The sequence below is a fragment of the Centropristis striata genome, chromosome 1 (genome assembly GCF_030273125.1).
Source record: "Centropristis striata isolate RG_2023a ecotype Rhode Island chromosome 1, C.striata_1.0, whole genome shotgun sequence".
Classification (NCBI taxonomy): Eukaryota; Metazoa; Chordata; class Actinopteri; order Perciformes; family Serranidae; genus Centropristis; species Centropristis striata.
Window position 1 is genome coordinate 26,758,448 of NC_081517.1, and position 103,683 is coordinate 26,862,130.

At 39.5% G+C, this 103,683-nt stretch overlaps 4 protein-coding genes and 14 non-coding genes across 22 annotated transcripts; 1 reads left to right on the top strand and 17 right to left on the bottom strand.

The window, feature by feature from the left end:
• Positions 1-3,278: 3,278 nt before the first annotated feature.
• Positions 3,279-3,494, bottom strand: LOC131980155 (small nucleolar RNA U3). The gene has a single exon (XR_009395198.1). It is a non-coding gene; the product is annotated as a small nucleolar RNA U3 (small nucleolar RNA).
• Positions 3,495-4,147: 653 nt separating this feature from the next.
• Positions 4,148-4,363, bottom strand: LOC131980172 (small nucleolar RNA U3). Its single transcript, XR_009395201.1, has one exon. It is a non-coding gene; the product is annotated as a small nucleolar RNA U3 (small nucleolar RNA).
• Positions 4,364-4,868: 505 nt separating this feature from the next.
• Positions 4,869-5,084, bottom strand: LOC131980176 (small nucleolar RNA U3). The gene has a single exon (XR_009395202.1). It is a non-coding gene; the product is annotated as a small nucleolar RNA U3 (small nucleolar RNA).
• A 5,759-nt stretch (positions 5,085-10,843) lies between these two features.
• On the bottom strand, positions 10,844-11,059 carry LOC131980169 (small nucleolar RNA U3). Its single transcript, XR_009395200.1, has one exon. It is a non-coding gene; the product is annotated as a small nucleolar RNA U3 (small nucleolar RNA).
• Positions 11,060-19,170: 8,111 nt separating this feature from the next.
• Positions 19,171-19,386, bottom strand: LOC131980109 (small nucleolar RNA U3). The gene has a single exon (XR_009395187.1). It is a non-coding gene; the product is annotated as a small nucleolar RNA U3 (small nucleolar RNA).
• Positions 19,387-21,733: 2,347 nt separating this feature from the next.
• On the bottom strand, positions 21,734-21,949 carry LOC131980120 (small nucleolar RNA U3). Its single transcript, XR_009395190.1, has one exon. It is a non-coding gene; the product is annotated as a small nucleolar RNA U3 (small nucleolar RNA).
• Positions 21,950-22,429: 480 nt separating this feature from the next.
• On the bottom strand, positions 22,430-22,645 carry LOC131980154 (small nucleolar RNA U3). Its single transcript, XR_009395197.1, has one exon. It is a non-coding gene; the product is annotated as a small nucleolar RNA U3 (small nucleolar RNA).
• A 644-nt stretch (positions 22,646-23,289) lies between these two features.
• On the bottom strand, positions 23,290-23,505 carry LOC131980162 (small nucleolar RNA U3). The gene has a single exon (XR_009395199.1). It is a non-coding gene; the product is annotated as a small nucleolar RNA U3 (small nucleolar RNA).
• A 772-nt stretch (positions 23,506-24,277) lies between these two features.
• LOC131974344 (gastrula zinc finger protein XlCGF57.1-like) lies at positions 24,278-30,613 on the bottom strand. The gene is made up of 2 exons (XM_059336619.1): positions 30,384-30,613; positions 24,278-26,786 (listed from the first exon to the last, which is right to left on the bottom strand). The coding sequence occupies exons 1-2, from the start codon at positions 30,487-30,489 to the stop codon at positions 25,537-25,539; spliced, it is 1,356 nt and encodes a 451-aa protein (XP_059192602.1). The 5' UTR covers positions 30,490-30,613; the 3' UTR covers positions 24,278-25,536.
• Positions 30,614-32,178: 1,565 nt separating this feature from the next.
• On the bottom strand, positions 32,179-32,394 carry LOC131980135 (small nucleolar RNA U3). Its single transcript, XR_009395193.1, has one exon. It is a non-coding gene; the product is annotated as a small nucleolar RNA U3 (small nucleolar RNA).
• Positions 32,395-33,059: 665 nt separating this feature from the next.
• Positions 33,060-33,275, bottom strand: LOC131980114 (small nucleolar RNA U3). The gene has a single exon (XR_009395188.1). It is a non-coding gene; the product is annotated as a small nucleolar RNA U3 (small nucleolar RNA).
• Positions 33,276-33,758: 483 nt separating this feature from the next.
• Positions 33,759-33,974, bottom strand: LOC131980141 (small nucleolar RNA U3). The gene has a single exon (XR_009395194.1). It is a non-coding gene; the product is annotated as a small nucleolar RNA U3 (small nucleolar RNA).
• Positions 33,975-36,168: 2,194 nt separating this feature from the next.
• LOC131974337 (oocyte zinc finger protein XlCOF6-like) lies at positions 36,169-42,889 on the bottom strand. Its single transcript, XM_059336607.1, has 2 exons — positions 42,615-42,889; positions 36,169-39,305 (listed from the first exon to the last, which is right to left on the bottom strand). Exons 1-2 carry the CDS (start codon positions 42,754-42,756, stop codon positions 37,090-37,092), a joined length of 2,358 nt encoding a protein of 785 aa, XP_059192590.1. The 5' UTR covers positions 42,757-42,889; the 3' UTR covers positions 36,169-37,089.
• A 2,502-nt stretch (positions 42,890-45,391) lies between these two features.
• On the bottom strand, positions 45,392-45,607 carry LOC131980130 (small nucleolar RNA U3). Its single transcript, XR_009395192.1, has one exon. It is a non-coding gene; the product is annotated as a small nucleolar RNA U3 (small nucleolar RNA).
• A 430-nt stretch (positions 45,608-46,037) lies between these two features.
• LOC131980182 (small nucleolar RNA U3) lies at positions 46,038-46,250 on the bottom strand. The gene has a single exon (XR_009395204.1). It is a non-coding gene; the product is annotated as a small nucleolar RNA U3 (small nucleolar RNA).
• Positions 46,251-47,354: 1,104 nt separating this feature from the next.
• Positions 47,355-47,570, bottom strand: LOC131980125 (small nucleolar RNA U3). The gene has a single exon (XR_009395191.1). It is a non-coding gene; the product is annotated as a small nucleolar RNA U3 (small nucleolar RNA).
• A 1,291-nt stretch (positions 47,571-48,861) lies between these two features.
• micu3a (mitochondrial calcium uptake family, member 3a) lies at positions 48,862-83,050 on the bottom strand. 5 transcript variants are annotated; one of them, XM_059336630.1, is made up of 16 exons: positions 82,229-83,049; positions 77,404-77,551; positions 76,026-76,057; positions 73,494-73,572; positions 70,791-70,838; positions 69,397-69,479; positions 68,329-68,400; positions 66,656-66,697; positions 62,943-63,038; positions 57,180-57,194; positions 55,331-55,425; positions 55,056-55,227; positions 53,179-53,287; positions 52,771-52,928; positions 51,048-51,112; positions 48,862-50,366 (listed from the first exon to the last, which is right to left on the bottom strand). In XM_059336630.1, the coding sequence occupies exons 1-16, from the start codon at positions 82,490-82,492 to the stop codon at positions 50,360-50,362; spliced, it is 1,485 nt and encodes a 494-aa protein (XP_059192613.1). In that variant the 5' UTR covers positions 82,493-83,049; the 3' UTR covers positions 48,862-50,359. The 5 variants fall into 5 exon arrangements, 4 of the variants coding, with proteins under 4 accessions (XP_059192613.1, XP_059192620.1, XP_059192637.1 ...); XM_059336637.1 differs by lacking the exon at positions 57,180-57,194 and having other exon boundaries at positions 82,229-83,047; XM_059336644.1 differs by lacking the exons at positions 48,862-50,366; positions 57,180-57,194 and having other exon boundaries at positions 50,806-51,112; positions 82,229-83,048.
• A 4,464-nt stretch (positions 83,051-87,514) lies between these two features.
• Positions 87,515-90,679, top strand: LOC131969762 (fibroblast growth factor 20-like). The gene is made up of 3 exons (XM_059330963.1): positions 87,515-88,103; positions 89,194-89,297; positions 89,417-90,679. The coding sequence occupies exons 1-3, from the start codon at positions 87,770-87,772 to the stop codon at positions 89,660-89,662; spliced, it is 684 nt and encodes a 227-aa protein (XP_059186946.1). The 5' UTR covers positions 87,515-87,769; the 3' UTR covers positions 89,663-90,679.
• Positions 90,680-103,683: the final 13,004 nt, after the last annotated feature.

A 103,683-nucleotide genomic window follows, 5' to 3' on the forward strand; every position in this document is an offset into this window, starting at 1 on the left:
TAATATACTTTTTTACACTGTTTCTCTATACAAGGCCAATATAGCAAATAGTTTCTTGTACCTGACAAGTTTCGGCTACCTTGTCTCTGTAGCCTTCATCAGAGGTGTCACGTGATGTTGGTGTGACGTTGTCTGTGATGTATTTATATACAGTCTACAGTATGGTGATGTGTTATATGGAGTTTTCCATCCCACCTGATGTGGCGCCCTCTGCTGTCTGGTGGTTTTTCATACAGCCGGGGGCGGCCCTGCAGGACTGTGTCCCAGGTGTGGGATAGCTGGTAGACTCCCTCATCCCGGTTGACCTCTGATGAAGGCTACAGAGACAAGGTAGCTGAAAACTTGTCAGGTACAAGAAACTATTTGCTATATTGGCCTTGTATAGAGAAACAGTGTAAAAAAGTATATTAGTAGGCCTAATGAACCTCTTCAAGATATTACATAGAAGTCATGGACAGATTAGTGTAAAAGAATTCCATTGTTTGGAACAACTGGAACACAAACTGGCCCGCAACCGCAACCACCTGAGATTCACATTACGTTGCCGAGATGAAGGAGTTGTTCCGACAAGCTTGGGAATTAAAAACCCAATTCCGACGAAGAACGCAGAACGAATTGTGAGTAAAGCACGAAATGCCCTGGTGAAGGAAAGAATACGATGCACGGTAAACAAGATAAACAATATCGAAGAGCAACTCGCCGAGAAAAGGAGTGGATTTAAACAACGATTCCCCCTGGACACGGAAACCGAACGGATAATGAATGAACAACGTGAGCATGAGAAAGAATTCAAAACAGCAAAATACTGTCACACAAGAAAACTTGAGAAGCTAACCTCAGCTAAAAAGGAGGAAGAACACACAGAAAACGAAAGAAATGGGTATGTAACCTTTCACAACGCAAACTAACAGAAACAGAAATCAGTGTGTTGTCTCGCGGTCTTAACTTTGCCGTAACACCAATACACACCCCATACGAAGAGTTTATCGTAGCAACAGAGATAGCATGTAACAAGATAACAAACCACGGCGACAAAGCCGGTTTGCGCAACGAAGTAGCGGGGATACTGAAGTCTGCCAAAATAACACACAAGAACACAAGCAGGGAAGAATGGAAGGCTATACAGGCAATAGCCAAAGACAAAACCATCAAGGTGCTACCCGCAGATAAAGGTAGAACAACAGTCATTATGGACACAGAACAATACGAAAAACAAATGATAGCCATGCTAGAAGATAAAGACACATATGAAATATTGAAGAGGGACCCTACAGAGGAGAAAAGGAGAAACTGAAAACTCTGCTAAAGCCATTAGTGGACGAGGGGAAAATAGACAAGGACAATTACAAGTACTTAGTACCAACAGCCAGTATCACCCCCAGAATATATGGCACACCAAAAATACACAAAAAAGACATTCCACTCCGCCCAATTGTTGACAGCATAGGCTCAGTAACATACAACCTTTCGAAAGCCCTAGTTGAGATTATAAAACCTCTCCTGGGCCGGACAAAGCAACACTGTAAAAACTCAAAGCAACTGGCACAAGAACTAAACACAGTAAAAGTAGAGGCAGACGAGATACTCATATCCCACAATGTAGTCTCTCTGTTCACAAAAACCCCAGTGGACGTCACGATAAACATAGTACAGAACCGTCTACAAGCAGACTCAACACTCCGCCAACGAACAAACCTAACAGTAGAAGACACAGTCCAGCTGCTAACCTTTGTAGCCAAGTCCACATACTTCCTGTTCAGAGGGACCATCTACAGGCAAAAGGAGGGCTTTGCCATGAGGGACCCCCTCTCAGCCATAATGAGTGGGTTTTTCATGGAGGACCTAGAGGCCAAAGCCATCGCCACCGCTCCCAAAGGTGGCAGGTTATCCCTCTGGAGACGCTATGTGGACGATATCCTGGAAGGTTAAGACCGGCCACACACAAAGACTCACAGACCACCTGAACACCATAGACGAAACTGGGAACATAAAATTCACCCATGAGGAGGAAGAACACAGATCCATCGCCTTCTTGGACATGAAAATACATCACATTGAGGATGGCAGCATCAAGATAAAAATATACAGAAAACCCACACACACAGACCAGTATTTACTATGGACATCAGAGCACCCCACAGCACACAAGCTATCAGTGGTCCGCACCTTATACGATCGCACAAAGGTCATCACTGAAAACCATGACAGAGAGGAGGAGGAGAACCATATAAAACAGGCACTCAAAGCCTGCAACTACCCAACTTGGGCTATCAACAAAGGCAAGAGAGAGGTCCACAGGAACAACAAGGAGGAGAAAAAGAAAAAAGGTTCTAGGCCTGAGAACCTAGGCATTGTCACCCTCCCATACGTCAGGGGGGTCACAGAACGTGTGCAGCGAGCGATGAGAAAACACCACATCACCACACCAGTGAAGCCACACATCAAGCTCCGCCAAATCTTAGTACATCCTAAGGATCAGATTCCCCCTGACAAAAAGTGTGACGTGATATATGAGATCCCCTGCCTAACATGCAATAAAACATACATAGGAGAGACAGGACGACAATTCAGCACACGTAAAAAGGAACAGTCAAGTCAAGACAGTTTGACGGACAGTCAAAACCGATCTGAGTGTTTGGAGCGGTTCAGACTGAGACGCATCTGTCCAAATGCGATCCGGTTCGCAAAAATCGGATTTCATGTGATTTGTGACTGTTCAGACTTCAAAAGAGCCATCCAGTTCCAATCTGGATGGGCAAAAATCGGATTTTGGCTGGCAGTCTGAACGAGGCCAAAGAGGCGGTTGAAATCAGGAAGCGGGCACCGAAGACTGTCAACCGGGATGAGGGAGCCTACCAGCTATCCCACACCTGGGACACAGTCCTGCAGGGCCGCCCCCGGCTGTATGAAAAACCACCAGACAGCAGAGGGCACATCGCAGTAGGAACAGCACAGGTGAAAATAATGAAATCAATAATGCAGAGTGCCATTTAGCCAGAGAGAATGGAGCAATTACTGTTATTATTGGGGACACCTGTGCTTTTCCTGCTATGACAAGACAAATGTGCTACTGCCATCACTCTGGATTGAGATGAGCTTTGTTAGTTAGTACAAGTTGAATTTAGATGATTTATGTTTGTATGACATGGTGTAAGCACACAGCACAATATCACACAGTTTAAGAAGCCATAATAATTGCAGCAAATGTGTTATTTCTACTCTATTTTGATCTTATTTCAGACAAGTACTCCTTGTAGCAGTTTTTTAGAACCCCAACAACTACTCTGATCATATTCCCTTCCTCAAAACTTCATATAGAAGTAAAGAACGATCATCAATGACAGAGAGCATATGAACTGAATCATTACTCTCTGTCAGCTTCTCGCTCAGAAGAGAATATCACAACTCATCATCGTGGTTCGTGAGACCGAACTCCTTGGAAACACATTTCTCAAGTCAGAAACTATAGAAATGATCCCTGAAAGTATAGTCTTAGTTTGACTGAAGGTGAAAACTGAATCTCATTCACAGGAAACTTACTATCACTGAGGGTTCCTTGCTGCTAATAGACTCATCCAGTTGTGTTACAGCAACCAATCCCTGCATGACTCTGACATCACACAGACAGAAGAGAAAAGCAGAAATGAGTGACGATTTTAAAAAAAGACAACAAAAGTATCATTGTAGAAAAGATGAAGTTGAAGTACTGGTGATACAAAACATCCATTTCTCTCACTGTTTGGAAACAGTAAAGTTGTGTTCATATACCAATGAACATTAATGATATTGTAACGTTTAGTTTTTATTTAATTTCTTTCAAGCAATTACAATTATTAAAAGACATCGAGTCCCCCAGAGGTGATCAGAATATGACAAAATGTTACACAAATGAAAAAAACCTTGTTTTTCAGAAAACTAAAATGTAGACTTGAGTGTGATTTCAGACGCAGTCAGTAAAGGCAATATTACAGGTTACTAATGTACTTGACTTAAATGATAACCAATTAACATATTTGATAACTATTTAAAACCACTACTCAATTAAGGAACTTGTTAAAGCTTAAAAAGTGACCTTAAAGTTAAAACAATCACTTTAAAGTCAATAAGCTAGACGAATGTTATATTATAGTTTAATATTCTTAATGTTGCCACTCTGATCATATTCCCTTCCTCAAGACTTCATATAGAAGTAAAGAACAATCACCAATGACAGAGAGCATATGAACTGAATCATTACTCTCTGTCAGCTTCACACTCAGAAGGAAATATCACGACTCATCATCGTGGTTAGTGAGACCAAACTCTTTAGAAACACATTTCTCAAATCAGAAACTATAGAAATGATCCCTGAAAGTATAGTCTTAGTTTGACTGAAGGTGAAAACTGCATCTCATTCACATGAGAATCATTCTCACTGAGGGTTCCTCACTGCATTTCATAAACTTGTCATCTTTCTGTGTCTCGTCCAGTTATGTGTGTTCACAGCACAGACAGCCAATCAGTGTGTGATGTTGGAGTTTAAGATCTCATCACTGTGTTTAGCAGAAGATGCACTTTGAAAATCCATCAGGTAACCTCAGCAGGCTGCAACCAACAACTACTGTCATGATAAAAGATCCACACATTTCAGGAGCTGGAAACAGAACATTTCTGAGAATTAATAGTTATTTTATTCCTCAAAATTGGTGTCATCTTCTTTCTCTTCACTGACCTTTACCAACCCTAAAACATCCATTTTAAAATTTCCCTGCAACAATCTCTTACGTTAAGTTACTTTACTCAAGACAGAAACTTTGGATATTCTGCAAGTTCCACTTTAGATTTTCTATTTGCTATAAATGTATTACTTTCACACAAATCTCCCATTAACCACTCTGATCATATTCCTTTCATCAATGCTCCGTAAAGAAGGAAAGAACGGTCATCAATGACAGAGAGCATATGAACTGAATCATTACTCTCTGTCAGCTTCACGCTCAGAAGGGAATATCACAACTCATCATCGTGCTCAGTGAGACCAAACTCTTTAGAAACACATTTCTCAAGTCAGAAACTATAGAAATGATCCCTGAAAGTATAGTCTTAATTTGAATGAGGGTGAAAACTGCATCTCATTCACAGGAAACTTACTATCACTGAGGGTTCCTTGCTGCTAATAGACTCATCCAGTTGTATTACAGCAACCAATCCCTGCATGACTCTGACAGCACACAGACAGAAGAAGAAAAATGAAGAAATGAAGAAAAAAGAAGACGCACTTTAGAAATTCATCAGGTAACCTCAGCAGGCTGCAACCAACAACTACTGTCATGATCAAAGATCCACACATTTCAGGAGCTGGATTTAGAACATTACTGAGAATTAATGGTTAATTTATTTCTCAAAATTGGTGTCATCTTCTTTCTGTTCACTAACCTTTACCAACCCTTAAATATCCATTTTAAAATGTCCCTGCAATAATCTCTGAGTTACTTTACTCAACACAAAAACTTTGGATATTCTTTTTGCTTTAATTTCATTACTTTAGCACATTTCCATTCATCCTTTATTTATTTTCTCGAGGAATCATTGAGGGCAACCCCTCATTTGCAATGATGTTGAGAGTAGAGAGAAAACACAAAACAGAGTACAGAGAAAACACGAAACAGTACAGACAAAACACATGCAGAAACATTAAAAACAGTTACAGTGGCCCATAGTTATAATTGTGTTGAGTTTGAGTGAATGTTGTAAGATGTTCCAGGTAGATGCAGCAGAAAAATTGAAAGCAGTTTTTCCAAATTCAGTATTCGTCCGAGGAACATTGAGCATTAAGCAATCACTAGAGCGTGTTGGATAATTACTATGTGACCAGTTTAATAAAGAGCTGAGGTATGGTGGCATGTCGCCTATCAAGACTTTTTAAATGAAAAGGAACCAATGCATGTCTCGTCGCACGGTTAAAGGTGCCCATCCCACCTTGTTGTATAGAATGCAATCATGGGTGGAGTAACTGTCACCAGTGATGAATGCAGAGTGCAGAGTGATAAACAGAGTCAAGTGAGGTGAGAATGGAGGCAGAAGCATGTCTATAGATAACATCAGCATAATCCAGAACTGATAAAAAGACAGCCTGAATGATCTGTTTCCTACAGAACAGAGGGAAGTTTGTTTTGTTTCTGTATAAGTATCAGATTTTTTGTTTTAATTTACTTGTAAGTATGTCAATATGAAATTTGAATGTGAGATTTTGATCTAACCAGACGCCCAGATATTTGTATTGTGAAACCCTTTCAATGCTGTGACCTGTTAAAGTGGTGATATGTAGACCATGTTCAGCAATATGTCTGGCTCTTGAGAATATCATGTATTTGGTTTTGTCTGAATTGAGAACTAATTTTAGATTGAGGAGAGAATGTTGTAGTTTGTTGAAGGGTTGCTGGAGAGTTTCAATGGCTGAATGTGCAGTGTTAGCGGTGCAATACAGAACTGTGTCATCGGCGTAAAGATGGGCGTTACAGTTAGTTATAGTGCATGTAATGTTGTTAATGAAAATGGTAAACAGGACAGGACCCAATATTGAACCTTGTGGGACCCCCTTTGTTAATGGTAAAAATTCAGAGCAGTTGGATGCGAGAGTCAAACATTGCTGTCTGTGGGATAGGTAGTCCTGGAACCACTTACATGTACTAGAGTCAAAGCCAATGTTACTGAGTCTTTGTAGGAGCAGAGCATGGTACCAAATGCTTTTGATAAATCTACAAAGAGGGCGGCACAATAATTTCCTTTGTCCATGGCAGATATAATATAGTTTGTAACAGATGTAATAGCAGTAACAATACTATGTTTTGATCTGAAACCAGATTGTAGGGGACTATCAGCACATCATTTAGTGAGAGGAATGTTTTGAGCTGCTTGTTGACGAGGGATTCTAGAATCTTAGCGAGACAGGGCAGTTTTGAAATTGGTCGATAGTTAGTGATGGCTGATCGAGGCTTTGTTGAAGCTTTGACACTTTATACAAAACATGGTTCATTACTCGAAGCTTCAATGACACACAGTGCTCCAGTAGGACATCTAGTGGCCAATAAAATGAAGTGCAACCGAGACGTGTCATTGATTGGTTCATGCATTTGTTTTCAACTACACGACTGAATACAACAACAATGATGTTTTATAAGGCGTCCCGGTGGCTCACACCGGTAGAGCGCGTACCTCTGAGGTTGAATGCTGCGGCGGACCTGGGTTCGAATCCGGCCTGAGGTCCCTTTTCACATGGGGCTGGCGCAAATACAGATTATATCATGGAATTTGGCAAATAATGTTTTGGGGTTCATTGGTAAAGAGGTTCATGGGTGGGTGGGGAAAGAGATTGTGCTTGAAAAACAGGAAAACTGAAGCTAGCGGCTAACTGATGCTAGCGGCTAACTGATGCTAGCGGCGCTGCTTGTTACAGCTACAAGAGTAGCCATTAGCGTATCAATGCTAACTCAAAATTGTGGTCGCAACATTAGCTGACATTTCATAGCGGCGTTACAATTGTGCCAATTCAGCACATTGCAGAAGTTAGCAGAAGTAAGGATAAAAAGTTATTACAAGGTAAAATTATAAGTTAGTACAACTTACAGTTGATTTGACAAAAATCTGAATTCAGAGTTGAGCAAACTCATGAACAAAACTTAAAATATTTAGTTTAATTGTCCAACTTAAAATTTTATCGAAGTTTGTTGCCTTGAAATTTTGAGTTCACCCAACTTTTCTTTTTTGCAGTGCAGGTATGTAATTTGGTGTGCTATATGGGGAGCAGCAAGCTTTAAAAAATAAGGATTTATTTTATCCTCACCTGTTGATTTCTTGGAGTCTAAACCCTGAAGTGCTTTGATAACAGCATGAGAAGTAAAGGTTGCAGTGTAAACGGGGAAGTGTGGTTTGAACAGTGGTGGTTTGGAGACACATGAGAGACCAGCAAGACCAGGATATACGATATCAAAATGGTTTCCAGCAGTAACAAAGTGTGCATTGAAAGCATCACAGATGTCAGATGGTTTATCTATTATACAGTTATCTGATGTGATAGAAGGAGGAATAGATGTGCATGATTTGTTTTTCTTTATATTAACTGCTTTCCAAAATTTTGATGGGTTTGTAAACGAGCTGGAGATTAAGTCAATGTGATAATTTGCTTTAGCTTTTCTTAAGGCAGAAGTGCATTTGTTCCTTAATTTTTTAAATGTAAGCCAGTGAGCTGCCTCATCGGTGCGCCTTGCTGTGGCCCATGCTTTGTCCCATTCTTTGAACATAAGTACTAGGTCAGTGGTGAACCAGGGACTTGTTCTATTTTTAACTCTATGTTTCTTATATGGTGCGTGTTTACTGATAAGTGACAGAAAGTAATTTGTAAAATAATCCAGAGCTGAATCTATATTTGATATTTTATGCGTGTGGTGAATATTACTTGCAGAAAGATCGCAGAGAAAAGCGTCCTCGTTGAAGTGTTTGAAGTTTCTTTTGAGTATAATTTTAGAGCATGATTTTTCCATTTTTCCATTTCTGATACAGGCTACAGGGCAGTGGTCACTGATGCCAAGGGCAAAAACACCAGAGACAGTGATTTTGTTTATCCTGTTTGACAGAATTAAATCAATCAGTGATTAGTTTTTGGGGTTCTTAAGGTTAGGTCTGGTTGGCTCTTTAATCAGCTGTGTCAGATTTAGATAATCACATATGTTTTTTAAATGATCTGAGTCAGTTGTCAACCAGTTTAAATTAAAGTCACCCAGGACCAGCATCTCTGAATTGTTGTACTGAGCTATAAGGTCAGCTAATGAATTGATTGCACTGGGGATGGCTGAGGGTGGTCTGTATGTACCAATAACATGGATGAAATTATTACTGGATAGGTTGATTTTAAGAGCAATAAATTCAAAGGAATGAGGTATGCTGACATTTTGTAAGATAGAAACAGATAGACATGATTTGACATATACAGCCACACCACCCCCTTTCCTTCCAACTCTGTCTCTTCTGTATAGATTATAGTTTTGCAGGGAAATTTCTGAATCATGTATGTTGTCTTTGAGCCAGGTTTCTGTTAGGAAAAGGATGTCTGGGTCAGTCTGTGATATAAGAATTTCCAGTTGGTCTAATTTAAATTGATTGCACAGACTTCGCATATTCAAATGCATTAATCCCAGGCCACGTCTTGATTTAAAAACCTGTGGGTTAAATAGCTCTTCCTTGGAGTCATCAGAGAAGTTATTTGTGGATTTTGGATTTAGAATTATTTTGGAAGGACTTATTTATTAGTTATTAAATGTTTTGGCCTGTGAATTCTCTTGGGAATAGTCAGTCTGTGTTTTTGAGCGTTTGAAATAACAACAGGGATAATGAATACAGGAGGAGAGACAGAGAGTGGAGGATAGGGTGTGTTTTGGTTGTCATACCTTCATGCACTGAAAGCCTTGCAGGAGCGGAGTGTAAGTTCAATGTTCATGGATAATAGGCGGGAACCAGCAAAATTTGGATGGAGTCGGTCATGTTTGAACAGGTCAGTTCTGTTATAGAAAGTTGTGAAGTTGTCCACATAGGGGATGCTTCTGGCACAGCGGTAGTCCTTCAGCCAGATGTGCAGCTGCCTTAGACGACTGAACTTGATGTCTCCAAAACAGGGCGGGGGAAGCGGTCCAGAGATGATGCATTGTTTCTTTGTGTGTATGACTGTCTATGAGGCAGACAAAGTCATCCTTAAATTTCTCAGACTGTTGTAGTTTGATACTGCTGGCAGTCATGGACAATCCCTCTCACCCCTCCACAAAACACTGGACAAGCTAAAGAGCAGCTTCAGCCACAGACTCATTCAACCCCGCTGCTCCAAGGAACGATACAGAAAGTCGTTCCTTCCTTCTGCAATAAGACTCTATAATTCATCTACCTCTGTCAGAACCAACATTACTGAAATGCACTAATCTATGCACTAAATCTACGCACGACACTTTGCTATGTTATTAATATTATTACTATTATTATTATTATATATACTGTTGCTGCCATTACTATTATTACTATATACTGTAATATACTACTATTATTATTATTATTATACCGGCCTTACCGGCCTTATTTATTATTATTATTACTATTATTATTATATATTATATATCATATTATTTTACTTAAAAATGACTTTATTTATATTTTTCTTTTTCTTTTTATATTGTTTATTATCTATTATTACATATTATATTATAAATATTATATTATATACTGTACTATTATTTATTTATTTATTTTTTTTAAATGTATTTTTCATACCTTTAATGGACAGGATAGCTGAAGATAGACAGGAAGCAGGGGGCAGAGAGAGGGGAATGACATGCAGTAAACGGCCGTCCGATGCGGGACTCGAACCGGGGCCAGCTGCAGTGAGGACTCTACACATGGGGCGCCTGCGTAACCCACTACGCTACCGACCACCCCATACTGTACTATTATTATTATTATATACCGTCTAGTCACTATAGAATTGTTGCCATCATATCACCAGTTTAATTATTACCATCGTCTTGCCAACCATCCTACCAACTGATGTTCTTTTTTTAACTTCTTAAGTGTCCTTGTTCTATTCTGTGTTTTTTTCTATTGTTGTTTTTATTTATGCTACCTCAGCATTTTATTCTATTGTACTTGAATACCGGACTGCTGTGACAACCGAATTTCCCTTCGGGGATGAATAAAGTAATCTATCTATATCACATGTGCCGACGTGCAGGACGGCAGCCGACACAGACTGGTGGTGATGTAACAGTTGGTGGGCGGAGTCATTTATGTCCTTAACGAGCACACCTGCATGACATGTCTCACATTAACCACTCTGATCATATTCCCTTCATCAATGCTCCGTAAAGAAGGAAAGAACGATCATCAATGACAGAGAGCATATGAACTGAATCATTCCTCTCTGTCAGCTTCTCGCTCAGAAGAGAATATCACAACTCATCATTGTGGTTAGTGAGACCAAACTGTTTAGAAACACATTTCTCAAGTCAGAAACTATAGAAATGATCCCTGAAAGTATAGTCTTAGTTTGACTGAAGGTGAAAACTGCATCTCATTCACAGGAAACTTACTATCACTGAGGGTTCCTTGCTGCTAATAGACTGATCCAGTTGTGTTACAGCAACAAATCCCTGCATGACTCTGACAGCACACAGACAGAAGAAAAAAGCAGAAATGAGTGACGATTTTAAAAAAAGACAACAAAAGTATCATTGTTAGAAAAGATGAAGTTGAAATACTGGTGACACAAAACATCCATTTCTCTCACTGGTTGGAAACAGAAAAGTTGTGTTCATATCCCAATAAACATTAATGATATTGTAAAATTTAGTTTTTATTTAATTTCTTTAAAGCAATTACAATTACTAAAAGAGATCTTAGTCAGAAAACTAAAATGTAGACCTGAGTGTGATTTCAGACGCAAACAGTAAAGGTAATATTACAGGTTAATAATAATAATACATTTTTGCCTTTCTTGGCACTCAAGGAACCGTACAAAAGGATAGAAAAGAAACAGCAATAAAAAACAATAAAATACACAGAATTAATAACAATACAATACAATAGATATATTGGACAGGGTAAAAGTCATCAGACGGAATAAGCAGTTTTAAACAGATGTGTTTTGAGTTGTGATTTGAAATGGGGGAGTGAGTCAATGTTCCTGAGTTGGGGTGGTAGTGAGTTCCAGAGGCGGGGAGCAGAGGGGCTGAATGCTCTGCTCTCCATGGTGGTGAGACGGGCGGGGGGGACAGACAGGTGTATGGAGGAAGAGGATCTGAGGGAGCGGGAGGGAGTGGGAACATGGAGGAGGTCGGACAGATATGGGGGGGCGAGGTTGTGGATAGCCTTGAAAGTTACCAGGAGGACTTTGTATTGAATCCGGAACTGAACCGGGAGCCAGTGGAGCTGTTGGAGGACAGGGGTGATGTGGTGGATAGAGGTGGTTCTTGTGATGATGCGGGCAGCTGAATTCTGGACCAGTTGAAGCTTATGGAGTGATTTGTGAGGGAGGCCAAAGAGGAGAGAGTTGCAGTAATCCAGACGGGAAGTGACGAGGCTGTGGACGAGGATGCAGCAGTGTGGGGGGTGTGGGGGGTAAGGGAGGGGCGGAGGCGATTGATGTTTCGTAGATGGAAGTAGGCAGACCTGTCACAACCCCCGGTTGTGACTTGTCTGTGGCATGCATTACTGCTGGGGGGCGTGGTCTCGGCAGCTCCAGCTTACACACCTGCAACGCATCTCATCAGTCCTGCACTCCGGTTTCTCATTCCACAATCAACACTCCTATAAAAGACCAGACCAGCCTTCCAGTCCCCGCCGGATCGTCGAATCGGTTTGTATGAGACTCACCAGCAACCTAGTAGTAACTCTGTTTTTTGTGCCTGTTCCTAACCTTGTTTTCTCTGCCTCGCCTCAGACCATCGTGCCTCAACCTGTACCCAGTCCAGCTCACCAGCCAGCCGAGAGCTCTGGATCCGAACCCGCTCCTGAATTCCCAGCTCCACCCCTTCGACCTGTTTTTCTTTGTGAAAAATCTAAATAAATCATCCATATCTCTCTGATCTCTGGTCTGCGTCTGAGTTCTGGTCACCGGTCCTGACAGAACGATCCGGCCAGTATGGACTCAGCAGACCTAGAGCCCGTCCGTCACGCCGTCTCCACTCAGGGTGTAATACTGGACCAGCACAGCGCCGCGCTTCAGGAGATAAGGGTCGGACTCCGTGACCTGTCGATCCGCATGGCGAACCTCCAGGGCGCACTACAAGACCCCTCTCCAGTACCGGCCACAGCGGCACCTACCACAGCTAACCCCGGCAGAGAGCCGTGGGTCTCCCCGCCGGAGAGGTACGACGGGAATCTGGGACAATGTAGAACATAGACAATCGTAGCCGTGAGCGGCGAAGAGAGAAGCGGCGGAATCCTGGTGGTGACGTCACGTCTCGTCGGAGGGAGCATTCCCCAGCTCCAGCAAGCTCTCGCCCTGCTGCCAGCATTGTTCCGCCTCAGAGACCCGGGCCGCGAGAGGAGTATGCCGAGGGTGAACCCATGCAGCTGGGAAGGAACCAGCTCAGCACGGAGGAACGGGAACGAAGAAGAGCCAACAACACCTGTCTCTACTGTGGAGGACCTGGCCACTACCTCGCCACCTGTCCTAGCAGACCGTTAAACCGGAGGGCTCGCTAGCCAGGGGAAGCATCCTAGCGAGCCGGGCTAACGTACCTTTGTCTTCCCGACCCCGTACCCAGTTACATGCCACCATCAGCTGGAAGGACCAGACGCTAGAACTCCTAGCGCTTATTGATTCCGGAGCCGACGAGAGTTTTTTGGACACTATGTTGGTTAAACAGCTGGGGCTGCCCACAGAGCAACTGGAGGAGCCTCTGGAAGCTAACACCCTCGACGGGAGACTTCTGGCTCGAGTCACCACCCGAACCTGCCCCATCCAGCTCCAGCTGTCAGGTAATCATTTCGAGCACATTTCTCTCCGTTTATACCTCTGGTTTTGGGACATTCCTGGCTAACCATACATAATCCTAACATTGACTGGACCACAGCCAAGATAAGTAACTGGAGCCCAGCCTGTCTTGCCAGTTGTTTGCGATCTGCTCTGCCTTCCTCTGTATCCCACCAGAAACCCGAACCAGTTCCATTGGACCTGTCTCTAGTCCCAGCCGTGTACCATGGGATTTCTGAGGTGTTTTTCAAACAACAGGCACTCTCTCTACCCCCGCACCGACCATACGACTGCGCTATCAACCTGCTACCTGGGTCCACATATCCCCGAAGCCGCCTGTATAACATCTCCAGGCCTGAACGGGCGGCTATGGAGGAGTACATTAACAGCTCGCTGGCGGCTGGGATCATCCGTCCCTCCTCTTCACCTCTGGGAGCCGGTTTTTTCTTTGTGGGCAAGAAGGATGGGACTCTCAGGCCATGCATCGATTTCAGAGGTTTGAACGACATAACAGTTAAAAACAAGTATCCACTCCCTCTCATGAACACTGCTTTCGAATCGCTCCAGGGAGCAACAGTTTTTTCCAAGCTAGACCTACGTAATGCCTATCATCTAGTCCGGATCCGTGAGGGAGATGAATGGAAGACTGCCTTTAACACTCCTCTGGGGCATTTTGAGTACCTGGTCATGCCCTTTGGTCTCACCAATGCACCTGCAGTTTTTCAATGTCTTGTCAATGATGTGCTGAGAGATATGCTAGGCAGATTTGTGTTCGTTTACCTTGATGACATTCTCATTTTCTCTCAAAACCAAGCAGAACACATCCAGCATGTCCACCAGGTCCTCCAACGGCTGCTGGAGAACCGCTTATTTGTCAAGGCTGAGAAGTGTGAGTTCCACGCCACCACTATAACCTTTCTCGGCCACATCATTGCCCAGGGCCAGGTGAGGATGGATCCTGAGAAGGTGAGAGCGGTCATGGATTGGCCAAGGCCTGAAAGTAGGAAGCAGCTTCAGAGGTTTTTGGGCTTTGCTAACTTCTATAGGAGATTCATCAGAAATTACAGCCGTATTGCTGCACCCTTAACCGCACTTACCTCCCCGGCTAGATCTTTTCTCTGGGCTTCTGAGGCTGAAGGGGCTTTTTTGGAGCTGAAGAAGAGGTTCACCTCAGCTCCTATCCTCACTCAGCCTGATTCAGCCCGGCAGTTTGTGGTTGAGGTGGATGCCTCGGACGTAGGAGTTGGTGCCGTCCTGTCCCAGCGGTCCCCAGAGGATAACAAGCTTCACCCCTGTGCCTTTTTGTCTCATCGCTTATCCCCCTCAGAGAGGAACTACTATGTCGGGAACCGGGAACTGCTGGCGGTCAAATTGGCACTCGAGGAGTGGCGACACTGGCTGGAGGGGGCAGAGCAGCCGTTCGTGGTTTGGACTGACCATAAGAACCTTGAATACATCCACGCAGCGAAGCGCCTAAACCCTCGTCAAGCCAGGTGGGCCCTGTTTTTTGGTTGTTTTAATTTTGTCCTGACCTACAGGCCCGGGTCTAGAAACGTGAAGCCTGATGCACTGTCTCGAGTGTTTGAGAGGGAGGAGGCAGCTGCAGAGCCTGACACCATCGTGCCCAGGGCCTGTATTATTGGAGCAGCCACCTGGGAGATTGAGAAGGAGGTGAGGACTGCTCTGCAACACCAGCCAGACCCAGGTAATGGCCCCCCGGGCTGTCTGTTTGTACCTCTCTCTGTCAGACCATCCGTGTTACAGTGGGGCCATTCCTCCAGACTCTCGTGCCATCCAGGTGTTACCCGCACTCTGGCGTTCCTGCGCAGGCGGTTCTGGTGGCCAGACATGAGGAGTGATGTTCAGACCTTCGTTTCTGCCTGTCCCATCTGTGCCCAGAATAAGCGCTCCAACAGACCATCGCCTGGGTTCCTACAGCCGCTTCCCATACCACGTCGTCCATGGTCTCATCTGTCTCTGGATTTTGTCTCCGGACTGCCACCCTCTAGAGGTGTGACTGTTGTACTCACTGTTGTGGACCGCTTCAGTAAATTTGCCCGTTACCTGCCTCTGCCTAAACTGCCCACAGCCAAGGAAACAGCTGAGCTTCTGGTGTCTGTGGTGTCCACCGTTCATGGACTGCCCTTGGACATTGTCTCAGACAGAGGTCCACAATTCACCTCAGCCGTTTGGAAGTCTTTCTGCCGTGCCATTGGTGCCACCGTAAGCCTGACCTCAGGATTCCATCCCCAGGCTAACGGTCAAGCTGAGAGGGCTAACCAGAAGCTGGAGTCCACCCTGCGCTGTTTGGCATCCTCCAACCCTACTTCCTGGTCATCTCAACTCCCATGGGTGGAGTATGCCCACAACACCCTGCCCACATCAGCCACAGGTCTGTCACCATTTCAATGTGTTTATGGGTTTCAACCTCCACTGTTTCCCTCTCAGGAGAGGGAACTGGCAGTTCCTTCGGTCCAGGCCTACATCCGGAGGTGTCATCGGACCTGGCACTGAGCCCGAGCTGCCCTGCTGAGAACCTCAGCCCAGTATCAACGCCATGCTAACCGTCATCGCACCCCTGCCCCCACCTATTCAGTTGGGGACAAGGTATGGCTATCAACTAAAGATCTTCCATTGAAAGCTGTCAATAAGAAACTGTCACCCAGATACATTGGCCCATTTGTCATAGAGAAGATTATTACTCCTGTGACCGTCCGTCTCCAGCTGCCCCACACTCTCAGGGTCCATCCAGCCTTTCATGTTTCCCAACTCAAGCCTGTCCATATCAGTCCTCTGCTCCCTCCTCCTCCGGCCCCTCCACCTGCCCGCCTCATTGATGGCCAGCCGGCATTCACGGTGCGCCAGATTCTGGACTCCCGCCGCCGGGGTCGTGGCCTTCAGTACCTGATTGACTGGGAGGGTTATGGACCTGAGGAGCGGAGCTGGGTTCCCAAGCGGCAGATTTTGGATGCCGCTCTCGTCCAGACCTTTCACCGCGACCACCCTGAGAAGCCTGGTGGACCGCCTAGGGGCGCTCGTGGAGGAGGGGGTACTGTCACAACCCCCGGTTGTGACTTGTCTGTGGCATGCATTACTGCTGGGGGGCGTGGTCTCGGCAGCTCCAGCTTACACACCTGCAACGCATCTCATCAGTCCTGCACTCCGGTTTCTCATTCCACAATCAACACTCCTATAAAAGACCAGACCAGCCTTCCAGTCCCCGCCGGATCGTCGAAACAGTTTGTATGAGACTCACCAGCAACCTAGTAGTAACTCTGTTTTTTGTGCCTGTTCCTAACCTTGTTTTCTCTGCCTCGCCTCAGACCATCGTGCCTCAACCTGTACCCAGTCCAGCTCACCAGCCAGCCGAGAGCTCTGGATCCGAACCCGCTCCTGAATTCCCAGCTCCACCCCTTCGACCTGTTTTTCTTTGTGAAAAATCTAAATAAATCATCCATATCTCTCTGATCTCTGGTCTGCGTCTGAGTTCTGGTCAGTTCTGAAAATCCATCTGGTAACCTCAGCAGGCTGTAACTAACAACTACTGTCGTGATCAAAGATCCACACATTTCAGGAGGTGGAAACAGAACATTACTGAGAATTAATAGTTATTTTATTTCTCAAAATTGGTGTCATCTTCTTTCTGTTCACTAACCTTTACCAACCCTAAAATATCCATTTTAAAATGTCCCTGCAACAATCTCTGACTTTAAGTTACTTTACTCAAGACAGAAACTTTGGATATTCTTTTTGCCTTAATTTTATTACTTTAGCACATGTTTCCCATTAACCACTCTGATCATATTCCCTTCATTAATGCTCCGTAAAGAAGCAAAGAACAATCATCAATGACAGAAAGTATCATTGTTAGAAAACAGGTCCGCCCCTGCCTACACGCAGAACACGCACAGTGCGTAGGGCCCCGCGATCCAATAGGGGCCCCGTTTTGCACAAAGGATGCGCATATCCACAGCCGTGCGGCGCGCTACTAGATCAGCTGTCAGCGCGAGGCAGGAGAAGAGAGAGAAGAGACCTTTTTTTGTAATCTGACACCGCACGCGCGTCACTGCAATGATTGACAGCAGATGCACTGAGTCAGGAGCAAGCAAGAGGGGAAAAAAAGCAAAGGAAGAGGAAACTCGTGCTTCTCTCGAAGTTGGGTATCTGTTGAAGTTAGTGCTGGGCCGTATTAACGGCGCCGTTAACGCCGCTAATGTCCGTTAACGCTGTTAATGGTGTTAACGGCCCAGCACTAGTAAAAATCTAAAACTTTGTGGTAGAAGCAAGCACTAAACCTCCATGTACAGCTGCTGCTGCTACTCCAGAGGTAGGAGGAGAGATGCTGGCCTCCAGTCCATTTAGCACATTTAGATGTGGCTGTGGTCTGGAGATGAAAGTCATTTTCCAGCGGCCCTTACCATATATTAAATGTCTTGTTAACACCTTTGTCTGTATATACATTCACCTCTGTTGTAGGGCAGTTGTAAATTTATCAGTTGTTGGTCGTATTTTCGCCTAAAGTTTATAATCTATTTTATCACCACACAAGGATTAGGCTTATGTTATTGTAATTGGATGTAAAATGTCGCCATCTGTTGGTGAGTTTAATCTATGACAGACAGCTTTGGAGGAGATATTAGAGATAAATATTGATAGAAATGAGTGTATTTGATACTTTTGTTGACAGAAGAAACTAAATTTGAATGTAGCTACATTTTGAAATATCAGTCTGTTTGGTACTGAATTAGTATGTTTTATTAGGATTGTAGTTGTAGCCTATATAATAATAATAATGGTGATAATAATGACAATAATAGTAATAATAATATTAGTATAAGTATAGAAGCAGTAGTACTGCCAGTATTAGTGGTTGTAGTTTGCATTATAATCGATTATAGTAGATACTACTAATATAGTATACATATTAGTATTAGCAAGAACGTTTAAGTGGCCTGGCTATCATTAGCATGAACTCAGAATTGGCACAGCAGCTGTCATATGACGACCTCATTGATGACTTTGCATCCAGAAAATGCAGACGTGTGCATCTGTAAAAGGCACACATGCTTGTTTTGCACTCTTTCAGTGCCTGAAAGACTCAAGGGTCTGACTGTTAGTTTTTTGTAGACACAAGTTGAAGTTACTGTTAATTTTTAATTCTTCTTTGTTACTCAGATTTAGGCCTGAAGAAATTTTTTTGCTTAGGGCCCCATTTTGGTCAGGGGCAGCCCTGTTAGAAAAGATGAAGTTGAAATACTGGTGACACAAAACATCCATTTCTCTTACTGGTTGAAAACAGAAAGGTTGTGTTCATATCCCAATAAACATTAATGATATTGTAAAATTTAGTTTTTATTTAATTTATTTCAAGAGATTACAATTATTAAAAGACATCTAGTCCTCCAGAGGTGATCAGAATATCTCAAAATGTTACACAAATGAAAAAAACCTTGTTTTTCAGAAAACTGAAATGTAGACTTGAGTGTGATTTCAGACGCAAACAGTAAAGGCAATATTACAGGTTACTAATGTACTTGACTTAAATGATAACTATTTAAAACCACTACTGAATTAAGGATCTCGTTAAAGCTTAAAAAGTAACCTTAAAGTTAATACAACCACTTTAAAGTTGATAAGCTAAACAAATGTTATATTATATTTTTCACATTCTTAATACTGCCACTCTGATCATATTCCCTTCCTCAACACTTCATATAGAAGTAAAGAACAATCATCAATGACAGAGAGCATATGAAATGAATCATTACTCTCTGTCAGCTTCTTGCTCAGAAGGGAATATCACAACTCATCATCGTGGTTAGTGAGACCAAACTCTTTAGAAACACATTTCTCAAGTCAGAAACTATAGAAATGATCCCTGAAAGTATAGTCTTAGTTTGACTGAGGGTGAAAACTGCATCTCATTCACATGACAATCATTCTCACTGAGGGTTCCTCACTGCATTTCATAAACTTGTCATTTTTCTGTGTCTCATCCAGTTATGTGTGTTCACAGCACAGATAGCCAATCAGTGTGTGATGTTGGAGTTTAAGATCTCATCACTGTGTTTAGCAGAAGATGCACTTTGGAAATCCATCAGGTAACCTCAGCAGGCTGCAACCAACAACTACTGTCATGATCAAAGATCCACACATTTCAGGAGCTGGAGACAAAACAATTTCTCAAAATTGGTGTCATTTTTTTTCTGTTCACTGACCTTTACCAACCCTTAAATATCCATTTCAAAATTTCCCTGCAACAATCTCTGACTTTAAGTTACTTTACTCAAGACAGAAACTTTGGATATTCTTTTTGCCTTAATTTTATTACTTTAGCACATGTTTCCCATTAACCACTCTGATCATATTCCCTTCATTAATGCTCCGTAAAGAAGCAAAGAACAATCATCAATGACAGAAAGTATCATTGTTAGAAAACAGGTCCGCCCCTGCCTACACGCAGAACACGCACAGTGCGTAGGGCCCCGCGATCCAATAGGGGCCCCGTTTTGCACAAAGGATGCGCATATGCACAGCCGGGCGGCGCGCTACTAGATCAGCTGTCAGCGCGAGGCAGGAGAAGAGAGAGAAGAGACCTTTTTTTGTAATCTGACACCGCACGCGCGTCACTGCAATGATTGACAGCAGATGCACTGAGTCAGGAGCAAGCAAGAGGGGAAAAAAAGCAAAGGAAGAGGAAACTCGTGCTTCTCTCGAAGTTGGGTATCTGTTGAAGTTAGTGCTGGGCCGTATTAACGGCGCCGTTAACGCCGCTAATGTCCGTTAACGCTGTTAATGGTGTTAACGGCCCAGCACTAGTAAAAATCTAAAACTTTGTGGTAGAAGCAAGCACTAAACCTCCATGTACAGCTGCTGCTGCTACTCCAGAGGTAGGAGGAGAGATGCTGGCCTCCAGTCCATTTAGCACATTTAGATGTGGCTGTGGTCTGGAGATGAAAGTCATTTTCCAGCGGCCCTTACCATATATTAAATGTCTTGTTAACACCTTTGTCTGTATATACATTCACCTCTGTTGTAGGGCAGTTGTAAATTTATCAGTTGTTGGTCGTATTTTCGCCTAAAGTTTATAATCTATTTTATCACCACACAAGGATTAGGCTTATGTTATTGTAATTGGATGTAAAATGTCGCCATCTGTTGGTGAGTTTAATCTATGACAGACAGCTTTGGAGGAGATATTAAGAGATAAATATTGATAGAAATGAGTGTATTTGATACTTTTGTTGACAGAAGAAACTAAATTTGAATGTAGCTACATTTTGAAATATCAGTCTGTTTGGTACTGAATTAGTATGTTTTATTAGGATTGTAGTTGTAGCCTATATAATAATAATAATGGTGATAATAATGACAATAATAGTAATAATAATATTAGTATAAGTATAGAAGCAGTAGTACTGCCAGTATTAGTGGTTGTAGTTTGCATTATAATCGATTATAGTAGATACTACTAATATAGTATACATATAGTATTAGCAAGAACGTTTAAGTGGCCTGGCTATCATTAGCATGAACTCAGAATTGGCACAGCAGCTGTCATATGACGACCTCATTGATGACTTTGCATCCAGAAAATGCAGACGTGTGCATCTGTAAAAGGCACACATGCTTGTTTTGCACTCTTTCAGTGCCTGAAAGACTCAAGGGTCTGACTGTTAGTTTTTTGTAGACACAAGTTGAAGTTACTGTTAATTTTTAATTCTTCTTTGTTACTCAGATTTAGGCCTGAAGAAATTTTTTTGCTTAGGGCCCCATTTTGGTCAGGGGCAGCCCTGTTAGAAAAGATGAAGTTGAAATACTGGTGACACAAAACATCCATTTCTCTTACTGGTTGAAAACAGAAAGGTTGTGTTCATATCCCAATAAACATTAATGATATTGTAAAATTTAGTTTTTATTTAATTTATTTCAAGAGATTACAATTATTAAAAGACATCTAGTCCTCCAGAGGTGATCAGAATATCTCAAAATGTTACACAAATGAAAAAAACCTTGTTTTTCAGAAAACTGAAATGTAGACTTGAGTGTGATTTCAGACGCAAACAGTAAAGGCAATATTACAGGTTACTAATGTACTTGACTTAAATGATAACTATTTAAAACCACTACTGAATTAAGGATCTCGTTAAAGCTTAAAAAGTAACCTTAAAGTTAATACAACCACTTTAAAGTTGATAAGCTAAACAAATGTTATATTATATTTTTCACATTCTTAATACTGCCACTCTGATCATATTCCCTTCCTCAACACTTCATATAGAAGTAAAGAACAATCATCAATGACAGAGAGCATATGAACTGAATCATTACTCTCTGTCAGCTTCTTGCTCAGAAGGGAATATCACAACTCATCATCGTGGTTAGTGAGACCAAACTCTTTAGAAACACATTTCTCAAGTCAGAAACTATAGAAATGATCCCTGAAAGTATAGTCTTAGATTGACTGAGGGTGAAAACTGCATCTCATTCACATGAGAATCATTCTCACTGAGGGTTCCTCACTGCATTTCATAAACTTGTCATTTTTCTGTGTCTCATCCAGTTATGTGTGTTCACAGCACAGATAGCCAATCAGTGTGTGATGTTGGAGTTTAAGATCTCATCACTGTGTTTAGCAGAAGATGCACTTTGGAAATCCATCAGGTAACCTCAGCAGGCTGCAACCAACAACTACTGTCATGATCAAAGATCCACACATTTCAGGAGCTGGAGACAAAACAATTTCTCAAAATTGGTGTCATTTTTTTTCTGTTCACTGACCTTTACCAACCCTTAAATATCCATTTCAAAATTTCCCTGCAACAATCTCTTACTTTAAGTTACTTTCTTCAACACAAAAACTTCAGATGTTCTGCAAGTTGCACTTTATATTTCCTTTTTGCTTTAATTTTATTAATTTCACACATACAATCCATTACCACTCTGATCATACTCCCTTCATCAATGCCCCGAAAAGAAGCAAAGAACGGTCATCAATGACGGAGAGCATATGAACCGAATCATTACTCTCTGTCAGCTTCACGCTCAGAAGGGAACATCAAGACTCATCATCGTGGTTAGTGAGACCAAACTCTTTAGAAACACTTTTCTCAAGTCAGAAACTATAGAAATGATCCCTGAAAGTATAGTCTTAGTTTGACTGAGAGTGAAAACTGAATCTCATTCACAGGAAACTTACTATCACTGAGGGTTCCTTGCAGCTAATAGACTCATCCAGTTGTATTACAGCAACCAATCCCTGCATGACTCTGACATCACACTGACAGAAGGAAAAAAGCAGAAATGAGTGACGATTTTAAAAAAAGACAACAAAAGTATCAATGTTAGAAAAGATGAAGTTGAAATACTGGTGACACAAAACATCCATTTCTCTCACTGTTTGGAAACAGAAAGGTTGTGTTCATATCCCAATAAACATTAATGATATTGTAAAATTTAGTTTTTATTTAATTTCTTTCAAGCAATTACAATTACTAAAAGACATCTAGTCCTCCAGAGGTGATCGGAATATCACAAAATGTTACACAAATGAAATAAAACCTTGTTTTATAGAAAACTAAAATGTAGACTTGAGTGTGATTTCAGACGCAGTCAGTAAAGGCATTATTACTGGTTACTAATGTACTTGACTTAAATGATAACCAATTAACATATTTGATAACAACTACTGAATTAAGAATCTCTTTAAAGCTTTAAAAGTAACCTTAAAGTTAAAACAACCACTTTAAAGGTGATAAGCTAAACAAATGTATTATATTTTATAATTTCTTAATGCTGCCACTCTGATCATATTCCCTTCCTCAAGACTCCATATAGGAGTAAAGAACAATCATCAATAATAGAGAGCATATGAACTGAATCATTACTCTCTATCAGCTTCATGCTCAGAAGGGAATATCACAATTCATCATCGTGGTAAGTGATACCAAACTCTTTAGAAACACATTTCTCAAGTCAGAAACTATAGAAATGATCCCTGAAAGTATAGTCTTAGTTTGACTGAGAGTGAAAACTGCATCTCATTCACATGAGAATCATTCTCACTGAGGGTTCCTCACTGCATTTCATAAACTTGCCATTTTTCTGTGTCTCGTCAAGTTATGTGTGTTCACGGCACAGACAGCCAATCAGTGTGTGATGTTGGAGTTTAAGATCTCATCACTGTGTTTAGCAGAAGATGCACTTTGGAACCTCAGCGGGCTGCAACTAACAACTACTGTCATGATCAACGACCCACACATTTCAGGAGGTGGAAACAGAACATTACTGAGAATTAATGGTTAATTTATTGCTCAAAATTGGTGTCATCTTCTTTCTGTTCACTGACCTTTACCAACACTTAAATATCCATTTTAAAATTTCCCTGCAATAATCTCTTCCTTTGTTACTTTACTCAACACAGAAACTTTGGATAACTAGCACATCTATAGTCACATGACTTTTGCAGAAAGGACTTCCAAGTTTCAGCAAGCCATCTCTGCCATACTTACAGAAGATGAATGATTTGTGACACAGACTGTACCCTTATATATGGCACGGTGTCAGCTATTTTGGACATTGCTGGTTGCTGAACATTGTACATACATAGTCAACGTGTCATTCAGATGAAACATAAATGTGTCAGGTGTAGTCAAACTGGTCAGACTGGCCACAGCTTATATGGTCAGACTGAATGGTCAGTTCATGTCATATCAATATCTTATTAAAATGTACAGTAGACACAAAGTCCGTTAAACTGGTTTATTATGCAAACAAAAAAATGAACTGACAAGCAGTTGTTATATGAGAAACAATCAAACAACCCTAACAGAAAACTTGAGGCAAACTTGATCAAAAAAAGAGACATTCAAAAGAGACAAAGTGATTGTCAACAGGAAGGCCAAAAGAGATGTTGAAAAGTGGCAATCAAAAGAAAACATCAGAGCCTCACTCACCTTCTTTGTTGCCTCCAACCATAAAACTGAGCAGGTAAGTAAGGTGAAAACACAACCCTGTCCCATCACCGGAAGCTACATAAACCAAAGAGAAGTGTGCAGCCTAACAAAATAAACAACACCAGCAAAATACACATTTTGGCTCCTACCCTGTAATTAAAACACTTTTGATGATTGGAGGTGAAAGTTCAGCTAAACAGTGCTAATTTAGTCAATAACAACAATCAGGAAAAATATCTTTAAGACCCAAACAAAACTCATGTTAAATTAAAAGTAACCTAGATCAATCAGAATGAACAGACAAACAAACAAACAAACAATCTCTATCATCAAATAATGTTAGCTTTGTATCATTTCCTGACATCTTCTGTCCACTCTCTTGGATTCTCTCGAATTTATAAAGCCCTTCTGTGGCTATCAGTGCTATCATCTAAAAGTGTCAAAAGTAACAGTGATTAAAATGAGTCAACCTCAAGATATATTTATTACAGAGAATATGTGTTAAATTGTATGTTTGTAGAAAAGAAAATCAAAAACACTAGGTTACAGGAGAATTTAATTAAAAGTGGTAACTAAATAATGCACTTTCCCACTGATAATCATCAGTGAGGGAGTTTACAGTCACACACAGCCTATATCAAGAAAACTCAAGAAAAAAATATGGGAACTATACATTTAAGTGTTTAAATTCCAAACAAAGAATGAATAAAAAACAGAGAGTCAAAAACACTGCTTCATTCCCTCTCATTTACAAACAACTTTGACAAATTCATTTGAAACATTTTGCATGTTAAAAAAAACAAAAACACAAGAGAAAGTAAAAAAATAAAAGACATGAAACAACAACAAAAATGAAGCAATCTCAGGCTATTACCAACACATTAACTTAATTATCCTTCAACAAAAAACTGAATAGAAAGCTTTCCAATCGTTGTGGGGTTTTTGGTGTCAATTAAAATATACTTTCCATTTATATCTTATCCCACAGTCATCACAACCAATTGGTTTCTCTCCTGTGTGAACTATCATGTGTGACTTCAAACGTTTCTGCCTTGTAAATCTTTTCCCTCAATCATCACAACACTCCCCTTAGTGTATTTGCATGTGTATGTTCAAAGTTTGCTGTCGTGTAAATCTTTTCCCACAATAATTGCAACCAAATGGTTTCTGTCCTGTGTGAACTACCACGTGTCTCTTTAGATATTCCTGCCTTGTAAATCTTTTCCCACAGTCATCACAACCAAATGGTTTCTCTCCTGTGTGAACTATCATGTGTCTCTTCAGTTGATGCTGCTCAATAAATCTTCTCCCACATTCATCACAATCAAATGGTTTCTCTCCTGTGTGAACTCTCATGTGTCTCTTTAGTTCTTGCTGCCATTTAAATCTTTTCCCACAATTGTCACAGCCAAATGGTTTATCTCCTGTGTGAAGTCTCATGTGTCTCTTCAGTTCATGCTGCCGTGTAAATCTTTTCCCACAATCATCACAGCCAAATGGTTTCTGTCCTGTGTGAACCATCATGTGTAACTTCAGTTCTTGCTGCCGTGTAAATCTTTTCCCACAATCATCACAGCCAAATCGTTTCTCTCCTGTGTGAGCCTTCATGTGTGTCTTCAGATTTTTCTTCTGTTTAAATCTTGTCCCACATTCATCACAACTGAATGGTTTCTCTCCGGTGTGGATTATGGTCTGTGTGTCTGCTGTGTGCTGTACTCTCAAACATTTTTTACTGTCGGACAGTCCTTGACTACACTTAGAGAATCTTGTGGACTTTTTCACAGTGTTAGGTCTCACATCATTTACAGGAGCTTCTCCATATTTCAGAGCATTCACAGCTGACTCAGGTGAACTGGTCTCCATCCAATCACCATCACTGTCTTCAGTTTCAGATTCAGAATCTGACAAAGGGTCTTCGTAATGGATTTCAGTCTCAGAAGAGTCGGAAGTCTTTTCATCATCAGTGTTTGGTTGTGAATGACTGTCTGACTCTCTCTTCCTGGCTGGTTCTGATCCTCTACAGTCCTCTCCACCAGTTTCTGTCTTTATCTGCACAGCTGAGCTGCTGGCTGGACACTCTGCCTCTCTGTTGTCCTCCGTTTGGCTGTGATGAAGCAGTGAAGACCCACATTTCTCTTCTTCATCTTCACACTTCACAGGAACCGCAGTGAATGGAAACTTGGTGATATCGGCCTCCTCCAGAGCATGATGCTGCTCTCCCTCTGGACTATCCCAGAGTTCTTCCTGTTCCCCTTTTATCTGGAGGAGCTTTGGGTCCTCCTGGTCCCGGCTGGGGGTACAGTTAGGGAGGACATCTTTAACCAACAGCTGCTGGACATCTGCAGAGAGAACATTGTGGACAACTGTAACTTCACACTTCTAACTCAGGTATCATTACTTTATGTCTGTGATATCAGTTTATGATGGTATTAATGGTATATTCATGATTCCCTATGAAATAATAATATAATAATAAACTTTATTTGTATAGCACTTTTCTTAACAAAGTTACAAAGTGCTTTACAGGCAAGAGATAAAAACATAGTGGAAGACAGAAAAAATTACAATAAAACAACAAAGCAAAGTAAAGTGCAATGCAGACAAGTTGGAATCACAAATGTCAAAACATAGAAAGTGGCATGAGCTGGGGGAGAAAACAACAACCAAGAGATTAAGTAGTTAAAAAGGCTTAGCGATAAAAGAAAGTTTTCAGTAGGGATTTAAAAGAGGCTAGTGATGTAGCCTGTCTGACCTCAAGGGGTAGAGAGTTCCAGAGACGGGGGGCCCTAACAGCAAACGCCTGCTCACCCTTGGTCACCAGCCGGGATCTAGGGACCACCAGTAGAGCCCCATCCACAGATCTTAATGTACGCATTGGGACATAGGGGACCAGAAGATCAGAGATATAAATAGGAGCAAGGCCATTTAAAGCTTTAAACGTGAGTAAAAGAATTTTAAAATCAATTCTGAATAAAATGGGTAGCCAGCAAAGCTGCTAAAACTGGAGTTATGTGGTGATATTTTTTGGTTCCTGTTAAAATTCGGGCAGCAGCGTTCTGCACCAGTTGGAGTTTGTGGGGGGAGCTCTGACTGATTCCAGTATACAGTCCATTGCAGAAGTCCAGGCGAGAGAAGATAAAAGCATGTAAAACCTTGTGTAAGTCAGAATGTGATAAAAAAGATCTAATTTTGGAAATGTTTTTAAGCTGGAAGAAACAAGACTTTACAGTGCTTCTTACCTGTGCATCAAAACAAAGCTCAGCATCAAACATAACACCCAGGTTTTTAGCAGCCTGCTTCAGGTTAAGGGAGAGGGGAATAAGTTGGCTTTGAAGCAGGTTGGATGATTTTTTTGGACCAAAGGCAATGATGTCAGTTTTATTTTCATTGAGTTTTAAAACGTTTTGTGACATCCAGCTCTGATGAGCATGATGCCAAATAAAGAAGAAAAAAAATGGGGGAAGGGCAAGATGAGTGCACATTTCATCTGCAACTGCTCACTGAGCGCATTATAAATAAGTGAAACACAGTATTATCATTTTCCCGTACTCTCCATGACCACTTGTAACAGTTTTGAATAGGACTGCAACAATTCCTTGAGTACCTCGAGTAACTCGATTAAATAAATTATGATTGAGGATTTCTTCTGCGCCAAAGACTTGTTTAATTAAATTTAAAGCTCATGTTTCGCACGGATTCTTTTTAATGTGACACAACATGCTTACATTACAGGCTATGCTCTGTGTGTGTGTGTGTGTGTGTGTAGATATATATATATATATATATATATATATATATATATGCTATGTGTTCACTGCAAAGCGGAAGAAGATGGAAACAGGCTTTTGGTAACATGTGTTGAATGTACAGAATGGCAGAAGCTGGGACTGAAAACAGCGAAAATAAGCAAACGCAGCGAAGCGAAGCAAAAGTAATAACAGGAGGAGACAGAGGATGTTGAAGGTGCGCGATTATTGTGTGTGTACATTGCAAGATGGAGGTGGCATACCATAACAGCACAACTTCAATGCTGCAGCACCTCAAAATTGATGACATGAGCGGACGACCCAAGACAAGGCAAATTAAACATAAAATCCATGATGTGATAAACGTCACGTTCGTCCAGGTATGTTTACTTTACTTGATGATTTCCAACTTTTAACTTCTACTCCACTACATCTCAGAGGCAAATATTATACTTTTACTCCACTACAATTATTTGACAACTTACCAGTTACTTTGTAGATTTATATTATTATTACAAAACATACAGTAACCACCTCAGCACTATATATACTTCAGCTATTTGAAAATAGTCTACAAGCTCACAATGGGCAATATGACACGTTGTGAGCGTATAGATCTGCTATTAACAGATTAAGCTTACCACATGTCTATTAATTATAGTTTGCAGTATATTGGGTCCTTAAAACGTATTGTAGGATTAATACATATAGCCTTTAAAATATCTATTAAGTAATTATGTTGTTCATCTCTTTTTAAGTAAATCACCACCGCCTCTAATGGACAAGTTTCTGCAAAAAGCACCTCTCTGCACAAGCAGCTGTACTGACAGACAACTTTCTAAATATGCTGGTCACAGACATGCACCTGCTGAGCATGGTGGAGGAAGGCAGTGTTTAAGAATCTGTATTTTTTATTTTACTTTTGATGCTTAGAAAAAATAAGTTCGAAACATTTTTTATTCATTTTTATTCAATTTTGTGTCTTCAATGTTAAGTTTGAAGTAATTTTATTGGAAATTTTGACTGAAACTATTTACTACTTTGCATAATATGTATAATAAATAAATAAATGTATAATAAAATAAAAATAAATTTTTCTTAAAAAAGGAAATCCACATTGGTTGTTATTATTAAGAGATCTGTCTTGTTCTCCATTGCATATTTACAATAAGGCTTTAATTAAGCAAAGTATGTTATATCCGATTACTTGATTAATTGATGGAATATTCAATAGAATAATCGATTATCAAAATATTTGATAGCTGCAGCCCTAGTTCTGAATGTATATCTAAGACCTCAGAATATTTTTTTCTAGTTCATGTTGGGACCACAGGTATATTACAGATGGACTTTGTTTATTTGTGCACATTGGACAGGTTTGAATGTAAAAGGCGACAGCATAAAAAGGACCTTTACTCAATATTAATATAGTAAGTGGTTATAAATGTTAAGTTAATTATTAATCAGAGCTCAAAATTGATAAATGTAATAACTATGAGACTGATTTAGTAATATTGGCTATCTTTTCTCTGTTTTACAGAGTGGTGCCCCATCCGAGGGTGAATTTGAGTAAATCAAGTTGTATCATTTAAAATGAAAACAATTTTAAACCGGGAGACCAACATAAGTTGTGCTCAGCTTTGAGGCATCCCCCAGAAAAATTTTTTCCGTAAAAGCCCAAATTTGGTGGACTCTTGCACATTCCATCATCACTGATCTTAATCTTTGCATATTTTAATGAATTACTGTAAAGGAGAATAAGGGTTATGGGTTAATAATGCATACTAATTCCACTAACAACTGTTTGCACATTCTCGCTATTTCAGTAGCAATATGACTCAATAAAAACGAGAAATATTTGTTTCACTCAGCATTTTTCATAATGAAAGATGACTTATTTTACGTTGTTAAGACTGTAGTAATGTATCTAAAAAATGTGTATCTGGCCTGTATCACTGTACTTTCTGTCTTTGGAGCGTCTGCCCCTCCTCCCTTCTTTCACATGACGGTATGATCTTCCTTGCTCGTGATTGGCCGCATGTTGGCCCATCAAAATAAAGTCCTCCCCCTGAAAAATTCCTAGAGGAAACACTGCAGTAGCGCATTTAACGACACTAACGGCATTTAACGAACGTTTACTAACGTTTAAGTTAACACAGAGAGTGAGAAAAACACTGAAAGTGTACAAACCTAATCTGTTCAGTCGGACTTCAGGGTTAAACGCAGCATACAGTAGTTTGAGTCGTCGCTCGTTTTCTTTGAAGCGAGAAAGTTCCTCTTCCTGTTCTGCTTTCATCCTGTCCCTGAGGAGAATTTCGCCTTTTCCCCCTCATTTCTTTATGCAGGTCATTCTCTCCAGAGCACAGTGAGGTTCTCCTATCAGTGATGTGTCCCTCTCTGTCGATACTGAAGCGTCCAGTAATCCACGAGGATGTTTGTGAAGTGCGTACCGAGGTACCGAGGTTTTTGTTGGTGACGTAGGCTGCCGTAACCAGAGCCGTTGATGCGTTGCGACAACGGAAGTCGTAAAGTAGTAGTAGTAGTAGTAGTAGTACATTTACACTAAGTCATTTAGCAGACGCTTTTATCCAAAGTGACTTATAGAAAGAAAGGGAAACAATCAAGGTAGAGTGCGATAAGAGCCATACCAGTACCAGAGACAACTTTGTAGGCCAGCATTAGAGATTTGAATTTGATGCGGGCTGCAACAGGTGTGTGATGAGCAGCGGTGTGACATGTGAGTTTGTGTTCAAGGACTTCCCATGTGATGAAGATGTGTTCCATATCTGTGTGGACCTAATGTCAGAGCATAATCTGATACTAACAAATGATGTGTTTGAAACAGTTAACCTGTATATGCAATGAACTAGATGTAGATCCTTAACTTACCTGGGCCTGTGTCACATTTTCTATTTGTTTCATTTCAGGACAAACTGAAATTTGCGCACTGACTAAAATTTGTCATTATATTCACACATATTTTAACCTGTGATTGAGACAAATATAATTGTATCTATTTTAGAGACATTAAAGACGTATCAAATATGTTCAGTTCTTTCTAACAAAATGTAAGTACACACAAATTACTGTGTTGTTTTTACATTGACTATAAAAGAATGCAAAATTATCACGTGTTAAATTAACTTTTTATTCAATACTTAACAATCACAGCATACAAAACTGCACTTGCTTTTGATTTAAATGCATTCAACTTGCTTAAGTAGGAGCCTTAAATAATAATAATAATAATAATAATAATAAAAGGCTTATAGAAAAGTTTTTTGAACCACTTGGATGTAAAGCTTCAAGGCTTCATTTAATCAACACCAGTGTTTACTTTAATTTGACAAAAGGGTCATGTAAACAACACTGCCACTGTCACAATGAGTTCATAGTAGGTGTGTGAATGATCAACAATCGACATTATTGGCAGTGATAGAGGGCACCATGGAGGCATGGACCAGCTTTGTCTAAAAGTATAGTCTTACTTTGACTGAAGATGGAAACTGCATCTCATTCACATGAAAATCATTCTCACTGAGGGTTCCTCAATGTCATTCATGAACTTGTCAACTTTCTGTGTCCAGTTATGTGTGTTCACAGCACAGACAGCGTATCAGTGTGATGTTGGAGTTTAAGATCTCATCACTGTGTTTAGCAGAAGATGCACTTTGAAAATTCACCAGGTAACCTCAGCAGGCTGTAACTAACAACTACTGTCATGATCAAAGAACCATTTATTTCAGGAGCTGGAAACTGAACATTACTGAAAACTAATGATTAATATATTTCTCAAAAAAATTTCATTTGGTGTCATTTTCTTTCTGTTGATCAACTCTTAAATATCCATTTTAAAATTTCCCTGCAATGATCCCTACATTTAAGTTATTTTACTCAACACAGACACCTATGATATTCTGCAAGACAAACTTTAGATTTTCTATTACCTTGACTTTTATTACTTTACCTAACACCTGCTCCTGTTACCACTCTGATCATATTCCCTTCATCAATGCTCCAAAAAGAAGCAAAGAACAATCATCAATGACAGAGAGCATATGAACTGAATCATTACTCTCTGTCAGCTTCACACTCAGAAGGGAATATCACAACTCATCATCGTGGTAAGTGAGACCGAACTCTTTAGAAACACATTTCTCAAGTCAGAAACTATAGAAATGATCCCTGAAAGTATAGTCTTAGTTCAACTGAGAGTGAAAACGGCATCTCATTCACTGGAAACTTACTATCACTGAGGGTTCCTTGCTGCTAATAGACTCATCCAGTTGTGTTACAGCAACCAATCCCTGCATGACTCTGACAGCACACAGACAGAAGGAAAAAAGTAATTATGTGATGATTTAAAAAAAAAAATACAATAAAAGTTTCAATGTTAGTAAAGATGAAGTTAAAATACTGGTGATGCAAAATATTAATTTATCTCACTGTTTGGAAACAGAAAGGTTGTGTTCATGTCCCAGTAAACATTCATGATACTGTAAAATTTAGTTTTTATTTAATTTATTTCAAGAGATTACAATAGTTACTAGACATCAAGTCCTCCAGAGGTGATCATAAAATGACAAAATGTTACACAGATGAAAAAAACCTTGTTTTTCAGAAAACTAAAATGTAGACTTCAGTTTGATATCAGACGCAGTCAATAAAGGCAATATTACTGGTTACTAATGTACTTGACTTAAATGATAACCAATTAACATATTTGATAACAATTACTTAAAACCACTACTCAATTAAGGATCTAGTTAAACCTTGAAAAGTAACCTTAAAGTTAAAACAACCACTTTAAAGTTGGTAAGCTAAACAAATGTTAAAATACCTTCTAATTTTCATGTTCTTAATACTACCACTCTGATCATATTCCCTTCCTCAAGACTTCATATAGAAGTAAAGAACAATCATCAATGACAGAGAGCATACGAACTGAATCATTACTCTCTGTCAGCTTCACGCTCAGAAGGGAATATCACAACTCATCATCGTGGTTAGTGAGACCAAACTCTTTAGAAACACATTTCTCAAGTCAGAAACTATAGAAATGATCCCTGAAAGTATAGTCTTAGTTTGATTGAAGGTGAAAACTGCATCTCATTCACATGAGAATCATTCTCACTGAGGGTTCCTCACTGCATTTCATAAACTTGTCATTTTTCTGTGTCTCGTCCAGTTATGTGTGTTCACAGCACAGACAGCCAATCAGTGTGTGATGTTGGAGTTTAAGATCTCATCACTGTGTTTAGCAGAAGATGCACTTTGGAAATCCATCAGGTAACCTCAGCAGGCTGCAACCAACAACTACTGTCATGATCAAAGATCCACACATTTCAGGAGCTGGAGACAAAACATTAATTTCTCAAAATTGGTGACATTTTCTTTCTGTTCATTGACCTTTACCAACCCTTAAATATCCATTTCAAAATTTCCCTGCAACAATCTCTTACTTTAAGTTACTTTCCTCAACACAAAAATTTTGGATGTTCCACAAGTTGCACTTTAGATTTCCTATTTGCTTCAATTTTATTAATTACACACATATAATCCATTACCACTCTGATCATATTCCCTTCATCAATGCCCCAAAAAGAAGCAAAAAACAGTCATCAATGACAGAGAGCATATGAACTGAATCATTACTCTCTGACAGCTTCACGCTCAGAAGGGAATATCACGACTCATCATCGTGGTTAGTGAGACCAAACTCTTTAGAAACACATTTCTCAAGTCCGAAACTATAGAAATGATCCCTGAAAGTATAGTCTTAGTTTGACTGAGAGTGAAAACTGCATCTCATTCACAGGAAACTTACTATCACTGAGGGTTCCTCACTGCCATTCATGAACTCATCCAGTTTCTGTGTCTCCTCCAGTCATGTGTGTTCACAGCAGAGACAGCCAGTCAGTGCATGATGAAAGAGCCTTCTCAATATAAGCTGCTGCTATTTTATGTTCATTGCCAAAATGCTCCTGCAGTAATGATTCGGTCTTCATAAATCCTCTGTCCAATGACATGTGTAGGCAACTCCTTACACGTTCCCTAGGCTGTCCTCTTGTGTATTGTTCCAGGTAATAGATACAGTCTTCCAGGTTTTTGTTCTTGCTTTCAACAAGACTGTCAAAACATTTTGACACAAAAAGATCAGCATTAGCTTCAAGCATTTACCTTTCTTGTTGTTTTTCCTTAAAATATCATTGATTCCAGCTCCAGTTCCTTTTTCTTATGAGCTCTTCCTGTTCCTCCAAAGCATGCTTATTCTTATGAATTTTTTGACAAACAATAAGAGCAGCCACTTCCGCCTCAGCCTTTACACATGCAGATGCAGGACTTGAACTTTTGGAGGTTAAGCCCGAGGTCCTTTGTTTGCTTTCTCTGCTTCCAGCATTTAACACACTGTCTCCAGGTTGTACTCATTCTCTGTCAGTTGTTGCTTTGATGCTTGACTGGGAGAAGGGACTGTCTTGTTGAGCATCAGTAATATATTTTTTAATTAATTTCACATGTGCTTCCTTAGATGAAAAGAGAAAATTGTCTGCAATTACATCAACTAGCACATCTATAGTCACATGACTTTTGCAGAAAGGACGTTCTAGTTTCAGCAAGCCATTTAATGCACATTAATGCACATTTATTCCATCCAACGTCATCTCTGCCATGCTTACAGAAGATGAATGATTTGTGACAGAGACTGTACCCTTTTATATGGCACGGTGTCAGCTATTTTGGACATTGCTGGTTGCTGAACATTGTACATACATAGTCAACGTGTCACGGTGCGTTCAGACCGGACGCGTAGCGAATATTTCGTGCGACAAGATTACATACAAAGTCAATGCAAACACGCGAATAGACGCGAATTTTTGCCGGCGGCGCGAATTGCGGGTTTCGCGCGACGCGAATGCCGCGATTGACGCGAATGTCGCGGCGCGAATGAAACAACGCGAATTCGCGTGAGTTCAATAAATTCTACTTTGGCGAAATATTTGCGTGACGCTGTGTCGGGACAGCCTATCAGCGTTGAGATTCTGGACGACAGTGTCCGAGATACATACATGAGAGAGAGGAGAAGGGAGGCAGGAAGGAGGAGTGGGTCGGCAGGAGGGACAGGAAAAAGGTGGAAGTACTCTGCGGTCCTCTCTCCGTGCTGAGTGCGCCTCCGGATGATGTCACTCACCCAGACACGACGGCGTGTTTTCCGACGTATCTCGGACTTCCAGAGCAGGTACAGGGACGCTATGCTTGTCATGGTTGATGACAGAATGAAATGGAGGCAATTATTTGGCGCTAAATAGTCTCTTGGGCGAAAATTCGCGTCGCGTTACTCGCGCGAGTGACGCGACGCGAAAATTCGCTACGCGTCCGGTCTGAACACGCGGTCATTCAGATGAAACATAAATGTTTCAGGAGTAGTCAAACTGGTCACAGCTTATATGGTCAGACTGGATGGTCAGTGCATGTCATATCAATATCTTATTAAAATGTACAGTAGACACAAAGTCTTCTACACAAAATACACACATACAGTCAGAGCCAGTACAAATGTTCCAACGTCATTTTAATTCAAAACTCCGAGATCCACAGTGTCCACACGATTCATCACCGTAGATACGTCCATGAGGCTGTGTCCATTTTGCGGCAGTTTTTCAGTTGACTAAATATAGAAACCACTATCCGTTACAAAAGACGCTAAGAGGCTCAGTGGGCTCTTTACTGTGACGCGTTCCAAATAAAACATCGAGAGAATCCGAGAAGTTCAGATGCGTCTTTAAACTGGTTTATTATGCAAACAAAAAATGAACTGAAAAGCAGTTGTTATATGAGAAACAATAAAACAACCCTAACAGAAAACTTGAGAAAACTTGATAAAAAAAAAGACATTCAAAAGAGACAAAGGCCAAAAGAGATGTTGAAAAGTGGCAATCAAAAGTAAACATCAGAGCCTCACTCACCTTCTTTGTTGCCCTCCAACCATAAAACTGAGCAGGTAAGTAAGGTGAAGTGAAGAGAAGTGTGCAGCCTAACAAAATAAACAACACTAGCAAAATATACATTTTGGCTCCTACCCTATGATTAAAACACATTTGATGATTGGAGGTGAAAGTTCAGCTAAACAGTGCTAATTTAGTAAATAACAACAATCAGGAAAAATATCTTTAAGACCCAAACAAAACTCATGTTAAATTAAAAGTAACCTAGATCAATCAGAATGAACAGACAAACAAACAAGCAATCTCTACCATCCAATAATGTTAGCTTTGCATAATTTCCTGACACCTTTTGTCCACTCTCTTGGACCTCTTTATCATCAAGAGGGACTCTGGTGGAGACACCTCCTCCAATTTATAAAGCCCTTCTGTGGCTATCAGTGCTATCATCTAAAAGTGGTAAAAGTAACAGTGATTAAAATGTGTTAGCCTCGAGATATATTTATTACATTTAATATATGTTAAACCGTATGTTTGTTTGTAGAAAAGAAAGTCAAAACACTATCTAGGTTACGGTAGAAATTAATTAAAAGTGGTAAGTAAATAATGCATTTTTCTACTGATAATCATCAGTTAGGGAATTTACAGTCACACACAGCCTATATCAAGAAAACTCCAGAAAAAAGTATGGGACTCTACATTTAAGTGTTTAGGTACCAAACAAAGACTAAATTAAAAACAGAGAGTTAAAAACACTGCTTCATTCCCTCTCATTTACAAACAACTTTGACACGTTCATTTGAAACATTTTGCATATTTAAAAATAAAACACAAGAGAAAGTAAAAAAAGAAAAGACATGAAACGACAAAAAGAATAAAAGCAGATTTACTTAATAAGCCTTCAACAAAAAACTGAATAGAAATAATTCTATTCGTTGTGGATTTTCTGGTGTCAATTAAAAATCTGTTTTCGATTTATATCTTTTCCCATAATCATCACAACCAAATGGTTTCCCTCCTGTGTGAACTCTTATGTGTCTCTTTAGATGATCCTGTCGTGTAAATCTTTCCCCACAATCATCACAAGCAAATTGTTTCTCTCCAGTGTGAACTCTCACGTGTCTCTTTAGATGTTCCTGCCGTGTAAATCTTTCCCCACAATCATCACAACCAAATGGTTTCTCTCCTGTGTGAACTCTCACGTGTCTCTTTAGATTTTCATGCTGTGTAAATCTTTCCCCACAAACATCACAACCAAATTGTTTCTCTCCTGAGTGAACTCTCATGTGTCTCTTCAAATGCTTCTGCTCTGTAAATCTTTTCCTACACTCATCACAACCAAATGGTTTCTCTCCTGTGTGAACTCTCATGTGTCTCTTCAGATGCTTCTGCTCTGTAAATCTTTCCCCATAATCTTCACAACCAAATGGTTTCTCTTCTGTGTGAACTCTCATGTGTTTTTTTAGATGTTCCTTCCGTGTAAATCTTTCCTCACAAACATCACAACCAAATGGTTTCTCTCTTGTGTGAACTCTCGTGTGTCTCTTTACATGGTCCTGCCGTGTAAATCTTTCCCCACAAATATCACAACCAAATGGTTTCTCTCCTGTGTGAACTCTGATGTGTCCCTTCAGATTTTGCTGCTGTGTAAATCTTTTCCCACAATCATCACAACCAAATAGTTTCTCTCCAGTGTGAACTATGATGTGTCTCTTCAGATTGGTCTTCTGTTTAAATCTTTTCCCACAATCATCACAACCAAATGGTTTCTCCCCTGTGTGTACTTTCATGTGTATGGTCAGATTTCGCTGTTGTGCAAATCTTTTCCCACAATCATCACAAACAAATGGTTTCTCTCCTGTGTGAGCTCTCATGTGTATCTTCAGAACCCCCTGCCGTGAAAATCTTTTCCCACAATCATCACAACCAAATGGTTTCTCTCCTGTGTGTACTTGCATGTGTATGTTCAGATTTCCCTGTCGTGTAAATCTTTTCCCACAATCATCACAACCAAATGGTTTCTCTCCTGTGTGAACTTTCATATGTGACTTCAGTTCTTGTTGCAGTGTAAATCTTTTCCCACAATCATCACAGCCAAATGGTTTCTCGCCTGTGTGAACTATCATGTGTGACTTCAGATGTTCCTGCCTTGTAAATCTTCTTCCACAATCATCGCAACCAAATGGTCTCTCTCCTGTGTGAACTCTCATGTGTCTCTTTAGATGTTCCTGCCGTGTATATCTTTCCCCACAATCATCACAGCCAAATGGTTTTTCTCTTGTGTGAACTATCATGTGTGACTTCAGTTGGCTCTGCCATGTAAATCTTTTCCCACAATCATCACAACCAAATGGTTTCTCTCCTGTGTGAAGTGTCATGTGTTTCTTCAGTGTTTTGTGCCATTTAAATATTTTCCCACAAACATCACAGCCAAATGGTTTCTCTCCTGTGTGGACTCTGGTCTGTGTGTCTGCTGTTTGCTGTACTCTCAAACATTTTTCACTGTCCAAGCTGCTGGATAACTTTTCTCCAAAATGACATTTCCTGTGACTCTGGGGAAACCCCTTGTCGGACAGTCCTTGACTACACTTAAAGAATCTTATGGGCTTTTCCACAGTGTTAGGTCTCACATCACTTACAGGAGTTTCCTCATATTTCAGAGCATTCACTGCAGACTCAGGTGACCTGGTCTCCATCCAATCACCATCACTGTCTTCAGTTTCAGATTCAGAATCGCACAAAGGGTCATCGTAATGGATTTCAGTCTCAGAAGATTCAGAAGTCTTTTCATCATCAGTGTTTGGTTGTGAATGACTGTCTGACTCTCTCTTCCTGGCTGGTTCTGATCCTCCACAGTCCTCTCCACCAGTTTCTGTCTTTATCTGCACAGCTGAGCTGCTGGCTGGACACTCTGCCTCTCTGTTGTCCTCCGTTTGGCTGTGATGAAGCAGTGAAGACTCACATTTCTCTTCTTCATCTTCACACTTCACAGGAACCGCAGTGAATGGAAACTTGGTGATATCGGCCTCCTCCAGAGCATTATGCTGCTCTCCCTCTGGACTGTTCCAGAGTTCTTCCTGTTCCCCTTTTATCTGGAGGAGCTTTGGGTCCTCCTGGTCCCGGCTGGGGGTACAGTTAGGGAGGAGATCTTTAACCAACAGCTGCTGGGCATCTGCAGAGAGAACATTGTGGACAACTGTAACTTCACACTTCTAACTCAGGTATATTTTTCTAATGGTCCTTAGCAGTGTTACTTACATCTTAAATACTACAAAAACAGCGTTGGTGCCTATTTTCTAGCAAACCATAAACTTTTTAGTGTTTAAGTCTTAAATAACATAAGTGGATATTTGTTTCTGAACATTATTTATTGTATTTTATTTAGTCACTGAACATTAACATAGAACATTTATTTCAGATGATTTGACCCCAACACGTCTTTTCGTTTTTTCCAACCCAGTTCAGCTGAAGCCAAGCACACTTTCGTCTAACGAAAGCGTGTGCTGTGATTGGTTGTACTCTTTGACTTGACTTAATGATACTGGCTGCCACCTGCAACCAAGAGAACTGGATACAGTGTTGGAGGCAGGGCTTTGATTATTCCCTATGAAAGTTACTCAGCAGAGCATGATGCAAAAAAGAAAAAAAGGATTAAGAAAGAGCCAATATGGCGGCATCTGTGCACGTTTCTTCTTGAATTGTTTGGTGAATTAAAACAAGTGAGTAAGACTAAGAGAACTCCGAGGGGCCAAGAGCACAGGGGCATTAGGCTCCTGTGTAGAAGATTCTTGTAACAATTTAAATTAAGTTTGAAAGAAAGAAAAAGTATATTAATTAGTTGCATTTATTGAGCACCGAGCTCCTGTCTCCATCATTTTAACAATATTATCTCTAAATTATATGAAAACAGAATAATAAGGTGTTTTTTTTGTATGCGCTGACTTAAACACTGATTTGTAGAAAACTAATGATCAGTTGAAAACTGCTGAATTTGTTAGTAATATTGTTGTAATGTTTAGTTTGGGTTTCTACCCATTAATTTTAAAAAGCCAAGTAGAATAACTAGTTGTCATAGTTAAGACGTGTTGTACCTAAATAGATGGAGGAGAAGATTACACCAAGGTGTAGAGAGATACCAGTTGGTCATCAATAAGAAGGTTAAAAGATCCAGGTCATAACAGATGACTTGAACAGGGAATACAAAGGACCGGCTGAGGCTCTCTTTCTCTCTCTCTCTCTCTCTCTCTCTCTCTCTCCTGCTTTTTGTATATAAACTAAAACGTAGATATGCTTGCCAACTAAAAAAAAAAAAAAATTCCATACAGTCCCTACAGAGGTGTAAAAGGAGGGACTGTTAGAGATTAATAAAATTAGCAATAATCTGCATTATGACATTTAGTAAAATGCTGCTTAGCAAAGCATAAAACACACATTTTATATGCCAGGCACAGCACACAGAAATAAGGAGTATCAACAGAAAGAACATACTGTTAATGCTTTGCACATAACCACATATTTGAGGGCAAGCAGGTGAAACACTGAAGCACTCTTGGTGCTATAATTCAAGGTCATGGGCCCAGGTGGAGATAGGCACTGACGAACACTTAGACAAGAGACAGAAGTGTGCTGTTAGCTTTTTTTCCCCACAGGGTGGTGTCTGGAAGCTGAAGCACCAAGAGGCTAGGACTTGCCTGCCGGCCAACGAAATGGGCTGGCCGAGTCTAAACCATGGTGCTGCCCCAACAGTTTTGAACAATCAGATAGCCGCACATTCACATTATAAAACTCTTTGTAAAAGTAAGAATAGGTATCCTTTTCTGGGAGGTGGTTACAGCTAACTGATTAGCAGCCTGTGATTTCTGAACAGAGAAGGTCGATGTACATCACTCACTATTTCATTATTGTCTTAAATAAATAGTCAAAAGGATATTACACTCTTCTCATCTGTTCTGCAAAAAAAACCCCGAACTCTAACATTATGAATAGTGTAAATATACTTTCAGGAGCACACTCTGCAATAGACAATTTCAGGGACTTTGCTGCTTTCCTTCTTAGATACATCGAACCACAGACAACGTCATCTCAATAGTTATTAACATATATGGCTACAACTCAAATTTTGAGAACGATAAACTACTGGATATTTTAGAGCATCATATCCACAACACCATTAATAACTCTACAGTCTCTGCTGCATTTCAACATGATACTAGATCACACTTTCCCTGTGTGACTGCCCCTATATAACTCTACCCCAGTTAATTAATTAATTAAACTCAGTTGATGTTTGGAGGACTAACAATCCAAACACAATGCTACACTTGGAGTGATGGAAACCCACCAGACGGTCACAATTAATCTTTCGGCTGGTTATCTCGTTGATTATATTCTGAACTGTCTAACGCAGTGGGCGTAATTATGATTTGGGCCTGAGTGCAGGATAGTAATCACGGGCTTCATTTAATTACAGGTTGCATTGTATTGTTTCAGTGCGCTGTGGGGTGCTTGCGGGGTGCAGGCCTATTGACTTATACATGTACAATACACATTAAGGGTTACTATAATTCTTTAATGAAAACATCAATTAAGGTGGCATTAGAAATATAATGCGTATTAACTCTACTAACAACTGTTTGCACCTCCATGGTATCTAAGTAGCAAAGTGACTTGATAAAAATTAGCAATATTCGTTTCATTCAGCATTTTTCATAATGAAAGATTCATTATTTCACGTTGTATTGTATTTAACCCTCTGGAGTCCATCTATGATATGTAGACAAGCTGAGAAAGCCAGTTGAAAGTGCAATCATAGGAGCTTCCACAGTGTGCCATTTATGTTTCTAGAACATTTTTAAAATGTGAATTCTCTTTCTACAATGAAAATTATTACTATTTTTAATTTACATGCAAAAAGACTGTTTTGTAGTGTTGTTTTTTTTCTGCTGTTTTTGTGTGTATAAATGGTCCAAAATAAATAAATAAATAAATGAATAAAAACGAAGGTACATTTCCATAGACATCTGTGTCTTTTGTTTGTATTTTGGGTTCCTGGCAGCTTTCTACTTTGTTATTTAAAATAAAATGAAAAATCTGACTGACAGCCAAGTTTGTGTGGAGAAAAAGGAGCCATGCATGTGATGCATAAGGACAGACTGAAAGACGCTAAACAGAGACAGAAACGAATGCATAGGAAGTTGACAAATTTGAACCCTAACCTCCTGGATTTCAGAGGTTTAAAACCGTTCTGTGTATCTGGCCTCTACGACCTCGCTGTCTTTGAAGCCCTCCCCCCCGCCAGTCACATAATGGTATGATTCTAGTCTGTCTAGCATGTGATTGACCGCATAGTGTGCCCATCAAAAGGAAGTCCCGCCCCTGCCTGCTAGATTTAACAGAACTTTAACTGAACAGTGGCATTTAACGAACGTTTTCTAACGTTAAAGTTAACACAGAATGAGAAAAACACAGAAAATGTACAAACCTAATCTTTTCAGTCGGACTTCAGGGTTAAAAGCAGCATACAGTAGTTTGAGTCGTTGCTCGTTTTCTTTGAAGCGAGAAAGTTCCTCCTCCTGCTCTGCTTTCATCCTGTCACTGAGGAGAATTTCGCCTTTTCCCCTCATTTCTTTATGCAGGTAATTCTGTAACAGTCATCACTTTGAGGCCTTTCTCTCCAGAGCACAGTGAGGTTCTCCTATCAGTGAGGTTCTCCCATCTCTGTGTCGGTACTGAAGCGTGTCCAGTAAACCACGAGGATGTTTGTGAAGCTCGTATCGAGGCTTTTGTTGGTGAGCCTGCCTTTGTAGATATCGGCTCGGGGTCCTTCGCCTGTTGATAACTTCACACAATATGATTGGCTGTACACTTGAATGGGAGTACAATGTTTTTTTTTTTTTTTTTTCTCAATGCTTTATTGAAAATTACAAAAACAAACATTTCTGGCACGTATTTCGCAGTACATACCTTGCATAAGTGTAGAAAGAATGCTAGGTGAACATCAATTAAGAGTAAAACGCTGGCCTGTGGCGAAACGAACGTTCAAGTTTTGTGTATTTGTGTGCTAAGCAGCAATAAACTGCTTTTTATTTTGACTGTAAGGGTGAGGTGGACTCCTGTAAATGTACATAAAATATGAGAATAATTGTGTGTGTGTGTGTATATATATATATATATATATATACATATATATATGTATATATATATATATACATATATATATGTATATATATATATATATATACACACACACATATATATATATACATATATATATGTGCATAAGCAAGAAAACAAAAGACGTGTGATCCTGTGCACATTGTATTGAATCGACTATTAAAACTATATCCTAAATTAGGCAGAGCAACCTGACAACTTGAAGAGGGGTATATACTTATATATATTTTATGTATCTTTTGTATTTCACTATGCATTCATTGACTACAATGAATTCATTAAATTCATCACTAATACATTTAGAAATATGAAGGGTATGTCACGCAGTTTGTCTCTGCCCTTTCATGTGTGTTGTCCTTGCATGTAGTCTCCAACATGGTTTTCTGTAGTGCATGGAGATGCTTCAGTTGCTCAGAGAAGAGAATGTGATGTGAATGTATGACTTTCCCACTGACACAAGCAGGAGAAAAACATTATTGGGTCAAGTGAGAGTGAGCAATCTTACCATTATTAAAGATTACAACAACAACAAGAAAATGTGAGGTAATCATATTCAAACACTGCATTTTCACTTTTTCCAAAGAGAACACCATTGTTAAGCTTAATGTTGAGTTTATTACAAATAAGGTTCAGGATAAGGTATGCAAAACCTCAGAAGTTGAGACTTGTGCAAGGTGAGGGTGTGTTCTCATTTCAGGCAAACTTTAGACTCCACTGATTCTCCCTCTGGTTCTTCTGCTTTAAGAGTGATGAAGAGTGATGAAGAGAGAAAAAGACAAGAAAAGGTGTTAGACACACTTTTGACAGCTTTTGCTGCTGATGTTTAACATGGTATGGCAATTGGCATTACTGATGTAAAAATTATCTGTAGTAGTAGTAGTAGTAGTAGTAGTAGTAGTAGTGTTCTTTGTTATCTTTTAGTTACTATATGTAATTACTGAGTAAAATGTTTTTCGTATTACTGTACTGAATCACTTCCTGAAAAGTTTTGTTCTTTTCTCAACTCCCGTCCCGTCTCGTGTGTCTCTCTCTCCAGACCGTACATGCTAAGTAGTGTGCACACGGAGGTGCTCAAGTCCGCCCCTCACTCCAGACTTCTTCTTCTTTTTATTTATAGTTTTCTCCTTTATGTGTTTTACCTGCAGTTGGCAACCAGCAATAGGTGCTCTACCGCCTCCTTCTGCCCTTCCCTGTCAGTGTTTCAGTTCATGTACTGAAGTACTGGTACAGTTGAACGAGACTCCTGATTCGCTCTCTGTCTCACTCAGTGAGACGTTCAAAGAACGTAATGCCTCCGCCATTCAGTTCACTGAAGAACAGTCAAGGAGTTCAATGTTTTATGTTTTAGCCCTTGAAGAGGCATGAGGTTAGTTTTCACAGTAATCTTGCATATTTAAGGGTTTTATTGTGTTTAAATACGTTTTGGATAAAATTAAACTAAATACTTAAAACTTAAACTCTAATTCATGCTAGCAAGGTTTGATACAGTAAGCTAGTGTTGCACAAATTAAAAGTCTTGTATTTCTGTGTGTTTTGTAATTGTTATTGCAACTTTGAGTTTGCAACTGTAGCTTTATCCTACTTAATTCTCAGTTCATTGGCTTTTTTATGTATGGCCATTAGCGAGCAGAACGGAGCGCTCGACCGTATTTCAGTTCAGTGAGTTTCAGTTCATAAATATATATAATGAACTACCACTCTGACCATATTCCCTTCTTCATCACTACAAAAAGAAGCAAAGAACAGTCATCAATGAAATTTAGTTGTAATCATAGCAGTCTGATTAAATATAGACTACACAGACAGTCATGTTATATATTCAGCCACTGAAGAATATATATACCTATGTAAAGATATATACCTCAAACCTGAAATATAAATAACACTGAATATAATTACCTGATTGTGTTAACTGTCAAAGGAACATTAGTTTTCATATTTTACATTTCTAAGGAAAAAGTATAAAAAATATAAGGTACCACCAACACTGTCCCTGTACTTAGTTGGTGTCAGATCAACACTAAATTTTCCAGTACAATGACCTAACACTAATATGTTTTTGTTTTCATTTACTGATTTTTGGCTACCATTCTGATCATATTCCCTTCCTCAATGCTCCATGAAGAAGCAAAGAACAATCATCAATGACAGAGAGCATATGAACTGAATCATTACTCTCTGTCAGCTTCATGCTCAAAAGGGAATATCACAACTCATCATCATGGTTAGTGAGACCAAACACTTTAGAAACACATTTCTCAAGTAAAATACTATAGAAATGATCCCTGAAAGTATAGTCTTAATAACAAGCAGGGTGAAAACATGAAGTGATTCGCACAACAGTCCTTCTTACTCAGGGTTCAACACATCGACAAGCTCCTCCTGTTCCTCTGTCTCATCCAGTCACAGGTGTTCATGTAAATGAAACAGTATAGCACAGCCAATCACTACATGACTCTAGACGACAGCTGTGACACAGAGATCACAGTTCACTACTGAGAAAAAAGAACACTTGTATAAAAGGCCTTAAGTAACAAAGTAAGATAAAATACAAACATCTGCACTGGCTACATTTAATCAAATTACAAAATACTGACAACATAAAATAATAATTTCTCTCACTGACTTTACAGCTGTGTTAATGCCCTCAAAACTAAACTACATATGAAGTATATTTTTAAATTCACATTTTTAAGGGCTCATTTTTATTTGTATTCAACACATTATGTTATCCACTCCGATCATATCACTTTACTTAATGCTCCATAAGGAAGTAAAGATCAATCATCAATGACAGAGCTTGTTAACTGGTTCTTTACTCTATGCATTTCACACTCAGAAAGTAATATCCAGAATTGTCACCATGGGTAAGGAAACCTAACACTTGAGAATCACATTTCTGAAGTACAAAACTGTAGAAAACAATCCTTGAGAGCAAAGTCATTTGATCTGTTAGGGTGAAAACATGAAGTGATTCGCACAACAGTCCTTCTCACTCAGGGTTCAACACATCAACAAGCTCCTCCTCTTTCTCTGTCTCATCCAGTCACAGGTGTTCATGTAAATGAAACAGTATAGCACAGCCAATCACTACATGACTCTAGAGGACAGACGATCAGTAAGTGACTGAGTAACAAAGTAAAAAAGGGAAAGTTACTAAAATGGAGGCTGACAACATTTAACAAAAGCTCAGAACAACTTACAAGGCAACTAGTTAGTTTCTCTCACTGACTAGAAGTCAGACAGGCTTTATTTTATCACCAGTCGAATAGTCTTATTACTATTACCCTTTGATTTAAACATTCTTTAACATGTTTTGACTATGACTAGTGATGGGATGGACTATGTCAAGGCTTCAGAGCATGTCGAGAAATCCGGGAAGTCTTTTATGAAGCGCATATCGAGGCTTGTTTCTTTAAGGGCGACTGACGTCATTGACGACATTTGAAGCCTCCCTGGTTCAGGGAATGGTTTGACTGTTGGCATCAGGTTGATATATGAACATATATAAAGTGCAATGGATCCCCGCAAAATTAAGTCCAAGCACAGTGGCAAAAATATTCATTCTTAATAAAAATGAAGTAATCATCATCATCACCACCCCAGTAGTTCATAAGCACAATCACTGTCTAATCTTTGGAAAACACTCCAACAGTTTTAACATAAACATCCCATGTCCTATTGGATTTATTCAAACATTGATTGAAATCATACTGACATTTACTTTACATTAATGGACTTTTAGCATTACCCATAAATTAATCAAAAAAAGATTGAATGAATGAACCACATAAAATCAAATCAAATTGTTCCTGCTGACACTGCTGCAAACAGACAAGAAACCATCACAAATAGTTGAAATTACATCAAAGGTTTTGACCAGCAGGACGTTTGTAAGCACTTCAAGCCTCAAGACAATCACTTTTGAAAAAAATGCATGAAAAACCTCAAGGCTTCATCTGGCCATCACCATATGTGTAGTCATCACTGACTGCCATAAGTATCTGGATCTATAGCAAATTAGTTTAACTTACACAAATATTAAACTACCACTCTGATCATGTTCCTTTCCTCAATACTCCACTAGGAAGTAAAGAACGGTCATCAATGACAGAAAGCATATGAACTGAATCATTACTCTCTGTCCGCTTCACGCTCAGAAAGAAACATCACGACTCATCATCGTGGTTAGTGAGACCAAACACTTTAGAAACACATTTCTCAAGTAAGAAACTATAGAAATGATCCCTGAAAGTATAGTCTTAACGAAGAAGCGGGCGAGAACAGGAAGTCATTCTCAGGACAGTCATTCTCACTCAAGGTTCCACTTTTTCGTCGAACATGACCAAAACGATTAGTTAAAGAGTAGTATATATAATCTAAACGTCACAAAACCAAGGCAATACAAATAGTCTAAACTGTACATAAAGCTAATAATTTCATATTTGAGTTAACGTCATTAACACCCACAATGCTTTGCGAATCGGGCGACAAGCTTTGATGCATTTACAGTATTTATTGACTTATTACACAGCTGTACAAGCCGACACCTTTACAGTTGAACGGGGTGCTTTACATCATAAATAACAAGACAACAGAGACGATGTTTATGTTTATGTTTAAGTATTAAAATCGTTAAATTTGTGTTTACGTTTGTGCATAACGGTACGTAGTTTATATTGTTCCTGACAGAAACATGATAAAGAAAAGTTCCGTTCACAACTCCAGCGCCGCGTTTTTACGACATACGTCAGTTAGAAAACGTTTAGAAAATGTAAACATTGACAACAGCTGCTCAATAAGTGGTCTGCATGTCGAATATCGTCCAACTATGCTTTAATTTTTCCGTACATACTAAGTGCTCCTGTACTTTAACTACGTTTAACTAGCAGTTGGTTTCCCACAACACACGAGGGCAGCATTTCATTGGATAACAACATAATCGATTCACATTAAATTAACTATGGCCAAGATGGACATTAGCATATTAAGGCATTTTTATAACTTGGCAAATGATAACAGCCCTAACATTTTTTTTTTAAATCTTGAAAAGCTGATTAACGTTATTTACTTAGACATTGGATAAAGTTAGATGTCCACAAGTTAAATGACAAGTGAGATTTTGTTTGTTTTCGCTTCTGTAACGTTAGTTCGGGGGGGACTACGGGTGAACTTAAGCAGACAAATAGCATTATAAACAAAATTGTATCGGAACAGGAGAAAAAATGCTGAAATCTCCCTTAACGTCAATGTCCGGTAGCTAACGGTTGGCATAAAACATTAGCTAATTAACATTAGCCATTTCCACCCTCAGTGCTTCAAATGCCGAGAAACTCCTGTACCAAGTTACCTTTTCTTTATGCCCTATTAGTACCAATATTGTGACCAACAACTTACCTATGTAGTCACCATCTATGTGACTGCAGAACACGTGTTTTTATCTCTGTAGTTTCAAGCAAAAATCCAGGTGTAATGTTCAGTCGTCCTCAATTAAAAAGTGGTTACGAAACAGAGTACATTGCGCATGCTCAGTGAATACAACACGTTTCTCAATAAAATAGTTTATTCATGCATGAAATTATCACACCAGATACACTGAGGTGACAAATACAATAATTATTGCAAACATGAGAATAATTTACATCATGGATAACACCTTAGCACACTCATTCCTTCATCTCAATATATTCAAAATATATTTCATATATCACACCAAGACAAAAGTTATACTCAATGATTCATAACATATTGCAACATTAAAGACTGGGTGATGAAACAGAGATAGTATATAGAATGTAATTGACGTTTTTGCAGGTGTGTTACTGACCAAAGCTACACAGTGCTGAAATCTGGTTTCCTATGTGGCATTTTTTTAATGAGAAAGGGAATGGAAAGAAGGCACCCATGTAGATATCTATGTCATATTATAGACATATATATTGTCATACATGCAACTAACACACAAAGCAGGTTCAAGACATTAAGGATTTAATCATGGCAAATATGGAAATAATATGCCAATATAACAAAATATTAAAAACCTCTTCCTTTGTCTATCATGTTATTTGCTGTCACATCCAGATCTAAGACATCCTCAGTGCTGTAGTAATAAAATGATAACATATAACATCCTAACTGTAGCAATAGAGTTTATTTATTCTCTTAGTGCAATGAAAAGCAAAATTATACTGGCTGGCTAGGATCAAATAAAATTGATTATAAGATTATTCAAAAAAAAAAGAGATGAATACAACATATCACAAAACCTTCATCTAATTCTACAATTTCAGTGTTCTGCTGCAGGTTAATATATTATTTTACATGACTGCCATTTATTGTATATATTATTATTATATTATTATTATCATTATTAGATATTATTTAATTACTGTTGTGCTCTTCCAGTTGTTCCAGGTTTTAGTGCAGCAGTTCAGCTATGTATTCTTAAAAGGCATATATTATAGTTTTGATAAGTAATTAAAAACATAACTTATTACATGAAAATATTATTTGGTTTGTAGAACTTCAAATGTGCTGTAACTTGCTTAATTTGTTTGTATAGCATAATTAAAAACGGAAAATTGTAGATTTATCAAAAAATAGAAATTATCATTAGTTGCAGTTGTACTGTTGGACTGTTGTCGTGGTGCCATGCTTGAAGAGTAAAGTTCATATTCTAATGTAATTCTGTTTTGTTTATACACTGTAAGTCATAGTTGGCATCTGATCACGACGACTGAGACAAGATGCAAAACAGGAGTGATGCTGCTCATTGTCATCATACAGAGCGTCAGTCAGCTGTGCGGACATGCTTGTAGTTATTATCTGCTTTGGAGGTCCAAAGGAGATCTGCTCTTGAAAACCCAGTGTTGTTAACTTGAGCCACTGGCTATAAAAGTTTTAGTTTATGTCATCATCTGACTTGTTCCTTCATGTTTTTTTTCTGCATTCTGCTCCTCTACGGTTTCTCTGTGTATCTCCTCCACAGCTTGTGCACTTGTCTTCTGGCCTCAGAGCGAACACAGCCAGAGAAGGAGGTGTGGTGTCGGCCCTTCACCTGGTACACACACAGCAAAGGGAAGCACAGTCACTTTTTTTAACTGTGACTTAGACTATACATCACTATACAGTGATAACAGAATATTCCAGTTACAGGGGATTTTATGCTCGTCAATAGGCCCCGTGCCCTGAAAGCAATGCAGTAGGACTAAGCACTGAGTCAAGATAAAGGTTTAACATGTGATTTAGATATATATATTGCATATTGCTATTGAGAAAATATTCCAGGTCAAATGGTTAAAAGTCAAAGAGGAAAGATGAGGAGTATTATTCTGTCTGTGGCATCCCAATTATGTGATTAAGGCTGAGTATCTCTGAAAAAAGTGGTTCAAATTCCATTGTGATAAAAGAATATTCTTAGATAAGCACTGTTTCAAAAAAAAGAAGCAAAGAATAAAGTGAAGAAGTTGGCCAATCAAAACCTGAAATAAGCTCTTGCCAGAATGCTACATGACTGCAATGGCACAAATGATGGCAAAAACTCTTTTCCCTCACTAATAATCAACATTGTTGCAGAGTTTCTGAAGGCATTCATCCAGGAAGGAGAAGAAGGAAAGCCAAAATGTGTACTAGTCCTTACATGTTTTCGAAGAAATAGGCAAAATGTGGATATGAAATAAAAAAAATGTAAATAATGAACATCATGAACATCAACCAACTTTCTGTTATAGGTTATACTTATCTGCTGGCCAGCTCCTTCTTCAGACAGGATCTAAAAGAGGTGGCACGCTCCACAGATTTATAGCCCTGAGAGGTCAGTGGATAGACGTCGTGGCAGAGAATAAGAGGTAGGAATGAAGAAGGGAAAACAAACGGAGAGAAGAAAAAAGAGAGGTGGTGTCATTAGTGTTGTAACAAAGGCGAGGTTGGAATGATGGCAGCACAGATGAGTGTGTCAGAGAGAGAGAGGAGAATTAGGATGCAGGCAAAGAAAAGAAGGAGGGAGAGAAAGAGACAACAGTGTAATAAGCCAAGACTGTCAGGCCATGGCAGCATCTAGAAAGCTCATAATGACATAAAGAGAACAACTTGAGGTTCACTGTTGTGCAGTTAGTGATTTTTGTGGCAAATTGTTAGCTTGTAACAGGCTGTCCCTGCCAATTTTCATGACATTGAACCACAGGAATCTGGACATTCCGAGAGATGGCGCTATACCAAAATTGCTTCACAATAAATGCCTGTTGTTTTATTCAAGCAAGCTTTCCAGCTCAAGTCTGATGAGTGTAGTAGTGAAAGAGCATGCATGTTGATTAACCCTAACCCCTAACTCCTATACAGTTACTCCCAACATGTATTTCGTATGTATATGTAGCTACACATATCTCTGAGACATTATTCCTTGGCCTAAAAAGACTAAAACTATTGTTAAGCTAAAACTAAGCTTTTGGCAAAACTGAAACTTAACTAAAATTAGAAACCATCTGAAAACGGACTCAAACTAAACTAAAATCTAAAAGTCAAAACTAAGATTAAAACTAATGGAAAACTCAAAACTAACCTTGGCCACAACCTGACAGCCTCGCCTCTGTTGTAAATGAGGCTCTGGACTTTACTGTTGTATCACAATAAACCACTAGAGGGCAGTAGTCCTCCTTGGGAACAACACTCAAGAGTTGCTTGAGGTGATTTCCAGTTCAGTTCAGTTGGAGTTTCATCACTTCAAGTAATCCATTGATGTTGTTTCCAGCTTCCTCCTAAAAGCTGTCACCCAACATGGCAAAGATTCAACTCCTTGATATTTAGATGGCTTTGAATCATTGAATTGTAACTGAAGGTCTTTAAGCAGCCTATGTTTAATGAATGCTTATAATGATACATGACATATGAATATGATATTTTCAAAGTTTTTTTTTATTATTCTATCTTGGCCACATTATTCATTTCCTGTAATTACTTGCTTTTGTTTGCAGTGGCAGAAGAGCCATAATAGCCTTTGTTGTTTTAAAACCCCTTTACAATGGATGGAAACAACCTTTTAAACAGCAGGCGGTCTAGTTGGTGTAGAAACTATTCTTCAGCTGGAACACCTGGGTTCAAACCAACAAAGCTCCTTTGACAAAAACAACTGTATGATTACTGCATTCATGCTGGTGCTTTTCAAATTAATCACTACTGTTCACATTTAAAAATATGTAAACCTATGACTAGACATGTCAGCACAGGTGAAGGAAGGCTGGATGCATTTAGGGTAAAGATTCATTTGTTATTGTGTATAAAACATTTTAAGATGATCTTTGTGTCCTCCTTGCTGTAACCCACTGTGATTTTGTCTACTCTTAGCTGTTTTCAAGTGAAGTTCTTTTATTTGCACCACAAATCTATTGTCATCAGTCAATTTTCAGCATAAGAACACTTTTTGTGAACTAGCAACACTCTTTGTGTTTCTTTTGCACACAGTTACTCACCCTAGCTCCCCTATGCAGCCGGTCCTTCATTATGCCAATGAACTCCTTGTAGGAGAGCTGGTCATCATGATCCACATCAAAAATCTTGAAGATGGTGTGAACAAGGTGACGTGTCAGCTTCAGCCCAGTGGCCACATACACCGCTCGTGCAAATTCATCTGGTAGTAAAGAAAGGAAAAATATCTCCGATCACTTTGGCCAATTGTTGTACTCCAAGCTAGAAGCAAAAACCCATTATTTAAGCACATTTTAAGGGAACTTTAGCGTTTCATGCTGCTTTGAGACAAAGAATAAATTATGTATACCACTCATCAGTGATGTGAGTTGTATTTTCACTAATTTGTCACACTTTCCACTTCGGGACCCCTTGATGCCTGTAGCCCCAGTTGCTACATGTTCTCTTCCTACCTTGTCCAATGGAGCGAGAAGCGAAATTGTACATCTGCATGGCAATGGCAAAGTCCTCGAGGTTGTTGAGAAACTGGAAGAATGACCTGAACTCATCAAAGGTGATTCCCTGAAATACCAGAAAAACACATGTGAACAAGCCTAGGAAATGACTTACGGGAGAAGTATTGATGATATATTGATCGTTCTCTGGAGAAAAACAAGCCTGGAAATGAATGTATTTCAGCACAAACTGTCATCCAAAGGGACTCTTAGAGACGTGCATACAGCATTCAATGAGGCACATTCACTCTGTTGTCTGATAGAATAAGTAGGGCTGCACTATTTGGAAAAAATTACAGATTACAAATATTTTTGACTGACATTTCAATAGTGATTGAATTCACAATATTGAAAGGAATGATCAATTTATCATTATTTTCACTTTTCATTGGGAAACATACAAACATGATCACATTGTATTTTTTTCTTTTTCTTTATTCTGTAGAATTGATTTGTAAGTTGTCACATCTCTGCAGCAAAGCAAAAGAAAAACTGGACCTGCGATTTTGCCAAAAAATTTGATTATTTGTGCAGCCCTATACCTAATAAAAAAACAAAAACAGCTGACCACAACTCACACTACTATCAATTAATAAGAGATTCCATGGAATAGTTCTATTAATGACATAAAAGGTCATTAATGTCATGGACGGTTTCAAACCTTCTTGCAGAGTTTCATAACCCAAAAGTAGCCGCATACATTACATTAATAATGCTGAAGCCATTCAACAAGTAGCCTCCCCATGCTCTTTGCTGCGAATCAAGAATCAATCAAATGAAGGCTACATTATGTAATAAAAAACAGGATATATGACAAAAAAATCCACACATTGAAACAAAATAAAATATGCAGTCTGCATTCACAGATTAATAGAAAAATAAGTGTATCTTCCCTTATAAGGAGAAACAGAGAAGTAACTAAATAGCAGGATAGACTGAGAGATTGTAACTGCAGGTTGTGTATCGTACGAAGCAGAGACCAACCTCCTGCTTCTTCCACAGCATGAAAAGGAAAGAAGGGAGGGACAGAAATAGAGTTGGATTGCATAAGAACTACATGCCAACGTATACCTACTGTAGATAGATAGATAGATAGATAGATAGATAGATAGATAGATAGATAGATAGATAGATATACACATGTAGCTGAACGTGCAACTAAGTGTGTGTGTGTGTGTGTGTGTGTGTGTGTGTGTGTGTGTGTGTGTGGTCAAGTGAGGCAGTGAAGCGCTTAAGTGTGGAGAGCCACAACAGCCTCAGGCAAAGACAGTGGTGGGAAATCATGGAAGCTCTGGATGGCTGGAAGGCGGAAGCAGCCATAAAGCAGGGAAATTCAACAGGTAAAAGATTAATAAAAACTTAACTGCTGTTAGCTAAAGAAAAAAACTCCAAACTCCTGGTAAAGCTGTGTAAACATTTGATTTTCTAATTTTATAGACTAGAAAATGGCTGCTTATCTATCTTTTGTATTCCCCCCACACACACATTTTTTTGTTTTACTTTGGAGGCAAAGTATCTAAACAGTTCTTGGGACTTCCTAAGAGGATCTACCCACCTGGGAGCTCCCTGACAACTTCATACCAGTTTTTTGCTTATTCGACTAAAACCCACAACTCTATGACAGGAGTGCAGTTTTAGTTACTAATCTTGTGTTGGTAAATAAGGATAGATGTCTAATATAGGGGACTAACAGCAAAATTACATTGTGCAGAATCATCTACATACAAATACTCAACATAAACTCAAGTTAACTGGGAAGAGATGGGTAAAGATTGTATGTATTGCCAGTCTTTTGCAGAGCTGTTGATTTGTCTATGTGCATGTATGGACTGTACCTTCTCATCAGGTATACACTGGCGGACATTCTCCAGGTAGGCGCTTATGTTTTCCACATTGGTGAAGCGAAGCAGGATTTTGGCAAAGTCTTCTTCACTGATTGTGGTCATCCCTTTAGAGTAGGTCAAAAACTCAATTTCCAACACCTCCGTTTGAAGGTTATCCATAAACCTGAAAAAACATCAGAGGAAACTTGTTAGTATTTAGTGATTTGTTTATTATTGTTAAGAATAAAGAACACATTTTATGCCTTCCACTGTATATTTTTAAGTACCTGTAGAAGTCGTCAAATGTAAGCTCTGCCTTCCCTTTCTTCCCAAAGAAATGGACCAATAGGGTGGTGTCAATGGTGATACTCTCGTCTGCCCGCTATGAATCATCAGAGAGGGGAGAGCAGAAGAGAGGATCAATGAGTAACTAATCAATAAACATCAAGCATTATGATTGGAGGAGAAGCAGTGGGCGGGACAAGTCCATCATCAATCCAACATGGCAACGGTTGTGCCAAGCTAGCAGGAAGCAGGTTTCTGCTGCACGTGTGCAGAACGTGCACTGGATGAGCCACAACAAACTGTCGATCACACAAATCAGCTCAGACAAACAGTCAGCGGCCATCATGACATCAAACAGACAAGTCTAGGCAGCAATAAGGTTTACATTAAACTTCTTTAATAGGATAATCACTTCAATGAACAATAGCATGTTCAGTATATTGTCACCATGATTAGTAAATTAAACTAGGGCTGCATAATATGAGGAAAATATGTGACATACTTACAATCAATCAAACAGACATAAAAGTACTCAGTTCTAAGTTTCTGCTGTTGCATTGAACTAAATGCATAATGCACCAATAAAAAGGATGAAAATTGCATATTTAGTCAATATATTGTGAAGCCCTATATACATTTGACTATCAATACTTTTAGTAAAATAAAAGTATGTAAAGAAAAAAATGGGGGAGATGGGGAAAACTTGACAGAGAGGTTTCCGTCCATTTAATTCTAACAATCAAGATCATCCTTATTATTGGTTTTTGAAAGCAAATAATTAAAATGAGAGGGACGGAGCCATTGTTTCCATGCTGCCTAGACTGGCGAGGAGTGTTGCTGTCGCAGCATGAAACACAGACTGCAATTGCTCTGGTGAAGACACAAGAAGTGCTCAGCACAAAAGACACAGAGACACAATGGGAGACAAAGTCATGCAAATGTTCATCGAGACAGGACCGGGAGGGTGGACATAGTCAGCAAGTATGTGGGAAGAAGAAGGACAAAGTGAGTATAGTCAACAATGAGTCACAGAAGAGATGAGAGCAAGACAGAAGAGAGAAAGAAGACATGTGGAGGAACAACTAAGGGTGAGACAGACAAATACATTACACTAAGCTGCCAAACATACACGGACACATTGAAGCCACCACATCCCCATGCACTTCTCTGCAAATGCCACATAGACACACCTGTCCACAACCTCTGATCACATAAAACAGCAGCACAGGACGAAATCCACAAAAGCGCAAATGCAGAAAATGTGAGCTGATTCCACCTTTTTCCGTCCATGGACGAGAATCTTAGTGTCATATTTGCAACTTTGCGTTGTCTACTTTTCTTTTTATATCTTTGCTCTGTTTAAATATTCTAATCTGCTCTGTCTTCCCTCCAGTTTGTAGGTGTGTGTTTACTGTTTGATCCTGGTCATTTGAAACCCATTCAACAGGCTTTGGGATGTTTGTTATCATGTTATAATCTGTTGCTTAACACTTTCTAAATCCTTTACAAAAGCAAAGTGACATGGATAACTTTTACGAGGCTTTCGTATTTTGCCTGAGCATATATTTAACTTTTTACTCTCCCTAACATGTGTATCTCAGAAAAAGGTGACTGTGCTTTTCAGCAATTCCAGTAAAGACTCAGCCAGCATCAGTGCAGAAAGAGAGGACACCCATCTTTTTTCTCTCTCCCTGCCATGCCCCACCCAGCCAACCCCCCTGTCCAATCCACTGCCATGCTGAGGTATATGCCGACATAAGATGTCTTTCTAAAGAGGAAGAGCATTTATGCCATTTCAACTGTCATCATAATTATCATCATCACTGCCACGATGCCATTTTATGGTTCTACCTCGAGAGTAAAATCCTAAAATCCGACGTGGGAAAAGAAGAAAATGTCAAACAAGATGGCACAGGTTTATAAAAGGCAAACTAAACAGATTCACATCTCTGTCAGATGTTGTGGTTATTGTGGTGTTTGCTGGGACATGAAAATTGTATTAACTATATAAAAAAATTGAGAAATTTAAAGTCATGTTAAAAGTTAATATATCTGAGAAATGCAAATTCTTTATCTGAGCCGGATTTACTGTCTTCCTTATGTGTGTTTGATTGGTGTATTTCCAGTCTGTAGTGTTTTATTTTCATTTAAACTATAACTAGTGTGCAGTATTGACCAGGCCAGCCTCGACATTGAGATTTATATCTCAAGGGAGTTAATGGTTTATTTTTTCAATTTAGATCTAAAGTCCTCACATTTGTGACGTAAGTTTGACCTGAGTTAAAAATACTGTTTAGTACTGTTACTCGACTGTTTCGTGTAAATGTAAGAGGCCTGACGAGATAAAGCTGTCCAGTAAAATAAATAACCAAAAAATAAAATATCTCCTTTCCTAACTTGTTGATCATATATTCCAAGGTTGGGAACCACACAGATAGATGATTAGTTAACTAAAATCTCAACTGGCAAAACCCATTATGTAAAGTGTTAGCCCGATTATAGCATTTCTTTTTACAGTTTTGAGTACTTATGGCCACCAGTGCACACTAGTTATATTCTCTACAGTGAGATGAGATTGATTAAACAACTAACAAAATTCCAAATAAAATGCCTGTTACAGTTTAGTAGATTCCACTGTAATGGATACAAATTGGTAACTTGTGGGATATACACGTCTTCTGGGAAACAAACATTAAAAGTAAACCCTGTTTTAGGACCACAAGTACTAGTTCGACTCTCAGCATTGAGTCTGTTTCTGATTCACTTTGCAGTCTGGTCTTCAGTCTTTGATTAGACTTACTTCATATAAACACAGACAAACTCAAGCAATTACAGACTTATCTCACTGTCTTGTTTTTCTGTGTCTCACTTATTTGAGGGTCTTTTCATTAAGCATCTGATTACGGACAAACAGGACGAAAATACTTTTGCTCTTTTATCTTATAACTGACGCATTACTGATGTCTTTATGACACATGAGCTGTTCATACATCTAGACAGCATCCAGGTGGTGTGTCTCTGCCTCTCTTCCCTCCTGTTCCATAATCCAAAAACGTTTGTTTTGCTCTTTCAGTGATGGGAATGCTAAAGCAAGAGACAGATTGGACTAACGTCCAACATTTTGTTCATCTTTTGTGAATGAATAAGTGTGATTAAAGAATTCAAAAAGAGTCTGATTATTGTCTCATCACTCTTACAGTGAGTTATCGGTTATCCCCAAGAGGGTTTTCTCAGACTTGGACTGCAGAAAAACTTAACAAATTATTGGGCACAAAACCCACTACAGGAGCTATAGTCATCATTACAAATAAAGGCATATATAATAGGGAATATTTAATAGAGGGTTGTGATTGCAAGGTTGAATCAGTTTGATTGAATACTGTTTTATTGGGTCACGGGGAATGAAGCCAATCCCAGCTGACAGCGGCGGCGGATTGAACCCAGAACCCTCTTGGTGTGAGACAAGACAATGCTAACACTGCCGCCCAACTGAACTTGATTTTGGGAGACTGACAGGCCTTTGGTCCACTGTCAACAGCACCCTCCAAGAGAGCAACCTCCCCCCATCTTCTCATTGTGCTGTGTCGTAATTTCACTCTTTGTCACTGCATAGAACTGGTTTGATTTATCAGATTTAAAGTAGATGTATAAGGCATATCAGAAGGTAAAATAAAGTGATTGGAATGAATAACAACACATTTTAAGAACATATATTAGTCTGATCCTTGGTGCAAAATTGTTAGATTTTTTTCACAGGGCAATTTTGGGCAATTTTTTTCTATTGATGTTTGAAATTTGGAGCTATGTACATATGGAATGACATGTTTTTTCGTCCTTTTCATTGTGTTTCATGAGGCAAATACCTCAAATTTGGCGGGTACTTTTCCCTTTACCCCTGATTATTCCTGATACCTCAGATAAGATATAATGCCAAACTGATCATAACAAGCCTATCATTCCTGGAAGTGTGGCACCACTAGTGTGAGCTCATCATCCCAATGAAGACGTAATAGTTACCACGCCCACAAGGCACGAGCGGACACCTGGTGCATGCATGTGTCTATTTGTCCATCCGTGTGTGTGTATGTGTGTCTGAACAGACTTTGATCATGAAGCTGAAGGTAAAAACAGTAATTACTGATGTAAACACTAAATGGTCTTCCTCACCCTCCCTACCTGTGAGTAATACCTCTGAGGAAGAGCTCATTGTCGGTCTTTAGTCAAGTCAGTCAGACTGTCAGTCAGTCACACCTTCCAGGTTAAAAACAGGTAACCCCCCCTTTCCCTTCACACGACCTGTTCTTCTTTCTCCCTGCACACCACCTCCTATTTTTATCTCCCACCTTTTCTCTCTTTCTTTTTCTTTCCCTCTGCTATCACTTTTCTTTCTGCTCAGATTTCCTTTCTCCTCACAGTACCCGTCAGTACCTCCTTCACCTGACAAACATAGAGGTGATTCTCTCAGCCTGTCAGTCAGTCCCTCCTTCTCCAGACAAAAGCAGAGAGGTATAATGGTGACTAATCTGTTGAGTAAACACATCTTTCTCTAAATACAACCTGCTTCTTTCTTTTCCCCTAAATGCGTTTCCCGATATTCTTTTCTCCCCACCCACTTTGTTCCCCGACATTTGTTCTCCCTGCTGACCTGTGTCATCTTCTTTGAGCCTCTCTCACCTGTCTGTTGTGTCTCTGATTTTATCTCTTCCCTTTTTTTCTTCACCCCTCAGGTTTTCTTTTTATCTGATCTGATGTTCTTAAAGATCTATTACGTTTGTTTTCTTTCTCCTTAATTTGTCACTTTTATGTGTCCTTATGTCTTACATTTTAAATGTATTAATTTTAATTTTGTGTTTTAATCCCTTACACTTTTAATGTCTTTGTTTGTCTTCCTTTTATTTCCCTCCGCCCATCCCCCTCCCCGTCTGATTTGTCTGTTCTGTCTGTTCTGTCCGTCTGAGATCCCGGCAGATGAAAGGCTGCTCGGTGTAAATACAAGGTCAGTCCCATTATGCTCCACTGTCATTATCTCCACCTGAGCTTCCGCTGCCACCACGACATAGCCTGTCATTAGTCACTTAGTTTGCTAGCACTGTTAGCTGTTAGTAATCATTACCAGCAGCTTCACCTTGTGTTAGACATATCGGAAAGGCAATTTGAGTTGCACGTGAAAAAACCACACGCTTGCCAAAATGTGCAGTGTTTTGATTTGTCCTGTTTGTCTGTTTGGCTTCAACAGATATTTATCGACACTATAGTGTCATGGCTCTAGAGATGGTCTGTTGGCTGGTTCAATCACTACTTTGGTCCAGACTAAAATATCTCAATAAATATCTGGATTGCAACACAAAATTCATGGTCCCCAGAGTAGGGCTGGGCGATATGGCCAAAATGGTTCTCTCCAATTTCGCTCCTACATGCAAGGATCAGAACATGAAGTGTGTACAAATGACACCATCAGCAGCTGGCTTTTCAACATTTTGATAAAAACAATGTAGAAGAATGTATATATATATATATATATATATATATCATATTGATAATTCTCAATGATTTTCCTCTATTGTCACCCTGAGGTTGACTTTTATTGTTTTTCAATGAAATGTGTCTGCATTTATTGAATGGATCACCATTAAATGTGGTACTGACATTATAATCACAGGTGGAATTTTCCTTCCCTTTGGTGATCGCCTCACTTTACATATAGCGCCATCATCAGGTGAAAAATTCAATTTGTCTGACACTTTGTCTATGACTAAATACCTGCAAAACTAATGACATTTCATCAGCCTCAGCTGTACATTTTTTGTTTAATGCTAATTAGCAAATGTTAGCATTCACACATCGTAAACATTCTAACTGCTTAGCATTGAAATGGTTAGTATATTAGTATGCGATGTTACCAGTTAGCTCAAAGTGCAGCCACGCCTACATACAGCCTCAAGCTGCTATTATGGCAGTAGACTCTTGACTTATTTACTATTAATTATGTCTAAAATTATGTGGAATGTAAATAACATTATTAAAGACGGCTAATGTTGGAAGTAGACACTTTTGAAGGTTGTATGAAGGTTCAAAGAGTCTGCTATCATCAGGTAGTTTAGGTCACCATTTAGTTTGAACTGCTAAGGTAGTTTAAAAGTAACGGACTACTACACTCAGCATTACTCATACATTCTACTGTATGTGAAGTGTGTGGTGCTCTAATGATCAGGGATTTGTATCTGCTCTGCAATCAGCCTTCTCATCATTATATCAGTGTCACTAAACATGTTGTCGTGTATACTGAGAATGATTTTACACCAAAGCTACGACACTAGCCACAACACAGCACAGATAACAGGGCACAGATACACATTCAACAGCATAACGAAGAGACCAAACACCAGAAAAAGAGAGCAGGTTATCAGAATACCCACATTACAATATCTGTCATCTACGTAACTACCATTATTGGATCAATACTGTCACACCAACACAATAGATAGAATTCTTTCAAATTAATAATCAATTATTAGGAATAAGTGAGTGACACAATGAAATGGAGAAGATACTTCAAACATTTGGAGGAGCCGAGACTTATCGCAAGAGAAGAAATGTTTACTTTCTCCCTGTTTTAGAAGAGATCAATTTGATGGACACATTGTGTTTAGTGCAAGGAAGTTTCAGAGCTCATCCAAACAAAAATGATTTCATATGGGGAAAAGAAATGGAAAAATGACAGTAATGTTTCTGTACCTTACTTATGTTTGTAAAACAGTGACATAAAAGTATGCCAGTAATGTAACTTATATAAATATATAGTAGGGATGCACCGAATGTGAAATTCAGGGCTGTTTACAATGATGTACAACAATGTTTACAATAACAATTTGGTTGATGACAGATTTCAATACTAATGTTTTATTGGTTTTTGTTTTTTATTTTTTTTGTTATTTATAATGCCTTCCATACCAGAGAAAGAGAGAAATATTTCTTATAAAAAATGACAGAAGAAGACAGGTTTTAAAGGAGAGCTTTTTCAGAGTTTTACCACCATAACCAAAACAACAATTAGCCAGCACAAAATTGATGGGACATTTCAGATAAACATCGGCCCCTGCCATCGGTGAATATTATTTGCCAATGGGCCAATGGCAGTCAACCAGGTGAATATCAGCCGATGTTCAACAGATATATCAGTGCATCCCTAATATAAAGCGATCTTTGGGAAAGAAAGGGAGAAAGAAGATGACAACTCAGTCTATGTAAATTATCAGTATCAAGCCAAACCAGAATAAGGCTGTTCGGGGATAATAACCTTATACAACAAGACCATATTGACAAATGTTTGTGATTCTTTCTATTCTTTTAGCCATGAAAAAAATTAAAAACATTTTTCAAAAAAATTGGTCCGCATTAATGTTGAGGTAAAATTGCTCCTGAAGTCAAAGATTAAGGCCTTCAAAGCTTTTATTTTGAAGGTTAACTTTCCTGGATTTATTCTGGCCGAGCTTGATGCGGCTACATTTTTGTGGCTCTATGGGACTACTTGGAGGACCAACATTAACTACAGGGAACTGAAGAGGAAGAGTGAGGGGTGAAGAATGGGGACAGAGGACAGTTGGGTCTGTGTACCTCTGCCAGGTCAGAAAAGAGGACTTGACTGGCACCTCGCCTCAGAACGTCCCAGTAACTCCGCGCCACAAACTCCTGACTGTCTTTTTTTAGCACCTGTAGGAGCGGTCAAGCAGGGCCAGGGTCACTCAACCAATTCAGGAAGTAAGCTTCACTTGTCATCTTTACACTACTACCTTATAACACTCTATAAAGTCGTAATAAAGACAAAAAGAATCATGAAGTTAATGTTCTATGATTTTTTAAACCACTGCATTACATATACTGCAAATTCATGAAAAATGTCACATACAACAGGATAATTCTGACCTAGCACTCATTGATTTAATGATATAAGAAACCTCATCCATTCTGTTTTGCCGAACCAACAGTAAATCATACAATGTAAAAAATAAAAATCCTAACGCTACACTGATTAACAGCTTATTATTGGGAGAAAATGGCAAACAAAACTGGGGAGTAAACAAAAAATTAATTAATTAATGTTCTGTCATCAATACAATTTACAGTAGTGATATCAGTTTATGATGTTTGATTTAACTCTAAATTCACCCCATCCACTGTAATAAACACAAAGCCTAAAAACCCACCAGTGGCAAATAAAAGAGGAATAAAGGGAGGATGAGTCAGACTTAGACTCTCTTGGTTAACATAACAATAATTGTCATCTAAAATAAAATTAATGTAAGACCTTAACATCTAAATCACTAAAGATACCAATTTGCTACTTTGTGCTGAATCAACAATGAAAACAAGCAAGATTGAAAAAACATTAAAATCTTGCCTGATCTCTGAAGCTGATTCACAAATCATCCACCCTAAAGCAAGTTTTACTATATAACCCCCGTGATAGAGAACCAGCTGGCCACACTGCTGTCCCAAACACTGCAAAAAAGAGCTGCTCCTGTTAAGAAGAGCACAGTGCTGAGCTCCTGACCACCCACCTCGTCCGTCTCTCCAGGGAGAATGCAGCAGCAGCCATTTTAACATGACCCTGCTCCGCTCTTAACTTCCCAGTGACAATGCAGCTATCCATCACAGCACTGACAGGACGAGGAGTGTCTGTGTGTGTGTGTGTGTGTGTGTGTGTGTGTGTGTGTGTGTGTGTGTGTGTGTGTGTGTGAAAGAGAGAGAGAGAGAGAGAGAGAGAGAGAGAGAGAGAGAGAGAGAGAGAGAGAGAGAAAGAAAGAAAGAGCATGCATAATGACTAGTGGCTGTAGTCTTCAGTAACTGGACAGTTCACATCCTGCTGACAGTTTTGCTGCACTGTGCTCCATCTCCATTAGTAAATATGTATTACCACTCAGGGTTGGCAAACATCTCCAGTCATTATCATTGCATCTTTAGGGAAATTAGGGGCAATTTAATTTAAAAAGCAATTTTTTCAATTTAGAATTGAAATAGTGACATCCCTAAAAGTAATATAACCTCCCTCTCTTTCTGGGCAAATCCAAAAGATGTTGGGTTTATGTGCATCCCTAAGTGCCTTGACTCATTTTATTAATTCCTTGACAGCACAAACAGTGAACTCTAGCTAACGTTTGCTTAAAAATGGAGTCCGCAAACATCAATTAATGACCGACATCCACCATAACACAGATTCCAATATAAACTCCATGAAGAAAACAAGAAACGTTTTATTTAGTGAAGCCCATCGGTCTAACGGGAACGTGACGGATTTTGGGGGGAAATTTAGACAGGGCAAGGCAGAAAATTCAGTTTGAAGAGGGACCTGATGTTTGGTTTTAGGAATCAAACCAACCCTGAGGTGGCTTGCTTCCTATTGGAAGAAAGCTGAGATTGTCTTTTTTTCAGCTTGTTTGCTCACTAAATGCTATCTGCAGCAAAACAGCATTTGAGTGTATAACTAATGATTGCTTTCTACTAGCCAATATCAATGCAACTATCTAACTGTTATGTAAGCTGAGTTAAGTTTAGCTTGCTAGCTGTAACTTGGAAGCTTGTTGCTTTGTAATGTTAGGTGATATCAAGTAATTTGCAAATAGCAAGCTCTGGCAATGGCAGGTTAGTACCATGGATTAACATGATGATATATGAACATTATATCAACATCATGCCGCTCAATCATGTTCAGTCTCAGGGTACATTTTAATATGTTTAATTTTGGATGCTATACCGGTCAGCAGACAAATGTTTGCTTTCTTTATGCGAGTGTCAATGTGCATCACACAATAGAAGCAACTTTCTGTCTGTAGTCTAGACCTCCTTCAGTAAAAATCTCCTGCATTAACAAAAACCCCAGCAGGAACACACACTGCCAAACAAACAGCTTGTGTCCTCAAACAGTCTAAAATGGACAGTGTCTGATTGAGCTTCAGAGTGCCTCGAGTCATTCTAAATCACATCACTCTCTTTTTGTAAGAGTTCATCTCTCCTGACCCCTTAAATCTATTACTCCTCTGCTGCCATCCCTCTCTTCATTCATCCCACCCTCTGCCATCGTCCCTCGATCAATCACCCAGCTGACCTGACAGATGGACAGCCTGTCTTGAAGGAAGTCTCTCTTGATCCCGCTTATTCTTTCTATCCATTCATCCTTTCAAGGAGTCTACTGTGTATGTTTAACTGACAACAGAGGATCAGGTGGACTGGGTCAGGGTTAAGGCTTTTTCAAAGACCAGGTCAGGACACAAAAGTGGGAGACAGAGGTATTAAACAGATTCCTCTAAGTATCCCGAAATAATTGACATCTACACCGAACAAACCAACCAGTCTCCAGAATGAAGGAAAACAGTCCAAACAAAACGGGGTGAATATTACTTGATTAGCCAGCAGTTTGGGAAACTAGTGTTGGATCATGAGATTCATTATTTCGAAAATCTGTCCATGACACTCACCTATGACATGAACCTATATACCTAAGATCCTCCCTTACTATACCTCCCTCCATTTATTGATCTTTCGCTGCTATTTATGTGCAACAAGCAGAGACTTCAAAAGGTTGCCTGCACCTGCCCTGCAAAAAAAGCTTCTTCTTCTTTCTTTTTTTAAACACTGCAATATTTAGTATCCAGTGAAATACTGCCCCGTGGATTTTTGGGGCATGTGTCCAGGAATTACACATTGCACCTTTGAACAAATGGGACAGTTTGGGACAGTGTATTAATTAGTGATCTTCAGAGGTGCTGGTGGGTTGATTTCTGCGCCTTCAAACAGAGCTGAGAGAAACTAACAGGCTGTGGCCTTGTATTTAATGGATAGATATGAGAGGAGTGTTGATCTTTTGACCTCACCCTTGGCAAGAAAGCAAATAAGTTTGTTTAAAAAATGTTGAACTATTCACTTGATCATTTCCCAATATTAAGAAATCCACAGTAAGTTCAAAGTTTTCTATCACATGGTTAAAACATATTTCTGAAAAGATATTAACAGATTATATCAGAGTCATTAAACAGACAGAAGTCGAACACAGAGCTCGGAATAGGTTCTAGATATTCTTTAATACTGTTCGTAGAAAGTCTGTCTGTCTTTACTGCTTAACCTTTTATCACCACCATGTCAACAGGGGCGTTTAATTATTATCTTTAAATCGTCACATACACTGCCTTCTTTTTCAAATGAAACCACGACAGTAGTAACCTAGCTGACAGAAACATCTAGCTCTCTGTTCCTGTTCATCCTGTTATCCATTTCAGTAACCATCTAAAGACGAGCAAAAAGGAGACTAAGGGGTTACGGTTTTGGATACATACGCTGTTCATGGGGGCAACCTGATATCCATAGAGCTGCATACTCTAACACAGAGAGAGAGACACGAGGAAGAGAAAGAGGAGGTCAGAGCATGCAGTCAGAGAGGAGGGAGGAGGAGAGAAGGTAAAAGACATGTTAGTACATGCAGAGAGGCTGTGGATACGCTCCTCAGTGGGATGTGTCACTTTCAACACTTCTGTGATTACATTTTAGAACAACACACACTTTGCATTACAACACTGTGCACTGCACTTCCCAGAGCAAATTTGTGAAACTGTTTGTATGTGAGAGAAAGTGTATTTGAAATTAACTGTATAGATTATTGATAGCATTTCCTTGGAACTGAAAGCTTTACCAGGACAGATCCACAATAACACACAATACTGGCACTGAATCTGAGATTCCATACTAACATGCTATTAAGTATGCTAAAAAAGAATGTGATATTTTTTAGCATGTGCAAAACATCAGTATGAAGACAATAGTAGGTGAATTGCATACTATTTAAGTATTACAATAAGCAAATACTACCCAGATATACATTTTCCACAATGCAACTTTGGACACAGTGTGGGTTTTTGAAGAAAAACAATACCTATATTCTTGTAGTTCAAAAATGATATATATATATGTCTGCCCATATTCATATTTTACATTTAGATATAAACGTAACATGTATAATACAGTGTAGTCAAACACAGTGACCCGCGTTGTTCCAAAACTTCAATCACAGAAGAGTTGAAAAGAACAAATTCTGGAGTGTATCCAATATAACAAGTATACAGTAAAAACAGAGGTGATACCACACTTTTAAAAACTGTTTCAATCAGGCAGCATGCACGTTAACATGGTTACATGAAGGGTTTAGCTAACTTTATTACTTTCTTAAATACAGATGACAATTCATTTGGATGATGATGTGGCATTTTCAATACATCCACATGTGCAGTTTGACACAGCATGGATTTTCTACACTCATGGATGTATTACAATGCCAACTTGAGAGGGAAGTAACTTTACAGTATTGTTTACTTTTTACTGTTAAATTATCCTCTAGGATGTTGAAGAAGTTTACCCAACTGATAATAGCAGCATTACTGAAGTCCATGGCTATAAAGAATTAATGGTTGTTTCACTTATGGCTGTACACTGCAAAAAGGGGTGTCTAAAAACAAGATAAAAACACTAAATCTGAGGGAAATTATCTTGCTGCATGGACAGATAATTTCACTTGACAAGATGTCTTTAATTAAGATAGTTAAATCTAGAAATAGGCATGTTGAACGCTTAAAATAAGAAATTAACTCTCAATACAAGATAAATTATCGAACACTTAAAAATGTTTTTATCTTGGTAAGAAGCAAATAATTGTCAGTGCACTCTGCTCGGGCCAGTTCAACGCTGCTTGCAGCTTTAAGTTATTTTGTTTTAATTTCTTATTTTAAACGTACAACATGCTTATTTCTAGATTTAAAAATCTTGTCAAGTGAAATTATCTGTCCATGCAGCAAGAACATTTCCCTCAGATTTAGTGTTTTTATCTTGTTTTTAGACACCCCCCCTTTTTTTTTACAGTGTACTAAGGGTGATCATTTAAAGAATTTGACATTCTTACAAATTCACTTCTCCTCACACACACAAACACACCTTGGTCCCATGTTACCAACTTTCTTACCAACTGTGCTGACTTCTCAGCATCTCCTTTTCTGCCTCTCTTCTCATTTTTCTTTCGGAAGATTTCCTGAAGCTGTAATGCGGGAAAGAATGAGGATCTTTTTGACAATTCAAAGCCAAATTCAAAGCTCTGTTTGAGTTCTGAGTTCACAGTCCTACACTTGTGATGTGATTCGGTCTTTTGACAACATGATTAAGAGAATGCTGGTTTTGTAGTTTGGCTTTTATTTTTTAAGGAGCCTATATGGCTCCATATATTAAAAGGCTAATCAATGCTGAATCACATCTGGCAGAAAATACAGCTTTGTTAGCATTAAAAATTTTACTTAATTTGAAAGTAAAAGCCTTCACACAACAAAAGCATGATGCATAAATGAAAACACAAATGCACAAATGGGTTGAAAGTTTCAAACAGATTCGCGCCAGCTCATTCTTCAGAGAAAAAAAAAGATGCATTTAGCATCATTCTCTGTTTAAGTTTTCTGTTTGCTCCGTGTGTACTCGCCTTGACATACAAACTACAATCAGCGTACCAGAACATGTGACGCCTTCACATCGCGTTCAATGGATACATGGTAAAATTTTTACTAATAATTTGAATTAATAAGGAAATTTTACATTTAAATTTGTGTAATTATTTCAAGACAACAGAAAAATGAGATCCTATTGGCAAACCCTCAATGTGGGAATGTTTCTTTCAGTCCCACACCTGCCCACTCCCACAGGGTCTTCAACCATTACCACCCACTCCTGCTGATATACAATCCCACTCCCACCAGCCTCCACAGGGATTCTGATCACTTCCGAGATTCCAAGACCCATATAGCCCTTTTAGGTTTTTAATCTTAAGAATTTTCTCATCCAAAGCTATTCCAGTTAGGCTTTGTGTTTGTCTCATTTGCCATCTTTAGAAAAAGTGAACTGAAAATGTTTAATACTTTAAATGCTTTAGCTTAAGTCAGTGGGGATTTAAAGTACAGAAAACCTTGCCCATTTGATGGGTATAAAACCCATAATAACATATGAATTCAGTCATGGGATGGATTTTCCCTCAGTATCACAGACTCACCACCAAGAACTCCCTCTTGTCCACCATCTGGTTGCCGTCTGCATCAAACATATTGAAAGCAATCTTAAAGCCAGCATGGGGCTCTGGGGAACAGAGAGAAGAGCACATGCGTGCGTGTGTGTGTGTTAAAGGCAATTCTAAATCCATAAATAGCATGGGAAGAAGTGGCATTTAGGCTAGACATAAGGGAGAAGTGGATTAATCTATATGGACAAAAAGCTACAGTTAACATTTTAATATTTCTATACCACTACCCAGTCCTTAAAGATCTGTCTAACTGCTGATTTAACATGAAGCTTGGTTCACTTTATGTCTTTAACCTGAAATACCAGAATGTATATGAATGCTACAAATTAACCACAAAAAAACACAAGCCTTTTTTGAGAAAAAACAAGAATTGTTTGTACTTTACCTTTTGCTTACTGATTTCAGTTAACAAAAGCAATTATTTTTCAAAAAATGCTTTTCTTTATATTAAAATAAATCAAACTGCAATAACACAAACAGTCTCCTGATTCATATGGTCATGATTGATTAAAGGCTGCCCTCTCATTTCATGTGGACACACACTGAGTTGCACGATGAAATGTTTTTTTTTTCAGTTAAAAAAGGATTAGTGGTAGACTGATTAATCGGTCAGCTGGTTAGGTGGGCCGATGCCATTTTGACTTAATTGACATCGGGGCGAAACCTGCACTTTTGGGGCGGATTGAATATTATAATATTTCACTGAGCCTACACGAGGAAAGGCCACTTACAATCACATTTTATATTTATTTTTTTAAGTTTATAAATGTGTATTCAAACACAAATCAAGGAGATGCGACTGTGTTTGCTGATGCATGCTGTTTTCAAGTCCACTAAAACTATATTTATTTTTCATTAATAAGTTTCTGTTTACAAAGTTTAGTTTTCTGTTTACCTGTAAATGTATTTAGTTAATACATTTTCTTAATCTGAAATAAGTGCACTGCAGACACTGTGCAGATCTACTGAAGCAAACAGAGACAGTGCAAAATAATTGTGTAAACTGCTGTTCTCTAATGAGTAATGAGCGCAATTCTTATTTTTTTGAGGAATAAGCTTCACATTCCTGTCTATATTTAAGCTTTGAAAGGTCAGAAGTAAAAGTGTTTTTTTTCTCCTTCTTTCTGCCTCTCCCTCAATTTCTGTCTAACTTACCCCTAGGGGAAGGGGAAAACCACCAAATTTGTGTCATAATGGCCTCTTGTTAAGTTCTGGGTGGGCCTGTGTAGTTCACATCTTGTACCTTCCTTAGCTAACCTCGCAAAAATAACCAAAGAATACTGCTATAGTACAGTGAGCAAAAGATAGAATGAGAAAAGTAAAAGATGATGTGATGGAGGACGTGTAGAGAGGCTGAATTGACTCACTTGTCAGGATGCAGAGCAGGAACAGGTACTCTGTGTATGAGATGATGCCTGGTAATGAGACCAAGACAGAAAGAGTTAAAGAAAAGGTCAAATTTAACACACAAACACACACACACACACACACACACACACACACACACACACACACAATGTTTACAGATGTTCAAAGACCGCCGGCCTCCTGACACACAGACATAATCCTTCCTTTCATGAAGATAGCATCTTAAAATGTGTCTTCTGGAGCTGAGCTGCCAACAGCCATTTGGCCACACACCGTTTCTTTTTCTACACCACAAGTGTCCAAAGTTAAGACACTGGCTGGTAGCGGTGTGTGCGTGTGTATGTGTCTGTGTTTGGATAAGCAAGTGAAAAATGTTTAAGGAGGTGATCCTTTCTTGCCTCAGGCCCATTTAGGAATCTTTGTAGCTCCATCTCTTCTCTCTCTCCCTCTTTTTCGCTTTATGTCTGATCGTTCAGATAGTTCAGGGTGACTCGCTTGAGTGTTACGGGAGACTGCTTTCCCATGTGTGTGTCTATGTGTGTGTAGGTGAACATGACACCAGCTAAAACAAGTGTGAGCCTTGTGTTTTCCTGATGCCCGACTGCTTTGTGCAGAGGAGCTGGTTTGGAACTGAATTCTCTTTTCCCCATGTAGCCTGAGCTGTGCAAAGACCACGAGATACACTCAGAAACTACTCAGGTTTCTAACATACATTCTGCATGCTGATATTCACAGACTCTCAGTGGTATGCTACTGGGTATAAAGGTTTTAGTAATAATCATTAGGAGAAAACCTTTCAGTCAAAGTTCATGCTCAGTCTAAACAAAATTGAATAAAAATGTTTTACCACTATATATTAGAGTTTTTATATATTATTTGTATAAGCCAGTATCACATACAATGTCTCAATAGACTTTGCAGGCCATATCAATAACTGCTCCTGACTAATATAAAGATCTTTAAGAAGACAAGATATGGGACTAACTAATATGATATGATATTATATCATAATAATATGATAATATCATATTATGAACTAATATGACTGACAGCTAACAACATGGCTTTACTATGAATTGTAGACTGTCCTGTAAATGCCCAGAATGAACTCACCACAGAGCTGAATACACTGGAACCTCAGTACTCTGCCAGGTAACACATGGCCAACCAATACTGAGATATTGTACAGCCCAACACACACACACACACACACAGCGCAAAATGTTCAGGCAACACTATGCATTCCTTTGTCTGACACATAGCTCTGTCATTCTCAGAAACCCAAAGCTATCCCAAGGATTTTAACCGTCCTCGCTCTTCATGGTATGAAGAGGTGAGCATGTCCTGACACTAGAGCATGCACACACATATGTGCAAGGTTATAAGAAAGTGGAATTTAAAAATTGCATGAATTAACAAATTAATGGTTTAGAAGTTATGACAAAAGTATACATAGAGAGGTATTGTTGAATGCTGACAGTGTGTGTTTGTGTGGGGTCTTGGCAATATGCCACCAGCTATTTGAAAAGACATGCACTGTGTGTAACTACAACGTCTTATTCTTACCAAGAAAAGTTAGTATAGGTTTACAGACTTTCTCTCCTTTTTAGTCTCTTTCATTCCTTCCTATATTTTGTGTTTTTCTCAACACATTTGTTCCTTTACACTCTATCTACACATTTCTCTGCATCTCCCCATTTCCTTTTTCATGTCATCTTTACACTTCTTACTACTCATGTCTCTTTCTTGTCCACTTCCATTTCTCTACACCCTTTTTACCTCTTGCCATGTCTTTTTTTTAATTTTCTCTTAATTTTTCATCTTTACTTTTTTCATCTCTCAGATGGTGGAGAGAAAAAAAAAGGATGAGGGCAATGCTCCAGGATACTGGTCCCTGACGTGTAAATGTAACACACTCTCATACACATTAGTTACAAGGTGTAAACATTATCATGGTAAAAGAAGAGAGGGTATGTTATATTTAGCATCTCCCAGTGTGTGCATGTGTGTGTGTAATTATCACTATGGGGACTCACTCCCAGAACGTGTGATACCTCTGTTACACACTCCTGAAGCAAATGCTTTAATTAGGGGGAGCTACTCTCGCTCTCTCACTCTGATTTTGGTGCTATATAATTTGTTCTGTTCCCATATGAGGAGAGGAGAGGAGAGGAGAGGAGAGGAGAGGAGAGGAGAGGAGAGGAGAGGAGAGGAGAGGAGAGGTCTATTTTTAGTTTTTTTCAGCAGGTTGTTTGGCTGAAAGGAAGGACAGCATGGCTCCAACCCCGGATTAGAGACACCTACAGTGACACACACACAAACTCACAAGCGATTTTTAGTCACACTTCAGCAGGTAAGCCCTGGTATTCATACACACAAAGATTGTACTGAAACTGCAAAATTGCTGTATCACACACACACACACACACACACACACACATATATATATATATATATATATATATGATACTACTACTACTATACATATATAATACTATATATGATATTGAAATGACTAAAAAACTCCAAATCCTAATCCACTGACATTCACTAACCTTGTTATTATCTGACTACTCTGATAAAAACTAAATCAGTGTTATTTACCTGTGTGTGCATTTGTATTAGTGAGTGCAAATGTACTCAGGGTGACTTTGCCATGGGCGTTTTTGTGTGTACGTGCATGTGTGTGCGCACTCTCCAACCTCGTTCTCTCAGGTTGCGAAACAGTTTGGAGGATCCTCGCCACACTGGAGGAGTTTCTGTTAAAATCTTCTCCAGCTCCTGAGACACATGCACAAAAACACACAAATTACAAATGAGTTGTCTGACACACACCCCTACAAACCTTCAGTTTCAAACTTCAAACCATGACATTAACAGAGAAAGAAACAGAGAGAGAGGGTATCATGCCATGCAAAGAGGAAAAGGATTCAGAACAAAACTATCTATTATTCTTGTGTTCTACCGAAAATCTTATTTTCCTGCAATCAAGTGAAAAAAGAAGAAAAAAAACATTATACATAATTGAATCTTGAACCACACAAGCTGTACCCTTCGAACTAGTTATAAATAGGCAATCTGTGGAGCTCTTTACCACTGGCACAGTTTGGAGAAATGTTTGATTAGCAGGTTCCTGTTCTGCTTGTATCTCCAGTTCTACTAGAATGATCATGTGGGTAACATAATGCCTACCGCAGAGAGTAATAATGCAAATGTGTACAACATGCAAGCCTCGCTTTTCCACTGGTGGAGGTAACACAGGGTAGTAAGGGACTGCTATTCTCCTTATACCTACTGCCCATGGGTCAGATCATTAAAAGACATAATATTGCATAACATCTATACACGGATGACATCCAGCTCCACTTCTCTTTCAAACCTAATGATACTTTTAAGTTGTCGAGGCTTCTCGACTGTGTTAAGGCTATTAGAAATTGGTTGGCAAAAAATTTCCTACAGCTGCCATTGCTACAGAATGACAATAAAACTGAGGCTTTGGTTGTTGCTCCAGACACAGTCACCCCCACAATTGTTCAGTCCCTTGGGCCTCTGTCTTCTGCTGTCCGCTCTAACCTCCATAACTTAGGGGTGTTTTTTGATCAGTCTACATTGTTCGACAAACATATAAAACAGTTGACCAGATCTTGCCTTTTCCATCTTAGAAACATCAGTCAACTGAGATCTGTAGTTTCAAAAGCTTGCATTTATCTAATCTTGTATTGATTTCTGTAATTCACTTTTCTCCTCACTAAGTATGTCCGCCTTCAGTCAATCCAGAATGCCGCCGCAAGATTACTCAGTGGTTCAAACAAACGCTCCCACATCACCCGTGTCCTGAAGTCTCTTCACTGGCTCCCTGTTGCATACAGGATTCAGTTTAATATTGTTACTCTCACATATAGAGCATTGCATGGTCAGGCTCCCCTATATATTATTGAACTACTTCACCCATATCTGTCAGCTCGGTCTCTTAGGTCAAACACACGACATCTTCTGTCTGTTCCACGTACCCGTCTGAAAACACGTGGTGATCGATCATTTCAATATGTGGCACCCAAACTTTGGAACTCTCTGCCTCTCCCCTACGGTCTGATATTTCTTTTGACTATTTTAAAAATCACCTTAAGACCTATCTTTTTAGACAGGCATTTGGATGACCACCATGCATTGTACATATTATTTTTTAATTATTTGTTTTGTGTTTAAATTGTGTTTTAACTGTGTTTTAATTGTCTTATGTTCCCCTATCTTATGTATTTATTTTTATCTTCTGTAAAGCACTTTGTGCTATATTAATAAACCTTACTTACTTACTTATTTACTTTCTTACTTACTTACTTACTTACTTACTGACTTAGAAAATCGCCAATCATGTAAACATAGATGTAAAAACATGGAGGTTTTTAATATTGAAACATAATTGACCATGTTTTCTGAGGAAGGAAATGCATTCACATGTATTGTGCCTCACACTCAATGTAAACATAACTGTTTGTTTGTAAGAAAATTTCACAGGGTACCTTTAAAATTGTATCAAGATTTCCCCCTATAAAGTAGTGAAAAAAACTGATTCCTTTATTTTCCTGTGTACTTAATGGCAACACCTTAACATTAACATCAGTCCCAGTGACAACAACAAAGTTGCATTATTATGGAAGGAAAGCACCTGATGTGTGCCGAATGAAAGGATCATAGGGTGCACTTTCCCATATATGTGTTCTCTCATTGTCATGTACATTTAAAATGAATGAACAAGAAAGTAGATTTAATTCATTTCAAAGTAAGAGGGTAACACAATTAAGTGTTGCTATTGAGCCACTGTATATCACACTGTAAAAACCAGGACTAAATTTGACCCCCAGAAATTTCAGAAATTCAGGACAGATGAATGAAAAATTTGCCCTTTTCTCTCTTTTTATCATCTCTATGCTGTACAGCTCCCATTTTGTGTTTTGTCCACTAATGCAATCAAAAAGACTTCAGGCAGGCACAGCATCCCGTGTTAAATGCAGTGTGGAGGTCACTTAAAGCTTCCTTCACCTGTTTTTTTCCTAACACATAGTGGCAATTTAACTAATAATGACGTACAATCATGCATTAATGCTACTTGACATGCAAAACCTTCAACAATCTTGCAAAATTAGGATTTAACTTTGCAAAGTCTCCAACAGATGAGACATGCAACAGATGCCTGCGACAGCATAAGAAAGAAGCATTAAGAGTGTGTCTCCCACCTGTTTGGCCAGGGACCTCCAGGGCCTCTTGTCTGCCAGGGAACGAGACAAAAGAGGAGAGAAGGAGAAGGGAAAGAGGAGAAGAGAGTTTGGGTGGGCTTGGTCAGATAGCATCTGTATGATCTAGAAATGGGTCTTAATGTGCCGGGTACAGTCACAACACACACACGCGTACACACACACCAACTCACACAGACACACTCACTGTATATACACTGTCATCATCACAGGCCCATTTGTACCGTCTAAAGTGCCCCATGCTTGTCTTTGTAGTATTTGGAATGTCCCCGTAAAAGCACATACTACTTTTGTTCTGTTTTATACAACAAAGTTCATCTAATTCAACTTCAAAGGGGGCATTAGAGGATGTCGGCTGCTGAGAGGGTATGTGCGGCTGTATCATATGTCAGTGGGCCAGGGTAGATGTAAACACACACACACAGGTGCACAGTTTGCACGCAATACAATCATATGCCCGCTGAGGAGAGGAATGGTAGCTCTCTTAGACGGCTGTTTGAGATAACCTCAACTTGTAAGAGCATTTTTAAACCAGTTGTCACAAAGTTAAAAGTGTCTGGTTTAGATATTTACTGGTTAAGATGAAGAGTGACTGTGAGCAACTGGAATGTGGACAAGTTGTGGACAAGTGTGTGTGTGTGTGTGTGTGTCTGACTAACATTAACCTCAGACTAAACAATAGCTGTAAAGCCATCTGCTTTGAGGCTGGCTGGCCAGGGCTAATCTGTTACGACTGGCAGCAGGCTGACAGAAATGGCAAAGGCGTGTTTAAACCCAGTAAAGTGTTTTAAAACTTGGTTTCAGTCTTTTTTTCTTTTAAGGATCTATTTTACACCTGGCAATGACATTCATATTTGTACATTAATTTTAGATTTGAGGAGGTCTCCAGATATATGACACATCACATTTAGTGAGTTCTCAAAAGTACATAAAACACACATATAATATTAAATTATTACAAACTATTAGTCTACAAGCATAGAAACTACTACTTGGATCCGACCAGCACTCAAATGTTTCGTTAAATTGATATTATAGGACAGTGAAACAGCAGGATGGAGGAGTAAGCCAGGCATAAAAAGCGACACTGGCCATAAAAAATAAATACATCAAACTGCAATGGCTTGAATGCAAAAATGGAATGTAATTTCTCTCAAACTTATCTTGAGACGTTTTCCAGCTGAAGTTAAAAGACTTTAGGTCACCAAAGCATGGTCCTGAACAGCAATAATGATCTACTTTCGGTAAGTCAAATGTGGACGTACACACCCCATTCATTTTTATTAAACAACATATTTAATTTTGTGCCAAAGTTTTGAACCCAACAGCGTGAGCTTATTTGTGAGTCGGTGAAACCTACTTCTGGGTTCACTCATGGTGACTGATTCGATGAAATTCTGCGGAGTCATGTACAGCTGGCCTTCATACTCCACAGAGCTGAACATCCGAAAACGATGCTCATGGGACGACATGTACACATCTCCGTCCTCAAAGTCAAACGGACGTGCCTGCAAATAACAAAGTGCAAAACAAAACAATAGTTATTCACTGTTTTGCCCTCTTGATTAGCTGAATATTTTTGAAGTGGTGGGGACCAGCAGAGACGAAGGAATCAAAGGAATATTTTTTAGAAATTTCAATATAATCACATTACTGACAATATGTACATATTTAGTGATGTGAAGTGTAGGATAGAACCAAGGCACATGTAAAAATGTACTTTTAAGATTTAACCAGCAGATTTAAATATTCCTCAGAATGGTAGGCGTTCATTTGCCCCAATAATAAAGTCTGAATGTGACTTCCCATCTATGAAGAGAAAACTCTCTCACACAGACAGCAGAATCTAAACTGTAAGTGCCTCTTCACTGCTTTTGAACTTCTATAATGAGGAGATCCATCTATTCTTGGCATCAACTCTCTCCATTTAGCTCTCTGAGATTATAAACAGTCAGCACCTTTGGCGCAGTACAATAACAGGAGAACAGGGGCACACACATGCACACACACACAAATACTTTGTCACTACTTTCTACTTGATTAGCATCTCTCTCTCTCTGTGAGGAGCCAGGGCTTCAACTTGATTAGCTGCAGAGTAGGAGAGCTGCTACGCCAACAGATTGTGCCGCATGAAGCTGTGTAATTAGCAGAGAGGTTTCCAAATTTAAACCTGTTTGGCCGCAGGGCCCAGCGCACCGAGGTTCCTGCTCAGCTAACATGCTAATGAGCACACAGATTCATTCATAAAGCTTTGATGCTGCCTTCACCAAGGGGGCTTTTGAAGGCATGAATAGGAGATGAGTGCTCGGCTTCATAGGAATGCACTGTAATCAAGTGTAAGAGCACAGACGCCCATGGCTTTGACTCTCACTAATAAATGAAGTTTATAAAGTTCTGCAGAGGCAGCTAGGTTCACATGGCATGCTGCACAACATGATGTAAAAAGTAATGGAAGCTCCATGGGGAAGAAAATAATTAAATTGCACTGATTTGAAATGATATTTAGTGTGGTACACTGTGTTCTTGTGTAGTAATGATGTCATGTAGTCATGTTTCTGTCGTCTGGTCTCCTGACTGCATAGCAGATGCTCCAGGTGTTTTTCCCTCAGGAAATCCAGTGTTCTCCATTCACAGCTGCAGCTTTTAGTCCATCTCCAAACTGTCCTTAAACATCTGTGTTCCCTCCTGACATGAAATTTAACTATTTCAGTTTAGTGAGATTAAAGTACAATCCAGCCAGCTAAAATCCCAGCTCTTGGGTCATAAGTGTCAGAAATCGCTAACACTGTTTTTCAGCTCCATTCCTTAATTGTTATACAATTATGAAGAGGAAGTTGCAGTTTTTCTCAGTTGTGATACAAGTCTGATTTTAAACTTGTCTCTTTAGTGGCAAAGATCAATGATGAAGATGCTTCACTCTTCATCCTCTTGGAGTGTTCAGAGTATGTGCCTCTGAGACTAACACTATCCAAGCTGCTTGGCTTTTCTTAACCAAGGCTGAGCTGCCAAAACATTAACAAGAGGTCCTTCGTCCGTCTGTGCCTAGCCTTGTCATTGTCTCCTCATTCTCTAGTATGCAGACTGCCAATCACCCAATCAGATATCACTCTGTATGCAGTAATTCAGAATCCAGACAGAATAATTTTCTGAGGTCTTAGCTGACTTGAGCCAAGTCTTGTCCTGTCCATCTCGTGCTTCTGTTCCCCAGAGCAAGCACATCTAGCTTTTAAGTCTCCCAAATTCAGCATCAGCTGACCCACTCATGTTTCCTGGCAGTATGGTTTTCTTGTTTTATGACAGAAACAAAGTCTTGTTTTCAAGCATGTAAGAACGTATGTTTCCCTGCAGGTTAGTTAAAAAGCTTTATTCTTCAGAGTCCTTATAGGCTACCTTTACCTACAGGGAACCAGATGGCTGTGCTTCTCCCACTGGAGCTATCCTATTCCCAAGTTGCGTGGTTATTTAGCCAACTCGTTCCCCAGTCAGGTATTCTGGTTTTCTTCTTATCAACTCTCCTGCTTGTAAACTGGCTAATCCTCCTCCATCACAGGGCATCGTCTATCCCTGGCAGTTTAGACAATCTAGCCTATGGTTGTGGGTTTCTGTTTTTGGAGCAATTTTGGTAATTTTATTTAACTGATTTAATGGTCAGCACACCTGCATGAATATATCTGCAATCAGCAGCTGCTGGGATGACGGTGGGCTGTTGGGAATTTTTAACATGTCGCCCAAACCTGTCAGCATACACTTCATACACACTGATGGCCATTTTGCCACAAGCTTTAGATTAATTCACTACCTTCCAACAAATCACAGGTTTCTGTTCATTTCAGAATATCTACAAAAAAACAGCCATTATTTTAGTGTCCCAGGTACATGTTTAATCAACATCTGGTGTCCCTGTTAAGTTCATAGTCTTTATGACATATGGAATATATTATGGTAACTTTTCACAGTTTTTCATAGATGGATATATATATATATATATATATATATATATATATATACAGTGATCACCGGCCCAACCTTGTCTTCCACAGAGATCTCATCATCCATGTGATAATAGTTTAGCCTTGTGATAATTGTAACCAAAGCTCACTAAGGGGTGTACATTAATGGAGCGGACACTCTGGGGCCATTAAATATGGTGCACTTTGATTATAAAAGTTGATAGAACTACAGACATCTGATATTGCTGGTATTTAGGAATTGGCTTTTATACATTATTAAAGCTGCTCTCAAAGAAAAGCTCTAGTCAGTTGTCTGTAAGACCTTTTGAGACCTTCATTATACATTAGCTAAAGGCTAACTCCAGCAGACCAGCAGTTCTCCCGACTGTTTTCAAAAATTAGTACATGTCCCCTCCCTTGCACAATTTCGTCCCTCTACATACTGTACTGCACTGTACGTGGATGGCTGTCAATAAATTCTCCCTTAGCTTATAGTTTAGCCTTGAGTTAGCTGCAGCCCCTTTGGTTGAGAAGGCTAAAGAATCAGGTGCCCTCTCTCTGAACTGACCTGTGATTGGCAAGTCTCCTGCCACAGGCTATATTTTCCTAAAACCTGAAAAGAGCCCTGAGGAGGTGCAGAAGTCTGGTTTTCTCTCAGACCTCTTGAATAACAATTTGTTTAAATGTTATTTTGTAATTTTTGCCCCATGATGCCAAAACTAAATTTGCTCCCCAACTTTAACTTAAAATAAATCATTTAAAGTGCATCCTCAGCCAAACAATAATGAATAATTAAATGATTAAATGAAAAAACAGTGATTAAAAGATGTAGGCTGAAGCAGTACCTTATTAAACCTATTGTCACATAATGTTTTAGGGAAATCCTTCATAGTATGCATAGTAACTTTTTGTGTCAATAATAAAAACTCTACGAACTTCTGAAAAGCTCCCTACTGCCTCACGTGTAGTTTTAATATTTGAATGAAATTTTTTGATGGATTTTGCTGATAAAAGTCAATTACAAACCACCTGTACCTAACTATAATGGAGTGTTTTAAATATGTGTAACGAGCTAAAGAATCTGAGTACTTCTTCAACAACTGGAAAATAGTTAGTGGAAATTATGATTTATGATCTGTTTATTTTATAAACAGTATTCAATTTTAATTGTAAACTACTGAACTAAGCCATTAAATAATAAGGACCTTGTAGAATCTAGTAGCAATTCTTCTACCTTAAAGTGTTACTCCTGAATTTAAATGTTGATGTGTAGTTTGATGACTGACAGTAACATCCTCACACAGCTGTCTCACTGACAGTAACATCCTTACACATCTGTCTGTCTGACATTAACATCCTCACACATCTGTCTGTCTGACAGTAACATCCTCACACAGCTGTCTATCTGACAGTAACATCCTCACACAGCTGTCTGTCTGACAGTAACATCCTCACACAGCTGTCTGTCTGACAGTAACATCCTCACACAGCTGTCTGTCTGACAGTAACATCCTCACACAGCTGTCTCACTGACAGTAACATCTTCCACATGTCTGTCTGACAGTAACATCCTCACAAATCTGTCTGTCTGACATTAACATCCTCACACATCTGTTTGACAGTAACATCCTCACACAGCTGTCTGTCTGACAGTAACATCCTCACACATCTGTCTGTCTGACATTAACATCCTCACACAGCTGTCTCACTGACAGTAACATCTTCCACGTGTCTGTCTGACAGTAACATCCTCACACATCTGTCTCACTGATATAAACATCCTCGCATAGCTGTCTTGCTGACAGTAACATCCTCATGTGTTGTCATTTCAGCACCAGCTCGAGCGGAGAGCGCCACTCCTGCATCTGCGCGCGCACATCGTCCTGCAGCCAAACATTGACAAACTGTTTCCATTGGGCGTTTTGGGAATAAATGACACAGTTTAAACGCCCGTGTGGAAAACATATAAACTGCCGCCCACACCATGGATACAAAACACAAGTAGGCCCGTCTACCCGGGCCTCCGTGGGTCTAACTTTAGCGGAAGAAGATGTGAAAACACTGAGCCCTCTCTGCCTTTCCTCTCAGTGGTCGTTTTTAGGCTAACGTTACACAGTCCTGTACACCGAGGCCGCTGTGTCAACACTGGACATATTTTCTGCCAACGAGCTACCATGTCGCTACGTGCTACTACAGCCTTGTTGTTATAAAAGGCAGCGCCAGTATCAGTCCTACCTTCTCTTTAGCTTCAACAGTCGGGATGGACGGCAGCAGCCCGTTGATGCTGTGACTCCCCATCCTCTTCCTGGCTCTGTCGCTCCTCACATCGTTGTAGAAGTAAAGCGCCACGGCGCTTCCCGATGCAAGACACATCCCGACGGCCAGACACCTCCGTGTCCTTCCTGCACTGACCATCTGACCACCGACGAGCTCGTTTCTCGCCGCCGACCAGAGGTTTAGCTTACCGGCCAGCGCTGCCACTCTGCGGAAAGCGGCCATTGCTGCTGTTGTTGCTGCTGCTGTCGCTGAGCTGCTGCTGTGATTATAACTTTGCGGTCAGCACAGAACTATCGCGTTTCATCGCGAGACGTGCGGACACTTGATGCTGAGGCTGAGGACAAAGTCCCACAGAGTGGAGAGGATTTGATGCTTCAGTGAGTGAGAGTGAGTGATTCATTTGAACTGCAGTCAATTATAAACAAGAATGTCGTCGAAGATAAACATTGAACTCACTATTCACCCAGTTTATGAGTAGAATTTAACGTGTAAACTGACTGGAAACCGTCAACATTAGGTAGCCTAACACTTTATTTGAAGGGGTGTGCATATGACAGACTTGACACTGTCATTATGACGCCTGTCATGAACACGAATAATTTTTTATGAATGTGCATGATTGTTGTCCTTAAGTGTCATTCAGTCAATTAACCCTAAACCCATTAATAATGAAATAATTGACCACCAGAGCCCCTACCAGAACAGGGGCGTCCCTCTCTACCTTTAATTATTAATTACTTTTTTATTAATCCCACAATGGGGAAATTCAACCTCTGCATTTAACCCATCCTTCTTTACACAAAGTTAAAAAACTCCTGAAGAGAGCATCTTCTCTCCTAGCACCACACGACAATTCTACTCCTTAAAGAATTGTCACTGGCACTTATTGCTGCACTAATGCCTCTTATTGCACTATACCTTGATTGTTCCCCTTTTTTCCTGTAAGTCGCTTTGGATAAAAGCGTCTGCTAAATGACTAAATGTAAATGTAATGTAAATGTAAATTGACTAAAAGGCACCTAGAATGACAAGTCATAAACATGCATAAATACTTCGTCATGTTCATTGCAGGTGCCATGCCATTCTTATGCACACCTGCAGTTAAAAATATTTAGTTAAACATATTTGGAGGTGTTCTCTTGGCTTGCCAAAGCACAACTTTTAAGACATTTTCAAAATCAGTCAAACTGTTCAGCTGAAAAAGTGAGTTTTACTTATAATAGGCTACTTATCTTTAGCACATGGGACTCCTGGTTTTTACAACAGACTCAGTTAGGCCTACATGTTAGGAAAAAACAATGGTCTCTTGTGCCTTAAGACATACTATGAAAATATATACTATATACAACCAAATTCCAAAAAAGATTGGATGTTGTTTAAAACATAAATAAAACAGAGTATGATCATGTGCTACTCCTTTGTGACATAATGACATAACATATTTTTGTTCGATGTTTGTATTGTAAATATTCACTTTTAATTCTGAATTTGTTGCAATGTGTTTTACTTACGTTTTACAAAGCTTCCCAACTGTGTTAGAATTGTAGTTGTTTCTACTGCTATAAACATACTTCTATCTCAGAAACTGCAACAATCACAATCAAGTATTTGGTTGAAGTATGCAAGTTATGCACACACATGCATTAAAAATATTTAATAAACACAATGTTTATGTTTATGTGTTTTTTATGTGATCTAAAGATTTCACAACTGTACTGTTACCGTTATCAGAACAAATGTTGAAATCAAATTCAGTAACATAAAACTCATATAAAATTGCTCTAAAGTTGATACAACACAACTTTTTTACAGGAGTAAATGATACAATCAACATGATAGTAGAAGAATAGTAGTGTAATAGAAGTATCATAGGAATACTCAAGTAAAAAGAAGCAACTTGTATTTACGTAAATGTACTTCCACAAATGGCCAGGCTTACACTCCCACAAGAAACTGCATGCTGTGATTTACATTGAAATTTGTTAAAAGTCTAATTGCTCACATGTCTCACAAATCAGTTTTGAGATAAACTTCTCAGACATCTCAGTTTACATGTGGGGAAATTATAAATGACCAATGATCAATCAATCTTCACTTTTCATTGAGGGTCAGTGTGGTATCAGATTTCCAGTGGGAAGTTCAGCATCAAAGGAGCTAAAGGAGAGCAGATATCAAACAAATATCAAAGATGAACTCTTCATTTAAGTTTTTACATGTAAGACTAATGTTAACCTGATGGGGCTTTTCTGGTGACTTTGATGGTGGGAGAATAAAGGAGAGAAGTCTAATAGATGGGCCTGTCACCTGTTCACACATGAAGCACGGTGGATCACTTTAACCTATGAGCTCCATTTAGCCAACAGTTGAAAAAAGATCAAACAATGAATATTAAAACCACTTGGTACAAATAAACCCTTTAAAGGGTTTAATATAGCTATTAAGCCCTTGATTTGTCCCTTTGATTTTTAATTCAATCACAATCCAAACAAGATTATTATGGTGATTAATTCTAACAATGGACTCCCTAATTGGTTGAATAGTGGAAATGGAAATTTTTAGCTAACCTGACAACTGACCTGTAGGAAAAAATTCCCAGAACTTGGATTTCCACAATTTTGACTTGTACAAAGGTGTTAAACCTTTGACAAGGATTCAATACTGACTATTGCATAAATCTGGCACCACCTTATTTGATAACAGTTTGTCCAATAAGGTATAAAAGCTTCGTTTTTTTCAACACCAGGCCTAACTAGAGTCATTAAAAACGAGTTGAGTAAAACTTTAAGTGGCATAAAAATTAAATAATGATGGAATTTTAAAAAATCTCAATTTTGATAGGGAGCTTGTGAATGCTGCTTTCAAGGACCCCTGGAGTTCCCTAGACCCATGTTTGGAACCACTTGCATTAATAACCTCTAGGCTACTTATTCAGTTATTCCATTACCCAGACATTCGATTAGGTTGTAATTTCTTTGTGTGTGTGTGTGTGTGTGTGTGTGTGTGTGTGTGTGTGTGTGTGAGGGGCATAACCCTAGGGGCCTCCTCCTCCTCCATGACTGCTATGGTAGCTAAATGGTTGGCTTCACTCCGTGTCCCATGTCACAAACAGGGCAGTAAACAGAAAATATATTTTAAAGCAAATGTGACCACGGGAACTGTTTACTTACACCTTGTAAGTCTGCGTGGAAATATGGCATTGCAGTTGACATCTTCATAGTGGCCAGATCGATATCCAATGCATCAGGACCTGATCAGCCTGGAGGCGATACTGATCGATCTTGTCGCCTTTAAAAAAGTTCTTTTTAATTTTTTTTTCCACTGGTCATAAATAATAATGAAGAGAGGGAAAGGAGGGGGCGCACACCACACGCACAGATTCCCACTCATAAAATGGCAAGCACAACCGCTCAAATGCAATAAAATGAAATAAAATAAAACACGTCGTTGTTCCATTATTCCTCTGTCTTCCTGTCATGCTGAAGAAATCGACACGAGTACAAAATGACCTGCGCAGCGACCACACGCTCACACAAACACCTCTGCACCTTCAACTCATTTATCAACGGGACTCCCGGGGGAGGGGGCAGCTGTGTGTGCGCGTGCGTTTGTTCGCGCGTGTGCGTGTCTGTATAGCTGGCTGCCAAAATCAATGCCATATAGGCTGCAACACGGGCCCCTGTGCCACGACCATAGTCTAAATCAACCATGTATAAACTGCGGTTTGACCCCCAGGCAACGCAGATGAGAAGAAAATATATGTGGCATGAATGAATGCAATACTGTGCAAATAAGTAGGCCTACAAATCCCATATTTGACAACCACCAATTTGTTATCTTCTATTTTACATTTGTCTGATTCAAAATACCCAATGCTAAGATGTTATGGGTTTTTTTAAATAAAAGAATAATTTAATTAAAAACCTTAAGTCTGCTATGAGTTCAATAGGTTTTCTTGCATATGACCAACAGTTAGACAAATAGCCTATATGGCCAAATCAGTATGTTCAAAGTTATGATCAATAAACAGATGTATATGCATATCAAACTCGCTCATTTACATAAAGAATCAACAGCTTCTGAAGCCCTTAAGTGTCAAGTGTCGGGGTATTATCTGAGCTTTCAGTTCAAACAGGTATATTCCCCTCTTCTGGTTGTTATTGCCTGATCCCCTTACAAGATCTCTGCACTTTGAAGCCTCTGTGTCTTTGATTCGCCTTTTAAGACCACAATTAAGGATATATGGGCTCCTGCGCTGTTCAAAGCGCAGTGGAAAGATCAATGAAGGGATTGACAGTCAAGTGATGTCGTTTGCACAGGTGTGTGTGGGTGCGTGTGTGTGTGTACGATTGTATGTGTGTGTCTGTTTGTGTCTGCGCGGGCGCTGTAAACGTGCGGCTGGCTTACATAAAACGCAGGGGGCAATAAATCAACAGCCGAGTGCGAAAATTACGCAAATGGGGGCTTTCCTCTCTCTCTCCCGCCGCACCTGAGTCATTTCGGAACGGGGGGCGTGGGGTTGTAAAGCGTTTAGGGTAATGGCAATATCACTTTCATGCTGTTTGACATACACACACTCTCTCTTTCTCTCAATTTCACACACAAGTTGTCGCTGAGATGCGCACTCTCCTCTAATCTGCAACTGTAGTAAGTACCCATGAGCAATATGACATTGCGTCTAGCCTTTAAGAGCTTTAGTGAGGCTGTTGCAAGGGGGGGAAGCCTGCCATGCTAATTTTTATTAGTAGTTTTAATTTCCTCTCTAAGTCCCTGAGCTTTCTGCACTGAAACTGAACATCAAAGGTGAGACAGGAGACAAATGAGCAGAGGGATGAAGGGGAACAGAAATGAGCCATAAAGGGAGGAGATCAGGGCGCATTTGCATAAAAAGGCAACTCGGGATGATTTTCCATAGGGAGTAATACGTTATATAGATGCTGAGTGCAGTGTGCTGGTCTCACTGCACTACACGCTGCCGCTGGAGGAGCTGAGAGCGGAGGGTACCGCAGAAATAAAGGGCTGAAGTGAACTGAGGAGAGAGAGAGAGAGAGAGAGAGAGAGAGAGAGAGAGAGAGAGAGAGAGAGAGAGAGAGAGAGAGAGAGAGAGAGAGAGAGAGAGGAAAACCCTGAAGTGCACAGGAGCAAAGGGGAGTATCCCGAGGTGAGGAGGAGAGAGGGGGAGCGGACAGAAGACTGAAGAGAGAGATAAATAGCAGAAGAAGAGAGGAGAAAAGGGGAAACGGGCGGCTGCTACCGGGAATACCTGCATACATCAAGATAACGCGGGAGTTTATTCTCAATTAGATGCCAGTCTAATTAACGGTGCTGCTGGTGACTGCGCCAAAACGCGTACTCATTGGGGATTTTCTCCTCCCGCACGTCCAACTTTTCTTTTCCTCCGTTTCCCGGGCTGAAACCTCGCTGCTGGGTCGTACCGAGGCTCTCTGCTCATCACTTGGACCTCGACTCGTGCTGTAAACCGGATCGGCTGTCTTATCTGTGATGGGGGCAGCGGCGGAGGTTGGGAGCTTCGTCAACGGATTTCTGGACAGCTTTGGTCCTGCGGGTGCCGCTCCGGCTCCCGTTGGCTCTCATTTCGTTCTCACCCCAGCCGGGGCGGTGGACTACAACTCGGTGACCGGACTGATGCTGGGGGGACAGGGGCAGCAGCAGGAGCACCTTGTGTCCGCGGAGAGGCTGTCCCGGAGCCTGGCGGACCTCAGCCACCTGAAGGGGATTCTGAGGCGGCGGCAGCTCTACTGCAGGACCGGCTTCCACCTGGAGATCCGTCCCGACGGCACCGTGCAGGGAACCAGGAAGGACCACAGCAGATTCGGTACACACTCCTTCACAAATAAATCTATATTTATAAGTATTATTATGATGATTATTATTATTAACTACTAGTAGAAGTAGTAGTAGTAGTAACTATTAGTCTATTGTGGAATTACTGCTACAGGCTTATTGTATACAGCACATTGACAGGTACCTTTTGTGAAGACACTGGAACACACACACACACACACACACACACACACACACACACACACACACACACACACACACACACACACGCACACACACACACAAACACACAGAGAGAGAGAGAGATATGGTAAAAAAAAAAATAGGTAAATTTCAGTATTTTAATGATTTTTAAATGGAAAATTTTAATATAGAATACTAACAATGCTACTCCAGCACTTGATACATGAAGTAGCCCACTGTGATGGCAGCTGCTGCTATAATACTGTAGTCTCTGGTGCGAGCAGTAGATATACAGTACTAATGCACCCAGAGAAACACAATTTATTTCTTGATAAATTAGCCTTCCATATTGGCATTGGGGGCATTGCCTTGAGTAATTCATGTTTGCACATTTTTACCACATTTCCTCTTTAAGATTAGATAGGAAGCTTTTCTTTACTTTAACCGGTTTATCTTCAGTTATCAAGGTAAACTGCCAAGCTTAAGGCAGATCAAAAGTAGACCTCTTAAGAGTTTTCTGTTAGTGTTACTGCAGCACTTCTGGACTTGATTTATTCCATTTAAAACTTGGATGTAACTTCATGCCAGAAGCCATTCCAGCCAACCAGCCTTGCTTGTCAGAGTCAGCTGGTGTGGGTATACATAGAGTTATTTACTGTATTTTTTCCATATTGAGTGCAGGTCAGTTTCAGTCTCACAGTGAATCTTTCTTCAAAAATGTTGCATTTGGATTATGTATCTAAATTATTTACATACATGATATTGTTTAATCAGCAGTGGAACAAACCTCAGCAGGACTAATGCCATATTGTATCTTTAAACAATGTTAAAAATCAGTTTTCTTGTGTGTTATCAGATGTGTGGATGAGAATAAATGTGTTTATTGTAAATTGTTTTGAACAAATGTGTCTAACAAGTAAATGTGAATGTGTGTGCAGGTATTTTGGAGTTCATCAGTCTAGCTGTGGGACTGGTTAGCATCAGAGGGGTGGATAGTGGCCTTTACCTCGCCATGAACAGCAAGGGAGAACTGTACGGATCGGTGAGTACACACACACAAATCCATCAATTTACATATCTAATTTGTAATCCACTGCCAACAGGTGCCACATCTTGCATGACTAAACTCATCTGTTTCTCTGGTTGTCTTTCTTTCTGCAGGAAAAACTGTCTGCAGAATCCGTTTTTAGGGAGCAATTTGAAGAAAACTGGTACAACACATACTCATCCAACATCTATCGGCATGGAGAAAAAGGTGCATTTTACTTTGTTGCTCTGAACAAAGATGGGACGTCCCGGGATGGAACGAGGTCAAGGCGACATCAGAGGTTCACTCACTTCCTACCGAGGCCTGTAGACCCGGATAGAGTACCAGAGCTGTACAGGGACATACTGGGCCAGAGCTGAGACTGAAGGGGCATTATCGTGACCCTGTCTGAACTGAAAGGCAACCCAAGTGCACCTAATCCTAACCCCTGCTTGAGGGAGATGGGAGATCTTGTTGATCTGGACAAAACAGGATCGTAAAAAGTGTGCCAAATGAACTCTCCAAACCCATGGCATGGAGGAAGGAAAGAGACCCTCTGAACCAGCTATGGAGTTTGGCAGAACAGCACCAGAGATCTTCTGTGGAAGATGTGAAGTCCCAATGACAGATAGAGACACCTGGGCCACAAATATTGCTCCTTTATCGGCCTATGCAGAGGCCTGGGTGGCCAAACATATAATTCATGGATTTATTTTGAATTTCCACTACTTCAGTCAAACAACTTGCTAGTCCAAACTGCATGTTCAAGAGGACAAAGGTATGGGAAGTAACAACTGGCTGCTAGTGGTTTTTTACTGCTGATGCTGGTCAGTCTTGTCAATTTCACTGTTTTCAGTTATCTTTATTCAGAAATACTACTGTGGCTGCTAAGTTAATGATTAATTAAAATGCTTATTCCACTATACAGTGTGGCTGGTTTACACAAAAAGGTAGTTTCATGCACTGGAAATCAGCCATGTCTGTTGTGGGAAACGGGCCTGAGATTGGGGGAATCACCTTTGTTGGACGGCACAGATGGATTCCCTTTGAAACTGCTCCAAAGAGAGATGCTGCTAAGAAAACATGACTTTTCTACAAAGTGCATGAGGAACAAAAGAAGAAGTGTGGATTCGATGGAGTTTTATAAGGACTTCTTCTGTGGTGTCCAGTGGCCGAATACTGCATGTTCTGTTGGAACTCTAGAGACTCATCCTAGAACCCAGTGAAGGAATTCTGTTGTTCTTCCACTGACTGCAGTCAAGCAACGAGCACAGGACCGACAAAGACACCTTTATGAACCTGTTGACAGATTGTATCTTATTTATGATTTTTTTCCCTAGGCAGACAGTATATTTATTTCATATATTTATTTATTTTGAGAATATATTTTTACAGGTATGAGATAAAATAAAAAAGATATCAAGAACAAGCCATGAGAGATTTTTCTTATTTGTTGTGTCATCATAGTATTCCATTTTCACAGTATGAAGAGGTATATTCATCAGTTTTCAGACTTTGTGTTCAATGACCTTGGGTCATATGGGTCAGTAGTAAAGCAATCGTTTTTCTAGTCAAAAACAGTGCACTAATGCCATGTATCCATTTATCATGTGGATATCAGGGCTGATTCAGTTAACTTGATCTACTTGTCTACCTATCTGACACTGAAGCTTAAAATGAACTAGTTCATGTTCACAGTTAGCTATTACTAGCTGACTTATTCTATTATTCAGTTGCAAACCAGTAACTAATCTTGCATGTATTTCCCAAGACGGATACTTCAGCTCGATGTTTCATTTCAGATTCATTGCCAATGTGGCTGAGGTTCTGAATTGTTTTTTTCAGACCTGGTAGGCACAGTTTGCATAAATATGTAAGATTTTGTCTGTTGGAATTTGCACTGATTTGTTCTTAAAAAACCTTGAAATATTCATATAAACTGGCTTCAGCAGTACCAGTGGCTAGGTTGTTTGAACTGCCAGTTGCACTCGCCATGCCGGTGTTGCATTGTGTCGAAGACTGTTTCCTGTCACCTTACCTACACCTAAACCAAACCTTATCCCTAACCTAAGCCACAGAGGGGGACACCATTATTATAACAGGAGGGAAACACTATTTGATGGAGCAACAGACATCAACACAACACCGCCACGGCAGGTGCCAAAAATCCTCAGGTACCACAAAACACAATGCATTAATTAGTTGCAAATGGATACATGCATACATTCACCACTCATCTGTTCAATAAACACCCTCTTTAGCATGCTCATGAACAAGTTTGACTACAGAAGACATAATGCAACTGTTAAATACAGGCTGAGCATATATTACTCACCAAGTAAATTGACTTTGAGATGTAATATCACTGGAGTGGTTCTTTAATGTGCGGTATCTATCCATAGGGAAAAGTATACTGCAAAAGCCTGCACATAGCAAATAGCAATTTATGCACATAGCATAAATTGTGTTTAAAGCAGTGCCAGCGAGATAAAGCATTCAAATCTTGTTTGTACTTTAACACCCTGGATTAATTAACCAAATAATAAAGAATTATACTTAAGTATGGCTTACTCCTAATTTTATAAATGCAAGTAACTTTTCTTAGTTGTTGTTGTTGTTAAAAAAAACTGTGGACCACCAGCATGGCTGCCTTGCTAAGGGTTAAATGTTGCTCCAATGTATGATAGTATCATCTTGTAGATCACAGATCCTATTATATTCAATATAAATGGAGGGCTACACCAGAACCAATTCCTAAAACACAATTCTTTGGGGATACTGTGACCTTATCCTTGTAGTAAACTTTATTTTCAAACCACCATACTACAAATTCCTCCATGTTTACGTAAAACTTTGAATTTTTAAGTTTTTCAAGCTTGAAGGTCAAAACCATTCCTAAGTCTTTAAGTGAGAGACACACATTGATGTTGTGACTCTCTTAGGTACCAATAAAAACCTGCTCTTCCTAAATTCCTTCAAGAATAAAAAAAATATATTTTATATTTTAACTCCCTGACTGTGTGTCTCACAAAGACAGAAAGAATAAAGAGGAAATGCAATAATTGGGGAGAGGTGGAAAATAGTTAAGAGTTCAACTAAAAGAGATAGAGTGATGGGAGTAATGGGAAAGCGGTAGAAAAATAACATGAAGTCATCAATGTGAAGAGACAGCACGCGCTTCCTCTGACAGACACTGCAATTAGACAAGTGACTGGCAGGCTGAGTGCACTGCTACACTCTTTCATCCACCCTTCATCATACCTTTATCTCTCTCCTCATCCGCCTGTCTTGAGTGAGTCATCCCTTCATCTTATGACACCTGAGACTGAATTGAGCAGATGTCACTCTGGCATAGGTGAGAGGAAGACAGCTACTTAGAAAGAAAAAGGAGTGCTAGAGTTGGGAAATGATGTAGCAAGGCATAAAAATACAAGTATGAGGAATAAGGGTATAATTGTTTCGCAACCTTTTGAAAGCAGCTTTGTGTGTTCAGTTTCAAACTTACTTTGCGTAAATCTCATTCTCAAAGCCTTTTCCTCTTGGAATGCTGAAAATGAAACCCATTTTCCATGTCAGACACTTCGCTGTTAGGGATAACAATAGCTTCTTGCAATACAAAAACGATGCTGCTCCTTCTCCATGGATCATTAGCTGTTGAAGATGCAAACTTCTTTCCTAACTTTCTAGCCTGATTCCTTTACCATGATATTATGTAAGTCATTTACATTTAGGTCTCTCTTTTCAACTCATGGAGCAAACAGGAGTAGAGCATATCTATGTTCCTATGGTTCTATGTTTCAAGGGTACTACATGTTCCCAGGTATTTATATTCCAAAGGTCCAACATCCTTGGTTCCAGTTGGTCTTATGTTGTACACGGTGGTGTAATGGTTAGCACTTTTGCCTCACAGCAAGAGGGTTGCTGGTTCGACTCTGGCCATAGGCTCTTCTGTGTGGAGTTTGCATGTTCTCCCTGTGTCAGCGAGGGTTCTCACTGGGTACTCCGGCTTCCTCCTACAGTCCAAAAACATGCACTTAGGTTTAAATGGTGACTCTAAATTGCCCGTAGGTGTGAATGAGATCATGATTGATCCCCAGTGTCATTGTAAGCTGTATATTCATTGACACTGGCCTTAAAGGTGCAGAAAGATATTCTGGAGAAATATTGCTGAGTCTCATTCCCAGGTTATCAATTGCAAACGCTTTGTACTACCAACCAAAAATGGCAGAATTTGACGACCTGGGATGAAGACACCACACTGCACCTTTAAGGTGACATTGTTTTGTCAGTCTCCCTGTGCGTGCATATTTTCAGTGCGTTGGTAAGTATTCTACTAATTCAAGTGTAATCACAAAAAGGTAAAGTGGAGTGAAACTAGAGCAAGCATAATTCAGTTACCAGAGCTCAGTAACTTGTCAATCTTTCAAATTACTTGGCACACCTTAAGCCCTCTTTGCACAGGACTAGAATTACCTGGGGACCACATGTGGTGTAGGAATTTACCCACACATAATGTGAAGTAACCTTTGTTCTACTTTGCACAGGCTAAGTGCTCTAACAGACTCTACAGTGAGTGAAGTACAATGCTTGAACCCCCTACTGTGACACCCACAGGACCCCTGCGTACTGGGGATGGGAGCGAAGAGGCTCAACAAAGCCTGACCTCACACAGCACTGAAGCAGAGCTCAGTGCTGCCTGTCAGCCTGCACCGTTCAACATCTGGCCAATGTTTGCCTGACACTGGGGAAACACCAGCTCTGTCAGATTTCTCTCATATTATTTTATGTCTCCAGCTGCATTTCACATCAAGGAGATATTGCCATGTACAGGTCGGTGCCAGCATACAGGCCCATCGACTCTGCAACATGTTTCAGATAAGATTACAGGGTGCTGCGGTTCACATCTGCCCAGTTGTGCAGGCAGGAGCATGGCTACATTGTGTCTAGTTAAGACATGGTTCAGTGTGTGTATAATCCTCTGATAAGGGTATACATTGTAGGATGAGAACATAAGAAACCGCCTGAGTACCAGCATACGTACACTGACTGAAAGTGTACACACACACACACACACACACACACACACACACACACACACATTCATATTTTAAAAACAGCCAAGAGAGACAGAGAGAGGTACGACTTGAAAGTTTGTAAGAAACAGGTGGGTTTCTGAGAGGAAGAATTAGAGAAAAAAAGCTGCATGTGGGTTCTTAGCGTTGCCGGCCTGTCAGGTTACAATCTTCCTTTGAAGTGTGTGTGTGTGTTTGCAGGGAGGGGGAGGCATGTTTATGTGAGTCAAAGTGACTGCAAAGATTCATGTCAGTACAACTTCTATGTGTGTCTGTGTGTGTGCGTGTGTGTGTGTGTGTGTGTGTGTATGATCTGTGAATCTGTGTGAAGGTGAGCCAGGGGTTCTCCTGACTAGAGGGCTGTCTGACTGATGTGTGAAGGCTCGTATGTGTGTGTATGTGTGCAAGTGTGTGTGTGTGTATCTCTGTACATCCACCCCCTCTCTTCAATCTCTGTCTGTCCTCTGTGGGGTTTTCCATCGACTGGTTAGATCTCCACTGTTGGATCCAGCAGGTAATGGTCCATGCAGAGATAACCCGAGAGAAGGAGGTAAACAAGGTTAAAAAAGAAGGTAGAAAAAAGGATTAACTTTTCTTTTAATCATTTCACCTCTTTGTTGCATCTTTATTGCTTTCTTATGTTCGTCTCCATGATAGAAGATTATCTAATCTGGAAAACCCAAATGGCTACTGTATAAAAGCAATGCTGAAAGTGCTTAAAATTAAAAAAGAGGCATGTCTGACAATAACAACAGTGAGTAAGCTCCTTTAAATTATTTTTTTTTAATTATTATTACAGAGAATTTGTCAGATTAAAACCACTTTTCTGCCACTGTTCCTTTTATGTGTGTGTGTTTTTTGTTTTTCTCAACAGGCAGGTGTAGAAGTTAGTGATCTCTGCTGGTACGGATCTACATCCACACAGGTGTTCTTCCTGCAGTCGTCAACACACACGCACACACACTTAAGACATGCGCGCACAGAGTCTGTCATCACCTCTCTGTGCGTGAGATTAATGGTGCTGTGCGAATGACTCAGCTGTGGTGAATTCAGACAAAAAGAGAAAAAAACTGTGTCCTTTCCAAATTCTTAGACATATTAGACAGCCATGAACTCATCCAACTTTTGACTAACAAATGACTTAACCTTTAAATTCTGACGTATACCCAGTAGTGACTCCATCTTAACAAATTCATGTTGTGCAGCAACACACTGTTCAAATTGACAACACTTAACCTGAAATTCTATTGACTTCAACCTACAGTATCCTGCTAGTTGCACCGTGCAGCTGAAATACACAGAGATCAAATATTTCTGTCCCAATTGAAACACTTCTACATGAGCAAGGCCTTCAAAAGGTAATCCATGTGTGTTTTGTTTAAGGAAAGCTCGTGGTCATGGGTGAAGTTGAACTTGAAGGGAAAGATCACCTTAAAAGAAACCAATGTTGACTGTTGGCAGGACATGAACCACAGTCTCCGGTGTTATAAAGTAACATGCGTTGTATGCCAAACCATCCACTTTGTCTCTGTGCACACGTTTTGTGAAGTATAACATTACACTACTGTTCTTCAACTGTTGCTACTGAAAAGAAAAGGAAAAAAGATTTGTTTTAAAGCTGGGCTATATCAACAACAGATCAAATGGCTATGTGTAATGTGAAATGTGTCGCACCTTGTAATGAAACACGGAGAATTATTGACAACTCTATAATTCCTTCAGCTCATTGTTTTGGTTTTACAGCCAGCAACTTTAATGTGTTAGGTTACTCTCAGCACTCTCATCAACTTCATACTGAGCTGCAAGCAGGCAGCTGGGAGTCAGGATGTTCCCTCAGCATCAGAGCCAGTCTGTCAATGATGTAGACAACACAATGTTGGGGTCAGAGGCCAGGGTTTTTTATGCAGAGAATTGTAATCATTCTCTTCCTTGCCCCATGTTAAAATCTGTCTATAACTGTCTAAGATATCAAACTAACAATATCCGAGAACAGACAGACAAAGACAGAAACAAAAAAACAAGAGGAGAAAACATTAGGGTTTGAGGGAACACAGGGCTAAGTGAGCATAGGTTTGAGGGAACTTAGGGGCTGAGGGAACATAGGGCTCAGGGAACTTAAGGCTGAGGGAACATAGGCTCTGGGGACATCAGGGCTGAGGGAACATAGGGCTAAAGAAGCATAGGGTTGAGTGAACACAGGGCTGAAATAACATAGTGGCTCGAGGGTTAGGAAACATAGGGGCTTCAGGAACAAAGATATGTTCCTGGTCGCTGCTTTTAGCTAAATTAAAGCTCTAAATCCCAATCCCACTGATTGCTACCATCCCAGCACTAAATGGCATTTAGACAATGTTAACAACTACCTGGTGAGAATTTTGAATTTAGCAGCTGAAAAAAACAAATATTTTTTTCTCAGGAGTTGATTTTTTCTAAAGAAGAAAACAGAGGTAAAAGGACGACAAATATTGGTAATACATGAGCCAGGTAGACACTAACTCAAATTACAAAGCAAAGCCTAAATTTGCCTCATGTCTGCTGGATGCGTAGCAACAGTTTGCTGACACATTCTCCATATTAATGAGTTAAAAGTTGTATTTACAGCACTGCCCCCAAGTGGCCAAGACATTAGTTTATGATGGTTTAAGCTTTTTAAGAAAGCTATTTGGATGCATTTCATTTACTTAATACACATTTTGCAGACTATAGATAGCAAAAGCACCATTATTATGGAAAGGGGATACATTTAGGATAATAGAAAGTACAGCCTAAACAGTGTGAATAAGTCGGTTAAAACAAGAGTTAAATTATCTCAGAAGACACAACAATACACAGTCAAACCACATCACAGGCTAAAGTAAACCAAGTGTACCTGATATTCACTTCCACACCCTCTTGCTATTTTCTCTGGGTCTGTTTCAATGAAAGAGTGTTACTTGACATATTGCAGATGAAAGATTCACACCGGTGCACATATTTTCAACCCTGTTATCACCGACAGTTCAGAGGCAGACGTAGAACATGTTTTTGAGCAGAAGGCACCCTGCAGATTCCATGTCAAATACCCATCTAACCACTGTCTTCAGCTCATATACACAAACCACAAATTACAAACAACATGGAATAAAATTTGGCAGAGAAGGAAAGCTAGCTCTTTTAGATACCAAGATATTATAGATTAATGTTTTTTCTTTAATGAACAGTTTGTTTTTTAGATTATCATAAAATTTAGGTCACAAGTTAGTTTATGATAGATGCTGATAGATGAACGTTTTTATTGGCCCTTAGGTCACAAAACAGTGCCAGCTCATAAAAAATAATTTCCTTTTAAGTTATGTAAACATATCAACAGGCCATAATTGGTGGTGCAAAGGTTCAACATAATATCAATGTTTGTCTATCTTTGTCTAACTGCGAACTGTTTCTACCTAATAACTTTAATGAATTTGACTGACTGAATTATGCTCCAGGGGCCCTGTAATGCATGTTTGCCATTATAAGGAACAACAAACTCAGGTGAACCTGCAGGTGTGTTCTTTAAAAAAAACCTGTTCAGGAAATGTTCATTGTGGCAGTGAACTCAAGCAGAATAACCACTTAAGCTGGCGGAGGTGGACCTCCTCTATAGGACAGTAATAGAGTTTAAGTTAATTTCCTCTTTTTGGGTGTACTAGGTGAAATCTCCGGACCCTGAGGCCTACTCTTGAATATTGCATGATTGAGGAAAGAAGTAAGAAAGAAACACTGCAGCCACACAGTACTAAATATTGTGTGGGAGAATGAATTCTCACTATTTAACCCTCTGACCCCCAAGCCATTTCAAGGCATTTTTTGCTATTTTTACATTTTCCTCACTGTGGGCTTGTATTTTTCACTGCAATATATAAGTCCTGCAGCTCTATGGAATCAGCACAATGATGGCTAGAAGTGTCAACAACTCAAAAATGTATTTTGTGCAGTAAAACATAGTTATAATGACAAAATGCCATGAATATTGGGAAAAAATGTGTCTTCACATGCTATACGCATTGAACTATTTGCATTTTTACATCCTCTACTTACAGCCTTTCCTGTACTCTCCTCCCTGCTCTGTGTAAGCAGCCTGCAGTTCTGTCTGATCTTCAGTGAATACTTGTCACGTGACCTCGTGTTTCAGCAGAATCCATCATGACTTCACAATTGATTTTTTTTTAAATGAGAAATGTAGAATAGAGTGATTTCGACAGAAATATCACAATTTTAAGCTTTGCTTGGTTACTTTTTCTAACAGAAACTTTCCTAATCTTCATTCAAGGACTGTTGGAAAGTTAAGAAATTTGATGATAGTGCCCCTTTAAAAAAAAAAAAAAAAAAAAAAGTTTTATTTCTCTTTCAGAACTGACATTTATTTACTTACTGGAAGTGAAATGGCAACTATAACATGAGTGAAAGTGCAGAGAAAGAAGTATTGAGAACTGAACCGACAGGAGGGAAACGAAGGGTTTAGAGATGAGACAGCAGACACTTATTCCCCTGTGGTTCTCCACCCCTGTGGTGTAAAATCATTTGTGTGGCTTACGGGCGACATGTTCGCTCAATGCTATGGATTCACAGACAAATTCACTCCTAAATTCTTAAAAGGAGCAGAAACATTCATTAACATGCCAGACGAGGAGGGGCTACAGGGAGGGAGAGGGTGTTAGAGAGACAGAGGGGGTGGTCACATCTGTCACAGTAAAGACAGTTTGAATGATACAGTGAGTGACATACAGAAGGATTCATGCATATATTATACTGTATTTAAGATGTGTTTTACATGCTTTACAGAAGGTCCCACAAAACATGGAGCATGACTGGATTTGTTTCTGTAGGAAATGAATCATCTAAATGGTAAATGCACTTCTTTGCGACCACTCAAGATTTTTGAGATACATTTTTGCCTGATAAACATTAATTTGCAGCAATTTGTGACTTAGTATCTTGCTCAAGGACACTTAAGCACATCAACAACAAGAGCAGGAAAACATGACTTTTATCCAGGAGGCTGGCGTTAGTCACATGTGAAACTAAAAATCAGTGCTGCTATTTAAAATTACGTAACTTAACTTCCGAAAATCACGCCTTATATCACTTATAACTAGCTCACTTCTGGCAGTCACATCCATTTATTTTACTTTCTTAACTATCTTATTTAACACCTAACTATGTATTATTTTATCCTAACCTGATAGCAGAGTAGTTTTGTTGCATGAACAAGACTACAACACTGTTTTGTTTAGGCAAGAAGGCGTGTTGATGAGTCATATTTGTGTGAGGAAGGTATGTAAGATATAATAGGAACAAACGACCTATGTAGTGGGTTTGGAGGACTTCCTGGTCATTACCTAGCAATTTATAAATCAATATAACCAATAAGAATAATGTGTTTTCCATTGTTATTTGTCCTTTTGGCTCACCAACAGCAAAGAAAGCTGCCATTTGTTTAGCTAGGCCTGCTTGAACTTTGGTTCTTGGAGCCACATGGTCTTGATCACTGGAGGCGAGCAAAAATGTATTATCTGAAGCACTTTCTATAAAGACCACATCGATAGAGCATAATGAGGGCAAGTAAAGTATTACTACACTCATTAACACACAATGCTTTTCATATCAATAATCATAAAACATTACAGATGTACAGACTGATAATGATTTATAAGTGGACTGTCAATGTATGTTTGTGAGTGCAGTCATTAAAAATCATAATTGCATTTTAATTCACTATGAATAATATATGTGGTCCTTTATTATTTTACACAAAAATATTACACCTCACAAACAGTATAAAAAAGGACATGGTGATCACAATTGGTCATGTTCTGTAAAATAATAAATAAATACAAATTCACACCTTGAGGGGTCAAAGCCCCACAGGACCCTCCTAAATACTCAGCAGACCCAGAATTCAATAATGGCCAAAGCTGTATTTTTATTATCAGCCTTCACGGGTAGTCTAACACCACTCAGCCTCTGGGGGTACACACACACACAAACACACACAAACACACACACACACACACACACACACACACACAGAGGGTGGAAGTAATTAAAGCAAGTGGAGCTAAATTGAAGTATATTGAACTCATCTCTCACACGCTCCCGCTCTGTCGATAGATCACTCGCCAAGTGCTATCGACCGCTGCAAAGACTTCCCTCTGCAAAACACTCCTCTCTGCAGTGTGTGTGTGTGTGTTTGTGCGTGTGTGATGCGAGAGAAAGGGACAGAGGCATAGGGGACAGGAAAATGAAGAGAGAAGGAGACAGAAAGTGATGCTCTGTGCAGCAGAATTTGCAAAAACTAAATTTAGGATCGCCCTTCATGCTATTCTCTCTTGTCATGCCTCATTTCCCTCTCTCTCTCTTTTTTTCCACATTTTCCTGTCACCTCATCCCTGCTCTCTCTTTCACTTCCCTGTTTTTCCTTTCTCTCTAAACCCCTTTATCTCTATCTATCTTGTGGGAGGGGTAATGATTTTAACTAAATGAGAGTCTTGCACTTCCCCACCCCACTAGATTAGCGGATCAATGGAACAGTGTTTGTGTGTGTTCATCGTGAAGGAGATCCCTGTGTGTGTGTGTGTGTGTGTGTGTGTGTGTGTGTGTGGGTGTTCAGTCCACACAGACTGTATAGTCATCATAAATAGCCAATACCCCAGGTGACTCCGCACCGCACCGAGGACAAAGCCCTTCCGATGAGAAACGACAAGAAAAAAAAATGACAGCAGAGATTTTCCAGAAACAGCAGGGGAGTAGAAAGCTATGGATTTTTACTGAATAATCGGTAGGAATTCTCCACAAGGTCTCGACATGACAAATGTGTGTCAAACACACCATCAATGGTGGAGGAGAAGAATGCCTCTGCTGCTCTGTTGAAATGCCTTTCCCCTCTGCTTGATGTGAATTCAATTGGAGTTGAATTGATTATGTCCTATTTGTGATCAATCCTAAGTGGGTTTGCATCTATTGGCTCAGTCCTTCCACTGTGGGACAAGACCCTCTTCTCCTCCATGTATTCTGTTTGCGCACTTTCTCCTTGAATTTTCTGTGTTTGATATGATGGATGTATTATTGTGACCAACAAGACCAACAAAACGTGTATCATTTATTTTATTTTATTTGTTTAACTGCAGTGTGATCGATAGGGGCGAGCGTTAGCTTACAACAAACGCTAACACAACTTAGCATTCATTGTTTATGAGAACGTCATCTCCGTCCATAGCATTTAAGACGTGGTTGAACCAACTGCGAACCAGCTCCAGCACCAGTGCAGCACTAGAACTTGGTTTGGTCGAAAAGGTTGTATATGTAGGAAACAGTTCAACAAATTTCTCCAAAACATACTTTTTTCCTGTTGTTGGTTGTGGTTAAGGTTTTTTTGTAATTCGTTTAAAACTAATGTTTCCAGGTACCTTGCAGTTTTTTTCTTAATTTTGCACATTTAAGCTACATTTAGTTGTAGGGATGTGCCATGAGATCTCGTGATATTTCTTGTCGCGTTGAAAATCAGCGAGACTTGTGAGTTATGCAAACTTCTATTTGTGACCTGTGGGGGAAGTAAACTGAAAAGAAGAAGAGGAGGAGAAAGATGCAAGCAGCCAGAATGAAGTCGCAGGGGCCGCCGGCTCCTTAAGAAGAGTAAGAACGAATCGAAGCGGCACAGTCCTCCTGCAGCAGTCTCCCCCAGCTGCAGAGCCGGAGTCTGCAAATTGCTAATAGGCTAACAGTTAGCTCTGTGGCAGTACAGTGTGTATACTGCTGCTGCAGGAGGTGTTCACTTAGCAATCTCTGTTTACAACAAGCACCTGACACTGTGCACAGTTAGTGATGCCGGTTAATTCAAGATCGCTATGTTCATGATAATTAGCCATGCTGCTTCATTTTGATCAGCTGCTGATGTTATGGAAGAAGAAGTTTATTAAAAGCTCATGCTTACATCATGCATGTAAAGAGTTACAATAAAACATTTCAAAATGCATGTGCAACTCGGTTAAATAAAAGTCTGTTGGTCCAGTCATATATTGTGTCATTGTAGTTTTCTTAAAGTCTCACCTAAAGGAAACGGGAAGAGGTTCCTGGTGCTTTCTATATTTATTAGAAATAGCCTTGTATTGGTTTTGTTTTTTAATTTATCCATTCCCCATATTTGTCAATTGCGTCTAAACAGAGAGTGAAAGAGACGAGCAGACTGCATTACACACACACACACACACACACACACGTCCATGCATGCAGTGTGCAGATCTCTGTTCAGTGTGGAGGGCCTATCAAAGCATGGTGGTTTCCTTCTGTTAGTGTGACAGCTCTTAAGCCTCACACATGAAAGACTGACAGGGAAGTTTTATTACACCTTTTCTCAAAGCATTTGTGTGAATGTGCGTGTGTGTTTGTGTTACCGTGTTCTTAGCTGGGATAGGTGTAGACAACGGTCAGGCTGAAGAATTGCCAGATTTTCAGAACAAAACATGGCTTCCAAACTACACAGCCTTCCTCAGTGCTTTTATCTGTTGCCCTTTTATGAAACGTGTAGCTGTCAGTGCAAACAATAGGGATTAATCTTTTCACACACGCAGACATGGACAGGGCTCAGCTGGTCTGTATGTATATCTGAAAAAATGCAGTACATTATATCCTGATGCAACAATGTCATGCCAAAAACATAGAAGTGAAACAATTGACTTGGTGTTGATCCACAGGAAACGATGAGGTGAGCTATAAATAATGATCGAGAAAGTCCTTTTTCTGATTTTTCTGACATCACATGAATGCAGCACAAATGCCCTATCTTAACAATGTTAATCAAAGTGAAAAATAGAGTTATCTGTCTATCTGTCTGAAGGAATTGCTCCACTATGTTCACCAGCAAGTTAGCAATTTTGTCTATTTGTTGCTTGGTTCTGAGCAGGTAATGTACAGAGATTTTTATGAAGCTTTTTCACTGAAAACAGCTGTATTCTGCAACTGAAAACAATGTTTTTAATGTGTTAATATGAAAATATTAACTAAAGCATCTGTAAAGAGTTTGAGTAATTTATTTATCACCTAATGTAAGTAAGATAACCTCACAGCAGGTAACTGAAACTAAAAGGGGCATTGCCCTCATGAAGCTATAACGTGCATCATTTGCTATGAACTCACTCGCGACCTTGAGTGCCTTGAAAGGCGCCCTATTAAATAAAATGAATTATTATTATTTATTATTACTCGTGAACTATAATGATTATGTTATCATTGAGTGGGATTGTTTGTATCATAGTCACAGCTGCTAAGCAATCACAGGCACAAACACGCACACAGATAGAAGGTATCAGATC

What these genes read in the sequence shown, in the direction of transcription:
- LOC131974344 (XM_059336619.1), bottom strand. Translation starts at nt 30,489, where the DNA reads ATGAAAGCAGAACAGGAAGAGGAACTTTCTCGCTTCAAAGAAAACGAG. An exon ending in AGTCCGACTGAACAGATTAG is followed by an intron (nt 26,787 to 30,383) that starts GTTTGTACACTT and finishes TTCTCTCTGCAG; the next exon opens with ATGTCCAGCAGCTGTTGGTT.
- LOC131974337 (XM_059336607.1), bottom strand. Translation starts at nt 42,756, where the DNA reads ATGAGGGGAAAAGGCGAAATTCTCCTCAGTGACAGGATGAAAGCAGAG. An exon ending in AGTCCGACTGAAAAGATTAG is followed by an intron (nt 39,306 to 42,614) that starts GTTTGTACATTT and finishes TTCTCTCTGCAG; the next exon opens with ATGCCCAGCAGCTGTTGGTT.
- micu3a (XM_059336630.1), bottom strand. Translation starts at nt 82,492, where the DNA reads ATGGCCGCTTTCCGCAGAGTGGCAGCGCTGGCCGGTAAGCTAAACCTC. An exon ending in CCTGCTCTGCATCCTGACAA is followed by an intron (nt 69,480 to 70,790) that starts GTGAGTCAATTC and finishes TCTGTTCCCCAG; the next exon opens with AGCCCCATGCTGGCTTTAAG. An exon ending in GGCTGCATAGGGGAGCTAGG is followed by an intron (nt 51,113 to 52,770) that starts GTGAGTAACTGT and finishes CTGACCTCTCAG; the next exon opens with GGCTATAAATCTGTGGAGCG.
- LOC131969762 (XM_059330963.1), top strand. Translation starts at nt 87,770, where the DNA reads ATGGGGGCAGCGGCGGAGGTTGGGAGCTTCGTCAACGGATTTCTGGAC. An exon ending in GAAGGACCACAGCAGATTCG is followed by an intron (nt 88,104 to 89,193) that starts GTACACACTCCT and finishes ATGTGTGTGCAG; the next exon opens with GTATTTTGGAGTTCATCAGT. An exon ending in AGGGAGAACTGTACGGATCG is followed by an intron (nt 89,298 to 89,416) that starts GTGAGTACACAC and finishes TTCTTTCTGCAG; the next exon opens with GAAAAACTGTCTGCAGAATC.